The sequence below is a fragment of the Aotus nancymaae genome, unplaced genomic scaffold (genome assembly GCF_030222135.1).
Source record: "Aotus nancymaae isolate 86718 unplaced genomic scaffold, 86718_ANA_hifiasm-v0.15.2.pri h1tg000058l, whole genome shotgun sequence".
NCBI classification, from domain to species: domain Eukaryota; kingdom Metazoa; phylum Chordata; class Mammalia; order Primates; family Aotidae; genus Aotus; species Aotus nancymaae.
In genome coordinates this window covers 35392904-35537082 of record NW_026988472.1, presented here as the reverse complement: position 1 = coordinate 35537082, position 144179 = coordinate 35392904, and the positions used below count along the sequence as shown (strand labels likewise).

At 40.7% G+C, this 144179-nt stretch overlaps 1 protein-coding gene across 1 annotated transcript; it reads left to right on the top strand.

Moving 5' to 3' along the window:
• Window positions 1–50406: 50406 nt before the first annotated feature.
• On the top strand, window positions 50407–112926 carry PTCHD1 (patched domain containing 1). Its single transcript, XM_012448834.2, has 3 exons — window positions 50407–50757; window positions 88616–89276; window positions 101503–112926. The coding sequence occupies exons 1-3, from the start codon at window positions 50407–50409 to the stop codon at window positions 103155–103157; spliced, it is 2667 nt and encodes an 888-aa protein (XP_012304257.1). The 3' UTR covers window positions 103158–112926.
• Window positions 112927–144179: the final 31253 nt, after the last annotated feature.

The window sequence follows — 144179 nt, the reverse complement described above, 5'->3', positions numbered from 1 at the left end:
AAGGGTCCCAGCTTTCACAGTCATTCACCGTCCAATCAGCTGTGGCCAAGGAGGACTGGAATTACCCCAAGCAGAACATGGATACCTAAGTGAGTTTCCTTTGAGTGGGGACAGTATCTGACAAGGGAAACTCTTAATGTTAACACTCATGTATCTAGAAGGCCTTGATGAGCTACTCTGACATTCTTACCAGTCATCAAGAATAGTTAACTTTCCATATGCTCTTGGTATATATGTGTGCCTGTGTGTGCAAGGATGTGTAATGAACTAATAGAAAATTCTGGTAGCCAATCCCTTTGTATTTTACATAGACTCAAAGACCTTCTTTGGATCTGTAGCCGCAGGAAACATTTCCATTTTCAATATGGGCCTGCCATCTGTCGGAAGGCTAGCTTCTAGAGCACCACGTTTTCTCCACTGCTATTTTCTACCACATGGTTGTATTCTCAGTTTTGCTCACAACACCACATGCAGTAATAATTGCTATTTATTGGGTGCCTATCATGAGCCAGGCACTTTATATGCAGTCCCTTAAGATGCATATGATTATCCCATTTTACAGATGAAGAAATCAAAGGCTCTGAGAGGTTAGGTCACTTGCCCAAGGTCATACAGTGAGGAAAGCTGACCTGGAGTTTGAAGTGAAATCTGGTTGATACTATATAACAAGGTCCTTTTCTCTCCCAGTGCTTGTGTTAGTATCATGAAAGGACATTTTGCTTTGAGGTATGTTTAATGTATTTTTTCAGTCCAGCAGTTGTGCTCACGTCACTTCACTTCACCATAGCCATATAAGCAGAAATTGCTTAGGAACCTGCTGTCCCTGGGCTGGGATTACATCCAGCTCCACGCTGTACTGGGAGGGGAGCAGTGCTTCTATGAAATTAATGTGCTCCAACACGAGTGCATCATTCCAGTCACCTGAGAATAGGAAAAGCCTTATCAAGAACTTGCTATTCATTTTAAGCTGCTTTAATCCCCTCTGGTTTGATGCAAATTCATTTCATTAATAATTAACAGTGCTTGGCAATGCTTTCCCTCAGTCCCAGTTCTTGGTTGGCATTCCACTTTGCTAAACATGAGAGAGATCAGGGTCGAACCAAGGGAGAAAAGAAAATGAGAGAGCCAGGATCTGGCATTAACCCGCCCACCTCAACCCTTATGGAGAAGGCAAGCTAACTACTGAAGCAACAGATACTGGCATTATCTGTGAGTTAGTGTGGACGATACTTGTAGTTCATCTTCTTAAATATTACATCTTTAATGAGCTCATCCAAGCTTTGATAATGTGGCTTTAAACCTTGCTTTTGGGTAGATATTACAGATCAGTGGTTCTCAGCATTGGCTAGGAATCAGAATCACCTCTAAGACTTAAAAAAATACACATAAAATCTGCTAAAGCTAAACACATACATACATTATGACCCAGCAATTCCACTCTTAGGCTTATGCCCAACAGAAATACACACATATGTGCACCAAATGATGCATCAGAATGTTCAAAGAAGCACATAGTAGCCCCAAACTGGAAGCCTCCCAAATGCCCATCAACAATAGAATGGAAAATACATTTTCACACAATGGAATAACATATAGCATATGACTGAAAGGCATATGACTACACACAACAGTATAGAATACTCTCACATATATTGTACTGAGAATAAAAGCCATATACAAAGGAGCATATGCTATATTATTCTATCAAAATAAAGAACACAGTTATATAAAACTAATCCACAGGGTTAGATATCAGGATACTGATCAGTGTTACGGGGATTAGTGATTGGAAGGGGTTTCTGGGCTGTTGGTTATGTTCTGTTTTTCTTGATCTGGGCATTAGTTCTGTGGATGTGTTCAAGTACAAAAATTCATTCTGTACACTTATCATGCGTATACAACTTTGTACATAGTTGTTATCCTCCGATTAAAAGCTTAAAATATGTACACAAAAACCTATTGCCTCCAGTCCAGTAGCCTCTGCACCACCCCCTCAATACACAGGTATACACACAACCACTCACTTCCCCTAGGGAGCCCACTTCATCAGCCTTGAGGCCCCTACACCCTGTTTTAAGCTTCTCAAATTATTTGATGCTGTCAGTGTCATCTCAGTATCCCTAGTTTTCCCCAGCCTTCCAGCATTTGCAATACACTTTGGTGGGAAAACAATCTAATCCCATTACCATCTGCATGATACTAAAATGTGAGAACTGAAAAAAAATCAAATCAGTGTATTGAGCAAAAACATAAACAGAATAATGTAAACTGTTCACTTTCAACTTACAGAAAAGGAGCTGAGGAGGAACTTGAGCATTTTTGCTACATAGGTTTAATGAGTAGGACCTCACCTGTGCTTTTTAATAATAATAACTACAAAGTAATAATACCTAACACATATGCAAGGCACTGCTGTAAGTGATTTACATAAATTAACTCATTTAATCCTTGTAACAATTACTTGAAATAGGTATTATTATTATCCTCATTTGGCAAATGAGGAAACTGAGGTACAGAGTGGTTAAATAACTTGCACCCCCATAGAGCTAGAAAACCATGATTTGAATTCTAACAGTATGGCTTCAGAGTTCATACTCTTAACCATTTCACTATATTCCTGTATATTTTATGTTTCTTTGCATACTTTTCCCATTGTAAATTGACTATACTTAATATATTTAAAGTGGTAAGCTAAGTCCACTTGAATATTGGCATTTCAGCTGAAAATCATATGTGAGATGACTGAAATCAATAATACAAGTTTTATGTCAGTTCTTCGAGTGTTTGTTAGAAGAAATAGGTCAAACATTAAAAAAAAAAAGAGGCCATGACCTAAAGGACGTTTCTGTAAGTGTCATCCATTCACTGGCAAACGTTGAGGGAGCAGGTGCTATTCTGCTGCAGTGGGCCCAATAATGACCTCAGTCAAGGGCAAGGTCCAAATCCCCAAAGACTTCCTCATTCAGCAGGCAGACACTGGCCACACCGCAGAAAAGTGAAAGTTACAGATGTGATCACAGGCATGAAAGCATATAAGAAAGGGAAGCTTCCTATTCAAAAAGGTCAGGAAAGGCCTCCCTGAAGAAGTGATAATGGAGTGAAATCTGAAGAATGGGTAGGAGGTAAAGGCAAAAGTGGGTGGGAGGTGTAGAAAGAGCTGCATATGCATTTGAAATAACTGTAATGTAAGTCAGAATGAATAAGTACTATATAATAAATATACAAAAAAGCACAATGGAATCTCAGGATCTTTTTCCTTTTTTATTATTTAAATCATCTGAAATTGTTATGCTTTAAGCATGAACCCAGAAACTCTTATGTTAGATTCATAGTTGATCTCACAAGCATGGAACAGAATAAAACAAAAACCTGGTGGAAAAGGAATTTGCAACAGTACTTACTATTTTAAGTCAGTAGATAGTGAAGGATTCAAGACATCAAAGTAAAAAAAGGAAATAATAGTGTTTAACTTTTCTGGAAAAAACAAGCAACAAAGAGGAAAAAGGGAAAAATCCAAAGATGGTGGTATCTGCAGTCACAGAAGATATTCTTACAACACTGCAGGTCAGAACTTCCCCGCTCCCTGTCACTCACTATTGCTGAGGTTAGGCCTACCAGAAAACTAAGAGCACCCTAATAGACCAAAAGTCAGCTTGCAGTATATGAGGAATGTGGTTAAGTAAAACTTCTGAGGCTACCTGATAGGCTCAAAATAAATCCAGGGCAAAGAATGAATGGTCTTTGCAAATCTAAGCCAGCTCCTCACCACCTTCTGGTATAACTATGATCCAAACTGTTCTCCATTTTCCAAGATAAACCAATGTGATCTTTTGAAAAGGTACATCTTTCATGGGCTACACCCCCACCCCAACTCAATAAACCTTCAATGGCACTCATTGCTTATAAGGTAAAAATATAGCTCCTTGTCAAGTAGCCTGAGGGTGTTGCCTGGTCTACTTTCCACCAACCTCTCCAATCCTATCTTATACCTTGCTCACTTTTCTTCTATATGTTTCCCCAAAAATAGCTTTCTGGTCGGGCACAGTGGCTCACACCTGTAATCCCAGCACTTTGGGAGGCTGAGGCAGGCGGATCACCTGAGGTCAGGAGTTCGAGACGAGCCTGGCAAATATGGCAAAACCCTGTCTGTAAAAACACAAAATTTAGCCATGTGTGGTGGCAAGCACCTGTAATCCCAGCTACTCAGTAGGCTGAGGCAAGAGAATCAACTTGAATACGGGAGGCAGAGGTTGCAGTGAGCTGAGATTATGCCACTGCACTCCAGTCTGGGTGAAGAGCGAACTCCATCTCAAAAACAAACAAAAACAGCCTTCTTTCAGCCCCTCGCGTTCACTGTGTTCCATGTTACCTCAGGGTCTTGCACATGCTGCTACTTCTACCTAGAACTCTCTTCTCATCCTGCCCTCCCCCTAGTTGATTCCTACTCAGCCTTTAGCTTTTGGCCCCAATTTCAGACAAGCTATCCCTGGTTTCCCTGACTGTCAACCCTGCCAACTCTCCCTATTACAAGCTCAGGTACTTTCCCACCACAGCACCTGCTATAGGTGAAATTTTACATATATTGTCTTGATTATGTGATTAATATCTGTCAGCTTCTGAAACGCCAGGGTTGGAATACTGTCTGGTTTTGAAGACTTTGTACACGGTCCAGGCACACTTACTGACTCATAGTAAGGGCTTCATGGTATAAATAAAAGCATTTCATAGAGCTCCTCAATTTCTATGAATGTTTGGTTAACATATTACCATACGCTTCCTGCTTCCTGGTGACTCTCATAAGGACCATGCATAAAGAAACATTTTTTTAAAAAAACCCAGTACACGTATTATATCCCTGCAAGAGGCATGAAGAGGCAAACAAAAGTTGAGGATGATTTGCTACTCTAGCCAAGTAGCACATTTCTAATCATCTTGGTTACCTAGCAGTAAAGTACAGTCTCAAGTCTTACAGTCAAAATGAGAAGGAAATACATATTCAGCTATTTAAACCTCATCAAACCCTATTCTGTCTATAACTGGATGCAGTAGGTTTTTCATTTATTCCCAACATGTCTGATGAATGGGTCACCCTGACAGAAGAAAACACTAAGTTCCTACTGTAAAGGACAATGAAAGGCAAAGAAGCTAACACTGGGATTCCAGAAGGCCCTTTACTGCAAATCATTTACATTTTTAGACTACTGTTTGTTTTACTCTTTTATAAAATTAAACATAATTATCTGCACTCTATACCTGTCCCATTGGGAGTTTGGAGGAATTAATAGAGGATGTTTGTGGAGTGCTCAGGATCCCTGGAAACACTATTATTAGAACAGTTAAGTAAAACGTTGCTTATGGTAACCCACGGGGTGACTTCCAGACAAGCAAGGCTGACATCAGAATCAAAAAATAGCAAAGTGAAACATGAAGGACAAAACTACTATTTGGTGATTTTATGGTAATGAAAATCATCCGCTTTCTGAATTTCCAATGGCCCTCTCCAGTCCGGTAGCCACTAGCCCCATATGGCTATTTAATTTAAACTGATGAACTGAATTTTAAATCAAACTAAATTTCTTAAAATTAAAATATAAATAGCTCCATGTGGCCAGTGGTTTCTACACTGGATAGTTCAGATATAGACAATGTCCATCATCACAGGAAATTCTACTGGACGGCACTATGAATCTGAGAGGGCCTTTTACTTTTGACTCTTTATATGTGAATCCTGTTATTTGACACTTTCGAAGCCTCGGCCAGAGTAGGGATTTGGAACTTTACCAGCTAGAAGAGAGATTACTCATTGAGCTGAAGAGAAATTATTCGTAAAAGACAAATGGTGTCCTTTCAAACTCGTTTTGCCTTTTCTATGCTGCCTCTGCCTGGTCAGCACTAAGAATATGAGCAGTGTGGAATGGGTTAAATGTTTCTCTTTTTTCCCTATCTCATATTTCTCAGTGCCCTATCTATATATAAGTGCTGAAGTCTGGACAGAGAGTAAACCATTTGAGTGACCATGAAAACAGATTCACAACTAAAAACTGGCTACATCTGGCTGTCCACAAGATAAGAGACAGGTCATTAATACATTCCTGTTGGGAACAAATCCCCTCTTGTAAGAAATGCTGCTGCATCTCATTTTTCTCTTTATACTATTTTAATCTTGTTGGATTAGGGGGTGGGGTGGGGAACAGAAATGAGCCCAGTGCAGTCTAACTTTGTGTGGGTGTCTCCCTGGCTTGGTTACCAAGAAACCATTATGTTCCATACTATTCAAATAATGGCTCTACTAGCGCTCTAAATACTTCTTTTCTAACCTGACTGCACTGCAGATTTAAAGCCACCATCTGTTGGTCAGCAAAAGAGAAGGGTTTCTGGAAATGTCATGGCCCTTCCCACACTGTTTGAAGCCTCAGTCTCAAGACTCCAACCTAAGAAGTCTGCTTCTGAGGCCAATATTTCCCTACCAGGCCCGAGATGCTGTCTCCCTGCACCACTGCACTGCCAAACTGTGTAAGTGAAAGGTATGTGTCGACATCCTATGAGGCTGCCAAGCCTCCTGCCACCCATGCTGTGAGGCTCTTCTCTCGCTGCAGTGGTGAGGGCCTTGCTGCTTCACCCTTGAAGCATGGTGGAGGATCTGCCCGGGATGAGTGCTTACCTGCCACCCTAGGCCCTGAAGTTAGTCACATCACCTTCCCATGGATGCTCATTGCTGATTTACAGAACAACAAATCATGCGCATTGATTTGACAATAAACAAATACGTAAATACTACATCTCTACCTATAATCCTAAATCCAGCAGCTGCTGCCAGGCTGGGTTGTACCCTCCAGAGCCTCCCACTCCAAAGCAGAAGCCACCAGCCCAGGATGTTAATGCCCCAGGAGAGGTTTGCTGGAAAAGAACCTGGTTTTCATGCTCTTTTGACATTTGCCATTCCCCACCCAATCTTAAGATATACAGAGGTACAATGTACTTGGCAAATTCCCTGTGAATTCAAGGCAGCCAAGTAAGGAATGAGGTCTTCTTGTAAACCTCCAGGTTTCTGCCACAAAAGATTCTGAGCTATTATCCCAAGCAGTGTGGTCACTCTTTCTGAAGTTTTACACAGAAAGCTGAAGGGCTTCCAAATGTGTCTTGTCTGGGCATCCAAATATAAATCTGGTGAAATTTTGCAGTCTCTTCAACAAGAGTGTTAGTGATTGCAACTTAAGAACAATTGGCTAGACATGGTGGCTCATGCCTATAATCCCAGCACTTTGGGAGTCCAAGGCTGAAGGATCATAGGAGGTCAGGAGTTTGAGACCAGCCTGGCCAACATGGTGAAACCCCATCTCTACTAAAAATACAAAAAGTTAGCTGGGCATAGTGGTGCGTGCCTGTAATCCCAGCTACTCGGGAGGCTGAGGCAGGAGAATCACTTGAACCCTGGAGGCAGAGGTTGCAGTGAGCCAAGATCATGCCACTGCATTTTAGTCAGGGCTATGGAGCAAAACTCTGTCAATAAATAAATAAATAAATAAATATTCTTAAGATCAGTAGTTGCTTCCATTAAGACCAACATGCATACCACATCTTTTCTACAACAGTACTTTAAGCCAGGAGTCTTCAAATTTTCGGGGTCAAGCATCTTACCCACATATAACATCTTTGCACACCCCCAAATACACATATCTCTATTTGTAATGTGTGTGTGTGTATATATATATATATATATACATTCATATATATATTCTAATATACTACTATATTATCACGTTACAAAACATGCTCCCAAAATTGAAATCTTAGCATTAAAAACAAAAATGCAATATTTTAAAAATTAGGTTTAATTTTGTTTCATTTACTAAAGGTACAAAAGTCACTTTTACTCTCACTGGAAATATCTGACATTTTTAAGGACAGAAATATTATCAGACTTGCTCTTTTATTTTTTAATTTAGTCTAATTTAAAGGTATTGTGCCAAATTCAGTTTATTTTGATACTTGGTTTTTAAAACTGTGACAGCCCCCACAAAAAGAAAGAGAGAGAGAGACGGAGAGAGAGATCCCATGAAGATGCATAGATCCAGATGGAATAAGTGAGGTTATTTCAAAACCTCATAATACCTGCCGTAAAAAAACTAATATCCATATAACTCTCTGTGATAACGACATGTGTAAAAAACATATATCTATATGCCATATGAGATACACATAAATATAAGACATATCTGTATCTACATATATCTATATGTATGTTTCTATATAAGTGAATATGTCCCCATTGGGACAAACTTACACTAAAAAATTGTTTATGCAAAAATTCAAATTTAACTAGGTGTCCTGTACTTTATCTGGCAACCCTAAACTAGTGAAGTTTATTTTTTCTTGTCTTTTTAACCATAAGTAAATACAACTAGGAGTTCTAATATTTTCTTTCTGCATGCTTAGGAATGGAGATCATTTCTAAGAAGCTGCCACCAGAGTCTCTAGCCAAAGCAATATCCTCCTCAAGAGCTAATAAAGCCAAATGCTAATAAGAAACCCTTCTTCACTGAAGTTCCTTAAACCATCCCCTCCTCAAACCCTCATTACACTGCAGTAGCATCCTGCATCAATGCCATGACTGACTGATATAGAACCTTCTTCATTTTTCTGGCCAATACACTTATTCAAGGATAGGGAAAATTACAGGTAAAGCAGAAAGAGGCGTGAGCCACACGTGTGGGTACATGTGTCAACTCATCCATCCAGATTCTGCCTCTGGCTGACAGAGGTGGCAGCAGGAGTATTTTACCCTTTCCACCTCTACCACTGGCACCCAGGATCTGCTCAACATTGAAAGAGATCACATGCTAGGAATACAGTGATTATGGCCTAAAGAGTTCTAGAGATGACATGGTTGGAAAACATGTCTTTGTGCATGTATACTATCAAATTCTGAGTGGTAAATTTAACATGACCAGAAAAATGATTTATCACTCACATTTTCCTGCATACTCTGAATAAGACTGTCCAGCATCAACAAAACATGGTAAAAAAAAAAAAAAAAAAACCCTCTGAGAGAGTCATTGGAAGACAGTATTCATGACAGCACGATGGATGATGCAGTATCATGAGTAATGAAGTAGCCAGCATTAAATAAAGGGTTCTGGGGAACCGTAGGGCAAGAAGATCTACCTGATTTCAATACAAACAATTCCAACAACCCATAGCATTGTGAGTACTATCACCTCTTGCTACCTCTTTCTCATGAAGGGTAGTGGGCAATGTAATATTATCCAGTGCATTTAACAGTAAAAAACAAAACAAAACACTAATAGATGGTACCCAGACCTGAACAAGGAGACGTGATGGCTAGACATGACAAAGGATCCTCATGTGCATTGATTTGACAATAAACAAATATGTAAATACTGTATCTCTACCTATTATCCTAAATCTTCATCAACAAAATATTATACCTCTCATAGGTCCATGGATTTTTATGATACATTTTTAAGTGAATTGCTTACATAAATAGAGGCCCCACGCCAAATAGTTGCCAGCGGCCTTGTGCACCATAGGGGCTGCCTTAGTGCTGAGTAGTGCAAATGCTCTCCTGCGCTTCTTCAATATGCAATTTCACAATGATGCATGACCTCAGGACATTCTCGTGGGCAAGGTCATTTTCATTGTAAGGGGTAACAATTATTGAGTGCCAACTCTGTGTTTGGCACTGTACTCAGGGCTTTACATACATTATCTTGTTTTGGACTTGTATTAAACCATGAGAAATAATAAATTGCTTTATTTTAAGCCACTAGGTCTCAGAATGGTTTGTTAGACAGCAATATATCACTGAAAGAGAATAAGTTGAGATTTTTGTTTGTTTTACTCATTTTCTCTAAACTGCTGTGGAGCCGGCTGATCTCAGACTTTTCCATCTCCCTTTCACAACTGCAGAAATTGAGCAGCAGCAAGGAAGGGGAGGAAGACTGACAAGCGCAGGCCAGTGGCTTTCCCCTGAGAAGGTGTGAAGCCTGCATAACCAGAATAAAAGGCCTGTCCTCCCAGATTAGAGCCAGGGCCTGACCTCCCAACCATCTTGCCTGACTAACAACTGGGGGCATTTCTGAAGTAAATGGACTACCCAGGGATGTGTGACCCTGAAAACACAGCATGCCCAGACCAGTAAAACAAAATGCCTTCCTCTTCCTGGAATTGGAGATGTCACACCCTATCTAGGGTCATTTGCCCAAGATCTTAGCATCGCTTGCTGCCAGCTCCCTTCAGATAGAGAATGCTGGACAGAGCCTTTCTCCCCTTCATCATTTGACCTCTTCCAAGACAGTCTAGGAAAGTCATCATTAGTTCCAGAGGCAGGAAAATGGGAGCCATCTCCTGACAAGTTCACATCAGGCAAAATGTTCCAGCTTGACAAGAGACAGGGGAATATCAGGAAATTTATCTTCTATCCTCCTCGTTAATTCATCCTTGCTTTTGAATTTCAGGGAGAGATACAAGAGACAGGCAATAAAGAACATACATAAAGCATATGGTATGTTAGATAATGATAAGGAACATGGAGAAATATGAAATGGGGCGGGGGGCGAGGCGGCTCACATCTGGAATCTCAGCACTTTGGGAGGCCAAGGCAGGCAGATCACGAGGTCTGGAGTTCAAGACCAGCCTGACTGACATGGTGAAACCCCATCTCTACTAAAAATACAAAAATTAACTAGGCATGATGGTGCACACCTGTAGTCCCAGCTACTCAGAAGGCTGAAGCAGGAGGACCACTTGAACCTGGGAGGCAGTGGTTGCAGTGAGCTGAGATCATGCCATTGTACTCCAGCCTAGGTGACAGAGCAAGACTCTGTCTCAATTATATATATATATTTTATATATGTATATATATATATATATATATGAAGCAGGAAGAGAGGAAAAGGAGTGCACTTTGGGTGGTGGTGGTAGCAGTGCCTGTTTAAATAAAGTGATCAAAGAAGACAGAATATGGCATTTCCAAACTCATCTAACCAAAGAAACTGTCATAGAGCATGTCACAGAAGTTAGGAAATGCTGTTTCAAAAAGTAGTTTCAGCTAGGGAGGAGAAGTATATCAATTAGCAATTGTATTAATATTTGGCTACTAGTAAGAAAAATATAAGTGGTTTAAACAAGATAGAAGTTTCTTTTTCATTTGCATAAAAGAAGTGTGGACCGGGCAGTCCAGGGATGTAGGACACCTCCATGTTGTCATCAGGGACTTCGGCTCCTTTTACCTTTCTCTCCACTCTGCTGAGTTCTTGGTTTCCAACCTCAAGCTTGCTGCAGCCCAAGATTCATCTTTATCTCCAGCCATCACACCTATGTTCCAAGCACAATGCTCCCTCTTAGAGTCTGCTCATAAGTCCCACCCAATATGTTTTGCCTTCATCTCATTGGCCACTGTCCAGCTGGAAGGGAGGCTAGGAAGGCATTTTGGCCCGAATATGACTTCTTATAATAAGATTAAGTTAATGAATCTTAGTCTTGCTAAGTAATTGCTAATGGCAATTAGCAATTTGCCTCAGGAAAGAAGGAGGGTGTGGTGGAAGGGACATCCCTGCGTACCAGAGTGTAGCTTTCTATTTTGACACAGCAGATAGTGCAGCTGCTCACACATCAGTCCTGCAGCTGCACTGTCCATGTTTCCGAGAGAGCCTGGGGTTAAAACATCGTAGAACACAGCCCCCACCAGCAAAATCACTATACTCCCATCTTCTGGGGCAATGTGCCACTCAGCTCCTGTTTTGTCCATTCACCACATAGCAGCCAGAATGCCTTTTTATTTTTATTGAAACAGAGTGTCACTCTGTCACCTAGGCTGGAGTGTAATGGTGTGGTCTCAGCTCACTGCAACCTCTGCCACCCAGGTACAAGTGATTCTCCAGCCTCAGCCTCCTGAGTAGCTGGGACTCAGGCACATGCCACCACACTCGGTTAGTTTTCGTATTTTTAGTAGAAATGGGGTTTCACTCTGTTGGCCAGGCTGGTCTCGAACTCCTGACCTCATGATCTGCCCACCTCGGCCTCCCAAAGTGCTGGGATTACAGGCATGAGCCACGGTGCCCGGCCCAGAATGCCATTTTAATAATGTAAAGCTAGCCAGGTGCGGTGGCTCACACCTGTAATCCCAGCACTTTGGGAGGCTGAGGTGGGTGGATTACCTGAGGTCAGGAGTTCAAGAACAGCCTGACCAAGGTGGAGAAACCCTGTCTCTACTAAAACTACAAAATTATCCAAGTGTGGTGGCATATGCCTGTAATTCCAGCTACTGGGGAGGCTGAGGCAGGAGAATGGCTTGAACCCAGGAGGTAGAGGTTGCAGTGAGGTGAGATTGTGCCACTGCACTCCAGCATGGGCAACAAGAGCCAAACTCCACCTCAAAAAAAAAAAAAAAAAAACAAAAACCTCAAGCCAGTCATGTCACTTTCCTACTTAAAACTCTCATCACACTTATAATAAAATCCAAACACTGCGAGGTGGATGAGATAGACACAGCCCGTCTTTGACTGCTTCTTCACCACTCCTCCCCTTTGCTCATGCACTCTAGCCACACTAGCTTTTTTTGTTACATGAACACACCAAGGTTGTTTTTTTTTTTTTTGAGATGAAGTTTCGCTCTTGTTGCCCAAGCTGGAGTGCAATGGCGCAATCTTGGCTCACTGCAACTTCTGCCTCCCAGGTTCAAGTGATTCTCCTGCCTCAGCCTCCCGAGTAGCTGGGATTACAGGCACAGCCACCATGCCCAGCTAGTTTTGTATTTTTAATAGGGGTTGGATTTCGCCATGTTGGCCAGGCTGGTCTTTAACGTCCAACCTCAGGTGATCTGCCTGCCTTGGCCTCCCAAAGTGCTGGGATTACAGGCATAAGCCACCACGCCCAGACTCCATCTGAGAGCTTTTATCTGGAATGTTCTCTCCTACATGGCTGGATCCTTCATATCATCCAGCTTTCCACTAAAATATCTCACTTCCTCGGCAAGACTTTCTTGACTTACTCCAGCTAATGAAGTCCCATCCCTACTAGATAGCCCCTAGGACATCATTTTATTTTCTTCATGAATTTATAACTAGTTCAATTTAACATGCTCAGATATTTTTTTTCCTTGTTCATTATCACCATTATTAAGTTCTATGAAGGTAGAAACACTGCTGCTTCTGTTCTCCCCATACCTCCCGCCCACAGTGAATAAAACACGGAAGGCTTTCAATGCTGTTGAATGAATGATATGGCTTCAAGTACTCTCATTCTCTTAGTCACTTCTCTCTGAACACCCTTCAATTTGGCAGATACCACCATAAACAGACTCCAAGAAAGACTCCTCAATTCCTAGAAGTGTATCATTAACATCGAATGATATTGTGCTCTTAGGCATTATGTGATGTCCCTGTCCTGGCTCAATGGTTGATTTAGATGTGGATTCATAGATCTATTCTGAGAATTTTCAGGAATGGGAGCCCTCAGGTCACAAATCACTACCCCATAGAATGCCATGTGATGATGTAGGACCATGAATCAGGGCCCCTACAGCTCAGCAAATCCTCAGTCTCCCTAAAACCAATTTGAAATGCACAAGTATGTATTGGGGACACCTCAAAGCCAAAATGTTTACCACATAACCATTCTTCTAATTTTAATGGTGAGTTTCTGTTTTAAGAAACAATCTAGAAATTCTCAAACTTTTTATTGCATATTACTCCAATTTGGTGGGGGGTAACAAAGAGACTACTATGCATTCACAAAATACCTTTTTTTTTATTTCCTCCTGAGCATATAGCTGGATTACAATTAGGAGTGGTTATGTCATTCAGTCTGGCCAATGAAATTTGAGTGGAAGCAATCTACACCACATGATGGATGGGGACTGGATTCCTGAATGACTGAGTGGAGTAGAATCACCCACATCCCCTATCTGAGTTTGAATCTGACATGAACAATAAATATACTCTCATTGTATTAAGCCACTGAGATTTTTGGAATTGTTTATTATGACACCTATCCTACATCGACTCATACAGAGGAATGAAATAAAGACCCTGTCATAATAATAATGTTAAATTTTCAAAGAAAAGACAATTCAACTTCCTGCAATCTCAGCCATTTTGGGCTGTTACAAATTATGTAGTTTTAACATCAGTGGAAGACTAGCAAAAAGCTTGTGGCTTCTTAGATGACATAAACATACTGTATTTGCTTTTCAAGTGCTGGAAATGTTTCTAACCAAAACATGAAAGAAATATTTTAACAGGCTGACTTGGGGAAAATGCTCAACATGAAGAGACCAAAATGTTTTTCAAAAAGGGAAACAACTCAATATGCTCCCAAAACCCTACCCAGGCTTTAATCAAAGGACATCCAAAGGGAAGTAAAATGGTTGGACTTAGTATGAAATTTATGAGAAATTTTCAGGTAAGGGTAGGATACTATTTAGTTATCATTTAATTTAATAGTTATTTCTAAAGGTATTTTTTAAATTAAGGAAGCTATCCAAAATCTTTATCCTGGGAAGATCCTTTTATCCAAAAAAAAAAAAAAAAAAAAAAATTAAATTTAAATTTAAAAAGCCTCCTTGGGATTCATAGAATCAAATGGAATCACTCTTTTACGTGACCACCCTTCACCTGTTTCTTGCTAACACTGCGTATTCAGCCCATTATGTCTTCCTAAAGAATTGAAAGACATTTCTATAGAATTTCAGGTTTTCTTACATTGACTTCATTTCCATATATTTAGTAATAATAATTAATAGTCATAATAGTATATTTAGTACACATCAGAACTGACAAAAAAGCTTTCAAATCCATTATCAAGAGTTATAGTGCTTAATAATACTTTAATCCATTTATTTCTGTATTCCATGTGTGACATTTGTAAAATTCTAAGTTCCCAAATTCCTAATGTTTCCTGGACTACCACAGCCCTACACACTAATCATACACAGCAGTTAGTATGTATTCGAATGTATTTTATTCATAAAATACGGATGTATTTTACCATAAGAACAAAAGTTTTATTGCTAACAAAAATTTAACTTGAAATATCTTTTAAAAATACATTTACCACATTTCTGCAGTTTAAAAAAATCCTTTGCTGCACTTCTAATTTTGAATATACCCATTCTCTTGTCCAGAAATTTCAAGTTTCCAGGTTCCAAGCCTCTGGTTTGAAATTCACAGTCTGCAAATGTTTTAAATAAAGCAGAATCATGAAAAAATATTAAATGAATACAGACAAGAAAGTTATCTTTGGGTGGTGTCATTGCTTTCTGATTTGTGTTCATTTGGCTTTTCCAGATTTTTTCCATTGAGCTTATCATTTGTTTTATGAGTAAAGTAAAAAATAAATAATTAAACATAAAGTACTTCTTTTAGTCACCTAGCTTTGGGTACATAGTTACATCTTAATTAATTTGGCTTCATTCGGTTTTAGTAATCTCTTATCCTCCACTCCTGCTGAAAACAAGTGATACAGTAAACTGCACTGTGTCAAGCAGAATCCTTCTTCCTCTTTCAAAGAAGACTGTTTAGAAATGAACATTTTTTTTTGAGGCACCTGTTTCCTTTCAACAGGAATGACAGATAAAGCTTGATTGAGAGAAATGCCAATCATGTCATGAGGCAGATGGATGAACTTTCTAATGTTTCTTTCCTGACAGTAAATCTCAAGTTTTACTCCTATGCTTAGCAAAATATTTTTAGAAATATTGTTTGTTCAATAGAGATGATGCATTTTACTACTTCTTAGAGCAAATCATTGATCCCTATCACCATGGCATTAGGTAGGCCTCACAAATCATCCAGACATCTGCCCTCAGCCTCAAATAAATCACTGACAGAGCAGTAAAGAAAAGGGAAACACCAATTGGAACTAGGGCGCCAATAGGAAAAGATTTTTCAGTGTCTCTATTTTATGATATTTTCTTTCACTTAAAGACATTGGTTATTCTAATTTTTTTTTTGTAATTTCCTCTTGAGAACTTCTCCCATAAACTATATTTTAGCACAGTACGAATTTTCCTAGCTGATATTTTTGAGTTCTTTAAAAATCCTGTAGAGATTCATACTAAATATCATCTAGAGTAAATTTTAAAATAGTAGGTTATGGGCTGGGGACCGTGGTTCATGTCTGTAATTCCAGCACTTTGGGAGGCTAAGGCGGGTGGATCATGAGGTCAGGAGTTCGAGACCAGGCTAGCCAACATGGTGAAATCCCATCTCTACTAAAAAAAAATACAAAAATTTAGCAGAGCATGGTGACAGGCGCCTGTAATCCCATCTACTTGGGAGGCTGAGGCAGGAGAATTGCTTGATCCAGGGAGGTGGAGGTTGCAGTGAGTCGAGATTGCATCATTGCACTCCAGCCTGGGCAACAGAGCAAGACTCCATCTCAAAAATAAATAAATAAAATAATAGGTTAAGCAATTATAAAATGTATAAACTTTACATACAAGTGCACATATGCATATTGATATTTATTGATTCAATAAATATTTATTGAAGTTCATATCTTTAAAAAGTATCAATTCTCCAACTTAAAAATTCTCATCTGCTTTGTTTACATTCATTTTATTATCAGAGAGACCTGGATGAAATTCTTTCTGGGATATTTCATTATCTTGTTTATATTTTATATGTTATGTAGTATGTTATATTACTATGTAACTTTATATATTTAACTTAATATTTGATTAATATTAATTTAATGGTAAGACAGTCTTTCCTATCTTAAAATTCCAATCTCATATTTGATTCAAGGTATTTATCCAAGCCAGGCCTATTAGTGGCACCAGAGGTCTGGAGCAGAGGTCAGACCAAAGTGAGGGGAGCTTCTGTCTCACACACTATCTTCTTTTCTTCTCAGATTCCTCTGAATTGAAAGTGGTGGGGAGGAATAAGAGAAAGAATTTGTTTTCATGCCTTCCCTCTGCATTATTGCAATTATTTTATGCAGTAGTGGCACTGGTGATAAGTAGTGGCAGTGGTGGTAAAGTCACCATCCCTTTGCTATTGGCCTCATTGTTGTCCTGTCTAACTCTGACTGCCCTGGGTTCCCTCTGTGAGGCAAGAATGAAAATGCTGGCTCTCTGAAGGGAAAGAGCATATTAATTCTTCAGAGGACCCTGTGGGAGACCTCCCCTGAACAGCACTCTAGAATGGGAGATCCAACTGAAGTTGGCCTCGTTCTTGCACCTCCTCAGCACCCTCTCCATGGTGACTTGCTGATGGGACTCCCTCACCAAGCTGGCAGCCCTCTTAGGGGTATAATCAAGGGAATTTCATCTCTAGCCACCTTCTGTAGTAACCACTTAGGTGCAGGAGACTCCCATACTCTGGCCATGCCAAAGAGTGGGAATGCTCACACATCTAGCACTCTACCTCTCAGTTGTTAACTCCTCACCCTAGCTTGTCAGACAAGAAATAATACTATTCCCTGATTTAGGTCAGAGGGGTTGCAATAATTCTCCAACCTCAATCTTGTACAAAGAAAAAGATAGACAAGTTGAATGTTCCATAGAGTGGGGGAAGAAAGGAATAGTTACCACTTCACCAATTCTTCCAAAGCTGGTCTCATATCCCACACCCATATTTTACTTGATAAAGGGGGAAGCAAGCAAATAGGGGAAGGGCATTTGTGTGCGTTCTGCTGAAATGGTACCTCTCAGTAGGAAAACTCTGGAGGCTGTTCCTAGGGATGGAAAATTCTCTGAACTTAAAACACAGGGGACTTGATGCATTTTGTTCTCAGATGTAAGTTCTAGTCAAAATTCCAGGAAAAAGCCTACTGCGCACTTCATACCATGACTCTGAAATGATCTCTTTGTCAACTGAAGCTTTGGCATCTTGGAACACTGAACTTGACTTCTGGCTGCCTAATCTGTGGGGTATCTCTAAGGAAATGAGAGTAGTCCCTTATTTAAAAAAAAAAAACATAACTACTGTATTCTGTACAGATAATTCCTGCCATCTCATCCAGAAAAAAATTGCTGACCTTCTGGAAATCAGCCCTGCAAAAAGCAGAATCCAGAACCCTTTTGCTTATGATGTCTTATCTAAGATTAACACGGAAAGAGCTATGTGTAACTCATGTAACACATGCTTAGAAAATATCATCGAATTGAGCCAAACTATATGCAAAATAAGAAGCTTTTAATTGTTCTATATAACTTGATTATAAACCCCACTTCATAGCCCCTTGGGAAGAAACTTGCTAAAATATGTGTTAACACTTTGCCAGAAGCAGGTCTGGGAAACCCCAAAAGTGGTCCAAAATTTTGGATTCTAATCACAATTGCTCTGGAAAACACCCATTTTGTAGAGTAGCTAGGCAAATACACCCTCCCCAACACATACACACTATAGATATATATATTGACAACACACATGATATATATATAGTGTATGTGGTGTGTTTATTTACAACAGTTAATAATTTTTTGTTTATTAACAACTGTTCTCTAATGGGATTCTGTGTTTTTAAATTTTTCTTTGTACCACTGTATATTTTTCAAATTATTACATTTGCCAAGCACAATGATGAACTTCTATACATATAGCTGGTTTAAACCTCAAAACAGGACAATGAGATAGAAACGATGACTAACCTCATTTTATAGATGGGAAAACTACTATCTATCTAAAGGTTCTTCATTGCACAGTGAGGAAGACAGAACAATTAACAGGTGGGAAAGCCACCACGTAAGTCCATGTCAATCTGACTCTACGTTTGTGTTCTTTTCAATATACCATGTGACATAACTGAAGTGAAAGATCCTCAGTGGGACCAACATCAGAAGTGGCACAATCATAATCAGCACATCCAGGGTGTTTATTCTCATGACATGGGACATACAACAGTGCTCTCCACTAGAAGTCGGAACAGGAAATAAGCAGAGGGGATGAAGATGATGTGTCTGAAAAGTCAGCTTTGTTTCTCCTACAGAGCACATAAAGCAATGTACAGTGAAGGAAGGGGAGCAATTTGCGTATAGACTTGAGACTACACTAAAGCATGGCTGTGGAGAAAAGGTCAATTCAGGAAAGCCTTGTCATTAGAGGTCCAACTTGCAGCCGCCTCAGCCAGTTATAAATCCAGGGAACCCCTAAATTTGCTTAATGGACTTTCAGCAGCACATATAAGTTCCTCCAAAAGCTAGGAACTTAATCATATTAGAAATATGTAGTGACACCACTAGTCTCCTCCAAATGACTATGTTTGCAGAGAATGGCAGTAGATTAGAAATAGCAACACACTGAAAGCCAATGAAAGTCCACCAGGGGCAAAGGAACAAGAGATCAATAGAACAGGTGGAAGAATTGTTCAGGCAGAGCAGTTGGGCGAGTCGTGGACGTTGAGTGAAAGGGCCACCTGAGTTCTCTGTGTTTTAATAGCCCTTAAAGACATCACTGAAAGGCAGCAGCACAATACAGAAACAACATTAGAACAAGAAAGAATAGAAGTCACTGGAGGTATCCCAGACCCCACCTTGTTGTACAGCTAAATTGATAAAAGGACAAAGCTATTGCCACTCATAATTACAACCCTGAGTCATTAATAAGTAGTGATTATATCAAAATATTATGCGTAAAATGGTTATAAAAAAGGAAAAATAAGTCTAATGGCATTTATACACACCAACTTCTATTTTGTGAAAAAAAAAACATTATAAAATATCTCGTGCTCTGATTAGGTCAGATATATGAATCTTTACAGTGAAACCTGGTAATAATATTAGTAGAGGACATTTAACTTTTTCAAAGTCTACCATCTCTTTGCATCTTCACACTTTTCATGTGAGATTGCCAGGGCACATATTTGGTATAATTACCTTCACTTTATAGATCTGTCTCAGTGAAGACACTTAAGATTGGCAGAGCCACTGTTAAAACCTGGGTCTCCTAATGCACAACTCTGGGCCTTTTCCTCTGTGTTTCACTGCCTAATAACTTCTTTGGGTGGAGACAGGGGGATGCTAGGAAATTAAATGAGTATCTAAGGACAGCTGGCTATGCAATACTATGTATGCATTCATTCATTCAACAAGTATTCATTATGCATCTGAATCACTTAGCTATTGCCCCAAAAATACCACCCCCCAAAAAATCACCCCCACACTACATAGCTTTAAAGAAGTCATTATACTCTCACAGATTTGAGTGTTTGATGAGAGTTAACTAATTTAGGATGGGCTCAGCTGAGTAACTCCACTGATCTCAGCTGGGGGTGAGCTGATCTGGCCTGGCTTGGCTGTGGTGGTTCGGCTCTGCTCCACATGTCTCTCATTCTCCTCCTGGGACTAGGTGAGCCCAGTCATGCACCTCCCATGGCAACAGCAGATGCACAAGAAGAAAAGCATCATTTTCAGGTGATTTCTTAACTTTTGTTCTGCCTTTTAAGCCTCTGGCCTGCTAACATTCCATTGGCCAAAGCAAGTCACATAACCAAACTCAAAACCAAGAGGCAAGAACACAGACTCGGTCTCTTCAAGGGGACAAACTGCAAAGGATGTGGATAGGAAAGAGTGAAGAACTGGGACCATTAATGCAGCCAACAACATCTACCATATTCCAAGCACTGTGCAAAGCACTGAGGAAGCAGTGCCGACCATAATAGAAGCTGGCCTCCTGAAGCTTACAGTCAAAGTTGATGAATAAATATCCATACATATGAATTCCACTACAGCCTGCTACAACTGTAATCAAAATTTAATAATGAAAGTAAATCTGCTACCCTCATTATATTTTGCATTTCCAGAAGGAATTTGTGCTTTGAGGAGTTATCCATTATTTTGAACTCTCTTCACATTGCTTCCCTTCTATTGTCATACATTATGAAGATGATCTCATATGATGTATTTGTTCAAGTGAATAATCATATTTATTTAGAGAACCAATGAAATAGCACTTCTCCGCAGTTTAGGATACATGTTTGTTTGTTTGTTTTTTGAGACTGTGTCTCGCTCTTGTCATCCAGGCTGAAGTGCAATGGCACAGTCTTGGCTCACTGCAACCTCCACCTCCTGGGTTCAAGTGATTCTCCTGCCTCAGCCTCCTGAGGAGCTGGGATTACAGGTGTGTGCCACCACGCCCAGCTAATTTTTGTATTTTTAGTAGAGACGGGGATTCATCATGTTGGCCAGGCTGGTCTCGAACTACTGACCTCGTCATCCGCCCGCCTCGACCTCCCAAAGTGCTGGGATTACAGGCATGAGCCACCACGCCCGGCCTGGATACATGTTAGTGTGAGATTCAGCAGGGAGGATGGAAAAATTCTCACCTTAAGAAGCTTAAGATCCACATTCCGGGGCTCTACCCCATATAAGCATCCTGACAATAATCTTGTTTACATCACAGGAGTTGTTACTTAATTCAAAAACATTTACTGAGAGCCATTTATGTACCAGGCTCAGTGATCAGGGTTTTTCCATCTAATGACTCATCTAATACTCAGGATAACCTTGTGAATAAAACTAGTACAAGATTCATCCCATATTCAACAAATGACTTTTAGAGTGCTAAATTATATGCCAGGCACTGGGTCTGCCAGATGAGAAATATGTATTTCTGGCCCTCCAGAAGTACACATCCTATTAAGAGACAGACCTGTAAACAATACAATTAAAATATAATGTGGTAAGTGCCTTTATAGGAGACAATGTACTTTAAAACATTATGCAAATATAAGGTATTATAATTAAGCATAGCTGTAGGTCTCAAAGACCCCATCATGTTTTTAGAAGTGTGTAATTTATCTACAAGGAAGTCTGTGGTACTGAGACAATTTGAAGTGGACGGAGGATACCCTGATTCCAAAACCATATGCCATTACTCTTACCACTTTCTGACAAAATACGATTAAAACAAAAAATAAAAGCATGATGCTTGCCAGTCAAGCAGATAAATGACAATCTTGAGGATTCAAGTGAAGACTGAAGAAATTTATATGCCCAGGGAATAAGAAAAGAGCAGGGAAAGTTTCAAAAAGCTCAGAGCTTGAGAGAACCCAGGTCATAAACCTAAAAAAAACGGAAGTGGAACACGGAGTGACCTTCTCTGGGCATCGATTCTAACTTCCTTGATAGGAAATCAATGACACAAATAAGAATTTATCACCTCCAGCACTTCACAAATAATTGTTTAAACAACCAACCAACCTATATTTTTCCCTCCCTACAAATTTTTCCCTTCTCTACTTCTTTCCTTCCTTCCCCAAATATTTCCTAAAGGAAGCATGCTAATTGCTGGAAGGCACATGATGACATCAGCCACTGAATCAGCTTATCTTATCAAAAACTTTCACTGACAAATATTAAACGTTTTTAATAAAGCACATACCCTCAGACATAAAAGGAGTTATTTATCACAAACTTAAAACCCCTATAAAGCCCAATCACTGATGATTAGAAATGTTACTTAGTATATCGGTACAACAATCTCAGTACTGCTTTCATTAAATGACTTTGCCAAAGTTATGAAACCTTCATAATTTCATGAAAAATGGGTGTCTCTAACAATACCATGTATAATTAAGCATACATTGCTGTGCAGTTGGAAAATTCCACTGTCACCTGCATCAGCCTCAAAGATCAATTTGCATACATGGATCAAAGAGAATCTTACAGCTCGTTGGTTCATTTAATAGTGAACCAGGAGGATTTTAAAACCTTATTACATCCTCAAATTAATCAGAATAAGAATGTTTTTACCCGTAAACAGCAAAGTATTTCATAAGGGATTATATGGGAAATGCATTTATCTATTGCTTGAGTTTAACTTTTCCAGTAAGTGTGCTTATCTCTCTCAAGACTCAGTATTCTTAAATCTTCTTCAAATTAATGATACATTTTAAAGTCAGGCCAAAATTATATTATTCTAGCTAGGCGCAGTGGCTCACGTCTGTAATCCTAGCACTTTGGGAGATCAAGGCAGGCGGATCACCTGAGGTCAGGAGTTTGAGACCAGCCTGGCCAACAGGGTGAAACTTTGTCTCTACTAAAAATACAAAAAATAGGGCCAGGCACAGTGGCTCATGCCTGTAATCCCAGCACTTTGGGAGGCCAAGTCAAGTGAATCACAAGGTCAGGAGTTCGAGATCAGCCTGGCCAATATGGTGAAACCTCATCTTTAGGTGAAACTAAAAAAAAAAAAAAAAAATTAGCCGGGCATGGTGGTGTGCGCCTGTAGTCCCAGCTACTTGGAAGGCTGAGGCAGGAGAATCACTTGAACCCGGGAGGCAGAGGTTGTAGTGAGCTGAGATCGTGCCACTGCACTCCAGCCTAGGCAACAGAGTGAGACTCCGTCTCAAAAAAATAAATACATAAATAAATTAAAATGCAAAAATTAGCTGGGCATAGTGGTGGGCACTTGTAATCCCAGCTACTCAGGAGGCTGAGGCAGGAGAGTCACTTTAACCAGGGAGGCAGAGGTTGCAGTGAGCCAGGATCATGCTACTGCACTCCAGCCTGGTCAACAGAGAGAGACTCTGTCTCAAAACAAAACAAAACAACATTTTATTATGCCATTCCATTTACCATGCAAGGTTTCACTGGGTGCTCCAAAAGTGTAAGACTGGAGAAAATACTGCTGGCGTGAAGTAGCAACTAAAGTCCTCTCATCTGCATTTTGTGCAACTTCTTTCCCCCATTGGAAGCCAAAGCTTCCAATAGGCCAGGCTGAATAGGAATGGAAAGTAGAGAGTAGGGCAAAGGACAAAGAAAGACCCACTTCCACTGGTGACCGGGCATCACTGCAATGTTCCATTACCTACTGTCTCTGAGCTCTAAGCCCACCATCCTGTACTCTCCCCTGTGATCCTAGAGCTGGGGCTCTGCAAGCCATGTTTCTCTGAGTCCCTTGCTAGCTGGCTTCCTGTCCAGTTCTACCATCAGGAGATTGAAAGAATGTGGAGGATCTCCCAGAGGAGTGTGGCTGGACGGGGAAAGGGACTTCCTACTTCTTTCCCAGTTTCTGACAGCATCTTTCTAATAGCAGCCTCACTTTACACCCTCAGAGGTGCCAGCAGCAGCTGGAGGACCAGCCATCTGTGCTCCCTAACTCACTGGGCCATGCCATCTGGGCTATTGGAGCACCCACTAGATCACCTACTTGTTGGCCCAAGTACCAGAGATAGGGCACCTACTCCACAAAGGTGCAGTCACCAGCCCCAGAAAGGCCCTTCCCCAAGCTCCTGAATTCTAAAACACCACATTTTCTCTCTTGTTCTCCCAGCCCAGGGGCAGTAAATGCTTCCTGCAATTATTCATCTCTGGCTCCCTCAGCATCCCCTTTTGCTCTTTAGCCTTCCAATACTGGTGTGGCCAATCCCTATGTTAAATCCCTTCCATTTAAATTCCCAGTGTACCTTCTTTTTTCTTAACTAGATCCTGACTGATAACACCCAGGCAGTGATTGTCAACGAAGAAAAAGTGGATTTTTCCATTGCTGGTGAGAGACTGGGGAAAGGTTCAATATGTTATTTTTAGAAGCTGTAGAGGTGATTCTGATAATACTTCAGTTCCCCGCCATTGTTCTTTCTTATCCTTCAACTGTAACATGGTTTTCCAGCCATCTTACAAGATCATACTGGGCAGGTGGCACCAGTGGAAGAAATACAGTTTGACTTATGATGGTTCAACTTAGGATTTTTCAACTCTATAATGGTGTGAAAGTGATACACATTCAATAGAACCCACAATTTGACTGCGCATATGACCATTCTGTTTTTTACTTTCAGTACAAATATTCAATAAATTACATGAGATATTTGTACTTTCAAATATTCAATAAATTACATGAGATATTCTCTCTTAAAGAGAGTCCCTTTATCCATTAACCCCTCAGGTAAATCCACTTATTGCATGTGTCAGTAATGGTGATTTCAAATGATGCTAGACCAGGTAAAACCACATCTCACTCACATGCCTTTCGAAGGCTACCCCCAACTGCCAGTGAAGGGAGGTGGCACATAAGGTACCAACCATTGTGGGAATTAAAGGCCACCCACATCATCATGCTTATACTCTGACATGAGGGCATAGTCAATATCACAAAGTGGAAACGTAAGCAGAACTTTAGTCCACAGCTTAGGAAAAGGTTCTCAGCCCCTGATATTTAACAACCCCATCAGCAGCTGCACTCCAGAAAAGAGCACTCCACGCTTTCACCGCAGCATAGACCATAGTTCAGAAATCAATTCCAGCTAAAAGAGTCATTTAGAAAACTGGAGATTCTTTCAGGGATTTCACACAAGAATACCATAATTATTTGTTATATCTGTAGAGTATTTTTATTTCTCTAGTATATTCGTTGTGTTGTATTTCAATTAAATATTAATCAATGAATCTTTCAAGAAATAGAAAAAGAGGATTTCCTAAGTAAATCAGTTTTTTTTTAAAAAATCACTTGTAAAAATTATTAATTTGCAATGCATTAAGGCATGCATTTGAAAACTATGCTCAGGCAGATGTCGACTGTAGAATTTAGCCCTCTTTCTGACTATCACTAGGCCCCTCATGCCCAGAGCTAATATGACCTCAAGAAAATGAAACCAGTCTTTGGCTCAGTGATTTAGAGGTGGTAGGGGGAGTTGGGAATAAATGCTAATGGTTTTCAGTCAAACCCAAAGCAAAATACAAGCCAGCCAAAGTAAATATTTCTCTTTCTTACACTTCCAGTTGACATTTGTACGTCAGCATAAGGCCCTACCCTGATAAATAATTTTTTGAGTTAACAGCCCTTGTTTTAGTTTACCTTTTAGTGGGGAAAAAAACCACATGAATGCATATAAAGGAAATGAAGCATAAGACAAATGTTTCACAATAGTTCTATTTTATTTACCAATTCCTTAGGCTACTTGCTAGTTCATCTTAAATTCTAGTCCTCACCACCCCACCCAGCCTCCACCACACACAACATGCATCCTCTTCACACATCTAAAGCTTTTCACATCAGTATTTCCTCCAGTATTTACCACTATTCATCTCAACTCTTCTGTACAATACACCCTTCAAGTAGGGCCAGTATCATAAACTAATTTATAGAGCAATTTGCATTCAGGGTAACAGCTCTTAAGTTGTATCAAACAGGCAGAAAAAAATTTTTTGACAAATTTGTCAGTTTAAATCTGTTTATATCTTCTCTGTCAACTGTGAGAAAGTTGTATGTAAAGTATACAAATGTAATCGTGTATATTTTCTGACAATTGTTTTGTGATATCTTTGACATTTATTAAATCTTCCCCCCAAAATCCTGCTAGTTTATCTATAGACTGAGAAAGAGGCTAGTGTTGGCTAATATATCAGTTTGCATATAGGCCACATTCTTTCTTAATTAGTCTACTTGTTTGTACTTGTTGAAGATAAGCATATGTCCTGAACGTTTATGATATACTTTCTGTAGATCTGCCTGAATTATCAGTGCTTTGAATTGTAAGCCTCAAACAAAGTAACAAATTTTGAGGGCATTCCTAGCATGGTGGCAGATACACAGAGGTCCCCAATATGGCATATTCTGTCGGTGCCCTATCTACCGCCTCTTGTGCTCTTTGTTCTCTTAAACACCTGTGGCTTTTGAGAAAAATCTTTGTGGTTCTCTGCCTGAAGGCTCTGTCTAGCCACAGGAGCATGCTCTGTGTCCACGTGGGGCAGGCTGAAAGGGCCAAGAATCGATATCCCCCCTCCAGTGGCTGTTAACCAATGAAGGATGGAAGTGGATAGACACACACCTCAGCTTCCTCACCCCTTAGGTGGGACAACTGTGAAGCATGTTGTATACAATATCCCAGAGGTCCACATAATAGGACTGAGGGTCACTCACCCACAAAAGTAACTCTATCAATAACATGCCTGTATTGGCTTCCTTCCCTTACCTATCTCACTTCCCACCTCTTTTCCAAGGACTTCCTGGAATCATTTCCCAAATAAAATATTTATATTCATGTTTTATCTAAAAGTCAGCTTATGAGGAACCCCATTCCACAACTACTCAACAAATGTTTTCAATGATGTGTGTAGGTTTTTCTACCCTACCAACTTGACTTTTTTTTTTTTTTTTGAGACAGGGTCTCACTCTGTCACCCAGGCTGGAGTACAGTGGCGTGATCTCGGCTCTCTGCAACCTCTGCCTCCCAGGTTCAAGCAATCCTCCCACCTTTGCCTCCCCAGTAGCTGGGACTACAGGGGTAACTACCATGCCTGGCTAATTTTTGTATTTTTTGGTAGAGACAGGGTTTCACCATGTTGGCCAGGTTTGTCTCAAACTCCTGACCTCAGGTGATCCATCCGCCTCGGCCTCCCAAAGTGCTGGGATTACAGGAGCGACCCACTGTGCCCAAGCCTGCCCTAAAATCCTGAAATATGAAAGGTCTCATATTTGGCAATGTGACAACAAAAATGACCTTGGAGCTTTGTCTTCAAAACACACCACCAATTCCCTTATAGAAAGTGTAGCCAGGCACCAAAATTTACGATATATTATTACTAACAAAAACAGACTTTTGACCCACAGGCCAGTGAAGCATTTGATCATGAATAACCGTGATTAAATTGGGGCCTAAGCCAGTGGAGTTTAGTCAACTGCCCCCCTCCACTCTCTGCCCTCACCACAACCCACCACCCAACACAGACACTGGTAATGTTCTCAGCTCCTCAAACCATGTATCACTTAATAGCCAGGAATTTACACAGAAGCAGACAAGGCTCACATAAACAACAATCCAAGATTCCAACCCTTTCTATATGGGTTTTGATGTTATTAAAACCACTGCATAGTCCTAACTAAGGCCACATAACAGGAAAGCACAATGAGGCCATGAGGTGGCAGAGAGTGACCATTTGACTGGATTCAGCACCAAGAAGCCAGCTTGGAAGTCACTCAGAGTCCTCTTGGAAGCTGCCATTGGAATTTGTCCCCAGCTACAGAATGCTCTTGATTGAGTCTAGTACTGAACAAAGAAGTCTCCTCCCTTTTTTATTCAACAAATAGTACCAAGCCAGTTAGGCACCGAGGATTCAATGGTGAACAAAACAGACCTAACCCACCTTTGTGGAGCTTACAGTATAGTATAGAAGACAGATACTAAGTAAGGAAATACCCACATTAACAGTAAATGCCTACACACATGAAGGGTAAAGGGAAATCTAAACAATATTGGGAATAAGAAGTTCTTAGTGCAAAGGGCATCTATAAGGGGCAGACCAGAAGAAATAGCATGTGTGAAGGCAAGGAATGGGAGATTTTAAAGGAACAAGAAAATTGGCTAAAAACCTTAACCAAGGTGGCTAAGGTCAGGAGAGAGAGAAAAGGCAGGGTGAGGACTTAGAACATTGCCTGACACATAGCTAGTGTGCAATAAATATCAGCTATTGAGGGACTCTTTAGAAAAGCCTTCCCTTCCTCAAATGAAACTCCAATTCAGGGTAAATCTTCACAACTCCAATATTATTCTAGAAATGATGCTGCCTACTTGATGGTCATTAGCTAAATTAAAATTGTCCACTGATTTAACAGCAGATCTCAAACCTAGCTTCTCATTAGAAATACATGGGGAACTTTTTAAAAATACTGTTTCTTGTAAAGATGAATAGCCTCAACTACCCAGACTGAATGCAGGAGTAGCTACGAGAATCCGGCTGTCTTCTATTAAGCCAAACATGAAAGAAATTTGCAGAAATATAAAATGATACCACTCTTTTCACTTTTTTGCTTTGGAAAATATATTTTATAATAAGTATTTGTGTTAACATGTTAAAAAATGCTGCTTCTTTAACATCGCCATTCCACCCAACCAGTTAAATCAGAAAGCTTAGGAGATGGGGCATGAGTGTTGAGAGTTCCCCAGCTGCTCTTACATGTGGCCAGCTTTGAGAACCAGGACAATATTTCAACATGAACTCGTTTATTAGTGAACAGCTAGCCAGCCTGTCACTAAGCCAGGCCCCAAATGGGATATAAGAAAGGTAAATTAAAATTCAAGTCTGGGTTGGGCACAGTGGCTCAAGCCTGTAATCCCAGCACTTTGGGAGGCCGAGGTGGGAGGATCACTTGAGATCAGGAGTCCGAGACCAGCCTGACCAACATAGTGGAACCCTGTCTCTACTAAAAATACAAAAAGTTACAAAAAGTTACCTGGGCATGGTGGCACATGTCTGTAATTCCAGCTACTCGGGAGGCTGAGGCAGGAGAATCACTTGAACCCGGGAGGCAGCGGTTGCAGTGGGTCGAGATCACACCTCTGCACTCCAGCCTGGGTGACAGAGTGAGACTCCACCTCAATAATAATAATAATAATAATAAAATAAAAAATAAAATTGAAGTCTGGATGAGTTGACTGAGCACCTGCTCTCAGGTAAGTACTTTTCATTCACTGTGCTATTTGGGCTCCAAAAAATTCTATAACTCATTTCATAGACAACAAACAATTGCTATCCAGAGAAGCAAGCTGCCTAGATCATACCAGAAATAAATGAATAAATGGGGGAACCAGGATTCAAGAGCTAAGGCTTTTGCATTCCAAACCCTACCCTTTATCTGTTACCTCATGGAGCTTTCTAAGAAAGGGGTGCATGGTTACAGCCCTTTGGAAGTTTAAAAAAAAAGGCATTAGAGACTGAAAAAGTGGTGGGATGGAGAAGGGTCCAAGGGAGAAGTATCAGAGGACATATGATAGACTTCACATAACCTACCATTTTCCCCACAGACAGAGCTGCTAGGTGTGGCAGACCTCTGGGTACCCATCCCTCACTCAGAAACTTCTCTCCATGTTGCTGAGGAGTCATCCTCGCTACCTTGCTTTCTTTTATGTCTCATATCTAATTCATCTGTAAGTCCTATTCTATGCCTCTAAACTACCTCAGGAATCTGGCCACTTCTCACTATATGCACAGCTACAACCTTCGGCTTACAGACTAAATGTTTGTCCCCGCCCCTACATTCACATGTTGAAGCCCTTTCCCTCAATGTGTTGGTATTAGGAGGTGGGGCCTCTGGGAGGTGAGGTTTTGATGAGGTTTTGAAGGTAGGAACTTCATGATAGGATAAGTGCCCTTATAAGAAGAGGAAGAGACCTCAGAGCTCTGTCCCTCTCTCTCTCTCCATCAGGTGAGGAGTCAATGAGAAGGTGGCCATCTGCAAACCAGGAACTGAATCTGCCAGCACCTTGATCTTGGACTTCCCAGCCTCTACAACTGTGAGAAATAAATGTCTATTTTTTAAGCCACCAAGAATATGGTATTTTGTTATAGCAGTCCAAGTTGACTAGGACACTCAGTCCAAGTCACCACACTCCCCATCAGGATGACTGTCTTCACCTCCCTTGTACTCTTGCTCCCAGACAGACCCTCCTTACACAGCAGCAAGAGTTATCAAGGGAAAAAGAAATCAGAGCATGCTAATCAAGCAGGCTGCTTCTCTTCAACCCCTCTAACAACTTCCCACTTCAACCAGACCAAAATCCCTACTCCTCCCTGTGACCTCCATCGCTCTGTGAACTCTGGGCCTGTCTATTTCTCCAGCTCCATCACCTGCCATGTTCCCTCTTATGCACATTGGCCTTCCCCCACCCCTCACCATTTGCTGCTATGTCAGGCATTCTGACACTCCATTCTCTCTCTAACTGGCGTGCTTTCACCCAGATCTTTGCATGGCAGCCCGCTTTTCATTTTGCTCTCAACTCCAACTTCACCTCCCCAGAGAGGCTTCGCCTGATCATCATAGCTAAAAGAGACCCCCTTCTTCTCCTTGCTAGTCATGTGACAGGCATTCAATAATGACTTGCTTACCGGTAGCCATGCTTTTCTAAAAGTTTAACTAACTGTGCATCCATGGCCAGAAGGACTGTGATTCTTTAGTTGGAAATTCTATTCATCACACTCTGACATGCTCTTCAGCCTTGAACTCATTGCTAGTTCTCATTTCTCTGTTTGCAAAATGAGAATAATGATTAACATGAGTCTTGAGGCAACCTTCCGACTGAGGGCTCGAAGTGGGTTAGTAATTAGACTCCCAGCGCCATATCCAGAAAGGAGGACCCAGAGCCAAATCCTTTTCTTACACCTTTTCCTTTGCACTTGATGTAGTCTTTTCATTTAGCACATGCAGGGAGGAGGCAAATAAATATTACAGTGGCTGATACCGTGTGAATGCTCATCAAATCCAGTCAGGGCAGAAAGGCTGGGAGCACACCACCAGGAGAAACCCTCATAGGCTTGGACCAGACTGTAAGCCCATTCATCTCCTGCCAGATAACCAAGTCTACTGTCAATAAAAAATTAACGACACCATTTCCTGAACTTGGCACTATCTAAGAGTCCAAACAGACCCAGGAAATGAAGTGTAGCTTCTACTCCAGATCCTTCATGAAAAAATGGGATACTGCTCAGGATAAATGACAGAGCCACCTCTACGGTTAGTGTCGAGTCTTCTGCCTGCCCTCCCTAATTGCAACACTGATCTGCTGTCATATAGTCCCCTCTATTCTCCTCTCTGTAGCCAGAAGCTCTAAACTTGTAGACCCTCATGAGGTCTGGGGCTAGAATTCGGGGGGGGGGGGGTCTCTAACTTGGATGGGAAAGTTTTACTTTTTTTCTCTCTAACTGAAATTTGACGTTTCCTTCAAATCAATATAGGTAGCAAACTGCAGCACTATTAGCAGTGCCTGTGACTTTGTCGCCAATAAAATTCAGTTATTTTCATATCACATTTCAGTTGTTGCAGATATCTCAAAATCCTGTTAACAGTCATCACTACTTCAAAATTACTGAAGTTATTAGACCTGTTGTTAGATCTTGTTATTTAACATGTTAATAAAGAAGCACCTGCATTGCTGTTTCACAAACCTGTTTTTTAAATCTATTTTGATAGCTGTACTTTGATATAATTGATTTCCTTTGTTATCCCATGTATTTTATTTTATGCTTTTAAAAACCTTTTCTGAGAGGGAGTTCATAGGCTTCACCAGCCTTCCAAAGCTGTGCATGGCACCAGAAACATGAAGAATACCTGCCCTAGTTCCCACCTTTGGTCACACATTAAAGTAGCCAAGTCCTCTCACTGATGAACAGGAGAAGTTTCCGTCTTAGGCAACATGCAATACAGACAAGGTTTGTTGTCTAACCTGTCTCCACGCGACGCCCCGCTCTGTCCTGCCTCACTGTCCCACCTCACTGTCCCTAGCAGAGTTTCTCAGCTTTTGTGAGTCACACTGCCCTTTAATAAACATTTATGCCCACCTTTAAGGCACTCTGAAATGCAAAATAAACACTGTGACTAAAAACCACTCTATCAGTTAAAAAGAATGCATAAGACCTACTATTTGATAACAGCAGGGTGACTATAGTCAATAACTGTACATTTTTAAATCATTTAAAGAGTGTAATTGGATTGTTTGTAAGTCAAAGGATAAATTCTTGAGGGGATGGATACCCCATTTTTCAGGACGTGCTTATTTCACGTTGCATGCCTGTATCAAAACATCTCATGTACTCCATAAACATACCTACTATGTACCCGCAAACATCTTAATTTTTTTAAAAACCACTAAGTAGGGCAAGGTATTTCTTTGTGTTAAATCCCCACATGTTGACTTCACCAGAAATTTCGATTCCCTAATAACACTAGCAACTGTGGCTGAGAATCACTTCTGAATAAATCACTTCTAAATGAATTCTACTGAGAGGACAGTAGAAACCATCTGTGTTCTTGGTTAGCTGCTAGGTATTTACCTGACTAACTGTCCCTTTCCTACCAGTATCCCAGGCTAGAACAGGTTGACTTCACCTGTTCTTAGCCTGAGATGTAAGGATGAGGGTCTCACTGGCATGGGGTGGGCAAGTTCCCTTTCTCTTTCAGTTCTGAAATAATGAGGGTGGGGTTTCTGGAAAACAAGTTTACCAGAACACTAAAGGAAAAGGCCGAAACTGCGTAGAAAATGCAGAAGTCTGGAAGCAAGCTTGTCTTCAGAGAACAGATTTCTTATCCCAGGGTGACTCCAGTCCGGCTTAACACGGACTGGCCTGGCACTGATCATTGGGCACTCAAGCCCCTGTTATTTTCTTTCTCTGTAACTGGGATGTGAGACTTGGCAACTCTAAACCCTACCCAGAGGGAGTTCATGGTTGGCACAGCTGCTAGGCCTGGCAGGAATCTCAGGCCCTGCCAATGTCAGCTTCCTGAATTCTCTCCAGGTGTGGGCAGGGTGAGAAGAAAAGAGGCCAATGGTAAATTCCAAGAAAAAGCTAACATATGAGAAACAGGGAGAGGATATGGATCCATGGAAGGGATAGAGAAAGAACAATAGTGGAGAAGAGCTACCCCAAAGAACCATGAAATGAGCACTGTGTGTGGGCCCAGCTGAGTGGCCTTCTCTTTGGCTCCCCCTTGAGGCCATCTTCTGGTACTGCAACTAGCCCTGCACACCCAGCCCAGGCCACAAGTAACCCTGAATCCTTACGAGGCAAACATACACAAACACACATACACACACACACGTTCCTGCCTGGTCCTCCAAACACTCATTTCCAACCTCCTTCTCCCTTATCTGAGAAGCTGAAAAAGCTAATCTTTTCCCAATGTTTCTTGAGTGTAAGAGTGGCCATTAAGATATAAAAGGAAATCTACTGGAGTGGTTCTGGAGAAAATATTACTTTCCCTTATCAAAGGAACAGACACAACTTTTCCCTTCCCTCATGTCTTAAACACAGACCTTATGTGTCTAGAACTGTAACAGTTACATTTTGACAGGAGGCAATAACCATGTTGGGAAGGCCACAGAGATGGCAGGGATGTCAGCCCTGACATTTTTGAGCCATTGAACCAATACCACCAGACTTCGTACTACATAGGAAAAAGCAATCCTTTTTTGTTAAAGCCATTCTTAGTTAGGTTTCATTACTTGCAGACAAAAGCATTCCTAACCCATATACCAGAATATTACTTTCGTGCCAATATCTCTTCATCAACTCAAAGTAACCACACTACCTGCTTCCCACACCCATCTTCTGTGAAATACCTCTCCATAGCAACCACTTAACACACACATACACTGATGACTCAGGTGGCACCATGTAGATAACAATACTAGCTATCAGATTCGATGTCAAGCCCTTCTCTTGTGGCTAATTATATCTTGCTCCAACCATACTAGACCCCAAGCTTGTCTCATCACGAGAACTCCCTACAAAGAGTATCCACAATGCACAGGCACAAAACCGCAAGGTCTGTGAAATTTCTGACATCAACTTTCACCGTTTATCTCAAGTCCCCGTCCTCCATGAAGTCCCCCTTCATCACCCTGACATGAAGTGACCTCCCCGCTCTTTGAGTATAACTTATGCCTGCACCCCTCTGTTAGGGCTGAACACTCATGACACTGGTATACATTGGTCTTAGTTATCTTCCACCTCCAGGAAGCCTCCATGTACCCGCTCAGTCTGAGTCAGGTACCCCTAATACCAACTCTTATAATGCCCTGTGCTTCCCTCTAGTAAAGTCTTCACCAAACTTTTGCCACCTTCTGTCAACTTCTCTACATCCTCCAGCAAACTATGACCTTCTTGAGATAAGAATGGATGATGGCTTACTTATCACATATATCAATCCTTAAGTTGGGCCTGGAACATATGAGTTGCTTTAAAAATATATCTGTGGGCCAGGTGCAGTGGCTCATGCCTATAATCCCAGGACTATGGGAGGCCAAGGCGAGCAGATCATGAGGTCAGGAGATCTAGACCATTCTGGCTAACACGGTGAAACCCCATCTCTACTAAATAATACAAAAAATTAGCCAGGCATGGTGGCATGCACCTGTAGTCCCAGCTACTTGGGAGGCTGAGGCAGGAGAATCGCTTGAACCCAGGAGGCAGAGGTTTCAGTGAGCCGAGATTGTGCCACTGCACTCCAGCCTGGGCAACAGAGTGAGACTCCATCACAATATATATATATATATATATTTGTAAAATGAATGAAGAATATTAACCTCCCACCAAGATATCAAACTCCTTGAGAACAGAAATCTAGACTCATGCCTCCTTGCATCCCCCAAGTGATGCACACAGTGGGCTTATAATAAATATTTGGTCAGTGATTTACATAGAGAAAACCATGTTTTACTTCAATAACTATCACTCGACACCTAAGGAACATGATTTTGTTTGTATATACCATATGAAAACATCTAATCATTAAATATGCATGTATAAACACATACGACACTTAGTCAAGAGTGTCAAATGGAAGCTTGGCCTGACAATTTTTTCCCACCAAATTCCCTGGAGGTTTTACTTGACCCTCCAATTGGTCCTGCATCATACAGACATAGCCTCTATTACTTTCTTAGTAAAATTTTTGCAACAAACATCAGCAGTAAGTAAAAGGAGTCGCTTCTCAAGAAGCTATTAAATGAAGGAGAGCAAGATGGGGGTGGGTGTTGTCATAGGTAAGAGCAAGATGCCTTCCAAGAATAGTTTAATACTGATACACATATCCTGTGACATTACTCCCAAAAAGGCTACAGTCTACCAGGATACTGTTGGTGATTTTCTCAAGAAAGAGAGAGCCTTGCAAAGTGCAATCCATCATTTACAGCAAGGGCTGATTACTCAGACATGATGGTTTTAATCTAGGTGTTTAGGATATTTAAAAGGATGACTCTGGTCTCCTGTTTTCCAAGTGGGAAACAGTAGCCAAGTGATTCTCCCAGATCCAAATACAAAGTCATGTTAGGGTAAGAATGGGATGGAGATGGCCACAGTGCTAGCGGGGCAAAAGGATGTGGCAGTTAAGCTGGGAAACTAGGGCACGTGTTTTCAAAAAAAGGAGAAGGGAAGATTCTGAGAAGGCATCTGTTAGGTTAAGAAAATGAAATTCTTGCAAGGTGGGGAAAATACCTCCTAGAGGAGAGAGCGGTTTTATACAAAGTAAAAGAAAATACCTGTAGGTCTTCTGACACAAAACTTCAAGTTGGACTGGAAAATACATGAACACCCAAAGTATGAATATTATCACATTATGATCTTCAAGCTGAGAAGAGACCTAAAGCACCCTCAAAAAACTGGGAGAGTTTTGCCCAAGTTTGAGTTTCTCTTTGACCCCAAATATTAAAGCAACTTTTAGTCCCAGTCCTCTGATATGTGGAGAAGAGGCATCAGAGGGCATTAAGTAAAAACATAGAATTATATGTTCCTGGCATACAGTTGACAGCAGATTTATAAAAAACTGGATTAGTCTTTCCACTGTGCCCTTATCTCCACCCCAAAAGATCCAATCAAATGACTTTTGCTAGAGATCACGGAGACTGCTGGGCCTCTGTGAAGGTGTTATTGATCTCTTACCAGATGTTACAGGTAGAATTACATTAAAAATTTATATTTATAAATTTATATAACCCCCAAAAAAATTATGTATTGAACTCCTAACCTCCAGTACCTCAGAATATAACCTTATTTGGAAATATGACCTCATTTGGTTCATTGTAGATGTAATTAGTTAAGATGAGGTCATGCTGGAGGAGTAGATGGACCCCTAATTCAATATGACTGGTGTCCTCATAAAAAAGGTAAATTTGGACATAGAAAGGCACACAGGGAACACCTCATGTGAACGTGAAGGCAGAGATCAGGGTAATGAATCTACAAGCCAAGGACATCCAAAGCTCACCAACAAACCACAAGAAGCCAGCCAAGTGTCAGGGAACAGATTCTTTCTCTCAGTCCTCAGAAAACACCAACCCCACCCAAACTTTCCAGCCTCCAGTACCGTGAGATGGTAGATTTCTCTTTTTTTAAGCCACCTAGTTTTTGGTAACTTGTCATGGCAGTCCTAGGAAACTAATACACCACATTAACAATCAAGATCTCCAAGGTTTGTATTTCCACAGATGATCTTACGACCACTGAAGACACTGCCCTGGTTTCCAGAGTTGTCTTAAGTTACCTTCTCATAACGTCATGTTGGAAAGCTCAACTATGCATAATTAAATTTATTTTAACAAAAGTTGCTTTTTGCTTATAGCCCCTTCTTATGTATGTACTTCTGTTCCATGGTTGGGAAAATCTGTGTTTACTAATTTCTAAGACGAGATTGATACAAAGCCATCTGTTAAATGGGAAATATTCCTGCATATATGAGATAATCAACAAATATGGTTCCAATTAATGATTTTTTAAATTACTATTGAAATATTTACTTGGACTGTACCCACATGATGTCAAAATAACCAATTTGCATGTGAATATTTCATTCAAACAAATCACTGTTTGTCTACATAACACCACATAATGTGGCTGATTGCTGTTCTATTAAAAGAGTGACTGGATTGACCAGTGGTTTTTGCCATTACGAAGCATACCCTAGATTCCTTTATGAATACCAGGAGACCAAGCCAGAGAAATAAAAAGGTTTTTCTTTTCTTTAAACTCCACAGGACTATTAATAATGAAATATTACAGTGGAGGGGATGTTTCACTTAGGAAATATCACTTAATGATATTAGTTAATAGTCCTTCCTATGGGATCTTGTCACTACCTTATTTCATCTTTATTGTACCATAGGGGAGTTCATTTCTGTGGCTAAGGTGATACTAACTGCTTTATAGAGACTAAAGTGTTATCACTCCAGATAAGGCAAACTAAACAGTATGCCTACCAGACTGATAATAAACAGGGAGCAAAGAAGTAGGGGAGGGGTCATGAACACGTTCTCATTTTCCTCTTTTTCCCACTCCCTACTTTTTCTCACCACTCACTGCCCACAGTGATGGGGACTGGATAGATAGATGTAGGGTGAAACCAGAAGGAATAAACTGGGAAAAGTAGTTTGAACTGGAGAAGAGGATGACATGAGTCAGACAAGCTTCTAAGAAGGTCCAAACCAGACCCATTATTGTAACTCAGACACTGGCCTTCTGCCTACATCAAAGCCATAACAGTTGTCATGTTATGTCTTTGTGGTCTTCTCACAACTCTCTCTGAGTCTTCCACTTCCTTTTTGCCTCCACCTCCTTTCTTTCCCCTTCTGACTATAAAATGAGTGGTCCCTATAATCCACCTTAACTCTTTAATTAGAGATTCTACAGATGTGGGGTGCCACACAGCAAGATGTGGACATCATAATCTGAAATTCAGGATCCCTAAACAAACAGCTTCTCACACTTACCTAAGTAATACACTCGTCTAATCCAATACATTTTCTAGACAATCTCACTGACTCCTATTAGGATAATACGGGGATTTTCAAGTAACACTTTGACATATTTTTAAAATATTTTTTACAAGAAGGAGAATTTAAAGATATATCAAGAATGAGATTTCAAAGTTTGTGAAACTAACATCTAGTAATCAGTAGAGAAAAACAGTATATATAATGATATAAAAACATAGACATAGCCGGTGGGAATGTATAATGAATGATTCGGGCACTTCTGAAAACAGTTTGGCAGTTTCTTAAGATGTTAAGCATGGAGTTATGAAATAACCCAGCAATTCCACTCCTAGGTATATACCCAAAAGAAATGTGGACTTATACACGAATGTTCATACCAGCATCATTTATAATAGGACTAAAAATACTTCATTACAATGGTTTCATATTTATAGTGCCCTGATACAGCTGTCAATGAAAGAATGAGCGTCTACTACTATAAAATGTTGGTCCTATTTTCTTCAATGTGATTGCTAACTGTGTAAATTAAAGCAAGTATGTGTGTGTGTGTGTGTGTGTGTGTGTGTGTTTCCTAACAGAAGTATAAGCTGCTATCAGGTAATAATAGGTGCCTTGCACATAGAGTGCATGGTCTCTGGTCACTTTCAGGGATGGATTCTAGCAGGTCATCAGAAGGAAAATCCCCAATCACCAGTTCTGCATTATAAAGATAAAAAGAATTGAGATGAACCAAAGACAGGAGGTTTCCAGAGACTCTCACCCACGAAAGCCAATCATTTCCTCCCCCTCCTCCTTCTCCCTCTTCCTCCAGATTTATCTCTTTACCTTCTTCAAATGAAGTCGTCTCACTTAAGCAACTGGCCGTCATATCTAACTCAATTCTTTGAGAAGCAAGGACGTTTATGAATCCACGCGAATCTCTACATTGTGGATGGAACCGAATGAATTGCAGCCTCTACCTTGTGGACTCCTCCAGGCCACTTTCCAGGCTACTGGTCTCTGTTGTCCAGCTCTCATTCCCAAAATATCATAACCACCCCCATTTGTCATAGTCTAGAGCTTAACACAGTCCACCTTTTTTACTTCCTCACTCTGATAAGAAACTCTGTTCTTCAGTGGAATTTGGTAAAAATAAAAAGTAAACCAATACTTCTGGGGTTGGATATGGTTTGGTATGGCTATTCAGAATCATGTTGTGTGATCAGAAGCCACAATGCAGTATCTTAGCTCCATTCTTCAATTGTCCAAGTCCTGCCAATGCTAAAACATATCAGCTCTTCCCTTTCTCTCCATCCCACCGGTATCTACCTTGCTTCAGGCTCTGATCCTTTCTTGCCATAATTATTATCACGATCTTCTAATTGGTATCTTTGCCTCTAGTCTTGTTTTCCCTTATCCACCTCCTGTGTGGCCACCAGATTTGTAAAACATAAACAAACATAAACCCAACCATAAACTCTCTTTAAAGCCCTGAAATGGTTTCCTGTCATCTCCAGATTAAATACTCAGCTCTTTATTTCAGCGCATAAGTTCCTTTAACCTAGTTCCGGTATACTTTTCCAAACTATTGCCTATCCATCCTGAGCTATTCATAGTTCTCAAAACAAGCTAAGTTCTCTATCCCATCCTTATAATTTGAAAGGTTATTCCCTCTGCCTAGAATATTCTTTCTCTCCATAAGTGTGTTAGCTAACTCTTTTACTTAACAGCTTTACTGAAATACAGTTTACATACCATTACATTTATTAGGCTTGACTAACTGCTAACCTTTGAGATTCCATTTGGATGTCATCTCCTGTGTTTGGTTGGGTTCCACCAAAGACAGATCCTGAAATAAATATGTGGAAGCAAATGGGTTATATCAGAGAAGATTCCCGGAAAGCAGAGTGAGGGAATGGAGAAGGGAAACAGAGAAGAGAGAAAAGTTTATAAAGGGTGTGTTAATGAGCATGAGTGTGTTATTGCTGTGGACAATGAGGTATCCGCTCTGTTGGAATTCTTTGAGAGCCTGTGAGAAACACATCTTTGAGTTGTTCCACTGCGAGGCAAAGAAGCCTGGGTATTTATCCATTTATCCTATCCCTCATTTAATTGACAGTCACTTCTAGAGGTGTTAGCTCTCCAGCATTTCCAGTGTGTCCCATGGCCAGAAAATATCTCAGACAGAGAGGGGCAGGAAGACTTCAGTGTATATGGAAACTACCTAGAGTGAACTTCTGGGGGTGGGTGGAGGGGATAAGGATGGAGCACCAGATGGCATCTGTGCATACCCTCTTTAAAACTTTTCCAACCGTCCCCCACCTCTGCTTTTCAGGCTAGGTTAGAGGAACCTTCTCACTGATCGCATAGCACACCAAAGTCCTTGCCACACTACACAACTTTCTTGTTTCACTTGCTGGCCTCACTCTACTGCACTCTGGCACCTTGAAGGCAAGGTCTTTACATCTCTTCATGCTCCACATTTAGCAAAGTACCCTGGATCTAGAAGGCCCAATAATGTGTGCGTTTGTTTCAAAGCATTTTACATGTGTCATCAACCTTTACATCTGAAACCCTGCTTAGGAGGGAGAAAGCAGCATCATCATCTTTATTATTCTCATTTTACAGACATAAATCTTTTTTATTAAAGTTCTGTGGTACATGTACAGATGGTGCAGGTTTGTTACATAGGTATACACGTGTCATGGTGGTGATTTGCTGCATCCATTGCCCCGATGGACAGAAATCTTAACTGCAGTGATGTAACAGAGTTAGATAAAGGACCTCATCTGTCGATGGGTAGGCCAGTACCCAAACTACTTTAGTTCCTGTTGCTTAGCACACTGCAGGAGGTAATGGCATTCACCTGAGGCTAAACCTTTCAACCCATGGCAGAACAGAGCCTTCCATGTCCAGAATAATCCCCTTTACAATATTCAGAAGATGCCTGAAGGTAGAAGCAGGGCAGCCCCAGAAATGCCAAGTTCTGTGCTTTGTCTAAAAAAGGAAGCTTTGATTTTTTTTTTTTGTCTTCCCTCACTTAGCCTCTCCTTGGAGCTGCCTCCTGATTGAACTCTTCTACAATTCTAATATTTGTGAATATGTAAATCAGATTTTACTATTAATTAATTCACCAACATAATTCCATTTATGAGAAGGAAGTGATCAGCCATGGGGAACAGAATGCCTTGTAGCTCTGTTATTTTTAAAAAGTCAAAGCAAGAAGTACACAGTTCTAATAACAGAAGGGATGAAGTGCTTTGTTCTTAGGTTTATGCTCTAGAGTATGAGTTTTAAAAGGATTAAACATATAAACATCAAAGAAAGACTGCCCCGAAGCTAAGAGTTGTATCGGGAAACCCCCTGCTTTCTTATGTCCCCTATGTTCAAACATAAGACAACAGATCTGGTGATTAGAATGGTCTCTCTGTTCACTTTACACAGTAAAGGAAGAGAATTAAAGAAGCTTTCCTTTAGCGATATCATGACTACTGGTGAACCACTAAAAAATTGAAAAATTTTAACATGCATAAGGTCAGAGTCTATTCAGTTACTTTTTCTGTTATGTATTTTGGAACCACTTGACAGTTTTCCATTTTAACATTTTGAGGGATTTTTCTTGGTAGAATCCAGACAAGGACTGCATAAGTTTTGCCATCTGCAAAAAGAGTGGGTTGGATTAGATTAGCAAACACTTTTGGTTCCATACAATATTTTTGTTGGTCCACAGAACTTCTCTAAAGAATACCAACATTAGAAATGAGTCCAAACACTGAAAACCTGATTAATGGATAGGCCACAATATTGCCATTTTACAGCACTTTTAAATGAATAGCAAATACAGACATAACATTAAATTGTTTATAATATTCATGGCATATTATGTTATCTGACTAGAATGTTTTAAAATCTAGTCAAGGCATTTTAGAAATGGAATCAAGTAATATTTTGCTTAACAGCAGAATGAGTGAATGGAAAAACATGGATTTTGATATCAGATAGACCTGGGCTCTAGTTATACTTCCATTATGGTGTAACCCTGCACAAGATATTGAATCTCCTTAATCCCCAACTTTGTCTCTTTAAAATGGGTTTGACAATGGGCTTAAGAGCCCATGGAGTGATTCTGCAAATCATATAGGCTAGATATTTGAAAGTGCCTAGGGCTAACTGTGGCACATGAAATGCATAAAAATATTCTTTTCCCATTTTCTATTATTCCTGCAAATTTTCAGCACAATTACTCCTTAAATGCAAGAGATTATATTTTAGAGTCATTTCTAACAATTCCCTTTAAACGTCTCCCTCCTCATATAAACATCACAAGGGTATAAAAGTATTGGACGCAATTTGAAATATGATCATATTGTATTGGTGGCCCATCGACTTAAATTTATTTTCATCTTAATTGGCCTGGTTTAGAAAAAGATGATCAACCCCTTGATTACATTTTTTACAGAACGTTTTTAGCTCTAAAATTTTTCTAAAACCAACTTAACAAGTGATGGAAGCTGAAAAGGGTAGGGGGTAGCTAGGTTGTATCAGATCTGTCCCTGGTGCTGAAAGTGAAAAATGTACCTAAACTGTCCTCATTTAGATCAAGTAGAAGGGAAACTAGTGGGACTTAATGAAAATCCTGAAGTGCACCTTGTTTGCTATTAAGAGAGTGACATTACTCAGGCATCTCCAGAATACAGTGATCATCCTCTTTGACCAAGTTAAAACTTTAGGACCACCCCAAGGGAAGAAAGAGAAAGGAGACACCAGCTCAGCCCAGTGATCAAAAGGCTATCATAAGGTTGATGCGTGCTGAAACACAATTACCTGCCCATACGCTTGAGTTATAGATTAGTTTTTAAATGCATATACACTTCGCTGCTTTCAATGTCCCAAGTGCCTCTAAGTATTCCTTGTAAAATGTGTCTGAACCAGTATCCCATTGAGCCCAGCTTAGCAAAACGATACTCATTTATAGTTAGCAACATTTCCTTGTGTATTAAAATATGCACATCCCATTTAAAGAGTTTCTCTTAAGTAAGCACTTTCCATCCATCTTATTTACAGCTCAAATTTCTCACATAGAATAACAAATATTTTGAATATGTGAAATCAGAATTGTTAACTACTTTTTTTAAAAATAACTGATCATTGCTTCTAACAAAATGATTTTAAAAACCATTTGTCTGAATGTGGTAGCATCCTTATCTTCCTTGAGTGATTTGTATATTTTACTCTAATAAGCCACCAACAGGCATTCACTCAAGCCTGCTCTGTGCTCAATCCTAGCACTGAAGGTCTGAAGGTGAAATCAAAAGTTCAAGGTAAGGTTCTTGGTCTGTAGGAAATTAAAATCTTGTTAAGATAACAGGAAAAATATATAATATATATGAAACATCAGACAACAAAGAAGGTGAAAACAGCAAGCAAGATGCTAACTCTAGGGCTAAATGTATTCTAAGACCAGGGACCAGCCAGATACCACTTATGATTTCTGTGACTCCCACACACCGATAGGACGGTACTTCTCTGAAATTTACCTTATACAAGTTCATATTTTAATCCTCTGTATTTTTATTCAACCATATTAAACTACAAATTCCTTGAGATCAGGGAATCCTTTGCTCAATTTCTCCTGGTTACGAAGCACAGTAGAAACTTGCTCACTGAAATAATTCAAATAAAACTGCTCAGAGTTAATAGAGTTAAATTAACCAATGTTGGTTGTGGCAGTCACAGAAGGTTTATTGGATGTGTGAGCTGGGATTTTGAGACAACCTCGAAGGAAGGAAGGATTTTGAAAGGTAGAGAGAAGGTATGGCCATGCTTTTTGTTAGGAGAAAAAAGCCAAGCAAAGGTTTAGAACTGATCACTTTAACTCACCAGTGGCATTGTGAGCACAGACATCCAGAGAGTGTGTGCCAAAGTGTTTTCCCCTGAATCAGAACACAAAATATCTCTCATTTGGCCCTGAGTCCTGTGTCTATTCAGAAAAATAATTTTGCACAATTTTTTTGCCTTACATCTTCACAAATCATCCTTCCAAAAGACTCATGGTGATATTGAAAGCCTGCTGAGTTGGCAGAACATCCAGAAAGACCCAGACATAACAATTAGCCCACTTTTGATCAGGGAATCATCTACACACAGCAGTGTGTCTCTTTAAGTAAACAATTAAGGCTTGCCACACGTTTTCTCTTTTCAATTTCAAGTTTAAACTATCTTTAGAAATCTCTTTGGGTACCATTTCAGGGAGTACAGCGTTGCTGTGCATAAAACAGCTTCTTGGTCAAAATATGGCTGAGACCCAGTAGATATTTCATGGAGACATCCCCACTCAAGGGAGCTCTGATGTTTGCCAAAGAGCTTCCCCACTTTGAAAGGATAATTCTTGTTATACTTTGACCTTCTCTGCATGTGCTTCCATTCTCCAAGAAATCTTATGTAGGTCTTTTAGGATAGCAGAAACACCCACCACTTGGCAATATGTCAGAACTATTAAGATTGGGATGGTATAAAATAATAAACACATTACAGTAACTGCTACCCTCAATTGCAGCCTCCCAAATATCTTTTGTATTATATCATCTGCTATGCATAGTGATTTCATGGTAGACATAGAACTGTTTACATTTAAGATATATGCATGAAAACATTTTGTTGTTTCTCAGGCAGAAGATGGTGATGTGATTAGAAGCTAATGCTTGAAACATTTGCTAGACAAGAGCAGGCCTTTGTTTGTAACCTTATCAAATCAAAGAATCTTTTCTTTTGAATCCCTACTCCATATTATGATCAATCTCTCTGGCATTTCTGAGCAAGACTGAGCCAAAAAACTGATTCAAATGTAGCACGATAGAAATCCCTGTAAAATAGGATTAATTCAGTGTTTCATCAAAGAATTTAATCCCTGTGAAGGAATGCCCTTGTCCCTTCCAATTTAAAAATTATTAGAAAGGCATTTGTTGGGAGCTGTCTACTTAACATGTAGTGGCAGATATTTGATCCTAAGAAAATAGAGATACAGCCAAAGATTTATGTACAGGATGTTCATCTCAGTGTTATTTATAGCAGTAAAATTTTTAAAAACTAAGTGGCCAACAACATGGCATAATGTACATTAAGGTTCAGATGTATGATGGAATTCTATGCAGCCATAAAATCTTTTATAGCAATAATAATTGAAATGAGAAAATGTTCATGGGATATGTTTAATGAGAAAAAAAATGGTTATCAATCAGAATGCTTACGATATCCTAAATTATAGAAAAGAAAGTAAATAAACATTGTATATACATTGTCAGTTCCCTCTTGCCAAGGACCACCAAGACCACACCAAATACAGTTGACCAAACTGGGTTTCCTTTTTGTTGCAGCGAGGAACACACACCGTGGAGAACTAAGAGCTGTCTTAAGAAGAAGGCGTTAGAAAGGACTTCTAGGATTCGGGCTTGTGTTAAGTAATTTGGGGGAAGGTTGAAGTCAGTGGGGCTTGCACGGAATCGGGTACCATTAGGAAGCAGGGGTAGTTTTACGTCTGAGTCTCTTAATCTTTTTTCTAGAGGGAGAAAAGATTAGAATGACGCTAAAGCTGTAATATTTTCTTATTTATTTACTTATTTAGAGACAGAGTTTCACTCTTGTTGTCCAGGTTGGAGTGCAGTGGCATGATCTCGGCTAACTGCAACTTCTGCCTTCCAGTTTCAAGTGATTCTCCTGCCTCAGCCTTCCGAGAAGCTGGGATTACAGGCATCTACCACCACACCCAGCTAATTTTTGTATTTTTAGTAGAGACAGTCACTATGTTGGCCAGGCTGGTCTCAAACTCCTGACCTCATGACCCGCCCACCTCGGCCTCCCAAAGTGCTGGGATTACAGGCGTGAGCCACCATGTCCAGCTGTAATTTGTCTTTAAAAGGCCACAACTGGTCCCATCTCTACTAAAAATACAAAATTAGCTGGGTGTGGTGGCGGGCACCTGTAATCCCAGCTACTCGGAGGTGGGGCTGAGGCAGAAGAATGGCTTAAACCCAGGACGTGGAGGGTGCAGTGAGCCAAGATCACGACACTGTACTCCAGCCTGGGTGACAGAGCGAGACTCCGTCTCAAAAAAAAAAAAAAGAAAAAAACCAAAAAAACACAATTGTCACTCATATTAGCCAGGATGACATGCTTAGCCATTTTTTGTGGTTTGGACAAGGTTCATGTTTTATCTGTTTTCAGATATGATTATGGAGTGGTCCTAATTTTGTCTTAATCCATCACAGTTACAGAATACTCTTACCTGACATTAGTGTTTCAGGAAATGGTTTACGTTCAGTGAGAGAACACCAAACTTACTTGTGAGTGCCAGGCTAACTCCTGAATGCCAGGGACTGATTTTCTTTTCACACATATGTGTAGAATAGAATTATGACAAATATCATTTATTATATGTCAGTGATATTTCAGGCTGTAGGCACTGTTTTAAGTGCTTTACAACTTCTAATCTATTTAATCCTCACAGCAGTTCTATGGGGTTGGTATTGTTATTCCCATTTTCCAGAAGAGAAAAACTGTGCCATAAAGAAGTAAAGATACCCATTGTATTTTAGCTAGTAAATAGTGGAGCAAGGATTCAACTCAGTGGCTCCAGAACCAAAAGCCTCAACTTCTATATTATATTGCCTATGTGTACAATAAATTATCAGCAAAGGTTGAAAGGTAGTGGGAGTACACCAATACAGGTGTTTTGGTTTTTCCTTCTTTTTCTTGTTCTTTCCAAATTGTCTAAAATTAATATGCATTCATTTTAAACTGAAAAAGTAATAACTGATTAACGTTCTGGTGAAAGCTCTGATCACAAAGTCATTGGCCCAAATACAAACCCAAGTCGTTGGTGGAGGCAATGCTCCCAGAACTTCTACAAAAAGAGAAGAAAAATCGGGAGGGGGCAACACCCTTCCTGCACTCTTCTGTGCGGTCTCTCTCTCTCTCTCTCTTTCTCTCTCTCCTCACTCTCACTCTCTCTGCTGCTCCAATTCAATTTAGACAACACTAACTGGATTGCCTGCAGTAAAAGGTGGCCCAAGGTCCACACTCACTTGGTTCTGTCTCCAAATTGAAACATACAGGGTGGAAGCGTCCCTAAAGATACGTAAGGACAGTTAGGAATAGAGTAGGGAGGACTAGAAACAAATGCCTTGGCCCCAAAGGAAAGGCCTTTTCTGTGTGGGAGGACAACACTTTCACCCTGGCCAGCTGAGTAATGCAGTTTCTCCCGCTCTAAGATGCAGCCCAGGCACTGAGGGAGGGCACTCCGTTCTTCAGCCCTTGTGAGGGCTGACATTAAAAGGCTGGAAATTCTAGGGACGAGGGCGAACCGAGGTTGGGAGGGAGCCATTTGGAGGGTCAAAGACTTCAGAATGAGAAGAGCTTCGTCAAAATGTTAAAGGCGTCCAAGGAGACCTGTCAGCTGGTTTACCTTCTGTTACTTTTGTCCCTGTGTTGGTATCAGGGCACCTAAAACAGCTCTGTTCATTCCCTGTGCAGAGACCGATTTTAGGCCTCCTGAGAAGTGCCCACCCACTAGCTGCTGCTGGCTCCGTTGCAAAGAGCTGGGTTCGCAGTATTTCCCACCGCCACCCCTCCTCCCCGCCCTTCCATCTTTCCGTCTGCCCGGGCTGAGAGCCACGCAGGGCATCCACCCTGTCATTTAGCACCTCGGCTACGCAATGGTGGGTGGTTTCCCAAAGCGTGTGCCCTCGCAGCCACTCACGCTCGCCTCGCCGCTTGCAGGGGCACAAGTCAATGAGGTTTTTCCCTCCGCGATCATCGTGAATCAGCAAAGCGCTGCAGAATAGCGGCATCTCCGCGAGCAGAAATTAAGATGCTGGGGGAATGGCACAAGTGCAGTGTGGCATGGGGAATTTCTAGCCCCTTCCTATGTGTCCCTCCCAGGGATGGCAATACTGGGGGTGGGGAGCCCGCTGGAAGCTGCTGGACTTAGGCGTCCTGGGGAGCCTTTGGCAACAGAGCAGTGTGGGGAATAAAGAGGAAGAGGACAGAAAGTGGATGAGAAATGGGTGGAAGGATCTAGGGAACACAAGCAGGGCAGGGCAGGTGTGCCCCCTGGGCGGGCAGCGCAGCAGGTGCAGGTGTTGCTGAAGAATGGTAGGAAGGAGGGTCTAGTATGGGGGAAGGGAGGAGATCATCAAATAGGGAGGATTTCCCAAAACGCGACTTCCTGTTTCCAACGTGCAAGTTCGCAAGTGCAGTTTGAGAAGTGAAGGGCCACTAGGTGTAGGGGAGTCTGGAATAGGAACGTTAGGGAAATGCCTCCCGGAGGCACCTTCTCCTACCCATTCTCCTCTTTCTTCCCCCACCACTCCCCTTCCTCCTCCGTCCCTATTCCATCTGCCTTCAGCTTTGATTAATATGCATGTCTAGCTCCTTAGTGCGGGCCACCACCTCCCATTCGACCCCTAGCACTGGGAGGCTGAGCGGGAGGCTGAGAGCTCCAAGCGCGGAGCCTGAGGACCCCTCGCCGTGCCCTGGACCACACCCCCCTGTCCTGAGGGAGCCCCTCAGTGACCCAGACTCCGAGATCCCGCTCGGTCTGCGTTGCTGTGGACAGACCCAGGAGCTTGGAGCGCGAAATGAAACGCGCTAAATTGTACCTGTGCGTGGCCGTTCCCGCCGCCGCCGCAGGTCTTTCCCCGGGCTGAAGCCGGCGCCCGCCTTCTCGGGGAATTCTCCGGAGGGGGAGTGCGAGGGGAACTACGGTGACTGCCTGCTAGCTCACGGCTGAGCGCGCACACGCACACGCCCAACTTTGCCAAGCCATCCGAGCCCCCCGGGCTCCCCCGCGCCCCCTGCGGCTCAACACACTCGGAGACCTGTATCTCTCCTGGTCTGAGATAAGGTTCCCTCCACTCTCACACCTTCGCGGGTGGGGGAGGAGAGGGCGGAGTGAGGCAGAGAAGGGGGTTAATGCTACTGACTCCCTGGCCAGCCTTTCTCAAACACTCTATGCCCGCAGGGGCGCCCGCGCCAGCCACGCCGCACCAGGTTCCCCCGACCTGCTGGTGACGACAGAGAGAGGAGGAGGAGGAGAAGGCAGGGCGAAGAGCCGGGAGCCCAGGAGTCCCGGAGCCCGGGAGCCCTGGCGACAGACAGTTCTATCGACTGACCGGCATTATCAGCACTTTTATTTCTAAAGGACTGGGTGGGGAGGTTGCGGGGTATGCAACAGAGCTGGCCAGCCCCAATCCACTCTGGAGCGACCCTAAATGAGGGCCAGATTCTCCAAGGATACCTTTTGAGTGGACGTGCTCCAGACACACAGCCGGACCCCTTGGTCCCGCCGAAGCTAAGTGTTGGGGATATTTTAAACGGCTCTTATTTGGGAGAAGGCGTGATTTCCACCTTCAAGCGTCTTCGCTCCCCACCCCCTCTCGGCACCAGCCAGTGCGCGCCACCACCTGAGCCTGGCGAAAGCTGGGACGCACGCAGTCTTCAGCCTGCTCCTTTTCGCCTCTGGGGAGACTCGGCTCTGAGCGGGTCTGCCCGACACCCATCCCCTCCCCTCTCCGGAGAACTCTTTACTTTTTGTTTGGAAAATCGGGGCCATTTCTTTATTTATCTCCGGGTCTTCCCGGAGGAGGGCAGAGAAGGGGAGAGCGAGCTCCGCGGGCCGGGCCGGGGGAGGGGAGCGCACAGAGGGGAGGGGACTGGGTGTAGCCTGGAATTCTCCGTCCTCGTGTTCCTGGGCTGGCGCGCAGAGTCTCCTGGCGCTAGCGCCGTCGCCGCTCCCCGCGCCACCCCATCGTTGGCCTTGGGGGTCGGGTGAGTGCGGTCACGACGCCCCGCGGGGGCTGCCCAGGGCCCCGCCCGCGCTGAGAGGGGACGAGGCTGGGCGACGTGGAGCCCCCCGGGCGGGGAGGCGGCGGGGGGTGGGGAGGGCGCACGCGATAGGGCGGAGTGGGGGCGGCGCAGAGGCCGCCAAGCTGGGGGGCTCTTCGGGAGGGCGCGGCAGCGGGCAGGAGGGCGTGTCTCCAGCCCGAGGGGACCCTCCCGAGGCGCGGCGCGGGACTCCCCGATGGTGGTGCCGCGGCTCCGGGAGAGCTCAGGGTCTCGCCTTCGCCGTCGCCGCCGTCGCCGCCGCCGCGGGCGCCGCCGCCGCCGCCGCCGCCGCCGCCGCCGCCGCCGCCGCCGCCGCCGCCGCCGCCGCCCGAACCCGCGCCGAGCGTGCGCCTCGCCCTCCTCCCGCGCCCGCTCTGCTCTAGGATGCTGCGGCAGGTTCTGCACAGGGGCTTGAGGACGTGTTTCTCCCGGCTTGGCCACTTCATTGCCAGTCACCCTGTCTTCTTCGCCTCGGCGCCGGTGCTCATCTCCATCCTGCTCGGCGCCAGCTTCAGCCGCTACCAGGTCGAGGAGAGCGTGGAGCACCTGCTGGCGCCCCAACACAGCCTGGCCAAGATCGAGCGCAACCTCGTCAACAGCCTCTTCCCGGTCAACCGCTCCAAGCACCGTCTCTACTCGGACCTGCAGACCCCCGGGCGCTACGGCCGGGTCATCGTCACCTCCTTCCAAAAAGCCAACATGCTGGACCAGCACCACACCGACCTGATCTTAAAGGTGAGAGGGGGGCGGGTGCGGGCAGACTCCGCCAGCGCCGCGGCGGCGGTCGGGCTGGCTCTGCGCTGGGGTCCCGGCTGAGAGCGCCACCTCTCCTAGCCCAGGCGGCTGCCGCAGGGGCTCTCCTGCACCGCGCGCCCCAGGGCGGCCGCCTGGAGCCTCCCAGCCTCCTGGGCAGGGAGCGTCGGGGTCCGGGTCCAGCCCTGCCCACGTCGCCTCTGCCGCCACCCGCAACTGCTGCAACAGTTGGGGCGGCGACGGCCACGGTGCTGTGGTCGGTGCGCTTGTTTTGGTCGCAGTGGGCTTGGGGGCAGGGAGGCTTTGGGGTAACTGGGCCAGGAAGGAGCAGAAGGAGAGAAGACATTCTGTAAAGTCCTACTACTTGAGAACAAAATACTATGCTTGGAGGGGATTCCGAGATACCCGTCTCTGTCCTCAATTTTGTTTCTCCCTTTTTCTGCACCCCCCGCCCCCGAGTGTTTGGGGAAGGGTTGTTGGTGGGAGAGGTTGGGAAAGGGCAAAAGAATGTGAGGCGGGATGGTGAGGAAAATGCCTCCCACCAGCCTAGAAAGAAATGTGGTCTCTGGCGAGGACAGGGGGCTGCCCTGCTGCTGTCTTCTCCGGAGCGAGGTAGCCATCTCTATCTTCTAGGGTATGAAATTATGTTTGTAATTCGCAGTTACTTCGTCTTTCATAGTAGCTCCTCAAGAAATGCCAAAACTTTGGGAAAAGAGGGAGCCGATCAATCCACTTTTATTTGGGTGCATCTGAGCATGGGGTTGAGGGGCAAAGCCAGAAGGGTGAGAACAGAAGTCGGACTGTGTGGCCCCCAGAAGAGCACGGGAAACGGAGCAGCTGGTTAGAGGGTGACACTCGCAGAAACCGGTTTTGCCATCAGCTTGAGGTGGGAATTTGGCGTGGAAAGTGAGGTTAATGGTGGTAACTTTCAGGAAGTTCCTAAGAAAAGCAGAGGAGTGAGGACTACAGATGGAAAAGTAGAGACCTCAGGCGAGAAAAGGGAAAATAGGTGAGAATGTTCCATCTGAATCCCTGATGGGGATTGTGGGGCTTGTTTACTTAAGGTTCTCCTTTGGGGAGGGCAGACAAGAACCAGTCCCAGCTGGGACTCTGGTGCAGAGGGATGGAAGGTGATGGTTTTGTGTGAGTCTCTAGTCCAGATCTGGTACTAGAAACCGGTTAGATTTCTAGTCTACTTATCCCAAGGGGAGTCTGCCGGGAAACCTGGGGAGCTCTTTCCTCTTATTTTCCTCTACAGGTAACAGTTTATCCCTAGAGACGAGCCAATTTTCATCTATTATTTCCCTCCTTCTGTTTGTTGACATGTTATCAATCAGCAATTAGTAATGAGGGGAAGCTGACTAGGGGCTCAGTGGAATTAGAATCTTCCCACTCAGTGGCTCACAGATCACACATTTACTCGTCATAGAGCCTTAATAACATTAATCCTGAGATGTTTGTTTTTCTCATGATTAGACTTCCAGCATCATTGGTTTTTTTCTTCAATACTTTAGTGACTATATTGTGACACACAGATAAATACTGCTTCAAAAGCTTTCCCAAGAAAACATGTAGTAGATTCATCATGGGCGTAAGGAAACTATAATTTAACCAGTTCTGACAGTTGGAAATGCCCCATGTTTTGATTGATGATCTACTAAATGATATTTCTCTTTTTGTGTTTTTTTCAAGGTGATGTTTCCATTGGCTTATTTCCCCCCCTCACAAACTGTGACAGGCAGTTACCATTTACATTCACTCTCAAGGTTAATGAGACATCAACAAGCACATCAGATCTCTTTCAACTGGATTATTTCTTCCCTATTTGATTTTGATCAGTTCAGGACAGAAAACAGTACAATAAGAGAAGGCTGAAATTGGAGAGAGGGAGGCTTGGCTTTGCCTCCATGTCTAAAGGGCAACTTTAAAGGACAATGGTCAAGTCAGTGGATTGTTTTAAGAAGTGGGAGGGTTTTTCATCTTCTCGGTGTCTGAATAAAATCCAAACCAAGCCTAATAGTGGTCCGAACTCATTTCTAGCTGATGACTCTCTGGTTAAATGAGTGAATACAGCTTATAAAAACCCAGACTTATGAAACCAAGGGAAATCTCTTCAATTTTAAATTATATATTCAATGTTTTCTTTCTGCATCCAGCCCTTATTTTTGATAGGTATGGAGCCAGGGGACGGGAAAAATGGACCTTCAGTAGTCATGGTAATATAAAGTGTGGGAGTGAGCACTTATTTTTTTAATTTTGTTTTTCCATTTAGAGACATAATGACTTGTCCTTTACAAAAGGTGTCAGGAGTGAAAAAATCACTGCTGTTGTCATTACTAGTGTTATTCTGATACCTTGTTACTGGCATCAAGGATAGCATTGACAGTGAGCACGGTACACACCACTGAACAGTCCCTGCCTGTTTAATGGCATCGTATTTGAAATGAAGTGAAGTGGACAAAGCATAAGGAGGGTCTGAGGCTTTTTCAGACCCCAGTACAAAACAGAGGAAGTGACTTGTAGGGTTGTGTAGGGTGTTGCTTCAAGCATGAAGAGTAGACCCATTCTCTCCTCTTAATGTTTTGGGATTGTACCTGTTCAGTGAAGGCGGAGATCCTTCTTGGGATATTGGTCCTGCTATTTGCTGACAAAAAAAATCGACTGGGAGGGAGTGATGAGAGAAAACGAAAAGCCCGGTTGACATTTTTAAATGTAATTGAGAGTATTACAGAAAAATATCTGTATTTGAAAATCCAGCTGATCTGGTTTGGAGGAGCTTTCTCGAATTTGCGCAAGTGATATGATTATCATACTCTGACACTGTAGCGTAGAAGTTGACCCCACACTGAGAGGCAAGACTCTTCCCAGCATTGGTTTACCTGGAAGGCTACAGGGCAAAGATGTAATATTAGGCAGAGGTGGGTAGGACCTGGTGGTGCTGATAAGGGCTCAAGCATTAATTTCTGAACCTCTTTAAATAAATGCTGCTCTTCAAACAACTTCCTTTTCCTAGAAAATTAAATCTAGCTGATTAGATCTTTTAACAGAAAATCCATGATGTTCATCTCAAAGCAAATTTAAAAGTAGGGCCTCACTAGCTTTTATAGATACGTTTCTTTGCGATCACCGAAAATGAAGTGTAAGTAGGTCCCTTTGATAATTGATCCAGGCTGTTAACAAAACAATACTCGATATTCCAGAATCATCCATGTAAAGTGAAGAATCAGTACAGCCTAGTACTTATGATAATGACGTCATCTTTATAAGCCTTTACAGGTTATAAACATACAGTATGTTTAAATACAGTAAACTAGGAAAAAGGCTATATCCCATTTTACATATGAGAAAACTACTCGTTAGAAGTTAACTGACTTGACCATGGGAAAAAGACAAGGCTAGAACCAGAACCGGACTGGATCCAGGGTTTTGGACTCCAAGCCTAGTGTTCTTTTCACCATAGTTTACTTTCGTATGAGACGCTACCTGAATGATTTAAAATGTACATTTTTGTTATCCAAATGAAGTACAGTTGACCAAAGTTTTATATCCCACCCCATACAGTTGTAATGGTAATTGGATCATAAGGATATTTTCTTGATTGATTCTGTCTAGTGTTATTAAAATCCACATACAGAAACTCCAAATGCCCAAAGTAAAGCATAACATATATGTAATTAATAATATACAAGGATAGAAAAATATTTTATTAGAAAAAAATCTCTGGATGATTGAATGTGGCAGCTTCCTGATTGAGTGCTGCTCATTGGCAGGGTTCAGGTGGATTGAACTTTAGTGCCTTACACAGTCCCCAGCACATAGTAGCTACTCAATAAATACTTGTTGAATAGACCCTCCCTAGTTTACTCAGACATCTATGTGATAAGTTAAGGAAAATTCCATAAAAATGAATTTGAAATGTATTTGTATAGTGAGATTTTTATTTTTCCAACTTTACAGACAGTTTCTAGAATTCTTTGTTTGCAAGATATCATTCTTCCCTCCTTGATAACCTCTGTAGTCACATCAAAGCATATTTCAGTTTTAAAATTGAGTAGGGGCATTTCCTTTGTACAAAGTCCTCATCTTCAGAGGAAACTCATAGGATGCTTTATTCCAAACCACGGGAAGGACGCATCCTCACTTAGCAAACATTCTTCCATTTACTAGGAGATCTCATTTCGTTCAAATATCAAGTTTCTGTTTTAATTAAACCCTTTATGTTTAAACACACTAAACAGAATTAAGTTGCAAACAAGATTAATAAAACTAACTTGAAGTTACTTACTTCAGGCTTTCCAAGAAGGGCAGCATAACTGCTAGCTCAGGGTCACAAAGCCTGAGTAGCTTGATCAAGATGACGGCTTTTCCATATACTGTCTCAGTGCTTTTAATCATTATGGGAATCCCCATCATTTCTTTCTCTACTGTCTAAGGATCAGCAAATTTCAGCCTATTTTTGAACTTAGATTGAGTTTTTACAGTTTTAAAGGATTATAAACACAACAAAATAAAAACCAAGAAGACCATATAGCAGAGACTGTTCGTGGCTCACAAAGCCTGAAAGATTTGTTATCCTTTATGTTAAAAGTTCCTATGTTGTATTCTAAAACTTCATTACTAGAGCACTTTCAAGAAGTTAGTACTGTTAACCCGTAAGGCAATAGTTCCCAACCGGGGCTGACTGTGCACCCACCCAGTGGATATCTGGCAATGTCTGGAGACATTTTTGGATGTCATAACTTGGGGAAGAAGCATGTGCTACTGGCATCTAGTGGGTAGAGGCCAGGTTTGCTGCTAAACATCCTGTGATGTACAGCATGGCCTCCACAACAAAAAATTGTCTATCCCCAAATGTTAATAGTGCCAAAGTGGAGAAACTCTGCGTTGCACGTTTGTTTTTTAAAGATTCTTTTTGGCTATATTGATTATATAAAATGAAAAGATGCCAAAGAGAAGTTCGTAGAACTCTGGGGACAAATATTATGACCTCTGAGGTGATGCTCTCTCGGGCAATTGAGCAGAGACCAGATTTTCCAGTATAATCTTCCCCAAAATGCAGTTATCTTGCTCTCTTCGGTAGCTCTGTCCCTTCAGGTCTAAATCTCACCTGCTGTAGAGGAGCCCAAGAAACCGAACGCAGTATAACTGCCTGAATGACAAAGTGGCTGAACTGACAGTGGCCTTTGAGACTTGTCAATTACTAGAGTGCCCATTATTGGCATGCCTTAAGCATCAATCGGTAGCAGTTGCCCACTGAGGCCGGGCTTCTTCTGACAGTGTGTAAGACCCCACTGTGAGCAGCGACCTGAGAAGGAGGCAGGAGGCAGTGCTTTGTTGCCTATTCCAGCCTCTCTGCTTTTTCGAGTATAAAATGACAATAGAAGAGCTTGCATCTAAGAAACACGGAATCAAAGAACCTTGGGTTTAGAAGGCACATTAAAGGTCATCTCCACAGAGGCTGATGCTAGAATCTTCTCTTAGCATCTCAGGGTGCTTTGTCTAGTGACAGATGCTATGAAGCCTTGGGCAGTCCAGTCCCTTCTGGTGAGTTATCCAAGTGGCAGATACTCTTAGAAAAGCCTGAGCCTGGATCTGAAAGGCAGCATTTGTGCATTTGCTGGGTCAGTCAGTTCACTTTTACACTTTATGTTTGCCCTAGGGGAAAATTAAGGAGAGACTGAGATCGGTTTTCATTCTCCTTTCATTTCATAGGTAGTGTATCCAAATAATCTAAGCACAATCTCATCCTAGGATTGTCTGACTTTTAAGTATGTTTCATTTGTGTGATTAGTATGTCAAATGTCCACTTGTCTCATTTAGATTTGGGGAACAATCTTTTAATTCTCCATTCAGGTACACATTTGAGACAAACTTTGGTTAAACTGAAATTTAAATAAAAACCCATAGTGGGAGAGGAAGCCCACCTCTGTAATGACTCATAGCATTTTGAAAGATACCATATTAGAGTTAGGGAAGGATGATTATTTTTTAAATGACCACGAAAACTGAGCCCCTTAGGATTCACCAGACCTATAAACCTCACAGAACTGTCAAGCATTGAACTGGTGACTCCTTATAAGTATGAGAAGGAGAAGTAAGCTAACAGAAGTGATTTGTTTTCTACCTGAGTGGTTGCAGTCCCTTGGCACAAGACCTAGGGAAATGTGAGATGCTGGTGAGCTGATCAATTCTGACTTTGTGGGATGTGCCATCTGGTACCTGATTTGGGGGCTCAGTGTGAGCCCCAAGTGATACTTGAGATAAGCTTAAAGCAGACCTTTGAAGTCACCTGCTTCATAGCACATCACAGCAAGCAGGCCTGTCTGCAGCACTGCCTGTGTCTCCACCACATACCCGGAAGGCCACAGAACTACCGAGGAATCCTGCCAGACTGATTTAATGACCAGCAGGGGAGGTGAGTAATCTCTAACCTTTAAAAGACAAGAAAAGAAAAAAAGAGGAAATCAACACCAGTTGTTATTTCTTACGGGAAGCCCTGAATAATTTGTTATGCGTGGAACTTCTGAATTCATATTTTGAACAAAAGGAGGCAGTGAAGAAACAGAAAAAGCTATTTTTATCTTCTTGCTCTCTAAGAAATCCTCTTGAGAATTTTGTTTCTGCTATTTTGAAAGATCCCCATTGTTAGGTCTTCCACTTTAACTTTAATTCATAGGCCTCAAGTACAGTTAAGATGATTTATTTAAAGTGCAGTCGGTTATCTTGGGAGGTGATATCAGAAAAGGCTGATAGGGGAGTGGGGAAGTAAAACAGTAAGTAGCAGGAAGCCAATCAAGAGAATATTATTAAGCTACTGTGGGCAACTGGGGCTCAGTCTCACTGGGGAACTCTGGGAGACACTGTAGAATATGTGTTGGCGAAATCTCAATTGTGGGTAGAGAAGCTGAATATTTTTTCCCCAACTCTAGCCATCATTGGTTGATTGAGCTGCATTTAGGAACATTACATTTCTGGCATTTTCATATGTTGTATTTCTCTCTATAATTTTTTTAAAAAAGAATTGGGCACAGAGCTATTGGTGTTTGTAGCAAGCAACCTTAGCATGGAGAGGTGAGTATGAGCTGAGACTATATGGGTAGGACCCTGAGAGCATCTGCCCTAAGGGTCTTATATTCCTCTGGAGTTACACTGCTAGAGATTTAGGGCCTAGGTTTCTAGGGAATGGATATTCATTCCTTTACTCAACAAGATGGCTATGACCGTGTCTCCATGAAGCTTGCAGATAAGAATGATCTAGCATAGCTATTTAGTTATTCTTCAGTTTGACAAGTGAAAATAGATGCTGGTAAAGATGATTCCAAACAGGGCCTAGACACCAACAGAATGTGTGGTTTTAGATGCCAAACCTCCACATTTGAGAGGCATATATTCAGCCGTTCTAACCCTTATGAATACAGAAGTCTGCAGGCCCCCATCTTCACACACGTACTTTTGTTGTTCTCCCTAGAAGTGTCCCCCACCACTCTTTAAGGACCAGTTCACATGCCTCCTACTTGATGAGGCTTTCTCAGATTCATGGCTTCTTCTCTCCCTTAAATCTATTGGGCTTTCATTCTTATCTACATTCTTTAATGCATAGCTGTAGACTCTTACATAATTTGCTGTATTGTCATGTGATAGTTTCTCTTAAGCAAGATAATGAACTCTTCAGGGGCAGGAACAATGTCTGACGCTGCAAAATCCCTCCAAGAGCTTAGCATAATGTGGAGTGTGCAGCAGGTGCTTAATAAATTGTGACTTGTTGATGGTTTGTAAGATGGAAAATGTGCTCTCCCTCCCTATTGACTTATTTTGGTCAAATATAAATTTGCCTGGTAGCATGACCATGTAATTTCTTTTGCTCTACATTCATTTTTCATCCTTGACAAATCTTGGTTGCAAACTTGTTGATAAGCAATAAGCATCCATTCTGTTTCCAGATCTGCTGCCATTTATGTAAGGAGAAATTCTTAGAAAACCAAGTATCTGACAACCTTCTCTAGTCCAAGCACAGTTTGGGAGGGTATAAACTTGACCTCAGTCCCCATTCAGTAGTCCAGTTCCATGTGGGAAGGTGGAATCCTCTGCGGTTCCCAGTGAGCACCCTGGAAATCAAGTCCCTACACTACACATTCCCTTATTTACTTGAAGAAAGTCTCAAAACATTTGCCACACCCATACTCAAATGTAAATAGGAAACACACTTTAAAAAAAAAAATCAAGGACAAGTGGTTTTCCTGACCATAGCACCAGTGTTCAAGAGATCACCTTTCTGATGTTGCTCAGTCCCACTCTTCTTAAAAGTTGACCCAGAGTAACAGAAAGTATTGTTCTAAAAGACAAACTTAAAAAAAAAAAAGATACTGGTACAAAATCAGCATATTTCTGTGAGTTTAATGAAAACACTGGAACTGCTAATTTTTCAGCATTGAAGATAGAAATTCCTTTGCCCATTCTTCCATGAGGCTCTCCTGCTTTCACTAATACCATGACTTTGTCAATTCTTTCTAATTTTCTCAAGAAAAAAAAATGCATCTCTGCTATAAAGCCATCATTATAAATGCTCAAAAACACTTTGTGATATTTGTGTGAGGTTTGAGTTTTTGGATTTTGTTTTTGTTCTTGTGGTATAGGCAAGTAGTCACACTGAGTAAAGTTTGTTTGATTGTTCTCAGACTTTTTAACGTGCACACACATCACCTAGCCATCTTGCTAAAATACAGACTGATTCAGAGGGCCTGCAGGTCTGCATTTCTAACAAGAACTCAGATGATGCTGATGCTACAGACCAGCAGAACACACTTTTAGTAGCAAGGCTCAAATTTAACTGTTGTGAACAGCAAACTGGATTTAGAATCAGGAAAGCCAACAAGCTCAAGTCCCAGTTCTCCTAAGTATGTCTCTTTGGGCAAGTCACCTAACCTCCCTGAGAAACAGGTCTCTTATTTGCACTGGGTGTAATAGCATCTCCTTCACCCACTTAAGGTAAAGATAGAATGAGATAAAGCATGTGAAAGCACTATGTAACCATAGCCTTCTGTAAGGTGTGTTATCATTATTAGTATTTACTTTGAAAATGACTGCTATTTCCTCATATGTGCCAGCTCTTTCAAAGCCATTATTGCCAGTTGAGTAAATACACATGTAGCCATTTTTTTTCTTTGATCCAACAGGCAATAATGGGTGCTTAATCTACATTCAATACTCATATTGCCAATTTGTTGGTCTTTAATGACTCCATCTGAGTCATTACAGACAATTGGATTCATCCTGCTGCTGAGCATGCAGTTCCTCTTCCCACAGAAAGTTCTTAGGCAGGCAGAGCTGCGGACGGGGATGGGTGCATTGCATTCCAGCACACCACCATGGTTTCTCTGGGCTCAGAACCTCCTCTTCATGCTTGATGAGGCTTTGCACACAAAAGAAGCCTTCACTTCCTGCCCAAGGAAGTGCCTTTTGAATTCTGCCAGGTGTGGTGGCTCATACCTCTTAATCCCAGCACTTTGGGAGGCTGAGGCAGGTGGATCAGGAGGTTAGGAGTTCAAGACCAGCCTGGCCAAGATGGTGAAACCCCGTCTCTACTAAAAATACAAATATTAGCCATTCGTGGTGGTGAGTGCCTGTAATTCCAGCTACTGGGGAGGCTGAAGCAGAGAATTGCTTGAACCTGGGAGTTAGAGGCTGCAGTGAGCCAAGATCGTGCCACTGCACTCCAGCCTGGGCGACAGAGCGAGACTCTGTCTCAAAAAAAAAAAAATAGTTCTGAGAGGCTGCAGGCTGTGGTTTCAGGGCTCTCTTCACCACATCTCACAGCACAGCATACCAAAGAGGGATTCTCCAGTAATTTAGGTGAGAACATTGATCATTCTCCTCTCTCACTGAATTTACAGGACTACAGTGTTTCCCTGGGAAATCTTGTCCACATAAGTAGATCTGCAAGCACTTCACAGGGAAGAGTGTCATTAGAATTGCTAGAGATCAGGAGCACCAGGCAAAGTGATAATTGTAAAGCCCTTTGAAACTGGAATGTTGCAAAATCTTGCTGACTGTGAATTTTGATCATTTAGTTCAGTGTGCTTCCCCACCTACCCCTTTATAAAATTTCTTTTTATAGGATCCTAAAATAAATCCATAATTATTCAGGCTCCACATCAAAGCCACCAAAGATTCTTCTGCCTATCTGGTTCTCTATCTCTAATCTCTTCAAACAAAATTAACCTCTGTGTAAGTGAGGGTTAGCAGTACTTCTCAAACTTTGTGCTTCTAAATTCCCTGGGAATTTCAACATGCAGATTCTGATTCAGTAGGTCTGAGGCAGTAGCCCTGACATTCTGCACTTCTAACAAGCACTCAGGGGTGTTGATGCTACTAGTCTACAGACCACACTCTGAGTAGAGCAGTGGATTAGTGGGTCTAAGGAACCATGCTGAACCTTTGGATATCCTGACTACTCAGTTCCATTTAATTGCCTCTATAAGCTAAAGCAGTGACTCTCCAACTTGAGTGGACAGCCCTTGGAGAACTTGTTCAAAATAGATTGTGGTCTCTACCCCACAGAATTTCTGAGTCTGTAGGTATGGGGTGGAGCCTGAGAATTTGCATTTCTTTTTTTCTTTTTTTCTTTTCTTTTTTTTTGTGAGACAGAGTTTCGCTCGTTACCCAGGCTGGAGTGCAATGGCGCGATCTCAGCTCACTGCAACCTCCAACTCCTGGATTCAAGCAATTCTCCTGCCTCAGCCTTCTGAGTAGCTGGGATTACAGGCACATGCCACATGCCACCGCACCTGGCTAATTTTTTGTAATTTTTAGTAGAGACAGGGTTTCACCATCTTGGCCAGAATTTGCATTTCTAACAGGTTCCCAAGGTGATGCTGTTCTTACTGGTCCAGGGACCACACTTTCAGAACCACTGCTATAAAGTATCCTAAAAAATAGCTACCAGGACTATTTCCAAAAATGCAGTCTCTCTTTCTGGAATCTGACCAACAAGATACAAGCAGGATGAAAAAGTTGTTTGTTCAGCACTTAATTCTGAGTGATGCTATAATAGCTATTCTACTAAGGGTATTACATAAATCTGAATATTTGAAGTTTGCACTGTAAGGCAAGCATGGTGAACAGAAGGCCATACTCCACTGCCTGTCTCCTGGCGTTGGAGTTCAGGAGAAAGGGGCTGAGTAGAGGAAAGGACACCCTGAGATGGAGGAAGAGAGATACACTCCCCCACCCCAATACACACACACACCATGGATGTTGTTGCTACCATCTCCACATATGGGATTGCGAAAGCTTCCTTTCTTCCAAAGACTCTGCATACAGGGTCATCTGCCATTTGCCTTTTCAGGAACTTCCTTTAAAGCAAACCAGAAGGTACAGCAGGCACAAATAGGAGCTACATGCTGCATTTCTGAGATAGGGCCCCAGTACTGTGGTTGTGTTAAAGAAAAACTTACTCAAAACCCTTGTTAAAGAATGCTAAGGCAGAGTTTATTCAGCAGCAGCCACTGAGATAGTATAGGGACTACTTCAGCGGGGTTTTGCAGTAGAGGAGAGATCCGACCCACTCTGAATACAACAGGAAGAGTGGGAATTTATAGCCAAGGAGCAAGATGGGGTGAGTGGATAGAAAATTATTAAGAGGAAACATCGGGGGAAGGGGCAGATTCTGGCAAAACCAATCTGACAGGATTCTTGCTGAAAGCTGGCCAGAATGATCAGGTATCTTGTGAGAGATGGTCAGAGATGAAGAATTTGGAAAGATATCTAGAATGATCAAATACAAAGGGTGGGGGGATTCTGGTTAAATGGATTGAGCAGAAGTCTTGCTAAAATTGGATGATGTAAAGGCAGAAAAGGAAATCTGAATGCCAAGGGTTCGTTGAGAAGAAGGTACACAGAGCCTGACCAGAGTTTGGTAAAGGAGAGTCATTGTCAGTTGTCAGAGGTGAGGTGTCCACAGGGAGAGCCCTGGCAGCTAGTGTTCACTGTCGATTACTGTTTGATGTCAAGTGCTGTCAGAGGTGAGAGTTGCAACCAAAATTCAGTGGGTACCAGTTTTGGCAGAGTGGGAAAAGCATTGCTTTAGACCCCAAAGTTTTATGTTTGAGGTTGTGAACTATTAATGTGTCCTTGATCAAGTCATTTAACCTCTCTGGTCGGGGGGGTCTCAATTTCTTCATCTATAAAATGGAATTGGCAACATTATCATCCAGTCTTCTCCATTAACACATGCTTACTCGCCAGGGGAATGGACTTGCCAAAGCACAATTCTGAAACTTTATTCTAGGTTCTTTTCCACTTCAGCCCCCTTCAGCATTCCTGCCTTACCTAAGAGTTGGTGGAGGGAGAGTCAACAGGGGTCAGGGATTCAAAGAAATCAATTTGGAGCACTACAGCCAGGGAAAGGAAGAAAAGACAGGAAAAAACTATACCACCAGAGAAATACTTGTGAAGGTCACAAGTCTACTACAAGACTGAGATTTCACTGAAAGATTATATAGCAATTTCCCCTTACCACACTTTACTACCACATCAACAGAGTTCCAGTTTAATAATAGTGGATTACAGCTGAAAGAGCAAAAAGACACAGATCCTCTCTGAGGAGAAGTATGTGGGGAAGTCCAACATCAACAGAAGAAATAAAAACAAGGACAGTAAAGGAAATTAAAGCTTCTGGTACTTATAGCTACAACAAACATTAAATATATTCTGACTCTTGGATTAACATAAATCTTCCCTGTAAAGGCCTCTTAGTTCCTATTAACTGATAAAACATGTCTAGCCTTGAAGAAAAAATTATAAGGCATGCCAAAAGAAAAATAATATAGTCTGAAGAAACAAGGGAAACATCAAAACCAGACTCAGATATGGGAATTTAAATTCAATACCAGACAGGGAATTTAAAGTAACTATGATGGCCAGCCAAGGTGGCTCATGCCTATAATCCTGGCACTCTGGGAAGCTGAGATAGAAAGATAGCTTGAGGCCAGGAGTTCATAACCAGCCTGGGCAACAGAGCAAGACCCTGTCTCTACAAAAAAAATTTTAAAATATTAACAGGGCATGGTGGTGCATGCCTGTAGTCCTAGCTTCTTGGGAAGCTGAGACAAGAGGGTCATTTGAGCCCAGGAGTTCAAGGCTGCAGTGAGCTTTGATCATGCCACTATATTCCAGTCTGGGTAATAGAGTGAGATACTGTCTCTAAACAAATAAATAAATAAATAAACAATGATTAATATGTTAAGGGCTTTAGTGGAAAACATAGACATCAAAACCACATGGATAATATGAGCAGAGAAATGGAAACTCTCAGGATGAATCAAAAGGAAATGCTAGAGATAAACACTGTAACAGAAATGAAGGAAGGTTTTGATGAACTCATCAGTAGACTTAACTGCCAAGGAAAGAATCAGTGAGCTTGCATATAGGGCAACAGAAACATCACAAACTGAAACACAAAGAGTTAAAAGAGAAAAAAAATTGGAACATCTAAAAATTGTGAGACAATATTATCAAAATGTATGATATACACAATTGGAATTCCAGAAGGAGAAGAATGAAGCAGGAGACATATTTGAAGTAATAGTGGCCAAAAACTTTCCAAAATTAAAGACACCAAACCACAGATCCAGGTAGCTCAAAGAATACCAAGACAGATAAGTACTCATAAAACCACACTTAGGTGTATCATAATCAAACTACAGAAAACCAAAAACAAAGAGGAAATCTTGAAAGAAGGCAGGGTTGGGGGAATACCTTATATAGAGAGGAACAAGGATAAGAATTACATTAGAGTTATCAGGGAAAAAATCTCGAGAAGAAGATGAAGAGAAATGAACAGTTGAAAGGAAAAAAAAAAAAACCCTAAAATTCAATAGCCAGTGAAATTACGGTTCAAAGTGAAGGAGATATAAAGACTTTCTCAGACAGAAACTGAGTGAATTCATTGCCAGAAACTGAGTGAATTCATTGACCTGTCCTGCAAGTGTTAAAAGAAGTTGTTCAAGAAAAAGGAAAATTATATAGGTCAGAAACTCAGATCTATATAAAGAAGAGTATTAGAGAAGGAATAAATGAAGCTAAACTATTTTTATTTGTCTTACTCTTAACTGATCTGAAACGTAACTTCATTTAAATCCGTAATAGTGACAACATATTGGATGATCATAACATGGATAAATGAAATGAATGGCAGCCATGTCACAAGGCATGTGAGGGAGGAATTGGGAATACCCTGTTATAACTGCACCACAGCAGTATTGTTTAAAGGTGAACTTAAATTAGGTATAAATGTATATTGTAAGTGCTGGGGCAACCACTAAAATTTTTTTAAAGAAGTAAAATTTATATACTAACAGAGGAGATAAAATGCTCAATTAAAACCAGAGAAGGCAGAAAAAAAGGAGATAAAAAAATAAGAACAAATGCAAAAAAAAAAAAGAACAGTTACAACCATGGTAGATATTAACCTAATTATATCAAAATCACTTTAAGTGTGAGTGGTATAAATGTACCAAGTAAAAGATGGTGACTGTCAGAGTGGATAATGAAAAAAATAAGACCTAACTCTATATTTTCTGTAAGAAACCCACTCTAAATATAAAAAGTCATACATTTAAAAGTAAAGAGATGGAGAAAGATATACCATGCTAACACTGCTAACCAAGAGAAAGCTAGAGTAGCTATGTTCATTTCAGATGAAGGTAACATCAGAACAAGAAAAATTATCAGGAATAAAGAGGGGTTATTACCTAAAGGGATCAATTCTCCAAGAAGATACAACAATCCTAAATATGTATGTACCTAACAATGGAGCATCAAAATACATGAGGCAAGAACTTACAGAACTGAAAGGAGAAACAGACAAATCCACTATTATAGTTGGAGACTTCAGCATTCCTCTGTCAGTAATTGATAAAAACAACAGGCAAAAAATAATTAAGGCTATAGATGACCAGGACAGAGTAAGGAACAACGTATCTATTACTCTGGGAAGATTCATGATCCAACTCTAATAAGGGTACCTCTTACAGAAGTGTAGGGGTCAAACTGCAGAAGCAAGACACTAGAGATAGGGAAATGCCTTTTGTGCACCCAGAGAGCTGTTGTAAGTCTGCAAGCAAGAGTCTTGAAATAGAATAGCTGCAGAAAGAGTTGATCAGACCACCATTTTTTAAAATGTGTTCTGGGAAGGCTCCCTTTAGTGCTGTTTAAAAAAAAAAAAAGAGCTCTGTAGCCAAGTAACTTTGGCAAACAATAGATATAGTACCCTTATATCAGATCCTCACATTGCATGCACGTTATCATATTCAAGGCTCTAGAAAGTTCCTATGTAAAGAAACCTATTTAACTCTGTCCAGTTTGGCATTTCTCAAATCTATTTGATATGAATATTTTTTACTTTTTTGGTGGTACCTATCAACATCCCAAGAAACTAATGTGCTTCAGAACATACACTAAAAATACCAGCCCAAAGATTGGGAGATAGAATTAATAAGAGTTGAAGATCATTGGAGCTGGGAATAATCAAAGGGAAAAGGGTGACATTGGCTTAGAAGTTTCCCAGCTGGGTGAGTAGAAAGAGGATGATGCTGTGTTAACCATTACAGGAAACAGGTGGAAGAACAAATTTGGAGAAGAGGATTCAGCTGTTGTATACATGGCAGTTGAAATACTCCCATGGCATTTATTTGCAAATCTTCAGGAGGCAGATGGAAATTAAGATCTGGAGTTTGAAGGAGAGGTGAAGTGTTGATGTGAACTGGAGATTGGTCAGTGTAAAGGTGACAAGTCAAACAATGGAGGTGGAATTCATTGCCTGTGAAGAATATATTCTGATATGACAAGATCAGAAGTGCCAAGGACAGTCTTTAGTAACATCAAATTTACAAATAGGCAAAGGTAGAGAAGTCAGATAGAAGGACACTGAGAAAGCTAGGTCGAAAGGTAGGAGGAGAGGAAAGAGTTGAGTCATGTAATTCATTATGGCAGAAAGAAAGGGTTTCAGTCAAACTACAAATATTTACTGAGTACCTTTGTTTGCCGGGCATATAGTAGAGAATGCAGCAGTGAAGAAACCATGCTCATGCCTTAATGGATCCTACTGGATTCCCATGAAAATATGGATTCCATTTTCATGGGAATCCAATAAGCTCTGTCTACTTTTCCTATCCTGATTCAAATGGAATACCAGTATGACAACTCCTATGATTTGACATGAATGGGAAACCAAGTGCCATCTTCAAAATATCAGGTCTTAAATCTGGAGGAGGAAGCCAACATCCTTTTGGAGCCATGAATATTGTCCAAATTCTATCTGTTGCTCAGATTTGAATTTTTGTGAAATCATTAGACAGTATGGCTCAGCAGACCCCTATAGGTAATGCTGCTGTATCCTCAGTTGACTCATTCACTCAGTTCACACAAAAGATGTTGAAAACTTATACAGTTTTGCTTCATCATTTGCTATCTCTCAGGCCCAGATGACACCAAGCCCATATGAAATGTTCATTCTGGAAAATGTGGTTCTGAAATGGTATGAAAACTGTGCTAGTTCTGACTGTCACAGAACCCTCTCTTTTGGAAAACAAATTTGAATAAAATATTTTTTAACGGATTCTGAAATTTGTCATGTTTTGAAGATAACTGACTCCATTTAAAAGTATGAAGTCAAAGGATCATGAAACCTAGGTTTAAAAACTGCTTAGTGACTGAAGCTTAATTAAAATGTTTATTAAAAATTAAAAACATAGAAAAATGAAAAAAATGCTTAACCATCTCAAGACATTTTTAAGTACTCTATTGACTTTTATTATTGACTTAACTGTGTGCCTCTGCTCAGAGTTTAAGGAAATAAAGATTAAAAAGTAGCCATCGAATTTATCTTCTTGGAAGTCACTGTTGAGTTTTGGTTGAGTGCTAGAATAGAATCTAGACTGTAGTGGTTTGAGAAGTGAGTGGGAGGTGAGGAAATAAAGTTAGCAAGCACAAATCACTCTTTGAGGTATAGCTGGAGACATCAAATGTAAAGGGTTTATTAAAGAAGGGGAGATGTGGTAGAAAGTGGAAAGGATGTGGGGTTAATTAGACCTTTTTTAAAATATGGGAGAGACACGAGCATATTTTTAAAGCCCATAGGAAAGAATTAGTAGAGTCCAAGGACATGGGAGAAGAAGGAATAAACTGTACTAGAAAGAAGGAAAAGAAAGACAAAACCCAGTGAATGCAATTGACCTTAAATAGAGGGAGAGCCATGGCCTTGATTTTCACAGGAGGGCAAGAAGGGGGTAGGTTTAGGTATTTACATGGTGGCAGCAAGCTGGTAATTCCCATCTGGCTTGGATTTTCTCTGGAAGATAGAAAACAAGGTCAGCAGCTGGAAATGAGTCTTGTCGAGTGTTAAAGATAAAACATTCTAATATCTGTGGGCTTGGCGACCAATTGACAAGGGAATGAGAAGAGACTAGGTACTAATGTGGAAGCGATCTCTTGTATAGAATCTGAGTATGAAAGCAAAGGCACAGTCTCTCCTTCCCTTTTATCTCAAGATGAGCAAAAGTATAGAGAAGAAATTGAAGTGGAAGTAAGTTGAGAGAGTTCACATAGGATATATTTAAATTTCAGAAAATGAATATGGATTATAAAGAAAGAATTATGAACTCCAAGAATTATTTGGCATTTGAATAACTCATCACAGGAGACTGGAATGACCTAAAATGGTTTAAATAGAGGTTGGGAAGGGGTGACCGCCAAGGATCACACAGCCTTCAAATTTCATCACATATCTCAGTGGTTCTCAACCCTGGCTACATATTAGAATCACCATAGTAACTCAAATATACCATACCCAGGCCTAAAACCCATAGATTCTCATTTCGTTGGTCTAAAAACAGTGGCCTACTCCAAATGTAGTCCACAGACCGGCAGCATCAGCAGCACTGGCAATCGCCTGGGACCCTGTTAGAACTGCACACTCTCAGGCTTCACCGAAACCTACTAAATCAGAATCTGCATTTTAACAAGATCCTTAGTTTATTTCTATTAATCTTAAAGTCTGAGAAGTGCTGGACTAAAGCATGGTCTAAAGTGGGGCCCAAACTTGGGTACTTATTTGAAGCTCCCCCAGGAAATTCTAACATGCAGTTAGAGTTGGGAACTGCTGCTAGATAGAAAAAGAGATCATTTTGAAACTGTACTATGCTCATGTGATAAAATCTCACTGTATTCTACATACACACAAAAAAATAATGCATGCAAAAACTGGTGAAATCCAAATAAGGCCTGTCACATTGTATCAAAGGCAGTTTTGTGGTTTTGATAATTTACTATGGTAATGAAATATATTAGGGGAAGCTGAGTAAGGGATACCTGGGAACTCTGAACTGTATTTGCAACTTCTCATGGAAAAGTTTAAAAAGTTTAAAAAAAATTAAGCCAAGAGAGAGCCTGCCTAAGATGAAGAGCAGCTGTTTTCCATCATCATCTAAGATGTACACAGGCTCCACCATGTATTTGTAGGGGAGCCATTAAAGGATTTAAAGCAGAGGAAAGACAGATTTAGATTTGTGTTTTAGAAAAATAAGTCTGGTGGCATATGAGGGATAGACTGAAAGCAAAAAAAGCTAAGTTAGGAAGCTATTTCTGCCATCCAAATAGATTATAAGGGCTAGAACCAAATCAGGAGCAATGGAAATGGAGCAGAAGAGGATGGATTTGAGAGATTTGGGAGGCAAAATCAGCAAGATTTGATGAATGATGCAAGGGTTCTCAGTCTTAGCTGTGTGTTATCGTCTCCTGGGAAGCTTGTTAAAATACAGATACCTAAACCCTTGCCAAGAGATTCTGATTTAATGGGTGGGCCCAGGTATCTGAGTTTGTAAGTTTCCTGAGGTGGTCCAAATTGTCAGGGTTTAGAGGGGCTATATCAGAGACTTGGGCTGGGGAAGTGGAAAGTGCTGAGCAAGCCTCATAGGTTTTGTTTGTTTGTTTGAGACAGAGTCTCGCTCTGTCACCCAGGCTGCAGTGCAGTGGCACAATCTCAGCTCACTGCAACCTCCGCCTCCCGGGCTCAAGCAATTCTCCTACCTCAGCCTCCCTAGTAAGTGGGATTACAGGTGTGCACCACCACGCCCGGCTAATTTTTGTATTTTTAGTAGAGACAGGGTTTCACCATCTTGGCCAGGCAGGTCTCGAACTCCTGACCTCAAGTGAGCCTCCTACTTTGGCCTCCCAAAGTGCTGGGATTACAGGCATGAACCACCATGCCTGGAGCCTCATAGGTTTTTAATCAAGTATTCCAGGGACCAGCATGGATGAGAAGTTAGCAAAGGTACAGTCCAGAAAAATTAGAGAGGTAGCCCTTCCTCTTCTATTTGTTTTATGTTGAGAAAAATCACAAAACTTTGAGTTAACATGTGTAAAGCCATAATCCTTGCAACCTAGCTATCTTCCCATGGCCTGCCTAAACAAATATGTTTTAAAAAGAAAATAGTTCAGTTGCTTGTGCCATCTAAACATAACCTCAGCTCATTTTAAACACACACAAACACAAACACACAACTTTCTTGTCAATCCCAAAATTTGAAGTACATATATATATATATATAGAAATCATCAGAAAACTGGGCTAGAATAGCTTGGGAACAAGGTGAAATTCTTGTTTTTTTAACTGCTGCTAGCCATTCTGCATATTTCTGAAAGCCTGTCCGAAATTGTCTCCTAAAGTCCACCAAGATATTGTTCCCATCTTTCTCCAGGAAATCTTTCATTTTGTGTAGGTTTTCTTTTATTCATGTAAAGCTTTTTTTTTTTGGTGGAGGAGCCAGCCAATTGCTGCAACAGGTATGGAGTGTGGTCGCTCCAGCTCCCTGCCCCCTGGGGCAGCAGGCACAGCAAAGCTCCCGCAGCACTCACTTCTAATAGACCCCAAGATTCCAGGGAAAGTGTCCTGTGAGGATGCACCTTACTCTCAGATTCACAAGTTGAAAGCAGCCAATGGCTGACAGACTGTCTTTTACAGGGTGATTTGCCAAAGCCACCAGTCTCTGCCTGATCAAAACAGAGGTTTCCCTACTGAGAGTGGCTTGCCGCCTATCAAGCTCTCTCTCTATAAAATTGTGTGCAAAGCGCCAAGAAAATGTTTCCACCTCAAAATGGTCTGCTCTTTAGCATTTCACTTTTCCCTTTTAGGACGTTTTTGCTCCTTTTCAACTGAAAAAAGTTACAAAGCCCACTATCAGCCATTTTAATAATGCATAAGCACCTCACAATATGTAAGAAGCACATCACAGATTTTAACAATTATTTTAAGTGATTAATGTGAGATAGAAAACATTAAGGTGGCATTTCAGGGATACTGCTATGTTCGGGGTTCTTCTATTACATTGTGTCTCACCTTTCTATGAGCTACGTTATTTGCAATGTAAAAGAGTAACACTTAAGCTCATCCATTTCTTCAGTGAACCCAAACTTAGTTTGAGATCTGTAGGCTAGTTCAAACTGATTCTGGTAAAGCTACTTCAGCCTCGTTTAAAAGGAGAGAAGAAATGATAGACTGAGAATTTTTAAGCCTTGTTATTCTCATTCCAATGTGCTATCCTTTCTGCAAATGCATGCATTAATAGCTGCCTGTGTATTCCCTTGAGAGCTGGGCTGCAGAAGCGTTGCTATACTTTTCGGTTTGGTTTTGTTTTTAAACTGCCACGGTATGTTTACTTTTGCAAACATAAAAGTACATATACTTATTTTAACAACCATCCTTCCCTACATGTTCTGTTTCCTCTTGTTTCCTCGCTGTTCTGCTTGTTGTGCTTTTTTTCCAAGTCTTTCAGAATTAGCTAGTACTTTTGCTTCATCGTTTCTCAATATTTAACAAGGTTTCAGGACATGCAAGGGGAAGCTGTTTAATGCATGCTGGTGATGCCAAGGAGATTGTACAAGAGTATGTTGGCTTGTCCAGAATGTTTCTATCTTGAGTATTGTGTGCCTACTCTCCACATGCACTGCGCTGGGAGCGGGGATATAACAAAGAACAAGATTCAGTTCACTCCCTCAAAGAGCTGAAAGAAGATGCCATTATAATATTTCAAGTAATAAAACAGATGTGTATATACCCTGGGAACCAGGGAGGATCTAAACTGCATTTCTAGGGCAGGCTTCCTGGAGGAGGTTATGCCTAAGCTGAGCCCATCACTTCTCACAAGTCCAAATTCCTACAAGGGAGGGCAGTGGACTACAACTTAGCTGCTCACTATGCAGCCCTTTCTGAAACAGACCCAGTTTCTTATTAGTGCTGATTTGCACCAGCTTCTTCCCCAAAAGAGGACAGGGCTCTAAAAAGTGCCCTGTAGATCCCTTCCTGCCTCACATCAAATAAGTCACTGCAGAATATCACATCTGGTAAACCTTGCCATTGTACCTCCAACCGAGAAGTGCTGCTTCTCAAAAAGAATACCACCCTCACATCATGAGAGAGGCAGTTACTCTATGACAATAACACCACTAGACAGCCAGGACAAATATGGGATTTCCAGGCATTAAATTAAAACAATCATGTACTTGACAAATAGCAACTTTTGGGTGAAGGGGCCACCTACATTTTGTGATTGAGATGGGGAAATGTTTCTCAATGCACAGAAGAGTGCTGAACACCTGTGATGGACTTTTCTGCCAGGCATTTCATCTATGTTTTCTCATTCAGGAATCGACAACACTACAAGATAGTAATCCCATTTTGATGATCAGGAAGCTGATGCTCCAGAAGGGTGATTTGCTCAAGGTCATCAGGAAGTGACTAACTTAATTTGATATGAATACAAGTCTGTACGACTTCAGTGTCAGACTCTTTCTAGCATACCAGGCTGCCTCCGGAGCTCTTCTTTCTTCCAGTGTTTACAGTTTACCTCACTGGTCTCGAAGTTAGATATGCTCCCACAGATCAATAAGGAAAAGACAAAACAGCCTAATATCCACGGGGCAAAAGGCTTGATTAGGCACTTTGGAAAAGAGGATAGCCACAGGGCTAATGAGCAAGTGAAAAGGTGCTTAGTTTCAGTCATCATGGAAATGTTAATTAAAATCAAAATGAGATACTAGTACACGCCACCACCAGAATGGTAAAAATTAAAAAGACTGACAATACCAAGTGTTGCTGAGGATATGGGGTAACTGGAACTCTCATACATTGCTGCTGAGACTGTAAAATTGTATGATCACTTTGGGAAACTTAAACTAAATTTATGCCTACCCTGTGATCCCAAAATTCTACCCCTGAGTCTATATACCCAGTGATATGCTAGGGCTGGCTCCTACTGACTCCTGAAAGCTAATTAGGCACTTCTTTTCCTAACTCCCAGCCCCGTGGTAGCTGAAAATTAGCCATGGTAGGGTATTTACAAACTAAACCAGAGCGATTTTTGTTAGAGAATTGATTGTTCAACATTCATCAACACACCACTATATACACCTGAGAGAAGTGAGTGCATTTGTCTACCGAAGGCTATGTAAAAGAATGTCTATAGCAGTTTTACACATTAAAGAAAAAACAAACTGGACAGAACCCAAAAGGTCCACCAACAGGAGAATGGAAAAAGAAATTGTGGTATTTTCAAACAGTGGAATACTACACAGCAAAAATAAATAAAAACAACAGACTACTGATAAACACAACATGGATAAATCTCACAGGCCAGTTAAGTAGAAGATGGCAGACACAGGAGAGTGCATACTACATGATTCAACTTTTAGGAAGCTGAAGAACAAGCAAAACTAACTGAAGTTGATAGAGTCAGAATAGCTTTCCTCTGGGTATGGTATGGGTATTGACTGGGAAAGGACATGAGGGGGCCTTCTGGGTACTGTAAACATTCTATATCTTGATCTGAGCAATGTTTATGGGTATGTATACATAAAAATTCCTTAAATATGCACTTAAGATTTGCACACTGTACTGTATGTAAATTATACCTTAATTATGAAGAGTGTAGACACACACACACACACTCTCTCTCTCTCTATTCAGTGACCCTGTCAGTAAGGTGGAAAAGTTAGACTACCATTCCAGCAGTGCAGAACACCCAACAATGGTGAGTACCAAGAAGAAGAAAGGCAGCCTGAATCTTGGCAGACAAATCAGCCCAGTTTTACTGACATCCAACTCACTGCCATCATGGAGACTTTCAACACCTGTACTGGCAGCAATGCCAATGCATGGAGAATTTGTCTCCATCAGCACATACTCCCTAGGCACATCACTGCCTGGGAAGGAATCCAGTGAACACATCAGCTGTCTCTCCCACACACCTACTGCCATAACAGCAGAAATCCAGAAATGTAAAGATAGGGACTTTCATCCAACTTGGGCAACATTCCAGCATTTGCTGTCAACAGAGAACACTGAAGCCTGAGACCTTACCTGTTGAGACGATCCAGAAGGTTGCAAAGAGGCTTCTAACTATGTCTCTAAGCTTTTATTCCAAATAAAGTAAAAACCAAAGAAATGCCTGCTTCCTTTATCATCAGCAAGAAGAAAAATTAGAGATCATGCCATCTCACTGCTCTCCATTCCTGGCAGGATGCAGGTCTAAGCCCTTCTTGAAGAGTTATGGTGCCTTCCCATCACCAGTATACCCTACACCTAACATGTGATTAGCTTTAAGCCTTAATGAAAAGGTTGGACTGTATCCCAAATGAGGGTGAAGTACAGTTGACTGCTTCAGGCCATCTATACTTGTGAACTTGTCTGGGCCACTTGGAGAAATATTTATTGCATACCTACTGTGTTCATCATTATAAAAATTGTGCCTACCACCAAAAAATTGCATATGAAGAGAAGTTCACAAGATCCTAACTTTACTCCCTGAGGGTTGAGTGTTGTGTATTCAAATATGGTTGTGTGAAAATAAGACATTGGGGAGTTGGTTTTAGAATGGTTTAGTGTTTTGAGGACACTAGGAAACTCTAATTCCAGAGGCTATGAGCAATATTGGACATCGTTTTAGTTTGGGTTCCCCCAGAAGCGAATCCTGAAACAAGAAATCAAGTAAAGGCAGCTTACTTGGGAGGTATAGGGCAACCAGAAGGGAGCAGAGGAGAGAGAAAGAGGAAGGACCCTAAAAGGGCATGTAATTAAGCAGGCCATTTCTGTGGGCAACGAGAGCACAATCGCACTGGGGGAAGCTCTGGGAACCAGTTTAAAACACATTCACCCCAAAGTGATCCCACCCATGGGGAGGGAGCTGGGTATTTATAGGCCAAGTCCCATCTGTCATTGGTTGAGGGATGCTCCTAAGGAGTGTTAATTCCCCAGCACTTCTGGCCTGCCAAGCAGATGGTGAAGTGGGCTCTGTGACAAAGAAGTGTGGGTGCTGGCATTTGAAGTCAGGCAGGTGTGCTCTCAAGAGATAAGGGCTAGAGGATATGAGCAGGGTGCCAAGTGCATCTGCTGCAGAGGAACTTAAAGCAATTGGCCAGGAACTTCTGTGCTTGTATAGTCTATGACTGCACTTTAGAAGTGTACATACAGAAAAGTGAAAAGCCACACATCAGCTAAATCTACATATCTATAAATCTACAATTGATAGATAGCACATTAAGACCCAAACCTGGAAAATGCAGCCCAAATGTTTCCTCAGTACCATGGAGCTGAAAGTTGTCATCCAATTCTATTACCTGGCTTAATGCCTTGGCTAAGCTGTCCAGATCTATAAAAAAGTAAAAGAATAAACCTTCTGCCTCCTTCAAGCTAGTATGACACCCATGGTTCAGACCTTCATTTCATCAGTGAACTAGTAGTTGCATTAGTGTCTTATTTCGTCTGCCTGATTCCACTCTTCATCCTTTCCAATCTAGCTACCATACTGCACGCAGAGTGACCTTCCCAAGAAACACTTCTGATCATTTCATCCCCTGTCTAAAACCTTTGATTGGCTCACAATTGCCCACAGGACAAAGTCTGTCTTCCAAGTTCAACTAACAAGGCCTTGTGTGATTGGGACCTTCCCTGCCTCTCTGACTTTCCTCTCAGTTTTCCTACCAGCCTGAATTACTTCCATTTCCCTGATATTCTTTTTGTGCCTCTGAAATTTTGCCCATGCCTCAGCTTCCACCTGAAATACTCTCTCAACCAGTTCCACACCCTGAGCCAAACCTCTGCCCATAATTAACTCTTCCTCATTCTTGGGTCCTAATTTAGAAATCAGTTCCTCCTAGAAATCGTGCCTGATGTCTCCAAGGCCAGTGTGGGTGCCCTTCCCGTAATACTCTACACTTCTCTTGTCTTAGAACTCCACACAGATTTTGTTATTGCCTTGTTGCTTGTCTTCGTCTCCCACAGTTTGAATTTTCTGTGAGGGCAGAACCATGTTTGTCTTGTTCACATGGCTTGAGGTAAGATTCACTAATAGTTACTAATAAATTTAATTGAATGAATGAATGAGAAGATCCTCCCTCATCTGGCCCCTGTCTCCTTTCCACCTTTTATTCCATTGCACACTCATCACGGCTACACATATGCCCCTCATACACACACACACCCCTGCATCTCCCTCACATATGCACATATGCTAGACACCAACATACTAGACTCCCTGACCCCTTTAGCTAGTCCTATCATAGTACTGTAACACTCACTGCACTTCGTGGTTCGCTTGTGCTAACCAATTCTGAGAATCTGCCTGAAGTCCCTCCACTAAACTCTAAGTTACTTGAGGATAAAGTTGTGTCTTAATGTTCTTTATCTCTCCAGGGCTTACATAATGCCCAGCATGGTATAGACACTTAATATATGTTGAGTAAATGCATCATTGCTATAACTGGTGGTGAAGTGCAGAAGAGTTTATCAGCATGGCTTCTAATTCTCAACAAAGCAAAAAAGCTCTGGCCTCCCACCCGCCCAGTGTCTGAGACCCATTACAGACATCACATCTGTGAGCCTTAAAAATTTTCATTAGCCAAATTAGCAAGCCATTGTCAGCATTAAAGCAAGACAGAATCACCCAGAGTGACATCTTTGGACATGAAAGCAATCTTTGCTCCTGGCTGGGCAAACCACTTCCAGAAGCCATATGCCAGTGAGACAGCTTAGAAGAAGCTATCTGTCCATTTCAGTAGGGCTGGTGTGCTCAGGGAAGGTAGATGAAATTGAGTCCTATGGATGCACTCAACCTCTAAAGTAGCAAGTGAAACTGGGCTGCAGGATAACTGAATCCTGCAAAAACATCAGTCTTGACATGGAAGGAAGTTCCAATAGTGGGAGCATAGATGTGGTTGGAAGTGGTTACAAATAGAAGGAGTTTTTCCAAATTATTTTCCTGGAGATCTTTATGATGACAGGATAGTGTTACATGCAATATTCTAAGTTCGATCAGCAGCAATGGGCTGCAAACCAAAGCATTATTATCTCAGGTCTACTGTAAGGCATAAGCAGATGAAGTTACATCAGGGCTTACATCGTCTTAAACATCCAAATATAGGAAGAGTATACAACCTAGTTTCCTGTGATAGTCCCATTTTATGCCTATTGTTCCTGTGAAATTAACACTGCCCTCTTACCCTCCCAAAAGTGTTCCAGTTTGGATGATAAATTATATGGTCACATTACCCATCAACAGCATTAACAGGAGGAGCAGAATCTTCAGATAGACATGGCATTGGGTGGTAGGTACACAGAAGTTTTCATAATAGTTTTCAAAATAAAAAGAAATATAAAAAACAAATACACATGAAAAATTCAAACTACTGTATAATTAAGCATAGCACATAATTATTTCAGTCCCCAGTTGCCTACCTAAATTGTTTCTCTGCTCTTATTTTTTTATAGATTACAGTTTAACCATATCCATTTGTCTAATGAGACCAGCCATTTGTCTGTAGGATGCAAGCAACAGGACCAAATTCAATGTCATCTGTTTATTTAAGATGTAAATGATATGCATGTAGCACGATAGCCTTTGGGTACAAATGAAGTATCATTCAATGTCACCAGAGAAATATAAATCAGCAAGAAGGAACAAACACTGAAGGTTTCATCAGCACATCATTGTTGTGCTCCTTTTATTTACCAGGCACTACTCTAGGTACTTGGGATAGGATTGAGCAAAACAGACAAAATCCCTGCCCTCGTGAAGCATATATAGTCTAGTGTTAAACTGCCTTTGGGGAGAAATGATAACCAAGTCCTATAACACCCCCAACTTCAATCTGATATTTTCAGTAAATCCACGGACTGCCAACCCTTTATACAAGTATGTTCTGTAACGTTTTGTTTTTTCTTTTTCCTCATGTGTGTGTCTGGGGTCAAGGGTTACATAGGAAACATATATGGCTGGGCATGGTGGCTCACGCCTGTAATCCCAGCACTTTGGGAGGCCAAGGTAGGTGAATCACCTAATGTCAGGAGTTCGGGACCAGCCTGGCCAACATGATGAAACCCTGTCTATACCAAAAAAAAATTAGCCAGATGTGGTGGCAGGCGCCTGTAATCCCAGCCCCTTGGGAGGCTGAGGCAGGAGAATCGCTGGAACCTGGGAGGCGGTGGTTGCAGTGAGCCAAGATTGCACCATTGCACTCCAGCCTGGGCGACAAAAGCAAAAACATTCCATCTCAAAAAAGAAAATAAATAAACATACATGATGCAAAAGATGGTATTTTGACTGATGAAAGTCTTCTCTCTTTTCATGTTTTCTTTATCTCCAGCTGTTTGAGCATGCTTGTCATTGGTAATGGGCCTGTGGCTTCTAAGGTTTCTGTTATAAATATCTGGCATTCACTGGGTTTCACTGTTCACTACTGGTCAGAGTCTTGTTGCTTTTTCTAGGCTGCTTTATCATGTTTGACCCCCGACTTTGCTATCTTATCATCATCTCATGCTATGGGTTGACCACGCTTAAGCCTAATACCAGAAAGCAAATTTATCAATATCCAAATGTCCAAAGCATTACTATTAGGGGATAGTATCTTTACTTTTTCAGAAGAACTCTCATTAGGGGACAATTTTCTGAGCCCAATATTTAAATCTGGACTGATCTACGTACTACATTTGTGGCCGTGAACAAGCTATTTAAGCTCCTAGAGGCTCAGCTTCCTCACCTGCAGATGGAGGCGTAATACCTACCTCCCTGATTTGCTATGATGATTAAATGACAGATGTAGAATTCTTTGCACAATGTCCAACACCTAGCAAGCACTTAATATCTTTTAGTTTCCTTCTTTTACCCCCACCATCTTTTCCTGCCTATACTGGATTCCTTTAGTTGATGTGCACAGTAATCTAACTAGAGAGCTAACCTGCAGATGAGGGGATAATTTTCAAGCTTGGAGCTTAAACTGGGATTAAGAAGTGCCAATTTTTAAACATATACTACCTAGCTGCCATTCTCTTCAAATATTTGTACTGGTCCATGCTTCTAACCCCATTTACCCCTTAGTCTCTCAGCAAAGATGTGAGCAAAAATCTGTCACCTTTACATTTCATTGAATATACTTTTCCAGAAAAGTGGAGGTAGTTTCACTATTTAAAGGAAAAGAAAGTTGATGTAGACAAGACACAACAGAAAATAGAAATGGGGTTTTCTGTTTGTTCATTTTGTCTTTGCTATCAGACATTTACTGGGTACCACCTGTGTGTCAGAGACTGTACAGAGCAACTTACATTCAATTTCTCATTTATCCTTCAACAATCCTAATGAGATAGGTGCCATTATTGTCCCCATTTTACAGATGAATAAGCTGAGGCAAGGGATAGCCATTACATAACAGCTTAGGCTCCAGGATTACACATCTCTTAAGTGCCAAAGCTGGGATTTGAGCCTAGGCAATCTTACTCCATCATGCCAAACCATACCACCAACATCAGCACCTCCCAGAAGGATCAAATCCTTAGCATGTTGAATCATTGAAACTATTATAGCTTGACGTTTTGCCCTGTGAGACCTCTTTTCAGATTAGGAAAGGGAGGACAGTGGCTGAAATGCTTCTGTGATTTTTAAGGGCAGTAGCTTTGTATGAGAACCTAGTACAGGGAAAAATTATTGTCAGGAAAAAAATGCACTGTCTTGTAATAGATTCTTTTATGAATTACATAAAGTAGTCATCCTTGGTAAGGCTTATGGTCCATCATTCAGGAGAGCTGTTACCATATCATTAGGTGGAAATTTCCTCTTGTTTTTTCTTTCATCAGCCATAATTTCCACTGTTCTCAAGTTCAGTACCCATTAGAAATGTAGCAAATCCTTTCAAGGAAAAAAAAATTGCCAAAGAGCTCATCTGATGAAGACATTTATATTTTTTAGATTTAACAGCATTATTAATTATTCCGTTTCAAATATCTTGGGAATGTGGGTTATATGGCATTTTGATTTTTTTCCCATAAGTTGAAACTACTAAGATTGTGAAATTCCAGGTGCATGCAGGGACTCGTGCCCACAGTGTATGCAGCCCTGTTTTTGCTTGTGGAAAAGGGAATGAGAAGATTTGTGAAATCCTTCTTAGCCCAAAATTGTTGTCTTTTTTCTAAAATCCTGCCCTGATACCACCAGACTGTCTCTTGGAAACCAAACAAAATTGTCTGATAGCCCCTCAGGAAGCTCAGGTTCTGACAGGACTCTTGCGGGGAAGGGGAGGCAGGAGGGAAAAGAACAAACACTGACAAAAGGTCAGTTAGGTGACCCACATGAAACTGCCCGTTCAGCCACTTTTTAACCTACAGAAACGGCAATTTCATATGGTTTAACCTAATCCTAAATGCCAGGTCAGACACCTTTTATAGGTTATCGTAATGACTTTATGAGGTAAGGATGATTCCCATAATTCAGATAATGAAGCTGAATTAAATACCTAAAGTCACCGTCTTCGTTTGAGTTTCCCCAGAAGCTGGCCTGGAGTCAAGCGCTCCATGAGAGTAGTATATTTGGAAGACAATCCCAGGAAGCACTGAAAAGAGAACAACAGCATCATGGAGGAAGGAAGAAAAGCAGTCGGCTATGGAGGCATTGTCAAGCCAGCTACTCTGTGGGCAACTGGAGCCTAATCTGACTGGGGAACACTGGGAAACAGTGAGGAACACATGTTGCAGGGTTATCCCATCGCGAGGACATGTGAGCTGGGCTGTTCAATCACAAACTGCCTTTAGTCATAGGTCCAGGCTGCTTAGAATTAAGATAGTATGTTAGTGCCCCAGTATTTCCACATCAGGCTGGAAGTAGGTATGATGTGCACTGAGGTGGTGAGGATGAGGAGAGATGTGCAGGGCCCAGCTGTATTATGAAAAGAGGCAGGATTTGAACTTGTAGCATTCTAACCCCATAACCCATGTCCCTCCCACAAAAGCACAAGATATTGTCAAATCGGGAAGGATTAGGGGCTCCAGGACAATCAGGAATCAATTGTAGATTATGTTTGGACAGCTTTAAGACCACTAACCAGAGGAGCTACTACCCATGCTTCCTGCTGTATGATAATACAATTATATTTGTGTAGCTCTCAAGAATTTACAAAATGCATGCACATTCATCATCTCATTTGGCTTTCACCATGCCCATGATGAGACAAACTAAAGTCCCTTTACTCAGGAGATTATTATATTCATGTGTTTACTCCACAATTGTTATGTGTTCCAGACACTGTTCTAGTTAATGGAAATGTAGAGGTGGACCAAAGAGAAACACGTTCCAGCATAGCAGGATTCACATTCTAATGGGGGCAGCAGAATATAAACAAAGAGATGATGATAATGTCATGTCTTGATTAGTGCCATGAAAAAATTAAAACAAGAAAAGATGATGGTGTTGGGCAAGGAAGCTAGGTTTTTTTTTTTTTAATTGGGGGTGGGCTCAGGAAAGATGATTGCATTTAAGCAGGGAAGTAAAAAAAATAAGAACACAAGTTTTTTAATGTCTGGAAGAAGAATGTCCCAGGCAGAATCAAGAGTGAGATGAGCAATGCAATGTGAGAATAGCGAGATAGGAGTCCAGAGAGGTCAGCAAGGAGAATGTTTCATGTCAGGGGCCACAGTCAACACTCTGAGCATGATGAGGAACTCTTGGGGGTTTTAAAGCAGGGAAGTGACACGTCTTCATGGGCTCTTTTTTTGTTTATCTCTAAGTCATGTGGTCAGCAAGACCCAGAACCAGGACTAAAATTGAAGCCTTCTGACTCCTGATACAGTGCTCCTCACAGTCAGGCCCACTGTTGGTCATTCTCTAGACCTGAATGTCCTTGGCATGCTGTTTTTCCTGTTCCTTGCTTGGTTATTTGTGGTCTGCTAATCAAGTCTTAAAACCACTATTGCCTGTTCTCAAGCCTAAGCATTTGGCTCCTTGAGACTTTCCTTTGCCATTTGCCCAGACAATCAGCTTTAACATTCTCCCATTTCTGTGAGCATCGGGTCCTCTTAGAGCTATCCAGCAAAACTCATCACCCACAAACTAGCTCAACTACAGTTTAAGCTTGACCATGAAAATCAAGTGAGGATTAGGGAATTTAAAAATAGCCAGTCTATCAGCCACTCTAAACACTCTAATCAGAAAGTTTAGCTTTACAGATTGCCAGGGATCTTCATGATAACAAGGATTTTTTCAAAAATCAAGACCGAGGGAAATTTTCTCCCACACTATGGGAATAAAGAGATGGTTGAACCAGTAGTTCACTGTACTGTCTTTCTTATCCATACCAATGTGGAATTCAGCAAAAGTTGCAATCAGATATTGCAATTGTGTTTTTCTTCACCGTCATTCTTTTTTGTTTCTAAAATCTCAGATTTCTCTGCTTCAGATCCAAAGCTGCCTTGTTTTTTCAGCCAAGCCTGCAAAGATAAACTCAGCTTGTTTGGAGAATTACAATAGGGGCTGTCTTGGCTGCTTTTCAGTGTCAACACCCGCAATAACCTACCCCTGTAGAGTAAGGAGTAAAACAGAAGTATTCCACTCTCCCAGACCTGCACTGGCATTGCAGTGCTAACAAAGGTAACCATTTGACTTTTTTCACTGGAGCAGGTCAGCATAGCACCAGGCACACATGTGCAGAGGAAGCGTGTGGATAGATAGTCACTTGTTTGGCTATATCCACAGCTTAAATTTGGTGTCCTCTGGAAATGTAATATTTCAAAGACAGGATGATATTTCTGTTCACTTATTAAGGGATGACTAACTTGCTTTTGGCTGCACTACAAATGAATCACGGTAACAATCCCTAACTTGCGACTTCTGGTGTTCTGATGTAATGCATTTCTATTAAAAGAAGAGGAAAGAGAGTGGGTGAGAGTGAGATCATGCAAAGACAGAACATAACACCAAGGGAGCTAGCGTAATTTATGAACTGCAGCAGCCAGATCCATCCACTTCAAGGTGTTTTCTTGCGTCCTGAGTGAGGATACCTTGCCAGTTAGCACCTACCCATTTACAGTTGCAGAATATAGACTCAGATCAAGACATATAGTTTGGAGGGATTCAGTGAAGGGAACATTTCATTTAGGGGTGAAAACCAGCTATTCCTTGAAAGCATTTTTAAGCACTTTTGATTTAGTGCTTGGAAGCACTTGGAAGGTAATATTTGGGGACAGACGATATAGGTTAAGAAGTCAAGCCATAATCTTCCTTGTTACTTTTTTTTAAATGTATGCAGCTTATTTGGGAGTACAAGAAGTGGGAAGGGGGTGGAAACGTGAGACAAGGAAAGGAAGGCAGCCTATAAAGGGGGTGTCATCAGGCTAACTCTCACTGGAGGTGACTGGAGCTCCATCCTGCAGGGACGTGAGGAACCCATATGAACTCCGGATCTTCCCTCACAGATGAGATTGCTTGGGGACTGCTTGAGGCTGCTCCCATAGCGTGTTAATTGCCTTGCATGGGCAGAGTAGCCTTCCTGCCTTCCCTCTTCCCTTTTCAGCAAGAAACAAATACAAAAAAAAAAAAAAATCCCTACAAGGTATTGTATAAGATCCTCTAAACCCACAGGCATTTTTCCTATGTTAATCACCACTCAGGAGCAGATACATCCTTCCTCCCTTCTGTACTGTCCTCTACAAAGTGTCCCTGCTGTCTTCTGAGGAAGATCTGCCAAGGAGAGGCAGAGAGGAAATTAGACTCTGGCCTGTCGTGACCAGCAGCCCACACTGGCTTTGTCCCAGGATCTGGCAGAAGGGGATTATAAGAGCCAGCGCTTCCCCAATGGGAAATCACTCAGAGAGAGGGAAATCTTTTTTTTAACTTTTTTTTTCAGTAAACCTATTTTCTTTACCCTGTTTTCCTCCTGGGTTTCATCTATCAGATCTGATTGCCTAAAAAGAACTTCATTGTGTCAGAAAAGCATACCTCAAGTAGCTCTAATGTTCAAATTGATATTTATTAAGTTAACTTTCTCTCACCTAGTATCTGATTATATAGTTTGTGGATGTCATTCATCTTAGAATTATGCAGTATTAGAACTGGAAGGGTCTGTCCTTAAAGATTAGCTAGACCAACACCCTTTCTTACTGATAAACAGGAGACCTGAAGTTTCAGACTTAAGCAGAGTGGCATTCCTGAGGGTTCTGACATTCTCAAGGTAGGTAGCAGAAGCCACACTGGAAGTTAAAACTTATTACTGGATTCCATTGTGCCCCGTGACCTTGTTTCTTAGGAAGCCGATCTTCAAAAAGTTTTATTTAGCAACACCAGAGGCTAGATGAAGAAAAATCATTAAACTCAAAACCCATCCCCTTCATTACCTGTTAATACTGCTATGTAATGCTGCTGCTGTCTGAACATGAGTTTGGCTGTTTGGATTATGTCTGGTCTCTCTTATTGGATACCAGATCTCCCATAGTGGCCATCCCATAGCTCAGTCATATCCACTGCCAGTCATTTGATCCAGGTAGGCTGACAATTCTTTATCCATCCCCAAGTTCTCTTTATGCTCACTGCTGAATGTGTTGGTCTAGGCTAAGTGTCCTGCTGTGGAGTAAGACTTGAGAATCAGGTCTACCCTTATGTACTGAGTCATCTTAGGTAAGTGATTGAAAGTCTCCAGGCTTCAGTTTTACCAGCTATAAAATGAGGATAATAGTGTCACCATTTCCAGAGAGTCTCTGTTTTGAATACATGTTTTAACTGTAAGTTTACTGTAAGTTTTTAACACTTAGAAAACTACTTACTGTTATCATTATCATTCTTAACCTGAAGGATGATGAGAGCAAAGAGGCTAATAATTTACATGATGTGTTCAGAGCCTTAAAACTAATCTCAATTTAACATTCAGTTTTGGCCTCTTTGGCAGCAAATACAATAATGGGTCAAAAATATTGTGATTGGAATTGACACTGGACTGGGCTTTACTAGTACAAAGCACTTGGCATTGTTCACTGTTAGGATTTTCCCTTTATTTTGAACATTGCATCTCGTGATTTTTCCATGCATGAATGCAAGCATGCTAAATTCAGGGGAATTATCCTATTATTGGCGGCATGGTAGATTTGATGAGTACTTGTTGAAAGTGTGTTGAATGAATAATCTAGAATCTATACATAGTTATAGAAACATGGATTATATGTTATTTTACATGACAGATTTAGACTACATTAAGGGTCAGGATGATTAGTTTGTGTCATTTTTTCCTTCTTTTTCTTTTCTGAGAAGAGTGTGTCTTTCCTAGTTCAGTAATAAGCTTATGTGGATTGCAGTTGTCCATTTTGTGGTTTATCTGGCTTCCTTTTCCTCCTGTGAATATATCTGATACTACAGTTTAGAACATCCACTAATGTTTCTACTGCCTTCAGTGGGGTTCTTTTAGGAAAGTAAATCAGGACACTCTAAAACTCGGTATAGATAGACGGCCAGCTAGCATGCACAGTATATCTGCTCATGGCTATGTAGATTTCCAAGAGTGGATTGTCTCTGTATTTGATGTGTATTCATGAGCACCAAGGATCAGAACTGAGCCGCTTCAGAAGTCATAGAGGGGAGTCTCAACCCCTTATTATAACTCTTATTATCCTCTCATCTCTTATCCCACAGTAGAAGCCTACAGATTCCCTCTGCTAGGTGGGTGGCCTCAGCCAACACCCTCTCTCTGGCTGCTTTGTCACTCTGCAGAACCCTGTCACTCAGAAGCAAGAGTGACAGGTTCTGCCCACCACTCCATCAGAAAGTCAAGGCGTTGCATCTTACAGCAGTTCTGATACTGAGTTAAGAAACCTTCCCTCTCAAACTTCATTAAGGTTCTCATTTTCCAAGACTCACTCCTATGGTCTTGTAGTACAGGGGTTAACATGGTGTCTGCTTTCTTCAATGTATGGCCCTAGGGGTCATAGCAGTAGATCTGCAGAGCTGCAAGATCACTACATAGTTTACAACTCCCCACCCAGCAGAGCACGGTCGTCATAGAGAATGGATGGAAAATATCCCCTTGCTATAATTGGGTTCAGCCCTGTGGCTTAACACCATCTTATTTGGCAATCTTTTTCTCTTGACATATTTAGTAATCACTTTAAAAGAGATTTATAACACTGTTCATGGGAACAAACAATGCACTAAATATTACACTTAGGCATGCTTTCAATACCACTCCTTTTCTAGCCTATTCTGAATCTTTTCCCGAAGTCTTTCTTCAAAACTTATCAAAACTCTCTCTCATCTTTAAATCCCTCTAAGTTCTTCATTCTTCTAAAATAATTTTATAATTTGAAATATTTTGTAGCGAGGAGTTCTTTTAATCAAAATTCACTGGGCCATGCTTAGAGAAGAATTGATAAAAACACACTTTCACAGCTTAAAATCATTGAAGACATTTTGCTCACCATTAATCCCAAAGCATCAAAACAAACACTTAGCATATGGTTAGGCTGTGAAAATAGCCTCCTAGGTATCCCTGCATGTATGTGTTTGTGTGTGTGGGGGGGTGTGTGCGTGTGCGCACGCATGTATGTGTTTACATATTTATATAAAGGAATTCAAATTATTTCAGCCAAACATAATACAATGAAGTGTTTTCTAAACGTGTGGATTGGTATCGATGAAGAGATGTGGGGCAAGGGGCCACTGAGAATTAGGATTCTCAACTCATGCTCAGTGCTATTGAAAGGACTTTGACAGCTGGTGCCCCTCAGACATTTTTTTAAAAGCATAAGATCCCATTCATCCAGGCACATGTGTAGCAAAATGTCTTAACAGATAATCTATTTAGAACAGATTTGAAAGAAAATATATCAGGATCAGGGAGAAGGTAATGAGTTGTAGTGGCACAGCTACAGTATAACAACTCTGTGAATGTTAAATTCCAGCTTCTTTACAGATGAAATGTCCTTCATTCATCAGATATGTCATAATGGCCACCTATACTCTTGAGCAAGTCCACTCAGTGCTAAGCACAGTCGTAGATGTACTAGTTTAGTTAACATTCAACTACATGTTTGTCACTGGCCTCATTTTGCACAGAAAAAGCAAAACCACCATGAAGATAAGCTGCTGGTGAGTCAAAACAGGTAAACTAAGGACCTATGTAGCTACCACTGAAACAGTAACCTGGTGCCATTTTTAAAAAGGCAGTGATCAACCCCACCATTCATAACTACATGGCCACCCTGAGCCCCAGTTTTCTTATCTGTAAAGTGACTTGTTGAGAGAATTTAAGGCATGAAGCCCTGACACATGGCAGTAGCTCATTTAAGTCCCTTACTCCCGCCACACCCTCGACTGCCTTGTTTTCTTATCTTAGACAGTGGATTACACATACTCATACATATCTGAAATTGAGCATTTGTGGTGGGGCAGTAAAAGCACACATTCAGGAATTAGTTGCTAACAAGAACCTTAGGGATTCAGATGCCTAGAGGTGTATGGTGAGGGGCCAAGAGCACAGGTTCTGGAGCCAGACTGCCTGGTATAGCCCAGCTCTGCCTCTTACTATGTGTGTGACACTGGACAGGTGTCCTGGCTTCTCTAAATCTCAATTTCCTCATCTCTAAAATGAAGCTAGTACTGTACCTACTTTGTAATTTGTTGTAAGGATTAAATAAGTTTATCTGTATAAAGAACCTAGAATTGTGCCTGGCATGTAGTAGGGGCAGTTAAATTAGTGCTTGTATTCTCATATGTACTTTGATGACAAGCATTCAGTACCTGGACACAGCAAATTCAACATGGGACAAGGTGTGTAGAATAAATTCCATTGTTCTCCTTTAGCATGATTCCCATATATCCCAGCCAGGCTCTTATAGTTACAGCTCCGTTCCCATATATGTAGGCAAGGAAAGCCAGAGAAAACAAGGACCCTCAAGGTAAACCTCTCGTCTTTTATGGTAGAGAGTGATTTAATTGGATGAAGAGATCATTTAGCTGCACTGCAAATCGGCATCAAAGGACGAGCCAGCAGAGGATCTCTGCATTTGGAACTGCACCTTAGTTCACTTTTTATGTTACATTTTGAAGAGGGAAACTGAACAGGGGACCTATGTAAGATTTCCCAACAGTATAGACCAATTGGGCCACAAATAAAGAACACGTGGAAAGAATTTTGGTGCTTTAATGCAGCATTTCTCAAACTTCAGCTGCATCAGAATTCCTAAGAGGGCTTGTGAAAACCCAGATTCATGGGCTTCACCCTAGAGATTCTCATTTACCAGGTCTAGGGTGGGACCTAAGAATTTTCATTTCTGACAAGCTCCCAGGTTGTGCTGATGCTGTTGTTCTAGGGGCTACGTTGTGAGAACCACTGGTCAGATGTGTGTTTTACATTCCTACTACCTACCTATTTCTGATCTAAGTTTATAACATTTAATTAGAACTGTTTAGCTTAGAGATGGAATGTCCACCCTCTCCAAAAAACAAAAACAGAAATATTTGATTAATAAATGCTGTTATTTTTCTCCCCACAGTTGCATGCTGCTGTGACCAAGATCCAGGTTCCAAGGCCTGGTTTTAATTACACGTTTGCCCATATATGTATCCTGAATAATGATAAGACTTGCATCGTGGATGACATAGTGCATGTCCTGGAAGAGCTAAAGAACGCTCGGGCCACCAATCGGACCAATTTTGCTATCACATACCCAATCACTCACTTAAAGGACGGGAGGGCTGTGTACAATGGGCACCAGCTTGGGGGCGTCACTGTGCACAGCAAAGACCGGGTGAAATCTGCAGAGGCCATCCAGCTTACCTACTACCTGCAGTCAATCAACAGTCTCAATGACATGGTGGCCGAGAGGTGGGAGTCCAGCTTCTGCGACACTGTCAGACTGTTTCAGAAATCCAACAGCAAAGTCAGAATGTACCCTTACACGTCCTCCTCACTGAGGGAAGATTTCCAGAAGACCAGCCGTGTGTCAGAACGTTACCTGGTCACCAGCCTGATCCTGGTGGTCACCATGGCCATCCTTTGCTGCTCTATGCAGGACTGCGTCCGCAGCAAACCCTGGCTAGGCCTACTCGGATTGGTGACCATAAGCCTGGCCACTCTCACTGCAGCCGGGATCATCAATCTTACTGGTGGGAAATATAATTCTACCTTCCTGGGAGTCCCTTTCATCATGCTAGGTAATTACTACCCTTCATTTTTCTGTTTCCTCCTGCTGGTGGTGTTGACAGGGTTCCTGTTGAAAGGCCAGGAGTGGCCATCTAACAACTTTGTTTCATTTACAGTATCTTCATTTTGCCCAAAAGTCCTGGGACCAACTCTGTAAAGTGCTAGCAATCAGCAAGAAACAACGTAATTTGGTAAATATGCCAGAAATTCAAAGTCCTGGGTTCTAGCCCTGACTCTCCATTGAGTAGCCATGTGGTATTTAGCAGATATTAATCTTCTCTGTGTCCCAGTGTCTTAGGTTGGGCTTCCCCATAAGCAGGGTCCTGAGACAAAGATTTGGATACGAGTAGTGTATTTGGGAGGTGAGCCCAGGAAGCACCAGTATGGAAGTGAGGAAGTGAGACGGGAAGGCAGGCAGTTGAAGGCATGTTAATGAGCCCAAGGTATATTACATTCTGCCCATTGCTGTGGACACCTGTGGTTCAGCCCCAATGGGGACCTTTGAGAGACCTTATAAAACACCTCTCAGAGAGGTCCTCCCTGGGGGTGAGGAATTTGGGCTATTTACCCACAGACCCTTTGTGATTCATTGAGGGCTGCTCTTCAGGGCAGTTAACTCCCAGCACTTCCCATGAGAGACTGAGCACACTCCTGCGGCCAGAGAAATCCTTCAGGTGACTGTAGTCCTAAGTCTTCAGCAAGCTCAAGAATGGGGAATGGGAGAGCATGTTGGGTTGTTACTGATAGTGTCTGCTACTCTCAGTTTCCCCACCTTACGAATAGAGTGGATGTGAGGATCACACAAGAGGACGTGATAAATGTATAAGAACTTTGAAAGTGACATGTGAGATACCAATAGGAAGGTAACCTTTTTTTCCTATCCTTACTATGAACTCAAGAGAATATTTTAAAGCAATGCTGATGGCGACAGCGTGCTTCCAGTGTGTTCACTTAGGGGAGCTGCAGGAACTCCCCGATAGAGATTAATGGTCAAAACAAAGCCATAGTGGTCATAGCATTGGTTGCCCTGTCCATATCATTGAAAATGGCATGCCCAGCAAGCCTGATGGCAGGGTTCTTGGGGGCCAAGGATTCAAGAGATTCACTTTCCCCCTTTTCTATGGCTGCCTCTCATCAATTGCTTTAACAAAATTTAAATGTCATTTGGAATCAGATACTAACATGACAAATGAACTGGCACTTTTTCCTTAACTGAGAAATAACCACTATTGAGTTCATTAGTGTGCCTTATGCCCTGTTTTAGAGTAGTAGAAAAGAATTTCCTCAGGAAATCTCAGCTGTGTTATGGGTAAATGATAATCAGGGTTGGTGGGGCTGCAAAGCCACAGAATTACATTCTCCCCTCTGTTCTCTGTGGCCTGAGGAATTGAAACCTAGTCAATAACATATACTAGTAGCTTTTGTGAAGAGCTAGGCACTATAAGAAGACTGAGCAGCCTGATAATATGCTAAATCACTTTACTTGTCACTGCTGAAAACAACAGAGAAGGAGGCTGCTATACCTCCTCCTGAATTCAGTCTATTAAGAAAGCAGCATAACTTGCCTCTTTAAAATAACCCCAAGATCATGTGGGTTGACTGTGGAATACAGGGTGGTTCCTTGAAGAGTGAGTAGGACTGAGTATTAGTAGCTTGCACAGAGGCTTGTATCAAGGTTTAAATTAAGATGTTTTGCTCATGATTAGTCACATGCTTGAATGTTTTAGAGGTTATGGGAAGGGTTTTCATTTCATTTCATTTCTTAGCTTTTCATTTCCTTGTTGCTTTTGTGGGAGGAAGAGAAATAGGAATAAGAAAAGAGTGGGGAACTGAAGGGAGATTGTAAGGTTCTGAAGGTGAGGCAAAAGATGCTGGGGCTAGTAAAAGGACAATCAGTGCTGATTTTATGACATTCCAGGTTGTTACCAGTGAGCTCAAAGCATGCTAGAATATTTAAAACTTCTGAAAAATTAATTTACTAAGCAAAATAAAATTACAATATTTAAAGTTTCTTAAAATTAATTTTAAGTAAAGTAACATAGCAGTATTCAAAACTTCTTAATTTCACTAAAAAATGAAATGGTAATATTCAAAACTTCTTAAAGTTAGTTTTATAAATAAATTGCAATATTTAAAATTTCTTAAATTTACTTTTTTGTACTTTTTAAAGAGGTTTTAAATATTGTAAGGGAAAGTCAACACAAAACAGACTGTGCCAGATAGTATTGTATTGGTGCAGGGAAAGATGCGAGAGATGATCAGATGGAAAGATGCTGTTAGCAGAGAAGTGTCTTTAAAAAACAAATCCAGAAATAGTAAACCACAGCTCCACAAAGACTGAGTATCACTGAACTTTACATCAGAGTTCAATTCAGAAGAAATCTGGCATTTGCAGTGAAAGAGACCATCTACCACAAGTGCCCAATAAGACCTTGTTTGCAATTTGCAAGGAGTGTTACATGCATTGATTTGATGGCAGCTTTTCCTGCTGATAATCAGTATGCAATCTTTCTGTACATTCTCAGCCCAAAGAGTTCTCAAATTACTTAGTCAGAACATGAAAGGAAGCAACATGTTTTAGTAGCTAAGGCCCATTTGCAATACATACTTTGCACGATGTAATGGGTACTTAATATGCTCATAAAGCTAACAGTGCCTGGATTTAGGATGGTCACCCTCCTGTATTTCTCAGATAAACTCTTCATTCTTAAGAGTTTATAAAATGAAATATAAGCAAGAGTAGCTTCATAAATGTTGCTTTCAAGGCCATCATTTAATTCTGGGTTTTTTGATGACCAGCCCTAAAATGCCAGCAAATATTTCAAATGACCAAGAAGAAATGCAGTGCTAAGGGTTTTGCACTACAGTAAACTGTCCAGTATTTAAATTTTCCTGTCTATAACTTAAAATGGCTATGCTTAACCTTAGCAGATTTAAGCAAAACTTCTTGATTTAGTATGTTACGTAAATACGATGTCAAATCAAATAAAAAGTATATAGCCTCATTTCAAAGGTAAAGTATCTCAGAAAAAGTCTCAAACACAGACATTTCCTTGGCTGTCAATAGGTCTATAATATGATAAACATTATAGATTTAAAATTCAACAAACCAAATACTGTCAGTGTAATTCTGGTCACATAGGCCAAATCCAGCCAAATGCCAAAATGCCACTAGATTTAGAATGGAAAATTTTAAGATCACATGTGTCAAGCAGTATTAACCTGACAAAATTCCAGAAGGGGAAAGAATTTGGATAAACTCTTAAGAGTTCACCATAATGGGATGTGACTGTGTGTTTCTAGCCAAAACGATACGTGACAGTTCTGGCAATAAGAACATATCCTACACAGATGAATCATTTTGGCAATGATGTAAGCACAGATACATCATGATTTAGAATGTTTTTAATCAGTGTGCATACTAGATAATCCCAGTTCTGCCAAAACCTCTGTCCAGATGAGTCATCTCAGTTTATTTAGAGCTGAAATCCTAAAAGGTCTACAGTATTATAAATGTTCATTGACATTTTTTAGTTACTATAATTTGGAAAAGAGTTTATTTGGTCTATACCCTTACCATGCATAAAATAATATCCCTTCTTTCCAAATATACTCATATCAAGTAGTGAGTTACTTGAATTGCTATTTGTGAATATATGATGCTCATTATTTTAATCTTTTAGGGAATTTCCTTTAAAGGATAAGGATTTACACCATTATTCTCCGGTTGGGTATGATTTTAAAAGTTGGCATAGGTTTTTGATGTGCAAGCTGTCCTTACAGGCTTAATGTTTCCACAGCTTTGCTGATCAAATACAAATCAGGAAAGGGATAGAATGTTAGAGGATATAGAAGAGAACCAAAGGAAAGTTTTCTCCATTCTACATCTGGAGAGTTTGTTGCTTCATGTACATTCTGTACTGCTAAAAAGGAGAATTGAAATCATAGTGAAAGAGTTTAGATATTAGTTTCTACATGTCATCTGGTTTATAAGGGTTGCTTGGCATTTATTAAGACACAAGAGCCCCAGAGATGGTACGAGATGAAAAATACTCTTTAAGCCCTTTTTGAAATGTTTGGGACTTTGAGAAGGTCGGGTGCTCTCTTCCTTTTGAATTGTCCAACCAGGCCACTCAGATTCAAGGACGTGAAAGGAAGAAAGAATTAGTGGATTCTTTCTAATTTGTGGATTATTGCTAGGAAAAGAATAATAGCCAGGAAGTTTGGCTTCTTTGATAAGTGTATTTTAAGATTATTCATATGTAGCAGAAACCAGAAGATTGGGTTTCATTCTTCAAGAATATGTTCTCATATAATGCCGCTTGAAATATAATGCAGTATGTGGAGCTCATAAAAAGGGAAGGGTAAAACCTCTCATGCAAAAAATTTAGTTGCAACTGAAAAACTGGAATTCTTAATTATTTTTGCTCTAAAATTAAGCAAACCTGAAAGGTTTTGCTTTCCTGATGAGTATTCTGATATATTTCTCAAGTCATGAGAACATGGGGGGAAAAATTAGTCAGATAATAATAAAATCTAAACCATATGAAATCGCCAATATCCAATCATTTTTGACCTACAAAGTTGGTATCACTATCTGGTCGTTTTTGAACTACAAAAATGGTAATTTTTATGGTTCAACCTACTGATTATTGTAGAAATCCATTATTTGCAACAATATGACAGTTTGCCTGATGGAGTAGTATATTAGAATGCTGTGGAAATACTCTGCTTACATATAAATCAGTAAAAGGTTCAGGAGTTTCTAGAGAAAAAAACTGATTTATAAGAGTTTTGTTGTTCACATTTTTGTGTACATCTGGTTTTTAAAAAGAGATATTTTATTTTGCAATATTTCCCAAGTTTGTCTCCCGAATATCTGTTTTTGTAATGGCCCATGGTCATTATGGGACTAATTTACAAGGAGATTATGTTATTTAGGTTTGTAATTTGTTCTTGCCCTTTTATTCTTATACTCCACCAATCATATAAGGATGAGAGCAGGTGGAAAGAAATAGGTTTAGGGGAATGGAACAAAACAAGTTTTATTGTTCTATTTTTAACCATAAAGTAAGACAAGAACAGGACTTGGGGGCACAAGTCCAGGAAGGCAGAACTCAGGCAAAGGAATACGAAGAGACTTTGTCTTTGACCCAGGATTCCCAGATATCCTGTGGGCGTTCTATCTACCCAGTCTTGCCCAGGGAATAAGGGAGTGACAGACCCCGTAAACGTTGGGCAGCAGGAGGCAACATCAGGACACTGAACTAAAAATAGACCCTGAGGAGGAACACCTAGAATGTACATTTGGACTAGACTCTCAGAAAGTCACAGCTTGGCAGTCTCGACCAGATGGATATACAGAAACTCACAACCCAAGCAGGTTCATAGTTATTGTCAAGGAAACTCTGCATTTCACCAAGGCTACTTTATTACTCAAGAATCAAAATATAGACAGATGGAGCCCAAGAGAGGAATTCTGTAGCCCCTTCTCTACACTGATTGGTGTAGCAACACTAACATTATTTTGCCTCATCAGTAAAATAAATTTCACATCAGCCTACTATTCATCTTGTGTGTATGTGTGTCTTTATAACATGTGTGCATAATATATATATCACATTGGCTGTATTACATATCATATGCAATATGATGTGTAATAAGCTCATGTTATATATTTATATGTATGCAATGTGTTTATAACATATGTAATATATATTGCTTGAATATTTAAATAGAAGTGCTATATATTTCTCTCTATATTATATGGTATAGAGTCCAACATTTTGTATGTAAATATATAAAATATATTTGAATAGGATATGCCATATATACATATATTTATATATTACATCTGTATTCTATATGAAAAGAAATTACACAATGACCATAGCATATATTATGGGCCACATTTATACACACTGGTCTTATGTAATGTACATACACACAATGTCTAAATACTTTACCTTTAAAAAAAGGAAGAGCTATAAGCAAATTCATTTCTAGGGCAGCTATCTAGTGAAGAAAAATCATTTCTAAGACTAAAACCCAATGCTCTGATTCCAATTTTCAAAATGTGACAAGTCTCTGGTACAAAGAATAAGATGTGTGTGTTCCCCCTGATGTGAGCATCTGTCTTTACTTAAACAGAGTACACCTTTATTCTTACTCTTAACCATGAGACAAAACAGACAGCGATAAACCAAACAATTCAGCTTGTAAAGTAAATGTTTATAACTGGCAAAGTGTAAATGTAACCCAATTAATGAACTTCTCCCTGAAAATAGATGCTACTCAACCCAGACATATATACACTTTAAATTTCTTCTCAAAAATACAAGAATCATAAATTTATGTGGATGTCATTGAAAAACAAGCACCTTATAAACATGAGCTACTTAGGGAAGCTTTTCTAAGAATAAAATAGGCTTTAAGCAGATTTTGCTCATGGATTATAGTCTATGAATTTTTTAGAAGAATGTAGTAATTTTATTTCCATATATGAAATTTGGCACTGCCCAGGCATGCTATAAACAGCTTCACTGACTCATGATATTAAATGTTTTCACACTGAAACTGAAAGATCATCCATCAGTCAGCAAGCCATCCCATTTTCTCCTCCTTAGCCATTCCTTACTTTGAGGAACTCAGGATGAGGAATTCTGCTAGTGTGGAAAGGATTAAAATGTGAGTAGCACCCGAAGGCACCTGTCAGCTGCTGTGTTGTGGCTATATATATTGGGACAGGTAGGAGACTCTGGGCCTGAAGAAAAATCTGACTTACAAAATCCGGAAGTATTATACAAAGTACATCAATCTGCCTATGATTATTCATTTAAAACCAAATGACAACAACAAAATCACCCAGACTGTCTCCAATAGCAAAACCACTAAATAAATTGAAAATATGATTCACTTTATAAGCAACTTCCCAGAAGTATATCTACTGGGTAAAGAAAGGTTAACTCTCAACTTTGTTAGTAGATTCTGTCTTACTCTATTGTAAACAACCCTGAAGGCTTTGGTCAGGCCCCAGAAAGTTCTGGGTGGCACTGAGATTTAATCTGTGAGGGTGCTTGGTAGTCACCCTCAGTGACGACAGGATTAGCCAGTTGAGTTTTTTTCTACCATTAGTTTTTATCATCTATGCTTCTTTTTCTCTTCATTAGCTCCGAAGTCTGAGAGTTAACAACACATTCAGATGTAAGCATTCTTTTGAAAGGAAAAATTATTAGCCTAAATTCTTTAGTATTTTATTAGGTGACAATTCCAATGTTTACTGCAAATAAATTAATAAAAGCAGTGTTCTTTTTAAAAATCACACTCCTGGCCCAAATTTTGCTTCAACATTGGTGATGAGCTCTACTGGCCTGACAAAAAGCCCTAGTTGCTTCAGAGTATTCACTCATGAATAATTAGAACTTGGCGCTCCCCTCCCTCCCTCCCTCTCTCTCTCCCTCTCTCTCTCCCTCTCTCTCCCTCTGTCTCTCTCTGTCTCTCTCTCTCTCTCGTTCTCTTTATGTGTGTGTTTTCACCTATTGATATGCATGTGACAATACAGACATGCAATGTAACAAAAATAAAAACAAACATCTTGAATGTGCTTTTAAAGGACAAGAGAATGCTTTAAAAGCATTTTTATCTTCAAAATTTTATAGAAATCAGTATGTGTTTAACAGTTCCTGTTGGCAACTCTTCAGTCTTACACTGTGACTGTAAAAGAAGGCATGTCCTGGGATGTCGTATCATCCAGGGTGATCCTTGGGATATGAGAATGTCAGATATTGAGGTTCCTCATAGCCTAATCACGAGTCTTTTACCTCAAGATCTCAGGCTGTGACCTGGCCCTCAAATGATGAGTCATGACTCCCATTCCCACCATAGGGTCCCTAGTGACCAATATCAAAATCTATTTGTATTTAGGTAGCTCCTCCCTGCCCCTGCCCCTGCCTCTGCCCCATGAGTTCTGTCACTGGGGAATCCTTGTGAACAGACTTGGGACTTGGAGATGGAAAATTGTCATTTGCCAAAGTGATGCTTTATGCCAATGACATAGGCCCACTGGTCAGATTTAACAGAGAAGCTTATAGAACTCCCACTTGGTAGAGAAACTTTTAAAACTAGAATGCAAAGCGAACAGTAGTACTTTTGCTTTTAAAATAACTTTTTAAAAAGTGGGAAACAATAGTCGAACCTCTGAAAAGTATCTTCAGTCCACATGCAGTATCTGTCTACCTCTGTAAGATTTGGCCTCCCAGTTCTGCATACTGAACTATAGGCCCAAAGTTAAGAGAGCAGGATGGGCATGGTGGCTCATGCCTGTAATCCTAACACTTTGGGAGGCCGAGGCAGGCAGATTACCTGAGGTCAGGAGTTCGAAACCAGCCTGGCCAACATGGTGAAACCCCGTCTCTACTACAAATACAAAAATTAGCCGGGCGGGGGTGGTGCATGCCTGTAATCTCAGCTACCTGGGAGGCTGAGGAGGGAGAATCACTGGAACCCAGGAGGCAGAGGCTGCAGTGAGCTGAGATCAGGCCACTGCACTCCAGCCTGGGAGACAGACTGAGACTCCATCTCAAAAAAATAAAATAAAATAGAGAGCAATGAATGATGGTGATGCTAAAGAAGGGAGCCATCTACTGAAAGAGGAAAGTGGAGAGGAACAGAACCTACCAAAATCTATCTTTTCTGCCTCTCCTTGACTCCGAGTGGCCCAGTTTCTGGAGTGCTAGTAAAAGATAAGGTCAGACCTGACTGAAGGAAAAACTGAAGAAATTAATCTCTGTGAAATTCTCCTACCTGCCATTTCCTCTTTATTCCATCCCCACTTCCATTCTCTGTCCCATTCCGACCAGAGGGAAGCTGCTTCAGTAGACTACTGTCCCAGAGGAGTTTGTATTGAATAGGATACCCGTGAAAGACAAAACCAAGGGGAACTCAGCTATAATTCTGGCATTCTGGTGGACAGGGTGGTCCTGATGTCCTAGGGCTTTTGAAATGTGTCTCCCCTTGAATCCAGGCCAGAAAACAGGGTCCTCACTGATGGGTTTTCCTATAGGATAACAGGCCAACCTCTTCAGCAAAAGTACCCAGCTGTGAGCCAGGTCTAGTGCCAGCCAGGCACTCCAGGCTGTTAATCCCTAAGAGGCAACCACAGCTTTGTTGGCACTTGTCCTTCCCTTGACTAAGTAAGCTTCAGGAAGAAGACCCAGTTATGGCATCAGCAAATGTCCCAGAAATCCAAAGGACTCTTATAAAATGCTATAGAACTCCAGTTTGGGGTTTAGGATGTAGGCACCTGCTAGAGAGGTGTAGCTTGAGAAACCGGAATCTGACCTATCAGGAATGGTAGTCAGGGCCTTTGGAGGCAAAGCCAATGACAACTAGCAACAAATGCTGAGTGATCAGTTAGAACAAATTCTTTCTCAGGGTCTCCTGTTGTTTCTGTGAGTGTGTGCATGCACACACCTGTAGCAAGAAGAACTAAGGAAAGGCATTGTTTCCAAAAGCCCCTAAGAATAAAATTAGAATTCTCTTTGGAGCTGCCCGCAAACCAAGAACATATGCAAAAAGAGCCAGAAGTCAATATAAAAGATCAAACTGTAGAAGGACAAGGCATTTAAAATGCAGCAACAGAACTCAAGAGAGAAGCTAACAGCCTACTTCCACCTTTCCTTGATTTTGATTATTTTCATTCCGGGCCCTGGAGCCTCAGTCCTGTCACCTAATATCTCTGTTAATTCAAATTCCTTTCCTCAATTAGCCTCTAAGATTATTCAACAGCAAGGTAAGAAATTGATTCCTATTGTATTTTCCAAGAATCAGGGTCAGATAATGTCATTGTAAAACACCACACTGGTTTTTAAAAACACTGCAAAACAGATTTAAGTTCTATTATATGACTAATTCTAATTCTGCTATATGCTTTATTTTTTTGCCATATTTAATGACTCATTACTAAAACCCTGTTTAAATTTTTTGTGTGTTTCTGGCAAGTAAATATCATTAAAAAATTATTTGCCATTTACAGTGACCCCCTGAAGTGTGCTTTGCCCACCAAAGCTTACTTGCTCTGTGTGGCCCCAGAAAAAAAAAATGGTCAATATTGTTTCTTCAGGGGCAGTGCCTCAGAGGTACTGTCTTTTTACCCTTATTGTCAAGGGAACGGTTACTTAATCAAAGGTCAATGGGTCCATCTTGAAAATATACTAGAAACAGATTTAATCATGTTCCCTCTTCAGACTAGATGTTAACTACCTAAGCATAATTAACAACAGGATGCCAGTCAATGAGTGTACTTTTTACTTCACGTCTGGGGAGTTTGGGTTCCTTCAATTTAACAGGGGCCTTGGTGCTAGTTATCAAATTGACAGTCTTGACCTGACTTCTAAAAGTGGCTGTAAAATGATGCCCAGTAAATTAAGATAAATGCCAAATTCCTCTGAGGAAATAGGCCTAAATCATTACTATGAAATGGGCATTCAGGTTTGAGGCCAGCACTTTACAATAAGGATATAAATACCAGCCTGGGCATGAGGGAAGATGTGCACTTAGCTACTGTATACACAAGATAACAGTGACTCACTTTGTTCAGCATTATGCTTGGCTGGAGATTTTAAATTCCTTTTTAAAAACAAGACTATTGTACCACAGGGTAAAGATTTTATTATCCTCAATAATGGGATTGAATATGCCAAGACGTGGAAGCAGGAAATTAGATCTGCTGATCCCCAGTGCCAAGACAGGGGTTCTCGAAATCCACAATGGGTCACTTTGGTGGGCTTTCCATGGTTGCAGTGACCTGGAAACACAGGGACCCAAAGTAGGGAATGTCTGGCTCCAACTAGGAGAGGTGATAGAAGTCATGCCAGATCAGGTCCCACGCAGCAGAATGGAGTCAGAACATAGGTACTTACTGTACCTCTGCTATTCCAGTATTGCTGAAATACTAATTTCACAAAGGAGGTGAAGGCACTAAACAGTCAAGCAAAGGGGTTACTGATCTGGCTTTTTTCCACAGATGCCACTATCAAACAGTACAGAGAAGCTAACAGAGTCACTGCTGACGTATTATATCACTGCTTGATAAGTCATGTACGAGTAACCAAAATTGGTCAAACAGATCCCTGAAGACAAATTGCAAGTCATAAACCTTCAGCCTGAATCCTAATTTTTATCAATAGGCAGGAGAGTTCATATTAATCTTATTCCTTCTGTATTTTCTTCACTCAAACTTCTTCACTCCTACTTATTTTGCTTCCCTCTTTCTCAGATTTATTGCTTCCTGCCCTCATATTTGGGGAAGGAAAAAAGAGGGGGCTATGATTTAGTTTCCTGTCAAGACTCAAATTAAATGCACAGCCTGTTTATCACTAAAACCCTCCAGTTGGCCAATTTTAAATGAGGTGATGGGACATTAACTCAGAACCCTCTGCTCACTGTCCTCCTCTGCACTGACCCCTAGCCAGACTTGTGGGGATGGAAAGCAAAATGATTCATGTCCAGACATCTTCTCTTCTCTAGAGTGTACCACCAACCAAATTGCGCCAATAACCCTAAGCTATTAATGGGAAAAATCCCCAAGAGACATATGCACAAGTCTAATCAGCTTTCTTTCTTTTGTTCTTTTTAAAGTCAGGGTCTCACTGTGTTGCCCAGGCTGGAGTGCAGTGACACAATCATGGCTCACTGTAGCCTTCAACTCCCAGGCTCAAGGGATCCACCTGCCTCAGCCTCCCAAGTAGCTGGGACTAAAGATATGAGCCACCATGCCTAAGTTCTTTCTTTTTTTGAGAGAGAGACGAGGTCTCACTACATTGCCCAGGCTGGTACCGAACTCCTGGTCTCAAGTCATCTTCCTTCCTCAGTCTCCCGAGTTGCTAGGATTACAGGCATGAGCCACCATGCCTGGCCCTACTCAGCTTTCTATAGGCAAAAGTTCATCTAAGTGCAGTTTGGTTGGTGGAACACTCCAAAGAAGAGAACTTTCTTAAGCCAGAGGGAATATGAAGATCTTTGCTTCTCTCGCTGCCCTTTCACTATCCATTAACATTTACAATTCATCCAAACATGTGTCTATCTCCCCATAGGAGAAATCATTGGCATTTACAAACCCGTCACCACTAGGGTTCATTATGTTTTGCTTAAGACAGTAGTCCCTCATAATCGAGTTGATTTCCCTCTTAAGAGATTAGTTCTTTAAACTTCTGCTCTGGTCTTTTTCTGCCCCCTTAGGTCATGGATTATATGGGACTTTTGAAATGTTATCCTCCTGGAGGAAAACTAGAGAAGACCAACATGTTAAAGAGAGAACTGCAGCAGTCTATGCAGACTCCATGCTCTCCTTTTCTCTCACCACTGCCATGTACCTGGTCACCTTTGGCATAGGGGCCAGCCCTTTCACGAACATTGAGGCAGCCAGGATTTTCTGCTGCAATTCCTGTATTGCAATCTTCTTCAACTACCTCTATGTACTCTCATTTTATGGTTCCAGCCTAGTGTTCACTGGCTACATAGAAAACAATTACCAGCATAGTATCTTCTGCAGGAAAGTCCCAAAGCCTGAGGCATTGCAGGAGAAGCCGGCATGGTACAGGTTTCTCCTGACGGCCAGATTCAGTGAGGATACAACTGAAGGCGAGGAAGCGAACACTTACGAGAGTCACCTATTGGTATGTTTCCTCAAACGCTATTACTGTGACTGGATAACCAACACCTATGTCAAGCCTTTTGTAGTTCTCTTTTACCTTATTTATATTTCCTTTGCCTTAATGGGCTATCTGCAGGTCAGTGAAGGGTCAGACCTTAGTAACATCGTAGCAACTGCGACACAAACCATTGAGTACACTACTGCCCAGCAAAAGTACTTTAGCAACTACAGTCCTGTGATTGGGTTTTACATTTATGAGTCTATAGAATACTGGAACACTAGTGTCCAAGAAGATGTTCTAGAATACACCAAGGGGTTTGTGCGGATATCCTGGTTTGAGAGCTATTTAAATTACCTTCGGAAACTCAATGTATCCACTGGCTTGCCTAAGAAAAATTTCACAGATATGTTAAGGAATTCCTTTCTGAAAGCCCCTCAATTTTCACATTTTCAAGAGGACATCATCTTCTCTAAAAAATACAATGATGAGGTCGACGTAGTGGCCTCCAGAATGTTTTTGGTGGCCAAGACCATGGAAACAAACAGAGAAGAACTCTATGATCTCTTGGAAACCCTGAGAAGACTTTCTGTCACCTCCAAGGTGAAGTTCATCGTCTTCAATCCGTCCTTTGTGTACATGGATCGATATGCCTCCTCTCTGGGAGCCCCCCTGCACAACTCCTGCATCAGTGCTTTGTTCCTGCTATTCTTCTCGGCATTCCTGGTGGCAGATTCACTGATTAACGTCTGGATCACTCTAACAGTTGTGTCTGTGGAGTTTGGAGTGATAGGTTTCATGACATTATGGAAAGTAGAACTGGACTGCATTTCTGTGCTATGCTTAATTTATGGAATTAATTACACAATTGACAATTGTGCTCCACTGTTATCCACCTTTGTTCTGGGCAAGGATTTCACAAGAACTAAATGGGTGAAAAACGCCCTGGAAGTGCATGGGGTAGCTATCTTACAGAGTTACCTCTGCTATATTGTTGGTCTGATTCCTCTTGCAGCTGTGCCTTCAAATCTGACCTGTACACTGTTCAGGTGCTTGTTTTTAATAGCATTTGTCACCTTCTTTCACTGCTTTGCCATTTTACCTGTGATACTGACTTTCCTGCCACCCTCTAAGAAAAAAAGGAAAGAGAAGAAAAATCCTGAAAACCGAGAGGAAATTGAGTGTGTAGAAATGGTGGATATCGATAGTACCCGTGTGGTTGACCAAATTACAACAGTGTGATAATGTCTGCTTGGTATATTTTCACCTTAGGTCTTATCAAGAGCAAAGAGATTATGTTAATGAAATAATTAAATTCAAAGTTGTTCCCTTTTTTTAAGATAGGAAACAGGCATTGACAAAAAAAAAGTAAAGGGCAGTGGGGGGAAATGGGCATGGTATATTTTCAGTCTTTAAAACAATAGAGTTGTTATGAGAGTACACACACACACACACACACAGTCTCTTAAACTAAGATCAAATAGAAAAGAGCTTATTAACAAGCAAGATCCTATCTTATCCAAACTGCAGATGTTGCTGGCATTGTGACAAAACCCACTGATTGAAAGGTCAACTGCTAAGGCAGAAATAGCTTTAAGCATTGTTCAAACAATAAGGCTTCCAGAACTTCTGTAGAGCAGTAGCTCTAGTCATGGTCTGTGGTTTGAGGTTTTAGCCGTCTCACCTAGCTCTCCCTAACACCCAAGGAGATGCTTGTGAAAGTTCTGACTAGCAAAACCAAGTCAGAGCCTTGGAAACTGAAATGTGGTAGAGTGGCCATCACTCATGGACTAAAATTGATTCACTCCTAAATTCACGCAGGTGAGGCAGTTTTGTTGTCTAGAATGAAATTCCCATATTCCCCCATTGATATGCTTTTAACATTTGTATAGTTTGGTTTGGTTAAAACACCTTAAAACCAATGACAGCTCCAGCATTGCAGAATTTGTGTGATTCCATTTTGGAATACCTTGTCACTTGTCACCAAATGGGTCAGCTTTATTAGTTACAGCTCTTGGCAGGAGGATCCAGGGACCCAAAACCACAGAGCCAAACCCAAATACCTGGCATGACGGAGCAAAAGCAGGTGTCTACTTGGACCCAGATATAGCGTCTCCATTTGAACAACAACAACAAAATAGCCAGCTGGTACAGCTGTTTGTGGTTGGCCTTACATGGATTTTTTGAATGGATACCCAGAAACATCTGCCCACACATAACTGAGGGGAAACAATGAACACTGAAATAGTTATTTGCTGTTGCTTCCAACTTGTAGTGCCAGTCTGCCTTTGCTATGAAACATGCCTGCTCAGAGACAGAGGGGAGAAGAAGATCTTTGGTAAGTCTAAGTCCTGACACTGAGAAACTTTGTAAAAGCGCAGGGAGATAAAGGGCCACAAGGGAGATAGGTGGAAAAGACCGGAAAAAGTCATCGCTAATACAAATCTATCAATGATGGCAGTCCAATTTTCTTGCTAAACTGGCTGCACATCACCTTGCTGGTCCCCCCACATACCTTTTTTGATGCCCTTCTACTTCATCATAGCAAGGCCCTTCTGTACATTAGCAAGCCTAGATATTTATACTCTTGACTTTGACTATCTACAGAAGAGTGGTTCAGCTAAACAGAAATGGTTTAGATCTAAAACGGCTGTATACATTGCCCAGGCCCCTGCATTTCTTTAAATTTATAAAAATGAAGCTAAAACCTGGTTACATTTGAAGCAAATATCTACAGTATTTTTCCCTTTTAGAGATGTAGCTTATTTAGACATCTATAGTGGTAAGCATTTCCCAAAAGCATTTTACCTTTCTGAACCTTAATAGACATACTGTGCAACTTACCCATCCTCTGCAGAGGAGGAAACTGAAACCTAGGAGAATAAAGTGACTCACTCAGGTCACACCACTAAAGGATTTTCATCATTTCAGCATACCTAAGACAGGGCAGGCCAGTTTTCAGTTTTCTCATAAGATGGCTATTACTCTTCTCAAAATGCATTTCCAAGGAAGGAACACACGACTTTATCGGCCACAGGGCAGACATTTTTATAGTGTCTGTGATTAAGATGTTTGACGTTTAGGTTTGCCATTGTCTTTCCACAACAGCAAAAAAGCCCAAATAATTCAGATGTAACCACACCAAGTGCAAACCTGTGCTTTCTATTTCACATTCTAGTGTCCATACAGTTCTAAATACATGTGCAGGGGATCACAGCTAATGCATTACACACTTATTCAGTCTCCCCTGCAGACACACTAAGCGATAATACCAATGTGTTATGCACTCAACTAGAAGATAATAAGCTTTAATCTGAGGACAAGTACAGTCCTCACAAAAGGGCAAGTTTGCATAATAGATCTTCGATCAATTCTCTCTCCAAGGGGCCTGCAAGTAGGCTATTATTTATAAAACACAACTGAAGAGGGGATTGGTCTTATTCTTAAATCATATATTGCTAAATCATTTTCTGAACAGTGTGTTCTAAATCAGTCATTGATTTAGTGTCAGCCACGTGGAGTACCTCGGCTTAAAGCGACTCCACAAAACTGACACAACACACTTACCAATTAAATGGATTTTGTTGACAATTTAATCATTCCGTTTGGTCAACCAGAATGACTTACTGTGGAACTTTGTTTTATGAGAGATAGTTTTCCAACTTGATTGAGTCTCTGTATACCTTGGGATATCATATTTTTTAATGCAGGGCATTTTCAAACTTGTCAACTTCTCTTTTCAGCCCTTGAAATGAAGGCTTATGGAATTCTGACTGTGAAATGAATTTTTCTATTGGGAGATTATGCATGCCAAGATTTATTATTTATTGTTAGATAATTATTTGTTAATATTGATTATTGATTATTGCTCTGTCACATTGGTTTAGCCCCACTGCAGAGAAGACACTTTAGAAGTAACTCAGACTCCCATCTCCATAAAATCTAAGTCTTTACTTCATCAAGTTTTACTTTTTGAATTGCTATAAAGAGGGAAAAAATGATCCCTGCAAACACTTAAAGAAGCTGTGTTTTTTCCTTTCAGTTAATTCCAACCAAGACGTTAACGTCCACTTTACCAAAGAAACTTATTTGGTTGGTTTTGAGTTGGTGTTTGTTGTTTGTTTACCAAAGAAATTATTCCATTTATCAAACTATTTCTCCTGGTCAACTAAACAACTGTGATACTGGGTCTTTTTTGGCCATTCATAAGGAAAATTTTTAAAAGTCAGGGTAAGGGTGATATTCTCTCATTTAGTGAAACTCAGAAGAAGATGTAAATTCACAAGGAATGTGGTGTTTGCAAAAAAGAAAATGAAACCTGAAATAGGACGTTATTGTTTAGTCCTACAGCAACATTCCAACAGGTGGCATCAGAGTTCCTCAGGTTAAAAGAAGTAGTTTGTTCCAGAGATAAAGGAAGACAAACCCTCATGAAATGTCTCTCCATTGTTCCAGCTCATAAGTTTTGCTTTATTTTGGGTTTTGGAGTTTTTAGTTTCTTTGGTGTTTGTTTCGCTTTTATTTGGTTTGTGGTTTGTGTTTGCTTGTGTTTGCTTCTGTGAGAAGTGAGATAATCAGATGCCACCCTCCATGGCCACACTTATTTATGCAGTATACTGCTCCAAATGAGGGCCTTGGTAACCCTTATGAACTTTTCTTTTAACTAACCACCACCCATTTGTAAGTGGCATTCTGGGACTATGACACCACTTTTCTCCAGTGCCAATGACAGAGCTCAGCTGTGTCCATCACAAGAACAAGTGGAATGGGCAGCTGCCTTGGGGGTGTGGCATGAGGCAGAGCCTCTTGGACACAAATGTTATCTTCCTCATAATGGCTTTATTCTTTTGGATCCTATTAAAGTACCCCTCTAGCTTATAGTAGTGTTTGACCTCTGTGACTCTGTTTTCTCATCTGTACAATGGGGATAATATCAGTAAATTTCTTTAAATTCAGCAAATACTTCTTGAGTGCCAAATATTGCCCAGGTACTGTTCTAGAAACTGGGGGCACAACAGTCAACAAATCAGATATTTAAAAATCTGTTCTTGTAGAGCCTACCTTTGAGTGACACTGCAGGTATATTGTAGGGATTGAGTGAGATGAGAGATGACATTTGGAAAGCACTCTTGGAAAGGCCTGGCAAAGAAAAGAGACTCAAAACATTGTAAATCATCAATCTCGCACAGTAGCACTAGGACTCAGGATGTAAAGCTACTGAGAAATAGATTGGAGCCTGAGATTAGGGCTACAAATGCAATGAGTTGCCACAGAAGGTAGTTAATTACCAGTCATTTTAGGAAATTCAAAATTAAGCTGATCACCACTTAGTGGGGCCACTGTAAAGAGGGTGCAAGCCCTGGAAGTTGGCGTCATACTATGATCTTCGAAAAAAATGGATACAGGCACTTGGGTTTGAGGATGGAGAAGGGATAGCACTGATTATTGAATAACTATGCCTGGCTTGTCCAAGGGAATGTAAACATTCCCTTTAGGTAATTTGCTTTAATTTTGTGTCAAAAGCACCAGGTATTTAAAGACATAAAGTTCCTATTTTTTAAAAGCATAGTAAAGCTGCAATACAAAGGAAAATATTAAGTTAGTGGATTTGCTGGCAAAGAACTAAGAATGGCTGCAGCCAACACATTGCAGAGTTCCTCCCTGTGGTGGTTACAACTGTTTATTTCTGTTTCATGCCAGTCTAGGAGAAAGCAAAGAGGAAAGTGGATGAGCTATAATCGGTTCACCTGAATAGGCAGTGCCAGGATGTCCCCCCAGCTTGCCTCTCACCTGCCCTGCTTCTGCCCAGGTGATTTGTTTGAAGTCCCCTTTGATATCTATGAGAGCACCGTGGAAGGAAGAGGAAGTGAGGCAACCAGAGAGCTATGGCCTCTGTGCAGATTTTTGAGTTAGATTAAAATTAGCACCACCTGATTAGAGCCTATCTGGTGAGGAAAGAAGCCTTCTTTTCAAAGTACAAAGAAAGCAATGCATACCAAGGAGGCAACCAACAGAGAAACCTTAGTGAAAGAAGTGACGTTCCTGTGGAATGTGCCAGCAGCTTCTCCCTCCAGAATGCTGACACCAGATGAATCTTTGGTTAGAATTAAGCCTACCCCTTTGTTTTTCACATGAGAAAATGGAACCCTGGAGAATGAAATTATATTCACAAAGCTAATTAGAGACAGATATGACACTATAATTAAAATCTAGTTCTTAGCCTCATTCTTTCTCCATTCTGCCACTTTCCTGCCAAATTCTATTTATCTAAATTGTGGGGGTCTTAACCTGGGGGCCATGAATGAGTTCATGGGAGGGGTCTCTGAGCTCCCTAAAATTAAATTATATGCAAAAATTTGTGTATATGTTCAACATATGCATTTCCCTAAAAAAGAGGACTCATAGTTGTCATCAGATTGCAAAAGAGGTCTGTGACCCAAAAAGGGTGAAGAACCCCTGTCCTAAATTAATAAAGACCTCTTTGGGAGTGTGATCATGGTGTCCTTGTTTTGACTAATGAGCAATCAAAAACTTTTGAACTATCTTTTCTCTAAGGAACCAAAAATGCTTCCAAATTTTGGTTTCTTCATGCCAAGCCAAGTGCCTACTTCTATTCATTTATTTTTCATTCATTCTTTCATTCATTCATTTATTTATTCTGCAAACATATTTTCAGTGCCAATTCATGTTCTTGCACCAGCTAAATATGCCCTCCACAGCAGGACAAGGAAAGGAGCTCTCTGTACTGTGCTCTTGTTGGCAAGAGGAATACCAGGTTGCTACCACATTCTCACTGTTGCAACAAAATATATATAGCCTCAAAATTTCAGTAACCATCCCACACACACATACACACATAAAAGCGGCAGCCAACAAAGCCAACATATAGAAGTGTGCCCTGTCAAAGAACCAGGGAAGAGCAGCCTATTTCCAGGTTATATATAGTTATATGCTGCTTTGCAACTGCATATAGTTATATGCTGCTGTGCAACTTCCACATCCTTGGAAGGGCTGCTCCCAAATGAGCCCTACTCTGAGATGTCTACACCAGGCATGCTTTCACACATGTGCAGTAGCCTACTCTCAAACAAATATGGAGAGAATAAGTCTCATTCATCTTGAAAATATTTGTAGTGGGCAAACAAGAAACCACGGCTATGGACAGATGGGTGCATTTAAGGACAGGTGTGGCTGGGTGTGGTGGCTCACACCTGTAATCCCAGCACTTTGGGAGGCCAAGGCGGGTGGACTGAAAGGTCAAGAGATCAAGACCATCCTGGCCAGCACGGTGAAACCCTGTCTCTACTAAAAAATACAAAAAAATTAGCTGGGCGTGGTGGTAGCTGCTCAGGAGGCTGAGGCAGGAGAATCGCTTGAACCCAGGAGGCTGAGGTTGCAGTGAGCCAAGATCGCACCACTGCACTCCAGCCTGGTGACAGAGCAAGAATCCATCTCAAAAAAAAAAAGGACAGTTGTGTCTTATACACAGATATGCAGAAGCCCAGTTCTCTTGACTCCTAGTCAGAAGCTAGATAAAATACAGGTTGCTGGAGGAAGGTGGAGAATAAATGACTATACTGTACTTGTTGGCTCTGCTGCTTCTGGTATAACTTCAGGCACAATGGAATCCACCTGGGTTGACCTAAGGGAAAGGCTGAGTGAATCCCTACTTGGCCTTGTTTGAAGCACCAAGGAGGCACCAATGGCTGATCAGTGCCCCTTCCATCATCCTCTGCACAGCCATGATAAGGAAAGCCTTCTGTTGAGATGGAGGAATATTAGTTCAACTTTGTAGCATCTGATGTGAAGTTTGAGGGCTTTGTTCTTTGGGATCTACAAAGTGCTTTGTCTAATTCCTGCAAAGTGGCAAACACCCAGCCCATTTCCATTACTCATTCCAGGTTCATGCTTAGGAAAACTCGTAACATTCTCCTCAGCAAAACAATTTCCTTAATGATTCTTTAACAATTTCCTAGGATGAATCTTGAACATGTTTAGCTCAGCCTTTCAGATATTTATTCTTTAAATTACCATCCTGTCAAAATTGACTTTGCCCACTGATCCAGAATCACCAAGGCAGTTGTCATGATGCCTCCCAGGACTGTGGGTGACTGGGCAAACTGGTAGTGACCCATTGGCTCTGCTACACACACACACACACACACACACACACACACACACACACAGTGGCACATATATGTACACATGCATATATTTTTACACAACACAACTATAACACATAGAAATATATACATATGCACATGTTTACATACACACATATCACAAATGTGCATATACACATACACATGCACACCACCTTTTACAATACACCCGACACATTTCAGGCACATTGAAATGCCTTGGCAAGCCCAACCCTATGGTTCTGTAAGGTTTGGCAGGCCAAGGGCTTCAGATGTCTGCAGGATACCATTGAAAAAATTTTATCTTCCCCTTCTATATGTTTCTTGTGCATGAGCATAGCTAAGAGCAGGCAAACTATCCTTTAAAGAAAAGAAACCTGGAAACGTGAACGTGCCTTGCAATTTAAAAATTGCTAACAGTTTCATAGTGGGAAAACTGCATTTGTTAGAATTTTCCAAGTCATAAGCAAGAAGAATAGCATAGACCCAAAGCCACAGAGATCTCTCCCAAGGTCTGGAATTGTGGAAATTTATTTAGAATATTTGCTTGGTGATCCAGAGAAAGGGGAAAGAAGTGGGGAAGAAGGACATATGGGGTGGTCCCGCCATCTTGCCAACTCCTCATCTTAGGAAGAAGTGGGCAGTTTCCATTTATCCCTAGCATCAGTTTGATGGGAAAACTGGTTAATTTCATCCACCTCAAGGAAAGGAAGTGCCATGCATGGAAGCCTGGTGATAGGCAACATCCATTTAGGAAAAAAGTCACACAAGCAACAGAAGAACTACGCAAGACTAGAAGCTTATACCAGTCTCTCTCTCTCTCTCTCTCTCTCTCTGACACACACACACACACACACACACACACACACACACACACAGAGTAGTTGGGAGTAGACATTAAGAGGAACCCTAGTACAGTTCCCCCCAAAAAATCTTGGCATACACTATAACAGGGAAAAAATAATTATTGAGAAGCTGAAAACAACCAAATCTGTGAGGGATGACTGAATATATGAGCTGAGAATAATGTAAGCTTTTCTGGATTCTCTATAAGATAAAGATATAGAGCCTGAATCTATGCTTTTCTAAATAAAGGAACCCCCACATTTTCTTTTGAATTTTTGACCTATAATTCCTCTTCAGCAACTTAGAATATACTCAAGTTCTTTTCCTATTGCCTACAATCCCATAATACAACCACCCACTATTTATTATGATTTATACTCGGGCTTAGAACCCATGAGCAGAATTATTGAAATATTTAATGCTAGGCCCAAACAAAAGAAATTTCAGCTTGGTTTTAGTAATTTCTTGATCAAACTTCTCTCATTTCTGTAAATGTGCAAATATTTCAAGCTTGTAAAAGTATGTCTACATAGCCAATGCTCTTAGTATTTTTAACATCAAAGATAACTTCTGCCAATAATTATTAATGACAAAATAGTCATTATTGTTCGATGTTCCTTTAACAGTCCAATGTAGTAGGTGAGAAAACAAAAAAAGAAGAAAAGCTATGTTGAATATTTAGTAATGCTGGAAAAGATCCTCACCCTAGACATAAATTAGTTTAAACATTTAAACATGGCCCCTCTCTTATTGTCATTGCTTGTGAAAGTTCCATGGAAATGGATCATAAGACCACAGCTTGTCGATCAAAGTAACCATTAATTCAGTATTCAGAAATCTTATCACCTATTCTTCCAGAAAGAACCATAGTTATATTGTGTTTCACAGTATTTTAGTTGGGTTTCTTCACACTAGGCAAATGGGTGATTCTGGTCATAATAAACTATTTTCAAACTAGGAAAAAGTATCAAAATGCTAGAACACATAATGAGTTCAGTTTCGTCAGTTTTGAGACAGATAAGCATAAAACCCTACTGGAAAAAAAATAACAATCAAACTTAAGAGTTTTACAAAGTGTGAGTCACGTCACTTTTCTCCACGACAGGCAGCACGTGCTCGGGTGGAATTTAATCAAAAATGTACCCAGAACAATTTCCCACAAAGAGTTGTAATACTTTGCAGCAAGGGGCATTAATGAATTATCATTTTTACCTAAAGTCAAGAGACACACAGACCTTTTTTCGTGCCCCTCTACATTGTCATAGCGAGGCCCTTCTGAACATTAACAAGCCTAGATGTTTTTACCGCTTATTTGCAGTATCTATAGGGGAATCATTCATGAATATAAACAGAAATGTTTTATCTGAAGAGGCTGTGTATGCCAATCTAGACCCCTGCATTTCTTTATAAAAATAAGACTAAACTTGTTACATTTGAGGCAAATGTGTACAGTATTTTTTCCTTTTAAAGATAGTTTAAAAAATCAATGTAACAACAAATGGCCAACTCTTTCAAAAAAAAATCCTGTATTTTGTACTACTTGAGTTTCTCTAATGCCTAAAATATGTATTTACATCATCCCACACCTACACAGAAACAAAATCAGCAGGGAAAACCATCCCACTGATGATTGGCAATTCCACAGTTCCTCTCCATCTGACCAGCTTTCACCAGAGGGCGATCTTTCATGCTCGCACATGGAATTTATACACTGTAGAAGCCCCCAAGTCACTTAGCACACTAAACCTGGGAAATGGATCATGCCAAATGCATTGAGTCCTTAGTGGACTATCTTTTCATATTAAAATCCCATCTTCCAATGAAGCATCCTGTTTCCAATCTTGATATCAAATTTCAAATGTAAAGGAGATTTCAAATGTATTGCTTTCACCTTTGCTTTTTTATTCATTTATTTTTAATTGACATAAAAATTGTATATATTTATGGGATACAATGTGATGTTTTGATATATGTATGCATTGTGGAATGATTAAATCAAGCTAATTAACATATCTATCACCTCACATATTTCTTTTTTTGCTTTCAGTTTTTCAGGCATATTTCTAATCCTCTACTAGACATACAACAGAGACTCAAATGTCAGTGGGCCAGGGGAATATCTCCAGTTTGATTTTTTTTCCTTTTTTTTTTTTTTTTTGAGATGGAGTCTCACCCTGTCACCCAGGCTGGAGTGCAATGGCACAATCTCAGCTCACTGCAACCTCCATCTCCCAGGTTCAAGCAATTCTCCTGCCTCAGCCTCCAAGTAACTGGGTTTATGGACACACACCATGCCTGGATAATTTTGTATTTTTAGTAGAGGCAGGGTTTCACCATGTTGGCCAGGCTGGTCTCGACCTCCTGACCTTAGGTGATCCACCCGCCTAGGTGTCCCAAAGTGCCGAGATTACATGTGTGAGCCACCACACCTGTCCTTTTATGTTCAGGTATTTCATTTTTCTTTAAGAGTGATTAGTATGTGTTTTTTGTTGCTGTTTATGTTTTGTTTTGTTTACACTAGATGAGAAATCAAAAAAAAGTGTGTATGACTCAATATCCTACAGGTAGAGGTGTGGGGTTTTCACTTGTTTGTTTGTTTAGCAGCAAATGTCTTTTTATAAAACCTTGTATATGGTGCTTTCTTTGGCTTAACAGTCACAATGTTACACCTCTGTCTCTGATGAAAGAAAAGAAAAACCAGTTCCTGGCCTTAGTTTAATATATAATCACAAATGGGGAAATAAAATTGTAGTGGGAAGCACCCTATATGCACCTGCCTGGGCTTACAGGAAGTCAACAGAGGCCTAAGAAAAAATATAAGGTTGGCCTCTTCTTTCTGTAGAATTCTGGTTTTCCCTGGGCATTTGGGCTTGGGAGAGAGGAAATGTTGGGTGTATTAGTTATAGGTCATCACCTGTATGGAGAGGGAGGAGAAAAATGCTAGGAGGAAAGTAACAAGGCAGTATATATACACGGGGTGTCAAAACAATTGTCAGGAGCTGGTGAGTGAGTGTTCTTTTTTAGTTCATTTCACAGGACTAACTAAATGGATGAATGATTATCACTGTCACAAAAGAAAGTTTGAATCTAAATTATGTGTTACAGGTACCAAATTACAATATCATAATGTGAAGAATTGGGATGATTTCAGATTTTGTTTCAATAGTACTGAGCTGGAACCCAGCAGCTGGGAACAGCTAAAGGAGAAGTAGCACTCACTCCTGTCTGCTAAAGTCCTTATTTAGCCCATTTCCATGGAAACTAAAATCAGATCTCTCTCTCTCTCTCTCTCTCTCTCTCACACACACACACACACACACACACACACACACACACACACAGAGTGGGGAATGTCTAGAGTTTGGGGTGGGTGTGTGTGTGTGTGTGTGTGTGTGTGTGTGAACATACACAGGATAATTTCTACATGAACATTCTCTTATTAGAGATAACTCTCCAACAAATGGAAGAAGGGTCAGCAATCCAGGCTGACTTCCTTTTTTAGAAGCCAAACCCGTAATGCAGATGAAAAACTCAGGTTAGAAAAGTAAATATATCACACCAGCCCTTTGCTACCAATTCCTTGGGGCATTCCATTTCATAACTGCATGTTCAATTAATTTAGCTAACTTGGAAATATTTTATGGTGAGAAGACAGCCACTGAAACTAAATTTAATCCCTTGGATTTTTGCCCACTTTGCTTTACTCTGAAGCATTGACATTTCCCTATATAGCCTGGAAAATAAAGGCTAAGGGAAAAGAGAAAGTGAATGAGTTTATTTTACTTTTTCAACATATACTTTGTTAAGTTTCTATCCTAATGGAAAAATGATAGGTGCATATTCCAGATTTATGGGGACATTTTATAATAAATGATTCCATCTTAGTCCACATCTCCCTTAAAGACAGGCCAACACTCAAGTTGCTGCTTATAAAAGGGTACTGATAAAACCTTCCAGTAAGGGTAGAAGAAGAATAAATACTGTTCCTTTCAATGAGGTCACCAGGCAACCTGGATGCCTTCTATACATGGAAAATTTTCAATAGGGGAAAATATTTTACTTCCTATTTCTGTCCTTTTTTTTCTATGAGAAAAGATAAAAATAGGATTCCTTTTTAGAGAATTTTCACTTTAAAATGGACTGCCGATGATGATTTTGGATCTTAAATTAGGTTATTTTACCATACCCTTTTGAAAAATTGGTGAGTATTGCAGCTCATAAAATACTTATCTTTTGCTAGAATCTAAAATGGGATGAAGAGCTGTATGTTTCAGCTGGCATAGATCAACAGGACAATAGGGTTTGATCTTAAACATAAGTGGCTTATTTTATTTTAGAGACAGAATTTCACTCTGTTGCTCAGGCTGGGATGCAGTGGTGCAGTCATGTAGCCTCGAACTCTTGGGCTTAAGAAATCATCTTGCCTCAGCCTCCTGAGTAACTAGGACTATAGGCACACACCCCCATGCCTGGCTAATTTCTTTTGTAGTTTCTTTTAGAGATGGGAGTGTCCCTGTTTCCCAGGCTAGCCTCAAGCTCCTGGCCTCAAGATGATCCTCCTGCCTCATCCTCCCAAAGCTCTGGGATTACAGGTGTGAGCCACCACACAGTCCATAAGAGTCTTTTTTTTAAACCTCACTATAGCATATTCTCATTTGTGCTTCATAATTGAATAGGCAGTCTTGTGAAAGGATGAGGGAGCTGATAGTGTATATTCAAAACCAGGATGGGGGAAGCAATTGTTATATTTTATAAAATTTAAATATTTTTAGAATTAGAAAATTGATAAAGGGCTCAAGTCTATTCAAAACCACCATGGGGGGGCAATTATTTTACTTTATAAAATGGAAAAGTCATTTCTTAGATTTAAAAATAATCAAAAGTAAAGAGTGAGGGGTGACAAAACTAAAATTTCTCATACTAAGGCATGGCTCAAGATGCCATACCCTACCTTCTTGGAGGCAAGTACTATCTCCCCCGAGGTGTTACACTGACTGAGATGACATTTCATCATCTACATGAAAATCTTCATTTCTACAGACGGCATAAGTGACTCACAGAATATAAAAACAAAACAGAAAAAAAAACCTGGAGTCATAGTACCTAAACCACCAAGTTCAAAAACTTCCACTGGGAGAGTGCCCTAAAAGAATGTACAATGAGTACTCATCACTATAGCTTGAACAGGAATACAGATGTTGAATCTGTATGAATAGAGTCCTAGAAGCCATCAAATAAAGGATCCCAGGCTGTCGTATTTGTCTGCAATTATATGAATTAAGAAATGTATGGTTGTTAGAAAAAGGGGCCCACTTAATATTTTTGACCTCGCATTATAGAAAAATTATAGACTGACCCCCCAAAAAAACCCAAAACCTGGAAGGAGTACTGAATATAGTTAACAGACCTTGGCAATTGATGTTCCATGGCTAAAAAGTAAATTTTAGAATGATCTAGTACTATTGAATAATTTCTGTACACATATACAGTAAGTCCAAAGCTTAAACTTGAAATAACTATTGTTGTGGGATTTGTATCCCAGCATTTCTTTTGTGGATGTGAAAAGAAAATCTGGAAATTCAGCAATGGTATTAAATACAAATTTGCAACATAACTTTACTTTCAATCCTTCTAGGGTCTGGGCATTTCCTTTCAATTACTAAAGAAATGGAAAATCTTAGCATGTGAAAATATTTTGATCACTGCATTAATTTGAATGTTTTTTTCTCTCTAGAAATTTTCTTGCTCCTCCCTTATTCTTTTACTGTTTCAGATTACTCCAAATACAGTCCAGACTTCAGCCAGTATGGCTCAAATGTTTCCCAGACTTTTGCAATTGTAAGCACTCCTGGGTTCCACTAAAGAGTGGCTGATGCAGCTTCTAGATTAACTGTATCCTGGAAGTTATAGAATTATTTACCAACAGTAAAAGGATACAGTTACAAGCTGAAATATTGTGACATACTGTGTAATGTCTACAATCAAATGCAGTGTTTAGTAAACAGACACCTCTGTCATTTCGTATTTATACAGATTTTAAAATAAAGCACACAACGAAAAACAAGTATGTATGTATCCCTTTTGCGTTACTTTGATCATGGCAAAGGGAAAACACAGCAAACACTACTGCAAAATGTTTGGCCATCACACAGCATTAAAAATAAAGCAGATGCTGAGTTGAACATTTACTAGTGTGTGATGTGCCAGCCAAGAATCTTCTTATTCAGGTGTCATAACTCAAACATTTTTTCAGAATTTGGTTCATAAATGTCTTACAATCTGTTATTGACATAATGATGAGAGAGATGAGTGTCTCAGGCTGGGTATCCCCCAGAATCAGATTAGGAGACAAGATGGGCATGCAAGTGATTTATTTAGGAGGTAATCCCAGGAGTACCAGCAGGGGAGAGGGAAAGTGATACAGGGACTGGGAAGAAGACAACAGGAGATGTGTTAATAAACAGGTTACCTCTATGGACAACTGGAGCCCAATCCCACTGGAGGCTTCTGGGAGATGGTTATGGAACATACTTCAGAGTTGTACCTGGCTAACTGGGGTATTTAACTTCCATTTGCCATCAGATATTGGATAAGGGTTCCTGATTAACTCACCATTATTAACTCCTCATTAACTTGCCAGAACCTCCAGCCTGCCTGCCCCATCTGTGACCTGAAGAAGAGCCCTCAAGGAGAGAGCTGCAGGTGTCTGCAGAAGATGCTCTTGGCATATAGTAAAATGTTAAGTGTCAAAGGATATGGACAGAGCACCAGCAGTCTACTATAATGAGGGATATTATTCAATATATACATACAGACACTGAACAGATTATTTAGTTCTCTGAGACACCATGAGGTTGGGGCTGCAGGGATCTAAGCCAAGACTAAAGGCGGGTAAGCTAAGTTCTGATTAAGGTCTCCAGCAGAATAAGACCACCAAGAAAAAACTAAAAGCTGGTTAACAACACCAAAGAACTAAGGCCATAGGCATAGTAGATGTAGATAAAGATCATAGCTCATGAGGTATTCTGGAAGCTAGGTCATTCTAAGGTATGAACAGGATTAAGAAAACATGACTGGAGAAAAACTGGGGTATAGTGTCAGCACCAAGAAGAGCTCTAATTCTAGTTTATTTTTGTATATACCAGAGGCTTCATATCCAATTGTGTGCTGATAAACTGTAACAACTGGCTGCCTGGGAAGAGGGGTGGCATGGCCTATTCCCAGCTACTCGTGGTTTAATCATTGGCTTGCAAAACTCCTGAAAATTTCACAATTGGCTCTCACAAACTGGCATGAGCCAGCTTCAGCATACCATTGCCTGTATCTTTCCACCCAACATCTAGCCACTTTTTAAGGTTTTAAGGGTTACTGACTACCACTAAAACATATCCAGTTCCTGGTGTTGAAGGTTATGCCTTTAACTACCTCAGTACCTGTGTGGGTGGGTAACACCATTGATTTGGGTCTTGGGGATATTTATTTGAGACTGATCTCTTGGAAACCTCTGATTCTCCTTCATTGCTGTCTTCCTCTGAGCCTTTGAAGTTCCTTGAGTCTGGAATTATGATTTTGGCAGAAGTACCCCTGGGTTAGATTCTGGCAGTCCTTTAGTACCTGCACATTGGCATCTATAAGGTGTCTTATCCATTCATCTGTATTCCAATGGCTTATGTACTAACATTTGCTCCATATATCTATAGGTAAAATCAAATTACACCCATATCCAAAAGCAAAAGAACTTAGAACTGTCATAAGTACTTAAGTTAATGAACATATCACACTACAGTCATATACTCAACTCTCTTCCAGATATCATAGTTAATGCAGATTATGTCTGCTCAACCCATGAACAAAATGTTGCACATGAAATTCAACAGAAAGGCATGTTCAGTTCATACATTGAGCTTCCTCTCCACCCAGAGTTCAGGGAACCCTATATCTCCCCATTAAATCCTAACAGAGGTAACTGTCAACCATAGCTACAAGAAGCCACCCCTTCTCTGCAAGTAGTGGCTCAAACAGCTATTCACCATTAACTGGCCTTTACTATGACCTTTATATTTTTTTTAATATTAAGTGCTACATTTCTATAACCCTCCCTGATAGCCACACCAGTTCTACTGAATTATGTTCCATTCTCTTGATTGTTTCCTCTGTGTTCAAAAAGAAAGGTAGATCCATTTTCAAAGTAAAATATCCTCCTTTCCCTGTCTTCCTCTGGTCATACATAAAGAAGTTACTAAGACATTGCTCTGTACTCTTTGGATTTCTTTTTACTTCAGTAAAACTTCCCCACAACTTGCTGTCCCTCTTCACTGCTACGGTGGCAAATTTGAGTTGGGTTCTTCTGTGCCTATGTTTTATGAAAAGAACTTCTTAATTATGTCAATTAGAGAATTAGAATAAAAATGAGTATAAGGTTCCCATTATTTGGATGTGCTACTCTGGAAGTTCTTGTATTCAGAAGGCATCTCAAGGAAAGTATGGAGAAGAAGACATTATTTGTGGCTTAAAACTTGTTCTCTTTATAGGGCTTCTCTTTGTGGTAGCTGCCCCTTGGCTCTGATCAAGGCTATGATTTTAAACTCCTTTGCTCAATTTTATACTGTCATCTGAAGACAGTAGCAGAAAATAGCAATTTGAATAACAATAGCCTTTCAATGTAGTTCCAATATTTTTTCAAGAGGTATTCAAATAGAAGCATTTCTTTAATATTCCCTGACAGATTTTCCTTTGAAGTAATTGTAATCCACACAATATTTTATTTTCTACTATAGCACATCCCATCCTTCTGTACACAGCAGACAGATGATATTTCTTATTAACTGAAGAAATAATCAGACAAGAAAAACTGGCCATTGAACAATTAGGAATACTACTTGATATATTATTACCAGGTATACACTCTTGGTTCTTGGTAGCAAGAATGTGCCAGCTTTCAACAACAAATACTGGCAAGGATGTGGAGAAAAGGGAACAGGGAATCCTTGTATACTGTTGGTGGGAATGGAAATTAGTACAGCCACTATGGAGAACAGTTTAGAGGTTCCTCAAAAAACTAAAAATTGAGCTACCATATGATCCAGCAATCCCACTCCTGGGTATATAACCAAAATAAAGGAAATCAGTATATAGAAGAGATATCTGCACTCCTATGTTTGTTGCAGAACTGTTTACAATAATTAAGATTTGAAAGCAACCTAAATGTCCATCAACAGATCAATGGATAAAGAAAATGTGGTACATATACACAAACAGAGTACTATTTGGCCATAAAAAAGAATGAGATCCAGTCATTTCCAACAACATGGATGGAACTGTAGATCACTATGCTTAGTGAAATAAGCCAGGCACAGAAAGACAAACATCCCATGTCCTCACTTATATGTGAGATCTAAAAATCAAAACAATTGAACTCATGGACATAGAGAGTAGAAGGATGGTCATCAGAGGCTGGGAAGGGTAGTGAGGGTGGTGGGGGAGGTGAGGTGGTTAATGGATACAAAATAAAAATATTTTAAAAGAATAACACCTACTATTGGACAGCACAGGGTAACTATAGTCAATAATAACTGTATATTTTTAAATAACTTAAAGAGTATAATTGGAAAGAGAGATCCAAGATGGCTGATCACTAGCAGCTCAGGATTGTAGCTCCCAGAGAAAGCACACAGAACGAGAGGATGCCACACTTTCAGATGAATTTTTGTTACCCACAGACCAGAAGATTTCCAGCAGAGGAGCCCCACAGGTTGCCAGGGCGACTCTTGTGGCCGGTGTTGTGCTTTTGCTGGCGCCCCGGCATGGCGGTTCTTGGTGCAGAGTAAATGGGACTAGGTTCCCTTTTGATTGACGTTTGGAGCTCCAGGAAGGCAGAGTCGCCCATTTACCTGATTGAAGAAGGGACTCAAGAGGGAAGCCAGACCGGAGATTCCCGGGCAGAAAAGCACCACGAATCTTAATGCCACTGTTTTGGCTGGCGCAGTGGGTTGCTCAGATTTCAGCGCTGGGAATCAACAAGTTGGACGTCCACTCAGAGACCTAATTTGAAAGTAGGCAATTACAAAGATGACAGGTGGATGAACTTACAATGATGGGAAGAAACCAGCATAAAAAGGCTGAGAATACCCAAAATCAGAATGCCTCTCCTTCTACAGGTGATCACAGTTCCTCATCAACAAGAGAACAAGGCCTGATGGAGAATGAGCGCGTTCCAATAACAGATTTAGGCTTCAGAAAGTGGATAATAAGGAACTTTAGTGAGCTAAAAGAACATGTTCTAGCTCAATGTAAAGAAACTAAGAACTTTGAAAAAAGGTTTGATGAAATGCTAACGAGAATTGACAACTTAGGAATATAAGTGAATTAATGGAACTGAAGAATACAATATGAGAATGTCACGAAGTATGCATAGGTTTTAACAGTCGAATTGATCAAGCACAAGAAAGGATATCAGAGATCGAAGACCAACTTAATGAAATGAAATGAGAAGACAAGATTAGAGAAGAAAGAGTAAAAAGGAATGAGCAAAGTCTCCAAGAAATATGGGACTATGTGAAAAGACCTAATTTAGGATTGATAGGTATACCTGAATGTCATGAAGAGAATGAATCCAAGTTGGAAAATATTCTTCAGGATATTATTCAGGAAAACTTTCCTAATCTAGTAAGGCAGGACAATACTCAACTCCAGCTAATCCAGAGAACACCACAAAGATATTCCTCAAGTAGAGCAACTCCAAGACACATAATCGCTAGATTCACTAGGGTTAAAATAAAGGAGAAAATACTAAGGGCAGCTAGAGAGAAAGGTCACGTTACCCATAAAGGGAAGCCTATCAGACTCACAGCAGACCTCTCACCGGAAACCCTACAAACTAGAAGAGAGTGGGGGTCAATATTCAATATCCTCAAAGAAAAGAATTTTTAACCCAGAATCTCATATCCCACCAAACTAAGCTTCATAAGCGAAGGAAAAAGAAAATTTTTAGCGAACAAGCAAGCACTCAGAGATTTCATCACCACCAAGGCCTGCTTTACAAGAGCTTCTGAAAGAAGCACTATAAACAGAAAGGAACAACCAGTATTAGTCATCCCAAAAAACTTACCAAAACATAGAGTATCTCTATAATGAAGAATCTACATCAACTAATAGGCAAAATAGCCAGCTAGCATTAAATGACAATATTGAACTCACAAATATTAATATTAATTCTAAATTTAAATGGATTAAATGCCCCAATCAAAGACACAGACAGGTACATTAAATAAAAAGTCAAAACCCATTGGTATGCTGTATCCAGATCTATTTCACAAGCAACGACGTACAAAGACTCAAAACAAAGGGATGGAGGAAGATTCACCAACTAAATGGAGAGCAAAAAAAAAAAAAACAGGAGTTATAACTTTTGTCTCTCACAAAATAGACTTAAACAGTATAACAAAGACTAAAAGAAACAAAGAAGGACATTACATAATGGTAAAAGGATCAATGCAACAACAGGAGTTAATCATTATAAATATATATGCACCCAATACAGGAGCACCCAGATACATAAGACAAGTTCTTAATGACTTATAAAGAGACCTGGACTCCCGCACAATAATAGCGGGAGATTTTGACACCATATTGTTAATATTCGACGGATCAATGACATAGAAAATTAATAGGGACATCTATGATTTGAACTTAGACCTGGAATAAGTAAACTTAGTGAATATTTATAGAATTCTCCACCCCAGGTCCACAGAATCTACATTTTTCTCAGTATCATATTACACCTATTTTGAAAGTGACTACATAATTGGAAGTAAATCACTCTTCAGCATTTGCACAGCATTTCACAGACTTAAATGAAATATTGGTCGGCTGTTTGTTTGTTATTTTCTTCCCTTATTCCTTCCCGTCTCCGTTGTAAAGCACAACTATCGGCATAAAAGAGTTTTTTTTTTTTGAGACGGAGTTTCGCTCTTGTTACCCAGGCTGGAGTGCAATGGCACGATCTCGGCTCACCGCAACCTCCGCCTCCTGGGTTCAGGCAATTCTCCTGCCTCAGCCTCCTGAGTAGCTGGGATTACAGGCACGCGCCACCATGCCCAGCTAATTTTTTGTATTTTTAGTAGAGACGGGGTTTCACCATGTTGACCAGGATGGTCTCGATCTCTTGACCTCGTGATCCACCCGCCTCGGCCTCCCAAAGTGCTGGGATTACAGGCGTGAGCCACCGCGCCCGGCCTAAAAGAGGTTTTTAATACCTATTTTTAGATTGCATTCCAGCCCGGGCAATAGAGCAAGAATCCTGTTCTCTCTCCCCCTTTTTCTTTCTCTTTCTCTCATTAAAAAAAAAAAAAAAATGAAAGATTTAAATAAATGGAAAAACAGCCCATGCTGATGAACTGAAGGAAAAAAAGAAAACATAGTTGGAAGACTCAGGGGTTTCCTGAGTCTTCAGGAACCTCAAAACTTATTGCAAGGCAATGCTAATTAAGACAGGGTGATTCTGGCATCAGGATAGACATAGATCAGTAAAATATAATTGAGAGTCCAAAAATAAAGCCTAGCAGTTATGATCAATGGATTTTCAACAAGGGTACCTGACAATTCAATGGGAGAAAGAATAGTCTTTTCAACCAAAAAAAAAAAAAAGAGTATAATTGGATTGTTTGTAACTCAAAAGATAAATGCTTGAGGGGATGGACATCCTATTTTCCAAAATGTACTTATTTCACATTGCATGCCTGTATCAAGACATCTCATGTACCCCATAAATATCTATACTTACTGTGTACCCACAAAAATTAATTTTTTAAAAACAGTATCAGCTTTAACATTTCCCAGCATCATAAGTCCCAACACAATATTTCTAATCCCTCAGCTTCATTTCAAAATTGAACAGAGTTCCAGGGACAATGATACGATTTAAGACGGCAGCCTGCCACTTAGAAATTACCATGAGATTAGAGTACATGAACAGGCAAGTGGTAGATGAGATAGGAAATGGGGGTGGGAAGGGGAAGAATGAAGTGCCTAATCTGTATTTAAGTAAACTTCATTCATTTAACACAGTATTTTTCTCATAAGGTGCATGGCTGTTTGGAACTGTCATTTGTAGCTATCCTAGAACTTGTCAATGGTAGGAGTATACCCCTTTGTTTAAAACCCATATTATAAAAATACACCTAAATGTACTTTTTTTATGTTGAAACCCTAATTTATATTATCATTCCAGAAAATTTTTCTTAATTTCAAACTAGTTTTTGTTAAATTAGTTATAGGCTCAAATTTGTTCTGCTCACTCACTAATCTTTTGACTAATGATTGCCAAACAAATTCCTGCCATTTCAAAGAATCCCTTGGCCAAATAGTATCATAACATATATTACTGTGAAAGAGAAAATTGAAGAACAAGGTTATTTCCTCAACTTCCCCCCAAATATTGTTGATTTGATTATAAATTTTACATGCTGAATTGATCCATGTGAAAAATGGTATTTCTGGCACTGTGATCCTCGATAAGGAACAAACCTGATTATTAACTGTGGCACACAAATCATAATGTTCTATTACTATCAATGATCAATTATTCATTTCCTTGCAACCATTTCCCTTAAAATATTCTAACCACTTACATAAAAGTCACCTAAATTTTCCTCAAGTCACCTGCCAAAGAAAACAGAGGATATTCAGAACATGTGAGACAGGTGAGGAAAGTGGTGGGAAATTGAGTGGGATTTAAATATTTCCCCTGCCCATAATGACCTCTAATTCACTAAGATAAGTTGCCTCAGGTGATGAAAAGTGGGAACTAATTCTATGAAGTCAAAGACATTTCAATATCTCATAGAAAAGGATATTTGTAAATGGTTGCCACTACTTGGAAATGACTCAAGGTTTAGCTCATTTAATTGCAGTGTTATCTTTTATGTATATCATGATTTTTGGTACATTTGTATATAACTATTGGGTATAACATAAGTAATCAAAATAAATTACGTAGAGGCTTGGCATGGTGGCTCAGCCCTATAATCATAGCACTTTGGGAGACTGAGGTGGGCAGATTGCCTGAGCTCAGGAGTTCAAGACCAGCCTGAGAAACATGGTGAAACCCCATCTCTATTAAAAATATGAAAATTTGCTGGGCATGGTGGTGCATGCCTGTAATCCAAGCTACTCGGGAGGTTGAGACATGAGAACTGCTTGAACCCAGGAGGCTGCAGTTGCAGTGAGCCAACATCGTGCCACTGCACTCTAGCCTGGGCAACAGAGCAAGACTCTGTCTCCAAATAAATAAATAAATTAGAATAAACAAATCATTAAGAATTTTATTTAAATCTTGTACTAATGCTTTCTCTGTTTTGTTTCATAAATGGTTTCTCTTACAGATAAGAAAATTTATTAAAACTTCAAATCACACAGGGTTTTGATGGATGCCATATATATTAAGAGTCTTGAAACTGTTGCTTACCTCTAACCTGATGTTTCTGTAAAATAGATTACATTCATTGCTGCCTTAACTGGGTGGCCTACTATAGAGCCTGTTTTAGAAACAGATACTAATAGATTATTTTAAAAGGCAAATATACTCAGATCAACTATTGATTCTTCATTGGATGTGCATGAATTGTAATGGGACCTATGATGGGGCCAAGAAAGAATGAAGAGTAACATGGGACCCCCTTCCTCAAGACAAATACATCTCAATCATCTTACTGGCAGGTATGTACCATCAGCTTCCTTTATGAGTGAACAATGTGTTATTTGTTCTTGATGACATAAAGTGAAAGTTCCTTCACATGTACTCATTCTAGAATAATAAGTATATGGTACAAGTAACACTGAAAGATACAGAGATCAATGCAGCTTAGAAAGAAGCTGAAGAGGGCAAGGGAGTGTCAAAACATTTTGGAGGCAACTGCATCAATAATAAAGGCTTAATTTGTGCTGCCTGCCCTTCCTGTGCTCTATGGCACTGTTTCCAGTGTCCTGCAAAAGGCCATCACCCATAATCCCAAAGATCCACTCTTCACTAAAAGGCCCAAAGACTAAGAATGTGGTGAACTGAGAAAATATGACCTCGTTATGACACTAGCAAATTTACCAGGAAGTGAGTGGAAGAAGTATACATGCTTTCTCAGTAGTATAACATTGCTTTCCTTCAATGGGATATGACAGTCATTAAGTACCTGCTCAATATTATGTAGCTATGGCAGAAACTCAGCTTACTAAGGGACTTGTAACTAGACTGAAAAAGAAGATAGGCATATCAATACCAGCATCCAAGAGACTCCCTTATGTCTGCAATGCCTTCCACCTATTTCTGAATTCCATGACCTCCAAGAGGTAATTTGAAAACATGATGGAAATTATCTTCATTTAACCACCTCCCTCAAATGTCATTTCCATTCCTGTATTTTTAGGGTGAATTAGGTTGCAAGTTACAGAAAAACCAACTCAAAATAGCTTAAACAATAAAAGGCTAATGTAACTTGAAAGTCTAGGGGTTAGGGCAGGCAGGTTTTAGGGTAGATTTGATTCAGTAGTTCAACAATGAAATAGAAGGCCCGGATTCTTTCCTCCATGTGTCAATTATTTTATCCTCAGGATGTTTCCCCTTTCTGGTCTCAAGACAGCTCCAGTGGCTCTTAGAGAATCAATCTGGCTTTAAAGATCATAGAAGCTTCTTTCCCAGGAGTTGTTAGTATTAATATTATATTACAAATCCATCCCTGAAGCAATATCTATGGTTAAGCAATGGGATTACCCTCAGAATCTCAGGCCTAAGAAAGAGATCTCACTTCTAGAGCCACGGGTGAGATCAGTTTTCCCAAAAGCAACTGAAGGAATGAAACCAAAACCTTCAAGGTTGAAAAAAAGCTACACAGAAATACACTTGTGATTACTAGGCTGGAAAAGGAAGACCTCAGAGGAGCAATTTTTCCTTATAAGGGGAAGCCACCATTCACACTCCCTCCTTTCTAATTGTGCTTATGGTGCCATAAGGCTGGGTGTTTTGCATTCTGAAAGAGAAGAAATAGGTGAGAGCATGACACATATGACCCTGAATTCAAAAATATTTCTTTCCTTTTCAACAAAATGAGCCACTTTTTAAGCTGAACAATTTTAGACAATGGTGATCCACAGGCTAGACAGTGTCATTTGTCTGGCGCTGTAGCCACAACAGGGCTAAGATCAACACATCCATCACACCAGACAATTCTACACACTGGTTATTTGGGGAACAGGAGCATACAAGAAAAAAGCTGCCCAATAGAATGACTGTCAAAGGACTCAAGAACTGTTCTATACCATAGCCAAGGATAGAGGAGAATACCCTTGAAACATAACTCCCAAAACACATGGCTTATCTGAGAACCATCACTTCCATTTGTGGCCATCACCTATTCTCTACCTCCTTGCCATCCCCACCTCTTCCTGCTCCTTGGACTTCACCTCTCAGCAGTAAGGAGGACAAGAGCACCCAGATCAATAAAGCAGGCATCATTCTTCTATCTGTTCTTCTATCTATCATCCTTCTATCTCTTCCTCTCTATTCAGGCATGGCACTGCTTTAGACATTTTAATTCTTGTACTTATTTTCAAAGCAAAAACTGGAGGATGTACAGGTGGCCCATTTCACCAAAAGATCGGGTGACTGAGGAGCAAGTTATAAGAATATCTCATTGGCAAGAAGGGCAAAGCCAGCCCCTCTTGTGGTTTCTGCCCCTTACTATCTTTCCTCCAGTGTCCACAGGCCTTGCTTCTGAGACACTTCCTACTGAAAAGAGTTAAGTCAGGTGATCCTGAATATTCAGGCCATAATTTATGCCTGTAATTCTATGTCCTAGCCCCAGAAAAACTAGTCAAATGGGCTGTCCTTGAGTAGTGAGTGGGTCACCAACAGTATCTCTCTACATGGAGGCCAATATGTTATGAAGCCATTAAGATTCCTTCTTTTAGGGGATTTTTTTCTATGTTTTTTTTGTGTGTGCATCACTCCATATCCTCACTTGCCTTTCACATTTGATAGATGGAGGAATTTGTGGTCAGAATAGTTATTTGCCATCATCAAAGTTTAATAACACTCAGTTAATTTCTAGGAAATAGAACGCTTTATTAAATTCAGAAGCCTGCCTGATCCTTCATCTCTTCAACAGAGGTGTGCTTGGCAGCTGATGAGTTGGTTTTGTTTCACCACATTTTGACAGACTGCCCTGACCTTACATATTCCAACAAAGGAGTGAAAGCTAATTCAAGAATGATCTGTACCATGAAGTTCAATATGCTAGGTATTTACTTAGTTCTACTGAAAATTATTTACCATTTCTGAGAAAAGATTTTTTATATTACAAACTATAATTCTACAGTTTTCAATTAAGTGTAGATACAAAGAGAAAAAAGTACAAGTCGTATCTATGCGTATAATTAGTCATAAAATCATAAAATTCATCTGGCCAATATTGAAGACAATGAGCGATTCTCAGACTTATACAGTTTTGGCATCCTTTTATTTGTTTAGTTTCCAATGGCTGCATATTCTGCCCCAGAATGGAATAGTTTTTAAAACCATATTAAAACTTATTCTGTTTTGAGGGGTTTATTTTTTAGAATTCCATTACATCCTTCAAGGTACTGAAAGATAGCCCCAGAGTTATAAAAAAAAATATGAAGTAAAGAATAAGTGATTCAGGGCTTCAAAAATTAAACAGTACAAATTGTAATTTAACAAACACTTTTTGTTGTTCATTTGTTGTTATTGTTTTCTTAGAGCAGAATCTCATTCTGTCACCCAGGCTGGAGTGCAGTGGTGTAATCATAGCTCACTGCAATCTCAAACTACTGGGCTCAAATGATCCTCCTGCCTCAGCCTCCCAAGTAGCTGGGACTACAAGCATGTGCCACCATGCCCAGCTAATGTTTTTTATTTTTTCTAAAGACAGGGGTTTCACTATGTCACCCATGCTGGGTTCAAATTTTTGGTCTCAAGTGATCCTCCTGCCTCAGCCTCCCAAAACACTGGGATTACAGGCATGAGCAACTGTGCCTAGACTTAAGCTAACATAAAATTTCTATGCCTAAAAGTAGAGTTTGTCTCTTTTTCCAAGCATTTTGTTACAAGTCATTGAGAATTTGACAAGACTCGAGAGAGCTGGACTTCTCAAACTTTGGCACAAGAATTACCTGGAGGGTTTCTTAAAACACAGATAGGACTTTGGGAGGCCGAGGCAGGTGGATCATGAGGTCAAGAGATCGAAACCATCCTGGTCAACATGGTGAAACCTCGTCTCTACTAAAAATACAAAAAATTAGCTGGGCACGGTGGCGCGTGCCTGTAATCCCAGCTACTCAGGAGGCTGAGGCAGGAGAATTGCCTGAACCCAGGAGGCGGAGGTTGCAGTGAGCCGAGATCGCGCCATTGCACTCCAGCCTGGGTAACAAGAGCGAAACTCCATCTCAAAAAAAAAAAACACAGATAGGTGGGCCTCACCTTCAGAGATTCTAATTAAGTAGTTCTAGAACGAAGCCTCAGAATTCGTATCTTTATCTAGTTTCCAGTTGATGCTGATGCTACCAAGGCCACACATTACAGACTTTAGGAGATTCTTCACAAATCTGAGGCCTATGTTATACAGAAAGACAAACATTCAAATTCCTTACTGTTTCTTCATGGAGTATAAAGACCAAAAAATCAACCTCAATATATGTTCTTACTGTCATGAAAGTTATAGGGATGCATCTGGAGACAATGTCCACATCCACTCAGGATTTGGAAACCTTAACAAAATTAAAATCAAGTTTCAGAATCAGCCACTTAGGTTAATTCCATAGCCCCAGGGAGCCCCCGACCATTCAATTCTAGTTGATTTCACTACCCATTTTGCTGCCTCCAATTCACAAATACCTATTCTTTAACTTAGGGCAGGAAATTCTGTGTACACAAGAATATTACTTGGGAATGTCAATGGTCTCTAGGAATAAGTAAACAAACCTAGACAATAATGCAAGCAATGTGAATCCAGGCTGGAGGATGAAAAAAAAATCAACCAGCTAGGTGGTTCACTCTACAAGATGCTAAATACATAGGCTGATTAATTTTTTTCTTCACCAAAATTTTGCTGAATTAACTGATTAGCAGGGTTGGGAGGTAATGGGAAAGAAAATATTAGCTTGATTAAAATAAATAGTAGTTATTTTTATTGACAAGTTAGGGAGGAAGAAAATAAATATTTGTCAGCACCTCCAAGTACCAGCCTTGTGTTTATTCCATAGCAGTTCAGCCCAAAAGTTAATATATTTATTATTCTCTATTTGCATATTAAAAACTAAGGTCATTTTAATTGATAAGTTAGAGAGGAAGGAAATAAATATTTGTCAGCACCCCCAAGTACCAGCCTTGTGTTTATTCCATAGCAATTCAGCCCAGAAGTTAGTATATTTATTATTATCATCTCTATTTACATATTAAAAACTAAAACTCAGAAAGTTTAAGTAACATGCCCAATATCATTGTTGCAGATATGAGTTTCAGATATGCATTTCAATGAAATCATGCTCTTTCCTCTACACATGCTAGTCCTGCTGATGTAGCTTCTCTTACTGTTTAATATTAATAACTAACATTTACTGAATGCTTTCTGAACATTTGATATATAGATTGTCTTCAGTGCTTACAACCCTATAAGATAGGCACTGGTAACAAACTATAAAAATGATCCCTGAGGAACTCAAACAACCCAACAACAATCCCATTAAAAAGTGGGCCAAGCCAGGCGCAGTGGCTCACTCCTGAAATCCCAGCACTTTGGGAGGCCAAGGTGGGAGAATCACTTGAGGTCTGTAGTTTGAGACTAGCCTGACCAACATGGTGAAACCCCATCTCTACTAAAAATACAAAATAAATTAGCTGAGCACAGTGGTGCATGCCTGTAATCCCAGCAACTCAGGAGGCTGGCAGGAGAATTGCTTGAACCCAGGAGGCAGAGGTTGCAGTGGGCCAAGAGCACATCACTGCACTCCAGCCTGAGCGGCAGAGTGAGACTCCATCTCAAAAAAAAAACCAGTGGGCCAACGACAAAAGTTGGCATTTTTTCAAAAGAAGACGTACAAATGGCCGGCAACCATATGGGAAAAAACTGCTCATCAACACTTATCTTCAGAGAAATGTGAATCAAAATCACAATGAGATAGCATCTTATACCAGTCAGAATGGCTGTTACTTAAAAAACACAAAAATAACAAATGTTAGGAAGGATACAAAGAAAAGGGAATGTTTATACATTGTTGAGGAGAATGTAAATTAGTACATCCTCTATAGAATAAAGTATGGAGATTTCTTAGAGAACTAAAAATGGAACTACCATTTGATACAGCACTTCCACTACTGGATATCTACAAAAAGGAAAATAAATTCCTATATCAAAAAGACACCTGTACTCATGTTTATTGCTGCACTACTCACAGTAGAAAAGATATGGAATCAACCTAAGTGTCTAACAAAAGACAAATGGATAAAGAAAATGTGGTATATGTACACAATGGAATACTATTCAGCCATAAAAAAGAATTAAATCATGTCATTTACAGCAACATGGATGAAACTGGAGTTCATTATCTTAACTGAAACAACCCAGGCATGGAAAGGCAAATGCCACATGTTCTCACTTATAAGTGGGTACTAAATAATGTGTACACATGAACATAAAGTATGGAATGATAGACAATAGAGACTCAGAAGTATGGGGGAGGTTGGGGGGTGAATGAAGGAAATTACTTAATGAGTACAATGTATGTTATCGCAGTGATTGATACACTAAAAGCCAGACCTCACCACTGCACAATATAACCATGTAACAAAATTACACTTACATATCTTGCAAATTTGTACAAAAAAGATAGGCACTAATATTATCCTCATTTAACAGATGGGAAAACTGAAGTGCTGAGAAGTTAAGTAATTTGCCAAAACTCACACAGCTAATGAGTGGTAGGGCTGGGATTTGATTCTAGGCAGTTAAAATCCAAGCCCATGGTCTCAACAACTATGATATCCCCACATTGGACAACAGAAAAGATGCAGTTTGGGAATTATTAAAAACAACCACTTATCAATAACACACCATCAACCAAAGACTTGAGACTTAAGAGGACTCTGAGTTAGGCAATAATAGAAGATGGAGGAGTTTAATCTTGAAAGACTTTTTGAAGAGATAAGAAATGGTAAGTTTTCAACCAGGTGTAAGAGAGTTGAAGCACATGATGGGATGGGATAAGGCTCAAAGGCATAGGAAGGAGTACATTGCATTTGGAGGAGTATTAAGAAGTTAGGAACCATGGTTAAATAGGCAAGAAAAATCTGCAAGATTTTTGTCTTCATCTTGTTTTCATCAGAAATGTACAAAGTGAACTGAAATCTATTATTGCAGCATCTGAGGAGGAAATAGTTTAAGACTACTGATATAGTTTGGATGTTGTCCCCCATAAATCTCATGTTGAATTGTAATCCTCAATGTTAGAGATGGGGCCTAGTGGGAGGTGTTTGGGTCATGGGGGCAGATCCCTCATGGCTTGGTGCTGTCCTCAGGATAGCTAGTGAGTTCTCTCAATATCTGGTTGTTTAAAAGTATGTGGCACCTCCCCACTACCCTCTCTCTTGCTCCTGCTTCCACCATGTGATGTGCCTACTCCTGCTTCACCTTCTACCATGAGTTTAAAGCTTCCTGAGGACTCACCAGAAGTCAAGCAGATGCTGGTGCCATGCTTGTACAGCCTGCAGAATCATAAGCCAATTAAACATATTTTCTTTATCAATTACCCAGTCTCAGGTATTCCTTCACGGCAACGCAAGAAGAGCCTATATAACTACCAACTCTCCTGAAAAACAAAACATTTTGCATTCTATTGAGATGTAGCCTACTCAGTTTCTATACTGCAAAGTGACATTTCAATACAAACAATAGTTTATTGGGAAAGTCACCAATTCAACCTGTCATTCTAGAGACTTTCTTTCTCCCTTCTCCTTGGGAGCTACTTAAATGAGCCTGCATATATTAAGAACATGCTATATTCTGTGTATGAATCAACAGAAGCAAACTCGCACTAAATTTTCAAAGCTGAAAAGCAGTTTGTCAGAAAGAGCATCAGATGTCATTGTCTATCTTTGGGATCTGTGCTTTGACTGTTAAGAGCAGTGATTTCCATAAGTCATTTTTCTCCATTGTTTGTCACTGGTTACCAGTTTACACTGCATGAATGCAGCCTCAGGTTTCATTTGAGTTCTCGTGGGACAATAATCTTTTCATTTGTAATATTTACATTCCCTCACCTGGAATGTCGAGCTTCAGGAAGTGAGAGGTTTGATGACCATATTCCCAAATGGTTGGATCAGAATATCAAATTCAATAAGGCAGAATAAAGCATGAAAACATTATACAACACATACTGGAATAAAGGCAGGATGGGTAGGGCAGACCAAACACCTAGGGGAGATACCTTGTTTAAGGACAAACCATTAACACCAGAGTTCAGCCCTACCACCAGTCTCATTTACAGTCCTTCCTCCATGCTAATTAACTCACTTTGTTTTCTCCTGCAGAACATAATTTGTCTTCCCCTAAAACTAGCTTTTGCCCTTAGTAAAGCAAATATAGCCTTTTGGCTGTTTGGTTATTATATCCTTGTAATAGATTCTGAAGTCAGGTAATGTGATGTTTCTGCTTTGTTCTTTTTGCTTAGGATTGCTTTGGCTATTTGCACTCTTTTTTTATTTCATACAAATTTCAGGATTTTTCTAATTCTGTGAAAAATGACATTGGTATTTTGGTAGGGATTGCATGGGATCTGCAGATTGCTTTGGACAATATGGTCCTTTTAATGATATTAAATCCTCCAAACCATTAGCATGGGTTTTTTTTCCATTTGTTTCTGTCCTCCACAAATTTATTTCATTAATGTTTTATGGTTTTCCTTGTAAAGATCTTTCACTACTTGGTGAAATTTATTCCTAGGTATGTTTTTCATACTTATTGCAGTTGGAAATGCCTTCTTCATTTCTTCCTCAGCTAGCTAACTATTGGTGTAGAGAAATGCTACCAATTTTTGTATGCTATACCTTTATTGAATTTATGTATTAAATCTAGTAGTATCCTTGGGTAGCAGGGTTGGTTTGTTTGTTTGTTTTTTAATTTCAGCACATTGAATATGTCATCCATTCTCTTTTGGCCTGTAAGGTTTCTGCTGGTAAACTCACTGTTAGTCTTATGGGGATTCTTTTATGGGTGACTAGATGCTTTTCTCTCACCCCTTTCAGTATCCTCTCTTTTGCTTTGACTTTAGGCAGTTTGACAATAAGTGGCTTAGAGAAGACCTTTTTGCCTCATGTCTGTTTGGGTATCTTTGAGCCTCCTGTATCTGAATGCCTAAGTCTCTTGCCAAACTTGGAAAGTTTTCATTTACTATTTCATTAAATAGATCTTCTAAACCTTTCATTCTCTCTCTGCCCTTGGGGACACCAATAATTTGAATATTTGGTCACTTTATATTGTCCCAAATGTCATGAAGGTTTTGCTCATTCTTTTTTATACTTTTTTCTTTATTTCTGTCTAACTGGATTATTTCAAAGGACCTGTCTTAATTTCTGAGATTCTTTTTCCTGCTTGATCTAGTCTATTGTTGAAGCTTTCAAGTGTAGTCTCTGTTTCATTCAATGCATTGTTTAGCTTCAGAATTTCTGTTTGGTTATTTTTTTAAATATCTATCTTTGGTACATTTTCTTTCATATCCTGGATTGTTTTTCTGATTTTTCTGTATTGGTATTCAGAATTCTCTTGTGTCAGTGAGTTTCTTTAAAATCAGTTTTTTAAATGCTTTATCTGGGGATTTCATGAATTTCTCTTTGATTGGGATCTGTTGCTGGAGAATTATTTTCTTCCTTTGGAAGTGTCATATTTCCTTGCTTTTTCATGTTTTCTGTATACTTACATTTATATCTGTGCATCTGTTGCAATAGTCACTTCTTCCTATTTTTTATATTGCTTTCATAGAGGAAGACTTTTTTTCTGAAGATCTATATATGTTCTTCGTTAGGTAGGGCACTTTGGCTTTTATTTTGGGTGCATACAGTAGTGTGATTTCTGTATGATTTATTCAGCTGTAAACAGTGTCAATGGTATCTGTGATTTCTTCAGTGGTTTAGTGTGCTCTTCTTAGTGGAGGCTATGGTGAAGTTTTACTTGGGAGCAGGATGTCAGGTGGGCCAGTATTTGGGTACCAGTGGTGGCAGCAGTAGGCTGAGTGTGCCTGTCTTTGGGCTCCAACATGGCTTACACTGGTACTAGTGTTAGGGAACCTAGATGATTCAATTCTTGGGCTTTCAGATGGCTTGTTTGAATCTGGCAGTGGTAAGTCTGGCATGTGGATAGGTTCCCAGGTCCTTGGGCAGCTGATGTAATATGGGTGATGGCAGTAGCAATAGTAGAGCAACCCACTGGAACCCAAGCAGTCCATGCTAGTGTTGGTGGTGGCTATGACATATTGGCTATGACCATTGGTGGTGTGTGTAGGTGGGCGCCAGCTATGGTAATGCTAGTAGATTGTGTCAGCCGGACCTCAGATTACAGGAGGAGTGTTAGTGGCCAATGATGGTGGACTGGGCTGAACAATTTCCAGGCTCCTTCACAGTATGCTCAAAAACTGGGTGGGGGAGGGGAGTGAACTGGGCTGGCGGACCTGGCCTTCTGGTAGTGTGTTGAGGTGCTGGCTCTGAAGGCAAGGGTGAGGTGACCCCAGGCCACTGGCAGAATGCTCAGGTGTGGGCAGTAAAGGCTGTGCTGTAAGCCTGCCACCAGGTAGGGTGAGGCCACTTTCAGTGGTTTCAGTGTAGGGAGGTAGCTGTAGGATGTGCAGTTTTCTCATCCTTCATTCCCACAGTAGCCTGCAACAACACTGGGATTTGTCCTCCAAGTGTGGTAAAGTGCCTGGTCTCACCTCTCCCTTTTTGGCCCAGCATTTTCAACTGTAGCCCCATGGTAACACAGAGATCTTTGGAGGTTAAGCTAAAAATATACATAAATAATTTTAACTTTTTTTAGTATGCATTACAACATAGCATTTTACCATAATGGTGGTTTTAAAATATGTCCATGTTATTTTATACTCTTACATTCAAAAAGTAGAGCCTAACCACCCTTCTTCCTATATTTAGTGACTTGCTTCTGAAGAATAGAATATGGCAATATTAGAATATATGACTTCTGAGACTAGTTCATAAAAGGCATATTAGCTTTTTGGCTTATTCTTTCACACTACTAGCTCTGGAGGAAGTAAGCTGCCATGACATGAGGACACTTGAGCAGCTAAGTGGAAGTCTCCTGACAACAACCAGCACTAACTTGCCAGGCATGCAAGTGAGTTATGTTGGAAGCATGTACTTCAGCCCCATTCAAGCTTTTAGATGACTATAATATAGACCAACATCTTTACTTCAACTTCAAGAGAGACCCTGAGCCTGAACCACCCAGCTAAGCTGCTCTCAAATTTCTAGCTCACAGAAATTGGGTTCAGTAATAAATGTCCATTATTTTAGGCTATTACACTTTGGGGTCATTTGTTATATAGCAGTAGATAACAAGCACAACTATGTCATAAATTTCTCACAAACATTATTTTAATGGCTGTACTTTATATATGTTTTTATATATGCATGTAAGTATACATATCCATTTTAACAGGAAGTAATCTATGTTGACAGGTATAATGTCAACATGAAAAAGTTACAGAAGGTCTCAGTTTTTTCTAATAACTTTTATGTTTTATTCAAGTCAAAATAAGGAAGAGGTACTTTTCTAGATATTATAAAATGCAGGCTGAGATCTTCAAAAGTCTCTTGTTTCCCATGCTATACTTAACATATAAAGAAAACTATGTTTTTCATCTCTACATGGAAGAAAAATTAAATAATTTATCTCTCAAAATATTTCCTTTATGTTATAATCAGAAAACAATCTATTCTTTCTGTTCTCCTTCAAAAGCTAAGGATATACATGGTTTTTCTGATAATTGCATTGTAATTTCAATATTCAAATGATCCTAAAGAAGAAAAAGTATGGACCATATACATACACCATTTCTGGAATTGCTGTAGACAAATATCTGCCACACAAACTACTGGGATAAAACATTATCCATTCACACAATCACTAAATATTTTTGAACAATTATTTGTATAATAAGCATGGGGGTATCATTGTTAACATGGCAGACATGTTGCCATCACAAAGTTTAGAATTCAGCATAACATGCAAACAAGCAAACAGGTTATAAAACTAAAGTACTCAAACTATAAAAATCTTAGAAGAAAACCTAGGAAATAGTCTTCTAGACATTGACCTAGACATTCGAAATGACTAATCATCAGAGAAATGCAAATCAAAACCACAATAAGATACCATCTCACACCAGTCATAATGGCTATTATTAAGAAGTAAAAAAGAACAGATGTTATTTTTAATAACATCTGTTTAGGAGGGTTTAGGAGAAAAGGCAAGGTTTAGGAGAAAAGGGAACACCTATACACTGTTGGTGGGAATGGAAATTAGTTCAGCCCCTGTGGAAAGTAGTTTGGAGATTTCTTAAAGAACAACAACAAAAAAGTAATTGCCATTTGACCCAGCAGTCCCATGACTTGGTATATATCCAGAGAAAAATAAATCATTCTACCAAAAAGATACGTACACTCATATGTTTATTACAGTAGTATTCACAATAGCAAAGACCTGGAAGCAACCCAGGTGCCCATCAATGGTGAACTGGATAAAGAAAATGTGGTAACATATACACAATGATATACTATACGACCATTAAAAAGGAATAAAATCATGTCTTTTGCAGCAACACAGATGCAGCTGGAGGTCATTACCCAAAGTAAATTAATGCAGAAAAAGAAAACAAAATATCGCATGTTCTCATTATAAGTGAGTGGGAGCTAAACATTGGGTACACATGGACACAAAGAAGGGAGTAATAAGCACTGGAGATTCCAGGCTGGGGGAGCAAGGGACGGTGTAAGGGTAGAAAAACAACCTATCAGGTATTATATTTCCTCAGTGGCTTAGTGTGCTGTTATTAGTGGAAGCTATAGTGAGTTTTGCTGGGGAGTAGGATGCCAGGTAGGCCAGTCTTCAGGCACCAGTGGTGGCAGCAGTAGGCTGCTGTGTAAAACCTCAACATCAGACAACACACCTGTGTAACAAACCTGCACACATACCCCTTGAATCTAAAATAAAATTTTAAATTATATGTTTTTTAAAAAAACAAAATATAGAGTGTTGAGTATTACAATGTGGAAGGAGTAGAATGCTCTGAGGGCACACAAAGATGAACTTTATCCAGATTTAGCAATAGGTAAGGCTTTCTAGGTGAAATAACCTATAAACAGAGGTTAAATATAGTGGTGTGCTAGTAAAATGACTTTCCAGGAAAATGAACTAAAATCTTTATTTGCAATGTTTACAAATTTCCATAGCATAAATGTTCCAGCAATGGACAATTTTAAGCTACTGATATTAAAACACTGATCATGAAATTTGGAAGACAAGTAAAGAATCAGCTTTCACAAGCTAGCTCCAGCAAACCACTGGAAATGTCTCATGAATCATGATGTCCTCTCTTTCTTATCCCTCCACCCCAGCCTTTGTTTAGGCCTATATGATGCCTCATCCATGTTACTGAAATAAATCCTAATTGACCCACCATGGCTGACTAACTTCTGGGTCTTCTCCTAGCTCCCTCTGGAGCTCATCAGAGCTCCCAGAACTCCATGCCCATCACACCTCTTCTGTGCATAAAACTTTGAGTGATGTACCATTGCCTATAAAATCAAAACTTTATGGCCTCTCTTTCCTGCCTCTTCAACCTCAATTCACACCACCTCCTTCCATGCCTGATATACACTAGCCATGCTAAATAGTTATTAGTCCTAGAATACACCACCTGCCCACACCTCAAGTCTAGTAAGATGTGGGACTCAAGAAGGAGAAAGATGGTCGAACAGAAGCCTTCAATGATCATCCTCCCTACAGGAACACCAAATAGAACAACTATCCACACAAAACAAACACCTTCATAAGAACCAAAAATCAGGAGAGCAATCATGGTACCTAGCTTTAATTTCATACCACAGAAACAGGCACTGAAGAGGGTAGGAAAGACAGTCTTGAATTGCCAATGCCACCACTCCCCCATCCCCTAGCAGTGGCACTGTGGTATTAAGAGAGAATCTGTGCACTTGCAGGAGGGAGAGCACATGATTGTGGGACTTTGCATTGACACTCAGTGCTGCCCTGTCACTGTGGAAAGCAACATAGGGCAGAATTCAGCCAGCATCCAGAAAGGGAGCATTTAGACCAGGCCTAGCCATAGGGGAATTATCCATCCCAGCAGTCAGAACCTGAGTTTTGGCAAGCCTCTCTTCAGTGCTCAGACTAAAGTGCTCTGGGATACTAAATAAAGTTAAAAAGCAGTCCAAGCCACAAAGGACTGCAATTCTTGGGCAAGTCCTGGTGCAGTGCTGGGCTTGGAGCCAGTGGACTTAAGACATCAGCCAGGGCAGCCAAGGGAGTGCTTGTGTCACCCTTCCCCCAAGCCCAAGCAGCACAGCTCACAGCTCCAGGAGAAACTCTTCTCTTCTGCTCAAAGAGAAGAGAGGGAAAAATAAAGAACACTTTGTCTTGGACCTCGGATGCCAGCTCAGCCACAGTAAGATAGGGTATTGGGAAGAGTTCCGATGCACCCACTCCAGGTCCTAGCTCCTGGATGACATTTCTACACACACCCAGGGGCAGAAGGAAACCCACTGCCTTGAAGAAAAGGACTCAGTCCTGGCAGGATTAATCATATGCTGACCAAAGAGCCATGGGGCCCTGAATAGTCAGCAGCAATAGCATGGTAGTATTCACCATGGGCCTGGGATAAGACTGAGACTTGCTGACTTCAGGGATAACCCAGCCCATTCACAGCTGTGGTGGTTAATCAAAGAAACTCCTTCTCCTTGAGAAAATGAGAGGGAAAAGTAAAGGGGACTTTGCTTTGCAGGTTGGGTACCAGCTCAGCTGCAGTGGGGTAGAGCACCAAGTGGACTCTGGGGGTTCCTGATTCCAAGCCTTGACTCTTAGATTGCATTTCTGTATTTGCCCTGGGCCAGAGGGGAGCCCAGTGACCTGAAGGGAGAGTCCCAGGCCTGACAGTATTCACCAAAATCTGACTAAAGAGCAATTAGGCCTTGAGTGAACATCAGCAGTAGCCAAGCAGTACTCGCAGTGGCTCTGGGGCAGTGGTAGCCACAGGAAGAGACCGCTCTACTTGTGGAAAGAGGAGAGAAGAGTGAGAAGGGCTTTGTCTTGTGGTTTAAGTGTTAATTCAGCCACAGTAGAACAGAGCCCTAGATAAGATTCCTGAGGTTTCTGATTCCAGGCCCTGGCTCCCAGACGGCATCTATAGACCTGCCTGGGACCAGGGGGAGCTTGCAACCCTTAATAGAACGACACAAGTGGCTTTGCCACTTGCTGATTGTAGAACCCTAGGGTGTTGAGGAAACATAGGCGGTAGCCAGGCAGTGGTTACTGTAGATCTTAGATAAGATCCAGTACCATGCTAGCTTCAGATATGGCTTCAGTACAGTCCCAGTGGTGGTGACCACAGGGGTACTTCTATCAGCACTGTCCCAGCTTCAGGCAGCTCAGCACAAAGGAAAAGACTGTTTGTTTGGGACTAACTCTGCCTGGTAATCCAGAGACTTCTTCTAGATCTTATGCAAGACGATCAAGGCAGTACCTCTCTGACTCTGCACAAGCCATAGCATTACTGGGCTTGGGGTGCCCCCTAATGCAGATACAGGTGCAGAGACCAAAACCTTAGATTACAACACTGATATAGTTTGGATATTCCTCCCTGCCCAAATATCATGTTGAAATGTAATCCCCAATGTTGGAGGTAAGGCTTGATGGGAAGTGTTTGCATCATGAGGCCAGACCCCTCATGGATGGCTCGGGCCATCTACTTGGTGATAAGTGAGCTCTCACTCTGAGTTCACATAAGATCTGATTGTTTAAAAGTATGTGGCACCTCCCGCAAACTCTCTCTCCCTTGCTCCTGCTTTAACCATGTGATGTACCTATTCCTCCTTCACCTTCTACCATGATTGAAAGCTCCCTAAATCTTCACCGGAAGCTGAGCAGATGCCAGCACCACGCTTCCTGTAAAGCCTGCTGAACCATGAGCCAGTTAAACCTCTTTGCTGGTCAGGCACAGTGGCTCATGCCTTTAATCCCAGCACTCTGGGAGGCCAAGGTGGGAGGATCACTTGAGCCCAGGAATTCGAGACCAGCCTGGGTAACATAATGAGACCCTGTTTCTAAAAAAAAAAATAAAAATGAACTTGTCTATAAACTACTCTGTCTCAGGTATTTCTTTATAGCAATGCAATGACTAATACAGAGAATTCCCACCAAGGAGCAGGCCATTGCTATACAGATACCTAAAATGTGGAAGCAACTTTGGAACTGGGTAATGAGCAGAGGTTGGAAACACTGGAGGGCTCAAAAGAAGACAAGAAGATGAGGGAAAGTTTGCAACTTCTTAAAGCCTGGCTAAATGGTTGTGATGAAAATGCTGATAGTGATATGAACCACTGTCCATATCCAGGCAAATCCAGGATTTGGATTGCCAATCTAGGCAAACAAGGTGTCAGATAGAAATGAAGAACTAATTGGGAACTAGAACAAAAGTCACACATGTTATGACTTAGTATAGAACTTGTCTGCATTCTGTTCACGGCCTTGGGATCTGTGGACATTTGAGCTTGAGAGTAATGACCTAGAGTATGTGGCAGAAGAAATTTCTAAGCAACAGTGTTGAAAAAGTAGTGTGGCTGCTTCCAATAGCCTATGCTCAAAGAAATGACTTAAAATTGGAATTTATATTTAAAAGGGAAGCAGAGAGTAAAAGTTTGGAAATTTTGCTGCCTAGCTATGCATCAAAGAAAGAAAAAGTTTTTAGGGAGAGAAATTCAAGCATGCTGCAGAGCAACCACTTGTTAGAAAATTTTGCACAGCTAAAATGGAGTTAAGTGTTCTTATCTAAGACAATGGGGAAAAGGCCAGGAAGGCATTTCCAAGACTTTTGTGGCAGCCTCTCCCACCACAGGCCCAGAGGCCTAGAAAGGAAGAATGGCTTCTTGGGCCAGGCCCAGGGCCCTGCTGCCTTGTTCAGCTTTGGGAGGCTGCTCCTTGATTCACTGCCATTCTAACTCCAGGCTTGGCTCAAAGGGTACCAGGTACAGCCCAGGCTGCCACTTTGGAGAATCTAAGCCATAGGCCTTGGTGATTTCCACATGGTGTTTAGCCTGTAGGTATGCAGAATGCAAGAGTGAAGAACAGTACCGTCCACCTAGATTTCAGAGGATGTATGGAAAAGCCTGGGTACCCAGACTGAGGCCTGCTACAGGCACAGAGCCTCTTCAGAGAACCTCTACTAGGGAAGTGCCAAGGGGGAATGTGGGATTGGAGCCCTCATACAGAGTTCCTACTGGGGCATTGCCTAGTGGTGCTGTAAAAAAGGGGCCACCCTCCTTCAGACCCTAGAATGGTAGATCCACTGGGAGCTTGCACCTTGCACTAGGAAAAGCCACAGGCACTCAACAATCTGTGAGAGCAGCCATGGGGGCTGTATCTAGCAAAGCCACAGGAACAGAGCTGCTCAAGGCCTTGGGAACCTACTCCTCACACCAGTATGCCCTGGATGTTGGACATGGAGTCAAAGGAGATTATTTTGGAACTTAAAGATTTAATGACTGGGTTTCAAACTTTCATGGGGCCTGTAGCCCCTTTCTTGTAGCTTCTTTCTCCCTTTTGGAACGGGAATGGGAACATTTACCCAATGCCTATACCTCCATTATATCTTGGAAATAAATAACTTCTTTTGATTTCATAGGCTCTAGATTTTACAGGTAGAAGGGACTTGCCTTATCTCAGATGAGACATTAGACTTGGGACTTTTGAGTTAATGATGGAATGACCTAAGACTTTGGGGGACTACTGGGAAGGCATGATTGTATTTTGCAATGTGAGGATATGAGATTTGGCAGGGGCAGGGACAGAATGATATCGCTTGGATATTTGTCTCTGCCCAAATCTCATGTTGAAATGTAATCCCCAACGTTGAAGGTGGGACTTGGTGGGAGGTGTCTGGATCATGAGGTCAGATCCCTCATGAATGACTTGGGCCATCTCCTTAGTAATGAGTGAGCGCTTGCTCTGAGTTCACATGAGATCTGATCATTTAAAAGTATGTAGCACCTCCCCCCAACTCTCTCTCACTTGCTCTTGATTTTGCCATGTGATATATCTATTCCTCCTTCACCTTCTACCATGATTGTGAGCTCCTTGGGGCTTTACCAGAAGCCAAGAAGATTCCTGTAAAGCCTGAAGAACAATAAACCAATTAAACTTCCTTTCTTTACAAATTATCCAGTCTCAGGTATTTCTTTATAGCAATGCAAGAATGGCCTAATACAAACACCAAAGTCCTTACAAATACCTGGAAAGCCAAGAAGGAGGGATACAAACAAGCCCAGACTGCAAAGACTACAATAAAGACTTAATTCTTCAATACCCAGACACCAACAAACTTCTACAAACATCAAAACCATCCAGGAAAGCAGGACTTTACTAAATGAACTAAATAAAGTACCAGGGACCAATCCTGGAAAGACAGAAACATGTGACCCTTCAGACAGAGTATTCAAAACAGCTGTTTTGAGGAAGCTCATTGAAATACAAGGTAACACAAAGAAGGAATTGAGAATATCAGATAAATTTTTAAAGGGATTGAAATAATTTTTAAAAAGAATTAAGCAGAAATTCTACAGCTTAAAAATGCAATTGACATACTGAAGAATGTATCAGTCTCTCACCAGCAGAATTAATCAAGCACAAGAAAGTATTAGTTAACTTGAAAACAAGCTATTTGAAAATACATAATCAGAAGCACAAAAGAAAAAAAGAATAAAATAAAAAGGAATGAAACACACCTACAAGATCTAGAAAATAGCCTTGAAAGGGAAATATCTAAGAGTTGTTGGCCTTAAACAAGAAGTGCAGAGAAAGACAGGGGTAGAAGCTTTATTCAAAGGGATAATAACAGAGAACTTCTGAAACCTACAGAAAAATACCAGTATTCAAATACAAGAAGGTTATAGAACACCAAGCAGATTTAACCCAAAGAAGACTGC

What these genes read in the sequence shown, in the direction of transcription:
- PTCHD1 (XM_012448834.2), top strand. Translation starts at nt 50,407, where the DNA reads ATGCTGCGGCAGGTTCTGCACAGGGGCTTGAGGACGTGTTTCTCCCGG. An exon ending in ACACCGACCTGATCTTAAAG is followed by an intron (nt 50,758 to 88,615) that starts GTGAGAGGGGGG and finishes TTCTCCCCACAG; the next exon opens with TTGCATGCTGCTGTGACCAA. An exon ending in AGTCCCTTTCATCATGCTAG is followed by an intron (nt 89,277 to 101,502) that starts GTAATTACTACC and finishes CTGCCCCCTTAG; the next exon opens with GTCATGGATTATATGGGACT.